Source organism: Prunus avium, chromosome 7, assembly GCF_965620075.1.
Source record: "Prunus avium chromosome 7, drPruAviu1.hap1.1, whole genome shotgun sequence".
Classification (NCBI taxonomy): domain Eukaryota; kingdom Viridiplantae; phylum Streptophyta; class Magnoliopsida; order Rosales; family Rosaceae; genus Prunus; species Prunus avium.
In genome coordinates, this window is record NC_142290.1 from 36054210 (window position 1) to 36171538 (window position 117329).

General features: G+C 36.4%; 20 protein-coding genes, 4 non-coding genes and 3 pseudogenes across 35 annotated transcripts; 14 read left to right on the top strand and 13 right to left on the bottom strand.

Moving 5' to 3' along the window:
• Positions 1–2747, bottom strand: part of LOC110751036 (uncharacterized) — a 3001-nt pseudogene extending 254 nt beyond the window's left edge.
• Positions 2748–2795: 48 nt separating this feature from the next.
• LOC148293395 (pentatricopeptide repeat-containing protein At2g03880, mitochondrial pseudogene) lies at positions 2796–7900 on the top strand (annotated as a pseudogene). Of its 3 annotated transcripts, XR_015825760.1 has the most exons (7): positions 2796–3006; positions 3218–6313; positions 6433–6527; positions 6628–6690; positions 6774–6862; positions 6975–7254; positions 7345–7900. The product of XR_015825760.1 is annotated as a pentatricopeptide repeat-containing protein At2g03880, mitochondrial pseudogene, transcript variant X3 (transcript). The 3 variants fall into 3 exon arrangements; XR_015825758.1 differs by having other exon boundaries at positions 6628–6862; XR_015825759.1 differs by lacking the exon at positions 6628–6690 and having other exon boundaries at positions 6736–6862.
• Positions 7901–8052: 152 nt separating this feature from the next.
• LOC110751048 (uncharacterized) lies at positions 8053–10816 on the bottom strand. Its single transcript, XM_021951466.2, has 5 exons — positions 9898–10816; positions 9481–9533; positions 9124–9290; positions 8847–8998; positions 8053–8762 (listed from the first exon to the last, which is right to left on the bottom strand). The coding sequence occupies exons 1-5, from the start codon at positions 10700–10702 to the stop codon at positions 8314–8316; spliced, it is 1626 nt and encodes a 541-aa protein (XP_021807158.1). The 5' UTR covers positions 10703–10816; the 3' UTR covers positions 8053–8313.
• A 233-nt stretch (positions 10817–11049) lies between these two features.
• On the top strand, positions 11050–13670 carry LOC110750970 (nucleophosmin). The gene is made up of 7 exons (XM_021951364.2): positions 11050–11408; positions 11508–11618; positions 11825–11893; positions 12197–12328; positions 12895–12972; positions 13057–13182; positions 13266–13670. Exons 1-7 carry the CDS (start codon positions 11205–11207, stop codon positions 13455–13457), a joined length of 912 nt encoding a protein of 303 aa, XP_021807056.1. The 5' UTR covers positions 11050–11204; the 3' UTR covers positions 13458–13670.
• A 210-nt stretch (positions 13671–13880) lies between these two features.
• Positions 13881–16854, bottom strand: PRMT11 (arginine methyltransferase 11). The gene is made up of 9 exons (XM_021951363.2): positions 16516–16854; positions 16121–16131; positions 15865–16020; positions 15672–15735; positions 15428–15570; positions 15057–15144; positions 14776–14891; positions 14516–14666; positions 13881–14304 (listed from the first exon to the last, which is right to left on the bottom strand). Exons 1-9 carry the CDS (start codon positions 16781–16783, stop codon positions 14099–14101), a joined length of 1203 nt encoding a protein of 400 aa, XP_021807055.1. The 5' UTR covers positions 16784–16854; the 3' UTR covers positions 13881–14098.
• A 503-nt stretch (positions 16855–17357) lies between these two features.
• Positions 17358–21521, bottom strand: LOC110750967 (Metallopeptidase M24 family protein). 2 transcript variants are annotated; one of them, XM_088243902.1, is made up of 16 exons: positions 21349–21521; positions 21187–21236; positions 20778–20838; positions 20546–20641; positions 20312–20461; positions 19939–20070; positions 19530–19657; positions 19335–19374; positions 19176–19259; positions 18962–19003; positions 18682–18752; positions 18533–18586; positions 18316–18421; positions 18133–18201; positions 17871–18014; positions 17358–17642 (listed from the first exon to the last, which is right to left on the bottom strand). In XM_088243902.1, exons 1-16 carry the CDS (start codon positions 21484–21486, stop codon positions 17523–17525), a joined length of 1485 nt encoding a protein of 494 aa, XP_088100028.1. In that variant the 5' UTR covers positions 21487–21521; the 3' UTR covers positions 17358–17522. The 2 variants fall into 2 exon arrangements, with proteins under 2 accessions (XP_088100028.1, XP_021807054.1); XM_021951362.2 differs by having other exon boundaries at positions 19335–19377.
• Positions 21522–26788: 5267 nt separating this feature from the next.
• On the top strand, positions 26789–28727 carry LOC110751100 (1-aminocyclopropane-1-carboxylate synthase 7-like). Its single transcript, XM_021951528.2, has 3 exons — positions 26789–27014; positions 27130–27422; positions 27656–28727. The coding sequence occupies exons 1-3, from the start codon at positions 26844–26846 to the stop codon at positions 28512–28514; spliced, it is 1323 nt and encodes a 440-aa protein (XP_021807220.1). The 5' UTR covers positions 26789–26843; the 3' UTR covers positions 28515–28727.
• A 5750-nt stretch (positions 28728–34477) lies between these two features.
• On the top strand, positions 34478–36299 carry LOC110751120 (1-aminocyclopropane-1-carboxylate synthase 7). Its single transcript, XM_021951550.2, has 3 exons — positions 34478–34790; positions 34898–35190; positions 35305–36299. Exons 1-3 carry the CDS (start codon positions 34620–34622, stop codon positions 36179–36181), a joined length of 1341 nt encoding a protein of 446 aa, XP_021807242.1. The 5' UTR covers positions 34478–34619; the 3' UTR covers positions 36182–36299.
• A 3243-nt stretch (positions 36300–39542) lies between these two features.
• LOC110751088 (Mitochondrial ATP synthase subunit G protein) lies at positions 39543–41888 on the top strand. Its single transcript, XM_021951511.2, has 3 exons — positions 39543–39700; positions 40205–40403; positions 41449–41888. Exons 2-3 carry the CDS (start codon positions 40222–40224, stop codon positions 41633–41635), a joined length of 369 nt encoding a protein of 122 aa, XP_021807203.1. The 5' UTR covers positions 39543–39700; positions 40205–40221; the 3' UTR covers positions 41636–41888.
• Positions 41889–42769: 881 nt separating this feature from the next.
• Positions 42770–44838, top strand: LOC110751087 (putative phospholipase A2 homolog 1). Its single transcript, XM_021951510.2, has 4 exons — positions 42770–42989; positions 43107–43146; positions 43257–43376; positions 44388–44838. The coding sequence occupies exons 1-4, from the start codon at positions 42876–42878 to the stop codon at positions 44564–44566; spliced, it is 453 nt and encodes a 150-aa protein (XP_021807202.1). The 5' UTR covers positions 42770–42875; the 3' UTR covers positions 44567–44838.
• A 4295-nt stretch (positions 44839–49133) lies between these two features.
• Positions 49134–55011, top strand: LOC110751022 (Regulator of Vps4 activity in the MVB pathway protein). The gene is made up of 7 exons (XM_021951442.2): positions 49134–49381; positions 49626–49758; positions 50180–50283; positions 50598–50769; positions 50912–51052; positions 51187–51445; positions 51553–55011. The coding sequence occupies exons 1-7, from the start codon at positions 49350–49352 to the stop codon at positions 54780–54782; spliced, it is 4071 nt and encodes a 1356-aa protein (XP_021807134.2). The 5' UTR covers positions 49134–49349; the 3' UTR covers positions 54783–55011.
• Positions 55012–56394: 1383 nt separating this feature from the next.
• LOC110751137 (putative caffeoyl-CoA O-methyltransferase At4g26220) lies at positions 56395–57928 on the top strand. Its single transcript, XM_021951568.2, has 6 exons — positions 56395–56478; positions 56590–56691; positions 56787–56866; positions 56977–57121; positions 57209–57340; positions 57444–57928. Exons 2-6 carry the CDS (start codon positions 56623–56625, stop codon positions 57732–57734), a joined length of 717 nt encoding a protein of 238 aa, XP_021807260.1. The 5' UTR covers positions 56395–56478; positions 56590–56622; the 3' UTR covers positions 57735–57928.
• Positions 57929–58433: 505 nt separating this feature from the next.
• On the top strand, positions 58434–60550 carry LOC110750978 (S-adenosyl-L-methionine-dependent methyltransferases superfamily protein). 2 transcript variants are annotated; one of them, XM_021951382.2, is made up of 7 exons: positions 58529–58572; positions 59043–59074; positions 59163–59302; positions 59380–59459; positions 59629–59773; positions 59905–60039; positions 60134–60550. In XM_021951382.2, the coding sequence occupies exons 3-7, from the start codon at positions 59231–59233 to the stop codon at positions 60422–60424; spliced, it is 723 nt and encodes a 240-aa protein (XP_021807074.1). In that variant the 5' UTR covers positions 58529–58572; positions 59043–59074; positions 59163–59230; the 3' UTR covers positions 60425–60550. The 2 variants fall into 2 exon arrangements, with proteins under 2 accessions (XP_021807073.1, XP_021807074.1); XM_021951381.2 differs by lacking the exon at positions 59043–59074 and having other exon boundaries at positions 58434–58572.
• Positions 60551–60815: 265 nt separating this feature from the next.
• Positions 60816–63118, bottom strand: DHS (deoxyhypusine synthase). 2 transcript variants are annotated; one of them, XM_021951360.2, is made up of 7 exons: positions 62997–63118; positions 62664–62876; positions 62201–62587; positions 62026–62112; positions 61676–61781; positions 61359–61594; positions 60816–61202 (listed from the first exon to the last, which is right to left on the bottom strand). In XM_021951360.2, the coding sequence occupies exons 2-7, from the start codon at positions 62856–62858 to the stop codon at positions 61122–61124; spliced, it is 1092 nt and encodes a 363-aa protein (XP_021807052.1). In that variant the 5' UTR covers positions 62859–62876; positions 62997–63118; the 3' UTR covers positions 60816–61121. The 2 variants fall into 2 exon arrangements, with proteins under 2 accessions (XP_021807052.1, XP_021807050.1); XM_021951358.2 differs by having other exon boundaries at positions 62664–62860; positions 62997–63107.
• A 100-nt stretch (positions 63119–63218) lies between these two features.
• Positions 63219–63290, bottom strand: TRNAP-UGG (transfer RNA proline (anticodon UGG)). The gene has a single exon. It is a non-coding gene; the product is annotated as a tRNA-Pro (tRNA).
• A 482-nt stretch (positions 63291–63772) lies between these two features.
• Positions 63773–63844, bottom strand: TRNAP-UGG (transfer RNA proline (anticodon UGG)). Its single transcript has one exon. It is a non-coding gene; the product is annotated as a tRNA-Pro (tRNA).
• A 104-nt stretch (positions 63845–63948) lies between these two features.
• Positions 63949–64020, bottom strand: TRNAP-UGG (transfer RNA proline (anticodon UGG)). Its single transcript has one exon. It is a non-coding gene; the product is annotated as a tRNA-Pro (tRNA).
• Positions 64021–64087: 67 nt separating this feature from the next.
• LOC110751125 (Ribosomal L28e protein family) lies at positions 64088–65829 on the top strand. 2 transcript variants are annotated; one of them, XM_021951553.2, is made up of 4 exons: positions 64088–64191; positions 64341–64500; positions 64600–64763; positions 65445–65829. In XM_021951553.2, exons 2-4 carry the CDS (start codon positions 64353–64355, stop codon positions 65583–65585), a joined length of 453 nt encoding a protein of 150 aa, XP_021807245.1. In that variant the 5' UTR covers positions 64088–64191; positions 64341–64352; the 3' UTR covers positions 65586–65829. The 2 variants fall into 2 exon arrangements, with proteins under 2 accessions (XP_021807245.1, XP_021807247.1); XM_021951555.2 differs by having other exon boundaries at positions 64094–64191; positions 64344–64500.
• LOC148293396 (small nucleolar RNA R24) lies at positions 64931–65022 on the top strand. The gene has a single exon (XR_015825995.1). It is a non-coding gene; the product is annotated as a small nucleolar RNA R24 (small nucleolar RNA).
• Positions 65830–66473: 644 nt separating the features above from the next.
• Positions 66474–69708, top strand: HAG2 (histone acetyltransferase of the GNAT family 2). The gene is made up of 10 exons (XM_021951440.2): positions 66474–66635; positions 66778–66819; positions 67431–67537; positions 67673–67741; positions 67878–67916; positions 67999–68075; positions 68195–68282; positions 68372–68453; positions 68574–68734; positions 68874–69708. The coding sequence occupies exons 1-10, from the start codon at positions 66554–66556 to the stop codon at positions 69534–69536; spliced, it is 1410 nt and encodes a 469-aa protein (XP_021807132.1). The 5' UTR covers positions 66474–66553; the 3' UTR covers positions 69537–69708.
• Positions 69709–69779: 71 nt separating this feature from the next.
• On the bottom strand, positions 69780–72062 carry LOC110751021 (oxidoreductase/transition metal ion-binding protein (DUF3531)). Its single transcript, XM_021951441.2, has 7 exons — positions 71531–72062; positions 71355–71440; positions 71013–71091; positions 70873–70932; positions 70600–70721; positions 70395–70466; positions 69780–70265 (listed from the first exon to the last, which is right to left on the bottom strand). Exons 1-7 carry the CDS (start codon positions 71924–71926, stop codon positions 70163–70165), a joined length of 918 nt encoding a protein of 305 aa, XP_021807133.1. The 5' UTR covers positions 71927–72062; the 3' UTR covers positions 69780–70162.
• Positions 72063–72236: 174 nt separating this feature from the next.
• On the top strand, positions 72237–79574 carry LOC110751019 (Insulinase (Peptidase family M16) protein). 2 transcript variants are annotated; one of them, XM_021951436.2, is made up of 21 exons: positions 72237–72623; positions 73124–73370; positions 73446–73571; positions 73991–74128; positions 74239–74373; positions 74486–74746; positions 74827–74964; positions 75062–75131; positions 75219–75432; positions 75725–75830; positions 76252–76485; positions 76683–76847; positions 76934–77083; positions 77163–77254; positions 77651–77732; positions 77846–77929; positions 78014–78130; positions 78218–78328; positions 78526–78606; positions 78892–79086; positions 79185–79574. In XM_021951436.2, exons 1-21 carry the CDS (start codon positions 72412–72414, stop codon positions 79251–79253), a joined length of 3027 nt encoding a protein of 1008 aa, XP_021807128.1. In that variant the 5' UTR covers positions 72237–72411; the 3' UTR covers positions 79254–79574. The 2 variants fall into 2 exon arrangements, with proteins under 2 accessions (XP_021807128.1, XP_021807129.1); XM_021951437.2 differs by having other exon boundaries at positions 74489–74746.
• Positions 79575–81687: 2113 nt separating this feature from the next.
• Positions 81688–83622, top strand: LOC110750981 (Ribosomal protein L31e family protein). 2 transcript variants are annotated; one of them, XM_021951385.2, is made up of 3 exons: positions 81688–81833; positions 82074–82188; positions 83166–83622. In XM_021951385.2, exons 2-3 carry the CDS (start codon positions 82106–82108, stop codon positions 83443–83445), a joined length of 363 nt encoding a protein of 120 aa, XP_021807077.1. In that variant the 5' UTR covers positions 81688–81833; positions 82074–82105; the 3' UTR covers positions 83446–83622. The 2 variants fall into 2 exon arrangements, with proteins under 2 accessions (XP_021807077.1, XP_021807078.1); XM_021951386.2 differs by having other exon boundaries at positions 81694–81833; positions 82079–82188.
• A 140-nt stretch (positions 83623–83762) lies between these two features.
• On the bottom strand, positions 83763–91119 carry LOC110750980 (pre-mRNA-splicing factor ATP-dependent RNA helicase DEAH1). Of its 3 annotated transcripts, XR_015825637.1 has the most exons (8): positions 90874–91119; positions 90708–90769; positions 90528–90611; positions 89891–89945; positions 89399–89534; positions 89234–89284; positions 88912–89145; positions 87758–88043 (listed from the first exon to the last, which is right to left on the bottom strand). XR_015825637.1 is itself a non-coding variant. In XM_021951384.2 (7 exons), the coding sequence occupies exons 1-7, from the start codon at positions 90977–90979 to the stop codon at positions 89046–89048; spliced, it is 594 nt and encodes a 197-aa protein (XP_021807076.1). In that variant the 5' UTR covers positions 90980–91119; the 3' UTR covers positions 88869–89045. The 3 variants fall into 3 exon arrangements, 2 of the variants coding, with proteins under 2 accessions (XP_088100197.1, XP_021807076.1); XM_021951384.2 differs by lacking the exon at positions 87758–88043 and having other exon boundaries at positions 88869–89145; XM_088244071.1 differs by lacking the exons at positions 89234–89284; positions 89399–89534; positions 89891–89945; ... (1 more) ...; positions 90708–90769; positions 90874–91119 and adding an exon at positions 83763–85509 and having other exon boundaries at positions 85610–88043; positions 88912–89052.
• On the bottom strand, positions 83984–85486 carry LOC110751035 (pre-mRNA-splicing factor ATP-dependent RNA helicase DEAH1 pseudogene; annotated as a pseudogene).
• A 2554-nt stretch (positions 91120–93673) lies between the features above and the next one.
• Positions 93674–97204, bottom strand: LOC110751090 (IAA-amino acid hydrolase ILR1-like 4). The gene is made up of 5 exons (XM_021951515.2): positions 96653–97204; positions 96344–96469; positions 94998–95312; positions 94343–94471; positions 93674–94219 (listed from the first exon to the last, which is right to left on the bottom strand). Exons 1-5 carry the CDS (start codon positions 97010–97012, stop codon positions 93812–93814), a joined length of 1338 nt encoding a protein of 445 aa, XP_021807207.1. The 5' UTR covers positions 97013–97204; the 3' UTR covers positions 93674–93811.
• Positions 97205–112038: 14834 nt separating this feature from the next.
• On the bottom strand, positions 112039–114132 carry LOC110751128 (uncharacterized). The gene is made up of 3 exons (XM_021951558.2): positions 113690–114132; positions 112441–113478; positions 112039–112329 (listed from the first exon to the last, which is right to left on the bottom strand). Exons 1-3 carry the CDS (start codon positions 113998–114000, stop codon positions 112293–112295), a joined length of 1386 nt encoding a protein of 461 aa, XP_021807250.1. The 5' UTR covers positions 114001–114132; the 3' UTR covers positions 112039–112292.
• Positions 114133–117329: the final 3197 nt, after the last annotated feature.

Below are 117329 nucleotides of genomic sequence, written 5' to 3' on the forward strand. Positions count from 1 at the left end.
TTTGAGGCAGAGGATCCTACACCTTCTTCCAAAGAGCAATTTTTTCCAAGGTTCAGCAGAATGTTTGATAAAAGAAGGTTCCTTCTGGCATATGTTGCATTGTTGTCTTGAATCTTCCCCTCCATTTTGAACACCATCCTTTGGCTCTAATACCTTGTCAATATCATCTATGTGACCTACAGAACAAGTACTGTCATTTATCCTAACACCATCTTCTTTAGTGGAAAGAAATTTTGAGGAAGTACTCATCAGCCTCATCTTATCACTCATCACAGGCAACTTGAGAGACAAACTACCTCTGCGCTCAGCAAGCGAAGATAACTTTTTAGATGGTAATGAGGTTGATCGAGAATAGGACTGTGAACTACAATTGGAAACAACGTTTTCTGGACTGTTAGACATGGGTTGATCAGAAGATTTAGATGAGAGGAGAGACATGCCAGAATCATTTGACAATGTTGAAGAGACTGGAAGAGAGCATGAAGCTGATGATGGAGAATCCATAGAGGATTCTGAAAAGTACTTCGAACTAGTGCTTGATTCAGAAGATATGGAATCTGGTGATAGATATAGAGGTGAAGAAGAAGAGGATGCTGATGAATTATTTTTAGCCGTATGAACTAACATCATACAATCTGACAAACAGCCCCTCTTGCATCCCTTTCCATGATGGCCTCACAATTCTTACCAATCCAAACATATATGGCAAACGGTATATGAACAATAAATGCACCTCTAGAATCCAGAGCAGAAGGTGATGATGGATCATTCAACATTTTTGGGACAAGATGCAAAGGATCATAGGGTGAGTGTGGGGCAATTCTGTACATCCTCAATAGTGAACTCGGGCTAAGAGGAAAAGCATGGACCCTCTTTTGGCACTGTAACAACTGACAAGCAAAACCCATATTCGGATCAGCAATGCCTCTTGCTGCTTCCACATACTGAAATGCATCATCAAAACTCAGTCCTTCTCTCCACATAAGATACGCAATCACCAATGAGGTGGACCGAGATACCCCTTGACAACAATGAACAAAAACTCTTCCACCTTGTTCCCTAACATCTTCAAAGTAATCAAAAACATCATATAAGATACTAGTATGTCCTCGGTTGGACTGTCCTGCAACCATAGAGTTCTATGCACAAAACCCTGAACCCTAGGCGGCTCTAGGCGGCCCTAGACGGTTCTAGGCGGCCCTAGGCGGTTCTAGGCGGCCTAGGCGGCTCTAGGAGGGTCTGGACGGGCGTTTTGCCGTTGAAGCGTGGACGAAGGGCGGTTGAAGGGCGCAGGATCCGCTGCTTGTTAGGAAGAAAGACGGAGAGAGAGAGAGATGGAGACAGAGAGAGGAAGGAGAAGGCGACGCTGGGACGTAATTTTTATATCTGAAAAGTATAGCTGAGCGGCTATACTATTAATTTGAAAAAAAAATTAAAAAACACGGAGTATAAAGGCGCGGCCATACTATTTTTATATATTATATTTAAACAGTATAGCCGGGCGGCTATACTATAAATTGGAATAAAAAATTTTAAAAACGGATTATCGCCGGTCTGCTATACTATTAATTTCAGGAAAAAAAAATAAAAAATGGAGTATAACCGCTCAGTTGTACTCTTTATGGTTATCAGAAAGAGGGCGAATGCCTTGGATATTGTGAAAAAAAAAAAGCAATGTGTGGTGGTAGTGGTGGTAATTTCAACCCTCGGTAGTCTGTATAGATATGCAATTATGAAGATAAATTAATTTGATGTTTCTCGAGAATTGTTGTTCGCAAGTGATGACATCATTGTTTTTTTAAGTGAAAAGACATCATTGCTTTTTTAAGAGAGAAGAACAAAGCAGAAGAATATGATCTTTTTGTGTTAATTTGAAGTCCAATACATACCCAATCCAATTCATTTAGCCAATAAATATTGTAAAACAAAGGATACATCATCCATATTCAAAAACAAACATTCCAAAAGAAGCTTCAAAATGTCAATTTGAAATGTTGCTTAAAGGAACACATTTTTCAAAACTGCATTTGACTGCAACGATGCCTTTCAACAATTTCAAACCCTAACAAGGAAATTAAACAAAAATGCTCTTCATCGTAAATTCTTATAGAATATTAAGTGCAATATTTGAATATATATATATATAAAGCAAAATGCAGAGAATTGTGAAACATTCAAAATAACATAAAATTCCATTGGTTAATGCAAACATTAAGAATTGAAATTATTAATTAAATTAGGATAATATGGTAAATTCACACTTTTTCATATTTAAAAAAATAAAAATAAAAATAAAATCAGATAATGGATCCTATTTTTATGGAACACAACTACCCATTATCTTTTTTAATTCTAAAATAAATTTAAATTTTTTTAAAAAAAGCCTCTCGCAGGCGCGGAAGCGCATGCAGAGAGGCTAGTATATAGAATGGTAATTTATCACATTAGAAAAAATTAATAAACACAAACCTTATCCTTATCCTTATCGAGAGGAACCACAATCTCTTCAAGAGAATGAACATCCCTAACATCGAAGCGGTTCGGTCACAATCGCAGGCCCACAAGGTTACAACACCAGGAAACGTCGTCGTTTGCTCTGCTTCAAGAGCCTGAGAGGAAAAGAGCCGTTGAAAAATTGGGCTGCTGTAGTTTCTGGGGCTGCTCGGCTTTTGTTGGGCCTGCTTTGTGGCTCTATGCTTAGCTATTGGGCTTCATTAGTACTTGCTTTCTGAACACGTCTACGACATCGTTTCACCTTATCTAGACAAAGCGAATGAAGTAAAGACGACCCGGCGGCTACGATACTTTTAGAAAGCCCGCGACTGCAGTCGCGGGTTTAAACAAAACCCCTACCCAGGAGGGTGAGGGAGAGAGAGAAAGAGAGAGAGGAGAGGGAGAGGAACTTCCGATAGAGAAAGGAGAGAGAAGAAGCACCAGCTGCAGTAGCTGCTGCCAGTCGTCAACCGACGTCGCCGGCGTTCATTTGTCACCGTCCTGGTCGCACATGTAAGTGAAAAGCATGAAACTTTTCTGTAATATTGCTAACGTTCCTTATTAATAATTGGTTTCACTCATTTCTATTGTTGATTCTAGATTGTGTAATTTATGTTGTGTTGTTGATTTCTTCTTTTGCCTATATTTTTATAACCTGTTTGTGTGTCTTTATAAAGCCATTTTTTTTTTGGTTCATTTGATAATTACAAACTGTTTCAAATAGATGGAATGTGACTTGAAAGCTCTGCGAATGTCACCTGCTTTCCGGAGTCTCTTATTGCCCATTTGCCGAAGACCCGCTTCTTCGGTTCAATTACATAACAAGCTTAGTCTCAGTTCCAGGTCACTATTGCTCTCTGTTAAATTGAAGCCCTTGTCTTGTGCTGCTCTGGAAGCGTTTGACTTGAATCCCATCAGTGATTTGGCTCTCAGCAATGTCTCAAACTCTGAGACTCAGCTTCATGAAGTAAGAGTAAATAACGGCAGTTCAACTAATGAGGAAATGGTAGGAAGCAATGTGAAAACCAGGCCTAGAGTTTTCGATAGCAAAAAGAGGCTTATACGTTATTCTGGGATGCTTCGAACCTGTGTTTTGCAAGGGTCTTTGAATGAGGGGAAGGCTATTCATGGGCAGGTAATAAAAAATGGGATTGATCCAGATTCGCATTTGTGGGTTTCATTGGTTAATGTCTATGCAAAATGTGGGGATTGTGGGTACGCACGTAAAGTGCTTGATGAGATACCAGAACGGGACGTTGTGTCATGGACTACTTTAATTCAAGGATTTGTAGTTAAAGGTTTTGGTGTTGATGCTGTTAAATTATTCTGTGAGATGAAGAAAGATGGTACGAGAGCAAATGAATTTGCATTGGCAACTGGTTTGAAAGCATGTTCTTTGTGCTTCGATTTAGGTTTTGGGAAACAGTTGCATGCTGAAGCAGTGAAACTGGGGTCCTTTTCAGATGTTTTTGTTGGTTCCACTCTTGTCGGTCTTTATGCAAAATGTGGTGAGATGGAACTTGCAGATACAGTGTTGTTTTGTATGCCCGAGCAGAATGTTGTATCGTGGAATGCATTGCTTAATGGGTATGCTCAAGAAGGTGACGGAAAGCAAGTTCTGAAATTATTCTGCAGAATGACGGAATCAGAAATGAGGTTGAGCAAGTTCACCTTGTCTACTGTTCTCAAAGGTTGTGCAAACTCGGGAAATTTGAGAGGAGGTCAGTTTTTGCATTCCCTAGCAATTAAAAGTGGGTGTGAGATAGATGAATTCCTGGGTTGCAGTCTTGTTGATATGTACTCAAAGTGTGGGATGGCAATCGATGCGGTAAAAGTATTCAGGAGGATTAAAAATCCTGATGTAGTGGCCTGGAGTGCAATTATCACCTGCCTTGATCAACAAGGGCAATGCCAAGAAGTGGCTGAGCTATTTCGTGAAATGATAAGCACAGGAATCTCACCAAATCAATTTAGTCTTTCTAGTATCATCAGTGCTGCCACTGATCTCAAAGATCTGCATTTTGGTGAAAGCGTCCATGCTTTTGCATGGAAATACGGTTGTGAATCTGTGATTTCAGTCAGCAATGCTCTAATCACAATGTATATGAAAATTGGGCGTGTGCTAGATGGTGCTCAAGTTTTTGAGGCAATGACAGATCGTGATTTGATTTCATGGAATTCCCTTTTATCTGGAACGCACAATCATGAAATATGTGACCTAGGACCAAGAATCTTCCACCAAATGCTTGTCGAAGGTTTCAAGCCCAACATGTACTCATTCATTAGTGTTTTAAGGTCTTGTTCTAGCCTCTTGGATGTAGGCCTTGGAAAACAAGTACATGCCCATATTGTCAAAACTAGCCTCGATGATAATGACTTTGTTGGGACAGCTCTCATCGACATGTATGCCAAAATTAGGTTCTTGGAAGATGCTGTGATAGCTTTCAATAAATTGAGTAATCGGGACCTCTTCATTTGGACAGTCATCATTACAGGTTATGCACAAACCGATCAAGCAGAGAAAGCTGTTGCTTGCCTCAGTCAGATGCAACAAGAAGGAGTGAAGCCAAATGAGTTCGCCCTTGCTGGCTGTTTGAGTGCTTGCTCCCGTATAGCTATGCTGGAAAATGGGCGGCAGCTCCACTCAATGGCAATTAAGAGTGGGCATTTGGGAGATTTATTTGTTAGTAGTGCCCTTGTTGATATGTATGCAAAATGTGGATGCATAGGTGATGCTGAGGATATCTTTGGGGGCTTAGTTTCACGCGATACAGTCTCATGGAACATCATGATATGTGGATATTCCCAATATGGGCAAGGAGAGAAGGCTATTGAAGCCTTTTCAACAATGTTGAATGAAGGCACCATACCAGATGAAGTAACCTTCATTGGTATCCTTTCTGCATGCAGCCACCTGGGTTTAGTCGAAGAAGGGAAAAAGCACTTTGACTCACTGAGCAAAGTTTTCAGGATCACTCCTACAATTGAGCATTATGCTTGTATGGTTGATATTCTTGGTAGGGCTGGAAAATTTAATGAGGCTGAAAGCTTCATTGAGACAATGAAACTAACATCGTATCCCATTATTTGGGAGACTGTTCTAGGGGCTTGTAAGATGTATGGTAATGTAGAATTTGGTGAAACAGCTGCAAAAAAGCTTTTTGAGCTTAAACCTGAGATGGATTCAACTTATATCTTACTATCTAATATCTTCGCAGTCAAAGGTAGGTGGGATGATGTTAGCAAAGTCAGGAAATTAATGTCCAGTCAGGGTGTTAAGAAAGAACCTGGTTGTAGCTGGGTTGAAGTTGACGGACAAGTCAACACTTTTGTGTCTCAAGATGGTTCACATCCAAGAATCAGGGATATCCATTTGAAATTGGAGGAACTAGGCGAAAAGCTGAATTCAGTAGGTTATATACCGGAAACAGAAGACGTGCTTCATAATATCACTAAAAGAGAAAAAAACGAGCATCTCCAATATCATAGTGAAAGATTGGCCCTTGCCTTCTCCCTTATAAGTACCAATCCTCCAAAAACTATTCGGATTTTTAAAAATCTACGCATCTGTGGAGACTGCCATGAGGTTATGAAGCTCATTTCAGATGTCACAAATAGGGAAATAGTTGTTCGTGATGTCAAGCGGTTTCATCATTTTAAGAGTGGAACTTGCTCCTGTAATGACTTCTGGTGATTTGGCATTAGAAGCTCTATAGTTGGGGTAGGGGGTTCACCCACAGAGTATTTTAAACATTGTCCTCATAATGAACTATGAACCACAATCTCATACCCAAAGAAATGCTGCTGTAATCTTATCAGAGTACTACCTCTCAACATGTTATATTGCTTCTTCTTTTTTTCATAACATAACTAGACAATTTAAAAAATTCTGGTTCCTGATTACCCTTTTTTTCCTCCATTTTAAAACAAACTGAGCAGGTATGCCCTGTTTTGAAAGGTTATTCTTTTGTCCTGAAGCCGCTTCTTTTGTACTCCGCGTCTGCATATATCATATCAATCCTCCTGGGCATGAGGTTTGTAGATGGTTTTCTTTGAGTGCATTTCTTCTTCTTTTTTTTCCCTGAAGGATATTGTGTGAAACTGATTGCTATTGTTCACATTGTTCCTCTTCAGAACTTCGCAATAGTTCTTGCAGTTGGGAGCTGCTTTGATTGTCCTGATGATCCTGTGCTTCCTGTAAATGACCTGTCTGATTCCTTGAGGTTCTCAACTTTTTTGCAGAATGATTAACACTTACTTTATTTTAATTGATCTTCAAGTCGCGAGAGTTTGGAACTCTTTGGTTGCTGATCTCAAGACTCAAATATTAGATACATTTGCTGGTGTTAATATGGGGTTGCAACCAAAGGTAGGTGTAGAAGTAGATTTCCTTTTTCACTACTCATGTTCTAAAGTCATTTGCTCTGATGAGATCTTGCACCGTAACTAATTTCTGATTGCACAATCACCTCCTTGTTCAGGCTTATGTGCATGGGGGTGACAGTGGGTGCTCAGTTAGATACTTTCACCATTTGCTGTAGTTCCCACCATTTTTGCAACTTTGTGTAGAGTATCTGTCTCAGTTCATTGATCAGGGTTTGTACCATAGATGAAATATAGGGAAAGAATTCTTGGTTTGGTACTTGTATTCCCTTAATGCAGAGCACCCTCTTGGACTGAATGGTTTTATCACAAGGTTCCTATTTCTGTGGCATGTGCGGTTTGCTAATAGAGTCTTTCCTTCACCGCCACTTCGATAAGGTATTGTTGTCTTCTAAGATTGTATCGCTTTTCTTCTACTTCTACTTCCTTTGGTAGGCTGAGTGACGAGTATGATATACATCTCAACAGGAGGTTCGTGGCAGTTCTGAAGTTCCAGAATGAGATAAAAGTTGAAGAATGAAGTGCCCTTTCTTGAGAATGAATTGTGTTGTCATTAAAGTTCATAGAATGGAACATTTAGTAACGTTCTTTATCACAGTTTTCTTTTGGTCTGGATTCTTTATTTATCAGGTTTGACCAGAGGAACGAGCCTATGCACAAAGAGAGGACCAGAATATTGAAACCTCATATGCATTTCACATGTGGAAAAGCCTGGGTTGTGTAGACCAAACAGCGAGTCTAAGACAAGCAGTATAAAACTGCAGCTGCTTGGCGTCTATGCTATGTAAACTGTGAAGTTTGAAAGCCACATGTGGACCTCTCTAGTTGTGTTGCTTTCGTCTGGTACCCTTCATATTGGTTTCCACCGAATTTTTTTTGTATATGTTCATTGACCAAAAGAAAATTGTATATATTCATTGGGTTCAGGGCATTAGTTGGCCGCAGGGTTGTAAATCTGTAATCCAGGTTCATTGAGTAAAGCTTCAGTATGATATGGAACCTCCATCTCTTTGATGAACTTAAAGCTCCTTACTGATTTCTACCGTTAAGTACGTAAATTTTTTTTCTTGACTGGTTAAAACTTTCAAATTAGGAACTTCTTCCTAATTACACTTCCAAGGCATTTACGACCCCCCAAACTGATGCCAAAATTTTATGGTTTGCCAAAACGTTACATTTCTTACTATTGCACACAACAAAGTTTGTATTCCATCTAGCAAATAAGTTACACAAAAATGCGATATTCCCCCTTCTAATAACTACTAAAGAAACAACAAAACTGATACCGGTAAGGCAGTGTATTAACCTTCAGTATACAACTTATAAGTATGCCTCGAGTATCTGGTTGCCTGAGTATTCTGCATGAGCACGAGGTAGTCGGAAAAAAATATAGTATACTTTTTATGGATCACACAAGCAACTACATTATTGCTCTTCTCATTCTGTATCCTCATCAGAGAGGGGATTCTCAACTTCACTCCCACTGTTTAGGCTATCATTATTGATGAATGAGGACCTCCCACCAGCTGAGTCAGAGTTACAACGAAGATCATACTTTACAAATTTTATCTTCTCTTTCTTCTCAGGGGTTTTCCCCTCTTTCCGTTTTCTTCCTCTTTTTTCTGATGAGGTCATTGTATGCGCAGCAGCTACAAGCGCAGCACTCATGGATTCATTCACCTTTTCATTCTCCTCATCTGCATGTTCCTTGTCTACATTGTTATCTATGTAAAAGAGAAGATCATCATCCACTTTCTTGCTATCCAACTTAGAAGCCGGTTTCTCAGAGTCTGATTTGGACATCTCATGAACCAGTTTAGTACGAAAGTTTTCCATGCTATCATCAAATACTCTTAAGCCATGATCTTCAAGGTTAAGAAGCCACTCTGGAGAATGAGATCGATATTAGAGAGAGCATTAAAAAATATATTTATAGTTGATTTACCACAAACGGAAGTACAATCACTTACTTATAAGAGCTTTAGGTGAAGTGCCCTTTGATCTGATTGCACTGTCCTCCTCAGGAATCTGATTCTTTACCCATTTAATTATTTGGGAAGATAATTGTGAACTGGAAAATGCAGTTACATAAGAGATGGCTCTCCTCTGATCCCCATGCTCCCTAAAGCAAGCCAGTAGTGAAATTTTTCCATAAGGGTTTCACTAGAATTTCAAAAACATAATGAAATGCTGATTTCTATTTCATTTTTTCTTTCTGGACATATAATTATATTTATTTTTTCGTACCTGAAATACTCCACTGCTTCATGAGTAACAATCAACCTTTTCATGGCAATACTTTTCATGTGCTCAGCAGGTAAGTGAATTACTCTCTCAGGGTTGAGGAAAGAATACTCAACCAATATGATGGCATCATACAGCACTTGCCTCAACAAAACTTCATCTTCAGAACTCTGCATATAAAGAGTAACAAGATGCGAACTTTACTTTTAAGATCATATCAACAAAAAGATAATTCCACTTCCTATCAATATAGTCTGGCGAGCAAACACAATGTGCATCTAGAAGGCCACTATTTGAATTGAAATAAACAATAGGGCAGATGTAGCATCAAACTAAACATTTTAAAAGAGGAATACAAACCAAAAGGGAGGTAACAGGCAAAGTCTTCTCCAGCAGCATCCTCACAAGCACCTCTATTTGAAACAAAGATAAGGATGTTAGCACAATAAATATGAGAATCTGATGAAATCATCATCGCTATATGAGACATGAAATTTTATTCAGTGAAACACAAGGCATGCAGTAACTAGGAAACTACCAAACAGTTTTAGATATAAAAAGAAACATAACAAAAGCACAATGAAAAGTTATATATGATAAAGCATTCATTGTTAATGTCTATCCCAGTCCTTTTTGGCGCAAATAACCCTCAGCCATTTTAGCCCACGCAGAACTCATGCCTTACTAAAATAAAAGTGTGACGCAGAAGGAAAAATCTTGATAACAAATACACATACACCATGTCCTAATTCAAGAAAAAGTTAAAACAACACTAACCAAAAAGGTTAAAGTTCTGAAATCCGGTAATGGAAGCAATAGCCCAAGTCCTTAACTCCATCTCCAACTCCTTCGTTGAAGTCCCAAGTTTGAAATTCAGGCACAGTTTCAACAAAAACACCTCTGCAATAACAACTCCTGCCAAGTAACCCACATCACCTTCTCTCTCACTAAGCCCCCGAAACACGTCACTGCTCACTAAAGGTAAGAAAAATTCTGATCCCTCATTTGAGTTCATCCAAACACGAATTAAATCCGCAAAAGGAGTAATCAAACTTGAACCAGTTGAACCATCATTCTCACCCAAATCCTTGCAAGAACACACATTTGCATAACCAAGAACCACTCCTACCAAATTCTGAACTGCTTTCATCACTTTCTTCTCTGCTTTCAATGACAAGTCCCTCTTAAACAAATCAACAACCACATTGTACACCTCATAAACCACTGGAGCAAGCAATGCGATGCTCTTCAAAGAACTGACCGATGCTGAGCACGCGGACACCAGCTGAAATAAGTCTTTTGCGGCTGATATTCGATTCAAAGGGTCCTCTTTTGGGTGATTACGGCTACGAAACGTCAATGCGGCATAGACCCAGATGGATTCGAGAGGTGGGTCTACTTGAGCTTGCATTAGGTCGTAGAAGACTTGGATGAAGTGGGAGAATTTGGGGTTTTCCTTGTGAATTTCAACTAAAAGGTTTTGAATTGATTGGGTAAGCTTGAGGTCGTAGTTTTCGCCAATCAGAGGGATTAGGTTTGCTGGGATTGAGGAACTTTTGGAGTCGATTAAAGCGAGAGCCATGGTTGAACCCTAAATGCGACCAATTTGTTTCAGTGAGGAATGTGATAAGGAGCTGTGCTAAAGAAAAACCCTAATTGTATGAGCAGGTCAGTTGAAGAAGCCAACGGTTTAGGGTTTAAGGGGTTACCGCCGTTTCTAAGCACGACGTGTCGTTTTGTTATCGCTAAGATGGGTCAATGGGTCGGGTCGGGTCGGGTCATGGGCAGAGTTTGACAATAAGACGTGTATCTCGTATTCTATTGGTTGGTAAGCGGGACCCACTACTACACTATGCTGTAACCACCAATCAGATGCAAGGAAACACGTACAGGAGCAAATTGGATTTCAGAACATGTTTTTGCTGACGAAGTGAAAAATTGATCCATCAAAACCAAAATAAACAAAAAAGAAAAGATTGCGTCTTTTTCGGTGAAAATCATTATAAGGATCCAACTTGTTGTGTTTCTCACTGTTTAATACAAATCTGTGTTCAGGTTCTTGTTTGAATTCTGGAGAGAGAGTTATGGCGAAACTGAAGCGAATTCTAGTAGCAATCTCAGTGTTGGTGGTATTAGCATGTGTGCCAATCTCCGAGTGTGCTAAGAAACCAATGACTGTTGCGAGGAAGGAAGACATTCCTTTCATCAAATGCCAAGTCTGTGAGAAGCTCGCAGCTCAGCTACACCAACAAGTTAAGAAGAAGCAAGCTGAGATCACCCCCAAGAAGGTATTTTTATCATCTGGGTTTTCTTCCAGAGCCTTCAATATGCTTTTGTTTCAGAGCGTCTGTTGAATTTGAAAGTGGGTGCTCGTTTTTTGGTGCTAGATCTCGGAGTATCAGATTATTGAGATTTCGGAGAATGTCTGTAATTTGAAGAAGGCAGAGGCGGATTGGATTTTGCAGATTGATATAGTTGAGCAAGGAGATAAGTTGGAGGTAACAATTTCTTGAGTTTGATTTTGGTTTTAGGCCTGTTTGATGAGTTAAATGGTATTTTTGAGTTGAGTTTAGTTATTCATTGCTTGGAAAGTATGGCTTGCTAATATTTTGATGGTATAGTGGATATACAAATTCCTGTATGCATATTGTAGACATTTTGTTGATCATTGTCCTGACCTGCTACATCATTTGTTACTTCTCAGCTTGTGGAACAAGGTTCTGAAGGACAATGTAATTCGGAATGCAAGACAATAGAGCGAGCTTGTCAGGAGGTGAGGTTTTGGATCTCGTTTTTTAGTTTCTTGTGTATCTGGGTTACTTTGCTTCCTAAAATATTGATCCTTGCAACCAATCAAGTTAAATTCTTTGGTTTTCCACTTCATTTTCCTTTTAATTGACTGTGAGAAAGTCAAATGATTTCTTAATTTAATAAGAACTCTGCAATATGTTTTTTTTAGGAACTGCAAATGCGATGATAACAATTCATCCTCTCTCTTGATATTGGCCTTCAATTTGCATTAGTCTGAATGTTCATGTATTACAATTAAATTAAGCATTAATCTGAAATATTGCAGGTTTTGGGGTATTCTGATACTGATGTTGCTGAATATCTATATAAATCCAAGCCTGACATTGATTCATTGGTTAATTATCTATGCAAAGACCTTACTAAAGCATGCAGTACCAAGCCTCCCCGAGTTCCCAAGGTAACTGCTTTCTTGACATGATATTCAATTCAATTCATTCTTTGCACAATATGTCTGTAAGGGATCATCCTATGTTAGTTAATTGAGATATGGGTCAATCTTTGCAACTCTTGTGCTTTTCCACCAAGTAATTTTATTTTCAACAAGAACCGTACGTATTTGAGGTATGTCAAGTAGAGATTTTAAGATGCTGATCTTAACTAAGTTTGGCCAGTAGAAAATTAGTCTGAAACTTGTTTTTACACACATGGGGCTCATGTGTAACCAACAATGGTGTCTTTATTCCACAACCTATAAAATCAGGTAGGTAACGTGCTTCAAAGACTTTCTACTAGATATACAGATTTGAGACCCTAATAAGGCTGACGTGGAGATTTATGACTGCTGCCTTGCATACATGTTAATCTCTAGTCTCTACCACTGATTATAATCACCTTGATTTTTGAGGAGGTCAAGTCATTATGTTACATAGGATACTATAAATCTAGATGCTTGGCTTTGCACAACTTGCTGCATGAGCAAGACGCTTACTTTTGATACTCATGATAATATCTTGTGTGTTCCAGAATAGGACTCCTGGAGAAATTTTTGTGGCCAAGTCAGCTAAAGAAGCTGAAATGGAAAAGATAATGAAATCTATGGAGGTAATTGTCCTTGCATTGCTGAAAATTTTCATACCATACTAGTGTGCTGAATTTTGACCTATATTCTGCTTTACCATTCTTCAGGGTATGCCAGGAGCCCCAGGCATGAAAATGTATTCAAGAGATGAATTGATGAATCAAAATTTTGGTGGTGAAGATGCCGATGATGAAGATGACGACGATGAGGACACTCAGATTCCCTCAAAATTGGTAATTACAAAATCTAAGTCTACAAATTCTCCATTAGAAAACCATATTGTTTCTTTCAGCATTTAAAAGATTTTCTATAACAGGGAAAAGTTTTGAGAGAAAAAGAAAGCGCAAAGAGTGACTTGAAACAGAGGATCACCAACGGAATTTTGAAGACCAGGGAGACACTAAAGAAACATGCAAACCAAGTCTCTAACTGGTTACGGAAAACATGGAGGGGACTGAAAAAGCCAGCTTCAAAGAAGAGTACGAAGGCCAACAAGGCAGAGCTTTAGAACACAAAATCACTGAATTATAGTAACTTGTATGAGAGAGTAATCACGTTTTTGTTATTGTATCAATGTTGTTTTGACATTTAAGTAGGAAGTTTAGGAAAAGTTAAAAAGTAGATTTGCTGCAGTTTTTGGTCTTTATGCCCTTTCAGAATACCCGACAGTTGTTCCCATTACCTTATTGCAATTGTATCAACTTCTGCCATATTTGCTTTAGTTGACATGTTTTCTAACCTCTGAAAAGCAATGGCAGCTACCAAATACTCATATCCTCGTTCATAATAGCATTACACTTATGATGAAAGATTAACAAATTTTAAAGCATATACGTATGCCTGCAATTATTCCAATGAAAAATCACTTGCATGAAAACTTTTTACATCAGGGAAAGAACAGATAAGATTTATAGAATTGCAAGTCATCAACTAAAATAAATAAATTCCAAACCTTTTAGCATCAAAATTTGGACAATACAATTTTAAGAAATGAATAATTAAAAGTACAGTTGCTACAATGCTGCCTCCTTCTAGCACAGATACCCTAAAGGGAGGCAACATTCGAACAGGCTGAGCAACAACAATCCACAACACTGAGTTGTCGCAATTATTGATTGCTTTCTCGATGGAACAATAGCATAACTCAACTTAGCGCATTTTGTAATATTGAACCCTCGAGACCGTGCATCGTCGGCCATTTAATGAATACTTGAGCATGATATCAATATCACGGGGATTCTTTTTGTTTTGCGCCACGGTCATGCTTCCGACAATGGATTCTCCTTGACATACTGTTAGCACATCTTCCAAGTACAGGACTGTTTGCTTCCAATGAGTAGACCGTGATCTTGGCCCTGCATTATATTTCAAGTTGTCAGAAAGTTCTGATTACCTCAATTCCATTGTTTGATTGAAACCTGAGTTTGGGGCTTGACTCGAGAACGAATGCCCATATTCTTCTTTTTCCATTTATTTGTTGCTTTAAATGCCCTCATTTCCAAAACAAACTTTGATCCAGACAACAAATGAATGAAAATAAGAGGTAAAGCACACACAGATACTGACCTGTGGAGAAGCCCATCAATTTATGGCACTTTGTAAATGACACATCAAAGTAGGCCACAAGAGCATGAATGAAATCATCACGTTCAGCAACAAGCTTGAAAGGTGCTGTGAAGGAAGCATCTCCGGGAGTCATCTTAGATATATCCATTGTCTGAATGAAGAAAATTAGAGAATGTTAGTGGACAGAATTGATAGCATAAAAGAGGCCAGACTTATTTCACTTAGTGCAGCAGGGTAATCACTGCATAGATATTTCCCACCTTGAGTAGCTGGCTATTTGTAACAATTTGATTTTGGTCAACTGTGTCCACAAGGGGCTCCATCATGGCTTGCTTCTTGATGCAACTCATGTCAAAGCCATATACGTTGTTCCAAACTGGAATAGCATGAAAATTGCAAGAGGTAAGAAGCAAAAATTCATAAAGATGAGCTGAAAGATTACATGTACATTTGCATGGCACTAAAGAACATTTGTAGTCCACCTAAGGGACCAAGTCAACAATGATCAACGTGTATACACACAAGAGTTTAAAAGGCTTACATTCTATCTTGTCTTCTTTGTACTCTGCATCCTCGATAGCTGTCAAATAGAGAGAAGCTTTGTCTGGTAGTAAAACTCCATCGTCTACCTACAAACAAAGAAAGAAAAAATCTTTATATAAATAAGCCAAAGCATGATAGATCTTTGACTTGAATGTAACGGAGATTATGCCCTGGCTTTTATATGCAAACATCAACAAGTAACATTAACCCATAGGAGCTCACAACATCACAATTACAATGGATTGTATCCCTCTACAAGGGTCACAGGAACCTAAGCCCCACCCAACCGAATAATTAGTTTGCATAAGGGGTATTTATTCTTGGCATAGATATCACAAACAGTAAATATAGGATGTAAATACTACTTACAAGCCATTTATCACGAGCATAGAGGACTGTATTTAACATATTCTCAAACAACAAAAAATATCCCATCCATTCTGAGATAATTATATCCACTTTAGGGACTGGAAGCTCAAGTTCTTCAATCTTTCCCTTCAGAACTGTTATTACTGCATTTATCAAATAACCAATGAGTACACAGAATACTTATTTTGTCAAAGCATTGTCAAGAGACAGAACTACATGCAGGTATGAACTCTGAAAATATTACCATTAGAAAATCCGTTTGCTTCAACAATCTCTTTTGCCATGTCGGCCATGTCTGAGCACTCAACCTGTGGATAAAGCATTTGTCATATCAGTAATATTAAGGAGACATAACCAAGCTACATTACAAAATAAGAAAAATACTATGCATTACTAGAAATTGATTTGTTAACAAACTTTCTTTAAGAAAAACATACCGCATACACATGCTGTGCACCAGCTTTTGCACAAAATAGGGACAAAATTCCAGTCCCAGCTCCCACATCAAGAACAATCTTGTCCTTAAACAGAAACTGGTTCTGATAAATAACATTTTGATATGTCTTAGTCCTCACTACATCCTTCAACATTTCCTGAAAGATGACAATAGTCAGGGAGCATCCAATGGGTATTAGCAAGAGGTTACAAGAACGAAATGCAGAACTGGGTTGCATCCAAGTGCCACACACTTACTTCATGGATACCTGCAATCACACAAAACACAAATTAAGCCTTTTGTAGCAAGTGCTCATCGAAACAAAACAAGAAAGATTTTTATAAAAAAATGCAACCATCACAATATGCAATCAATTAAAGCATCAAAATCTTGTGATATCGCTCTATTACTTTCTGCCATTGCACTCAAACCAAAGCTCCCAATCAACTAAAACTTGTACAACAGTCTAACTTAGAAAACAAAAATGCAACCAAGTTCGAAACTTTCCAAACCCACACCCAAAAATCAATCATCCAAACAAAAACTTTCCCCTTTTTCAAATCCCTTTTGTCTCAGTTTTCACGGCATCCAAAGAGAAACCCAAAACAAAAGCGCAAGCAACAACCAGTAAACGAAGGAGAAAGGAAGCTACCGAAGTGAGAGTAGGAGTCGAAGTAATAGTCGGCGCTGGTCTTATCATCGGCGGCGATGAAAGACACCTCAGGCTCGCCCATGGAGTCATCAACGGCCTTGTCAAGCTCGGGGTCGCACATGGACTCGTCGTGGTTGGAGCTCCCGGAGGCGTCTTTGAGAGCTTCGTCTTCGTCTTCCTTGTCTGCGAAGCGAATCTTGGAGCCTTGGGGCAAGTGGCTGAAGCCAGCTGAGCTCTGATTGCTGTTGTTGTTCTTTCGGCGACCCATTGACAGCGATTTAGGGTTTTGCGAGGGGTTTTTGGGTACTTAATGGCTCGTAGTTTTTGAGACACCGTGTTTTTTAAAGTTTAAAGATTTTGTTTAAAATTAGTAAAGTGGGGCCGTTGGAGGTCGTTTTCCACTTCAAGGGGAAGAGCCATTGTTTTGCTTGCCGACGCGGAAGACAGAGAGCCCACGGTCCATGATGCGGAAGCCAAACGACGGCGTTTCTAGTTTACTTGGAACTGACTCCTTTTTTTTTTTTCTTTTTTTAATCGTCTCGCTGGGTGTACTAAACTCACTATGTACCACACCACCGGGCGGCTCGCCTGAATGCCGAGTATTTCCCTGCCTCCAACTCAATGTCGCCGTCACCTGCAAGATAAGGCTCTTTAACAAGACATTACCATACAATTTCTTTGTTTTACCTTGAAAAGGATGTAATTAATAATAACACAGCATTGCCCTTTCCTTTCATTATGGAGGAAAAATTACTAGAATGTTTGAGCTTTGGAATTCTTCTATTGTTTAATGAAGAAAATAAACATCAGAAAGTATAATTAAAAAATGTGGAGATGATAGGTAAGAGAACAAATAAATCCGACCACATATATAGTTAAAAGTTTACAACAATATTTCACAGCGGATGCTGTGCTATTCTATCTTATTCTTTATGCCATGACAAATAGCAGAATTCATTATGGATACGATTGTTCTATCAGCCCTTTCCGGTAGAACCTTTAAACTGTCAGCCCTTTCCGGTAGAACCTTTATCAAGTGGCCATGGTGCCCCCGCCATTACTGCTTCGATCTCTAATATTTCCCGAGGAACCTTTGTCATGTTCTTACAACCGGTATCCGTGACAAGCTACAACAACCAAAATAATGTATAAGCACACATCGACCGTATAAAGAAAACGAGATATACCTGAACCAGACGCAACACAGATGAAGAGAGTTAAGCAAAATGTACAGTTTCAGTGGCACGTTATTATTTCATATGTCCAAAACCAAATTGCGAATGCGACCGAGGGGACAAGGAACACAGGTCAAAAATCAGTAAAAGGAATCATAGGGTTCAGAAGATGGGATGTACCACATCGCTTTCAATGCGAACTCCACCAAAACCTTTAAATCTACTAACTGCTTCATGATTGAAGAACTTAGTAGTATTTGAACTTCCCATGGCTGGAACCAACAAAGCATCAATGAAGTAGCAACCAGGCTCCACGGTTATCACCTACAAAACAATCCCCAAAGACAAACTATCAAATGCAATAGAATTATTTTAACCAGCGTTCAGGAAAAAAAAATTCAGAACATTAGTGAAAGGGTTTGATCTATAAATCAATACTAACCATTCCCTCTTGGAGTTCTCTTGCTGTACGTAGAGACCTTAATCCAGGTTCTTTTGGCCTCTCCAAACCCTGCAAATTATGCAGTTGTTCCAAGTTCCACCAAGGAAAAATGCCTAAAATTATTTAAAAAGGAATTCTGAAAGATAAACTAGAAAGGAGAGCATATAACTTGTTGATAATAACCTTTGGGTAGCCACCAGGATCATGAGTGTCGATACCAAGCAAATGCCCAAGACCATGAGGCATGAAAACAGCACCCAATCGTTCAACCATCATATCATCAACGTTGCTAGAACCAAGAACAATGAGCAGCTTAAGTAAATTTATCCTTCCAAAACTACACACAACTTGCAAGTAATTGGTATACTAGAGTACATAATTGAGATTCAATGGTTTTTACCCAACTAGGATGCTCCCTCTCTTCAATGATTCAAGAATAACCTTTTCTGCTAGTCTGTAAATAATGAGGCAAAGAGAATCAGAATGCACATAATATTAGCAAACGCCTTAATCTTTTGTTTACAGAACACAGTCAGCATTGAGTCATACTTATGCATATCAACCCAGCTTACTCCAGGTTTCATTGTAGATATGACAGCATTGTGAGCTTCAAGGACAGCCTGCAGAAAACAAGACAATTTTAAACAAAAAGTACATATCTACTACAAAATGCTAGAAAATGTTAAACACAGAAATATGATTCTTTTGGCAGGCCTGCATACCAGCCTGGAGTGACAAGCACACATACGTACAGGAGTGTGTGCTCGTCCACTGATAGAGAGAGCAAGAATTGAAGATATGATCAATGCCGTAATACTAATGTACTTACATTATATATAAGTGCTTGGTCAGAGCTAAACTTTCCATTCACCTGCACATAAGGTTGAAAGAATTCTGAGAAAGCTCAGGGAAAAATCAAACAAATAGGCATTGTACCACAAGAAGATTCTCCTGCGTGCTACTACTTATTACCATTCAGTCCATGGTTTAGAAAACATTAACCCTAGCTAAACTTAATTGCAAACAAAACTATGCACACTCACTGGGTAAGAACAAGTGATGTCAGACCCATAAAAATTGTATTCAGCTCCCATATCAAGCAATGCCAAATCTCCATCTTCCAAGGTCTGCACAAAAGATGTTATGAATTTTCGCTAATTTTCATTATGTAACAAAGTACTTAGCATCTAAGTTTATTGTACCTTGTCATTTGGAGCTGCTGCATGCCCATAATGGAGAACACTGCTGTATTTTCAAAACAATAGAAATTTTAGCCAATAGCTTACAGTTGAGATTAACGTCAATATCGATACATTCAAACCTCTAATGAAATCAAAAGGATATCTTAATTGAGCGGATTATTCTATCAACTCATGGCTTAATTAAGAAAAGTTTACCTATTTTCACCAGTAGCACAAATACAAGTGTACGAGCAATGTCTACAGCCACCATACATGTAGGTGTGGTGAAGAAACATACTTTCCAGCTGATACTCGTACATGCCCACCCTAACTTTTCTCATGACCTGGTCAGAAAGAAAAATAGCAATCATGACTAAGAAAAAAAACATTCAAGGTCTGAAACATTTCTAAAGATGTATCAGTCCAAAATCAAGATTTCGAAATGCAGAAAGTTCATCCAACAGTGAAATAACTGATCCATTTCTGAGCTGCTTCTTGCCATTAGACATACATAAAGTGAGGATGACATGCAGAATTTGTGTTAAAAGTACCTTTATTTCTTATAATATGTATATGATGTATGGGTAACACATATGGGCAATGGAACATTTTCATAGAAACTTACCTCGACATGAGCTTCAGAGCTGATATCATTGGCAAACTGGATAAGGGAAAGCTCCAGATCTGATTTTGTGACACGGCATTCAGTCAAAACCGGATGCAAGGTAGTCAAATCTGTGTCAAACTTATCAATCCCCTATACAAAGATTAAGAATTTATATTCAATATAACATTCTACTTAAAGAAAAATGTGTCTAAAACAGAGAATGCAATAAGTCATTACTTTATTGTTTTTATAACTTATTCATCTAGTCAACTAACACCTATCATTCCCCAACTCCAGCTTTAACCAACTGAACAAGAACTGATGCAGCAAATCCCATTCTGAAGGTATCTATAACTGATGTGAGATAAACAGGGGCATGAGATTTATTAACCTGAAACTCCGCTGGTTTTGAGAATAGATCACTATCAGTGTTGACCCCATGCAAGAGAAACAATAAAGGTTTACCAGATCCCTGGCATTCATCATGCAGAACAGTTGTGATCTCATCAGTATAGTATACCGAGCAAACCATATATCTTTCCTGCAAATGAATAACATAAATGTGAGCTAATGAATAACGACTGCAGCTTATGTTTACAGAGAAATATATTAAGCCGTCAATCACCTTGAAGTAGGATAAAGGCTTGATCTCTCCCAACCAAACAGCATACTCAGCGGGTAACCTAGGAGCAAAGAGAACAGATTTCCCAGTTGCAATGTCCTTAAGGAAAAAGCAGCCCACAAGAAGAACAATGCGTTACATGTAACCCATGAGAGCTAAAACTGAAAAAAGACACCGAATAAAAAACAAATTTGCATTCAAGAACAACCCCAGTGTCCTAAATATATGTACTTACGATAGCTCCATAGAAGCCAGGCTCTCTTACTCCAAACAAGTAAGCGAAGAAACTCTCTTGTCTGTAAACGAAAATTCGACAGCAATCAGAAACTAAATAAATAAATCATCCATTGATGCAAACCAATCATTGCAGTGACAACAACCAATAGTTGCCAAACACCTTTCATAGCATAATATACAAATCATACTCTGAACTATGATACTTCTTAACCGAGTCTAATTAAGTGGCAATTTTTTTATTTTTTTTTTACAAAAGTAAAAGCGAAAGCTAAATTGGAAATTCGAATGGTCATTTTTACATATTGGTACTTCATACAATCGAACAATACCTAAACATACATAAACCGAAAGCTAAATTGAATATCAACAATAATATGATCAACAACGTAATTATTTCAACTATGCACCTGAAGAGCTCGGTGTGATCAGTGTCATAGCGATTTTGCTCCTCGCCTCCCTAAAAACAACATGTCAAAAACCAGTTACGAAAAACCAAAGCTCAAATTTTATTTTTTTCTTTTTTTATGAAAATCCATTGAATCAAAATCAGCGAGAAGAAAGTGGATTACTTGGAGAAAGACGAAGCCATGGATGGGACGAGAAGACTGAGAGAGGTGATGGCGAAGAGAACTGAGGAGCTTTTCGCGGTTGGTGACGTAGAGCTCCACCGGGACTGTAGGAGGAGTGAGAGACGACAGCAATGCCATGGAAATGGCTTCTTCTTCCGGGACCCAAGGAACCGACGTACGGACTTACTTATATTATTGGATCGAAGCCCAGACTTTTTGGGCCTTAAATTGGGCCCATACCAAGCCCATTTAATCTTATGAATATTTTGGGCCAGTCCTATTAATAAATAATTATCAATTTTTCTTTTGTTATTATTATTGTTTTAAAGAAAAGCAATAGTCTACTACACTATAAAATACTATCAAGGTTTTATGGATGTTTGAATCTAAGATCACTTATCTGTAAATTAAGACAATTTTTCATTATATTAGACCCGATTCTTTTTTTTGTTTTTTTTGGTTCTGAACATCATTATAACTTTTAACATATGACTCATTGCAAAAAAAATTTGTTCATAACGTCATGATGATCTATTGATTACAAATTGAGAAAAAGAAAGAAAAAAAATTAGGACCATAGCCAGTGAAGAAATTGTAAGTATATATGCGCATGTAGGCATGTGTTTGAATTCAATTTTCGAGGCCCTTACTAGAATATGAACATTTTTCATGAGTTTCAATGTGAAGCCATGTATAACTGTGAGATAATTGTCAATCAGCTAGCTGATCCCGCGTAGTTGCCTGGTTGGCAAGGAGCTGGAGTATATGTATACATCTAAATAGATATTGTCTATGATCGACTATCAATATATATTCTGCTTTTTTTTAATACATAACGTAAGAACTTCTCGCTCATAGTAATTGAATTGAACATCTTTTTTTTTTTTTTTATACGAGTGATATTGGAAAAGAGGGGAATCAAACCTAAGACCTGGATGCATGAGTAAATGCTCTAATCACTTGAGTTATGAGCTCCTTCCGAATGGGGAGCTTTTTTTAACAAAATGGAGACCAACTAATAGACCATATGCTCATTGGCTATTCAATTATTAATGAATTAAGACTTTAGAACAAGAAAGAAATCATGGTTGGTGTGCATCTTATATTTAATAATGTTGATAAAGAAATCTTATCTCTAAGCTTGTGTTTGCATGGAGGTTCTTGGATCACAATTTAGGGAATATATACAAGAAACTTCAACTATGCAATTATTAGCCATGGATTTGTATTTAGTTATTATATTTTGAGAAGAGGATGGGATGAGAGGAAAGCACATGGTTGGGAACATAGGAAATTCTCCACAAAAAGGTGATTATTGGCACATATGTAGAGACATTACTTTAAATATATGTTCAACCATAAACACAGAAATTAACAAAAACAATTTGCAAGTTGAGGGGAAAAAAACCTATAATCAATGTAGAGGTTTGAAAATTAATGCATTATTGTAAGTCAAAGTCTATGTGGACGATGGTGGATCGCATTTCATGCTTTACAACTAAAGCAAACAACATTAAGAAAATGGCATTATGGAAGCATGCATACAAAAAGGCATATATATATGCTGAAGCAGAACATTAGGAAATTTCTAAGATGAAGACCACCATGGCCTTGGTCCTTGGGCATGTTTATGTGTAGACATCACATTAGTAAACATCGGCATGCACAAGTTGAGATCATGTCTCTCAAATGCCTCAAAGCTCATGGCTCCATATGAGGCTCACAAGACGTGTTCGTACAAACTCGGAAACACAGAAAGGAATCGCTGAGTATGGTGAAATTATTTGTTTTAGTTAATAAAAGACGAGGATCGAACACAGTACCTCTTTCAACATTAAACATTAAGAAGAGAAATGAGTATTGATTATTATGATAATTTACCTCTTACTACAATCCATATAGTCATAAACCAATTTAAGCAATTGATTGTAGTAGAGGCAGAGTGAGGAATAAAATATTAATTAGATGTAGCATTCACCTACCCAATAATCTATAGTTATCTTCTTTGACATGATCATGGTATGATTATAATAAAGAATCCCAAGTGGCTCACTGTCATTGCTATTATATCTTCACCAAGATTTGTGGCCTGATAATTGGGTTACAATTAAACATGCCAACTCCCTTTCTTTTTTGCTTTTTACAACTTTTGGAACCCTTTCATATCCCCAATTATTTATTTTTATTATTTTATTATTATTTTCACATATGAAATCATCTCAGGGAATCAAATTTAGACCTCTGCTTGCCCAGTTACCACAAATTACATATATAATGATGGATTTAGTATAATGTAATGTGATTGCTAGCTTTCATCTGTGACTCAGTTGTAGTCCTTGAGAGCAACATGAAAGGACAAACTTTGGCCCTTTATTCAGAAGATGTTGACACAGCAGCTGCTAAACCATTAAGAAAATCTCATTAATCTCAAGTAATTATATGATCTCCCCACAGCTTTTTGGCTTGCTTAATTAATTAATTGATTAATTAGAGGTAGCTACTGATGCTGGCAAAATGGCCATCTTGGACAGTACAGACTGTGCATGCAGTTTGTTTCCATATAAAGCCAATTGGTCTGTCTTTGTCAGTCCTAATTTCTGGTGTGCTTCCGTTCCATTCCATGACATGTTTGATGATGTTTCCCAGCTGCAATCCACATAGGAATGTGATCAAACACTTTCTCAGCAATGAGCTTTACCGACAATGCAGCTTCTTAATTACTAATTAATACCTAATCTATTGATTTTGAACTTGACTGCACATACTTAACTACAGATGAAATGCTTTAGCTTTTTGCTTCAATAAGTTTACTTTTTGGCATGTCTCTGCTTTAATAAGTGGTAAAACACAACCCACCATCCCTTTTTATAATTATTGGGTTTGGGAAGGGGGGGAATCGAACTTAGGACCTCAAGTGCAGGGATAAATGCTGTTATCCACTTAAGCTACAAGCCCCTTGCATTATTGGGTTGTTTTTAATGAGATGAAAAGCACCTTTCACTGAAACAAGTGTAATTGCCCATGACTGCATTAATCTGATTAAAATTAAAGGAAGCTCCATATCTGATGGATACTTTTTGCAGTGATACTTGTCTGTGCCTTGCAGGCTGAAATGGCCTTAGCATAGCAGGCGTCATCTTCATCACTCCATTCACGTTCTATGTATTGATTGCAAATCTCTGATGCAGCTAGCTGTTTGAGTTTTTGCACATGGAATCTTGAATCCCAAAACATATTCCCCTTATCATTTTGCCACTCAAACAAGTTTTGTCTGCATTTACACACACGCACAAACACACAGAAATGTCTCTTCCTCCACTTGTAAAAAAGAAAAGAAGAAAATGAAAAATGTTGCATACATGCCTAAGAATTGTCACTGATTGGATATCATGGGCAATGATCTAACATAATATAATAAAAGAAAACACTGCATTGTGCTACAATTAACAATAATACATATGTTTTGAGAATTTAATTAGAACCATGAGATTATTATTGCTACAAACCTCAAAACCCCCAAGTTATAAATTCTGTTGCTGGGAATTAATGCATATGCATGTGTGATGTGTCAGCAGCAGGCATGGGGCTTCAATTATATGTCCTAGTAGCTAATTTGTCCACAAATCAGAATCTTAATCTTGGGAAAATCGATATCTTTGTCACGTAATCGAACTTAACCACTCCTAGATCTCTTCGAAACAATAATTTGTTTGTATAAGCATTTTAATTTCATGCATCATTTGGTTTTCAGCATGGGATTTAGAGTTTGCTCAGCAAGGATTTCATTTGTCATAGGTTGGGAAGAACATGGGGATTTGCAGAGAGAGGGAACCCAATAACCAAATATACCTCCATATCTTAATCAGATCTTATGGAGATTAAGATAAAAGAAAGCTTTTGATAAGTCCATAAATTTACACATTTATGTACTTTTTATACTTAGTTTTTTAGGAGAATTTGATTTTAAAAGGATTTATTACTTTATTATCTCAATTTTCAGCTTTCCAGAGCAAGTAATTTGTTTTCAATGGAAATACAACTTTTTGGTGGAGTTTTAGTACAAGACCAGTTGGAGATGAAAGCTAAGATCTTGAAGATGATTGTGGAATTTTTCTAGAATTTTCGGAGCAGCCAATAAGAGCAGTCTTTGAAGTTAAGTCAGCATAAGGTGCAATCCCTTCAAAACTGTGCTGTTGTGGAAAAATGATTATTTGAAGACTTTCCAGATTTTTTTTCTCAGGCATGCATATATGGCTGGAAAGATAAGACAAAGACCTACAATTTACATATTTTTCCCAAATTTTCTTGGAGGAGGAACAACCCCAAACGTGCGTACAAAGTAACCGACGTGTCCAAGTAGGAAGAGGAGTCAATTACTTACCCATTTTGGATTTATGTTTGAATTAGGTTTTTCTTTATTTTTGGGCTGCTGTAAAAGCCCAGGTGGCGTAGGAATAGACGTGTGGTGTTTTATTTAAGCATGAGAAACAACTCCTTTGGACACACGCAAAGACTAGGAGAAATTGGAGACGCCGGAAGAGTACCGCAATTGGCTAAGTTTTATTGTTTCTTCCTTATGTTTTTGTTTATGTCGAATTCTATGATTATGTGTAACTAATTTTCTTTTGATAGGGCATGATGTAGCCCTAGTATGATTATCTAGTTTTCTTATTTTAACTATCTATTGATTGTCGTTTGATGTTGGATTGTGAGTTAGCCTAAATACCATAGGTAATTCATGAAAAAGGAAAACTAAGCAGCGACATCAAATGGTTAGTTAATAGGTAGGTCAATAAGAGGCTAGATCGGATTACTAGTGGTGAATTCATTGTCCTAGTGCTTTTATCAATTTGAATTTCTTGTGTTTCGTGACTTTCTACTTGTTTGGTCTTTTAATTTTGTTGATAATTAAATCATTCTTTCACAAACCCCTTTTGTGTTTACGTGAGTATGCTGCGTGTTTAATTTCTTGTATATATAATTAGAGTAGTTAAAGTATTTTGTGAAGTAAATTAGGTTAGACTAATTGGAAGTTGAACTCAATCCTCGTGGAAATGACCTCGTATTTGCCATACTATATTACGATTGACTTTGTGCATTTGCGAGTATAATTTGTGTTTATAGACTAATCTTTATAATCTCCATTTTTCAGGTTGTCTAAAATTCACAACAGCTTTGACAACACAGGATAATTTATTCACAGTTGTTAGTACTTGTTCATGAGAAAAAAACTGCACAAGTAAAAGGCCAGCTTTTATGTATCTTGCTTATTTCACAGAATCAATCATTGATTCTTTTTCTTTTTGTTCTTTTTTTCCAATAGACCAGGCAAGTTGAGGGGGACCTTTTTTTATATATTAATTTTTAATGGCAAAGCTCTCAAACAGTTCCTATATATAAGAGGTCATTTTAAAGGTTTCATTCAAACAGTTCTCTATCAAACTCTTTTCTCTATCTCTCCTAGTCATAACAGCTTTTTTATAAGAAAGCCAGTTATGGCTATAGAGATTGAGCAGCTTTCTGTTGGGCTATCAAAAATAGCTGTTTCTGATACTCATGGAGAAGACTCTCCATACTTTGCAGGCTGGAAAGCATATGATGAAAACCCTTACAATGAATCAAGCAATCCATCTGGAGTTATACAGATGGGACTTGCAGAGAATCAAGTAAGTGCTCATGATCACAATGATCAATTGCTTTAGAAAACCAAGAAGAAGAAATTCTGAAATTTTTTCCATTTAGAATTTTCACCTAATGTTAGTTTTTTAATTTGTTGAACAGGTTTCATTTGATCTGTTGGAAAAGTACTTGGAAGAGCATTCAGAAGCTTCAAACTTGGGGTCAAAAGGAGTGTCTGGCTTTAGAGAGAATGCTTTGTTTCAAGATTACCATGGCCTTTTGTCTTTCAGAAAGGCAATGGCAAGTTTCATGGAACAAATCAGAGGAGGAAGAGCCAAATTTGACCCTGACAGGGTAGTCTTAACAGCAGGTGCAACTGCCGCCAATGAGCTATTAACTTTCATTATAGCTGATCCTGGTGATGCTTTGCTTGTTCCAACCCCATACTATCCAGGGTAAGAACTATCCTCCAACACGGAACTTAACTATTTTAGAAGTTATGGAAATGTTCTCTTGTCAGACAGTTTGACACTATCAAATTGACAATCTGACAACATAACATGTCAAGTGTTATTTTTACAAGAGAACCTAATCTTTGGAAGTTATATATTGTTTTCTCATGCGTACTTTCTGTGACTTCTGTATTCGAATTCTCATAACTAATGTCAACTTAAATTTCCTTCTTCAGATTTGATAGAGATTTAAGGTGGAGGACTGGGGTGAACATTGTGCCAATCCACACTGACAGCTCAAACAACTTTCAGATTACTCCTCAAGCTTTAGAAGCTGCATACAAAGAAGCAGAAGCAAAGAACATGAGAGTGAGAGGGGTACTAATCACAAATCCATCAAACCCATTAGGTGCAACAATCCAAAGACAAGTCCTTGAACAGATTCTTGATTTTGTCACCCGAAAAAACATCCATCTTGTCTCCGATGAAATCTACTCAGGATCCGCCTTCTCATCCTCTGAATTCATAAGCGTTGCAGAGATTCTTGAAGCCCAGCAGTACAAGAACTCAGAAAGAGTTCACATAGTTTATAGCCTTTCCAAAGACCTTGGCCTTCCGGGCTTTAGAGTTGGCACCGTGTACTCATACAACGACAAGGTTGTAACAACAGCAAGAAGGATGTCAAGCTTCACCTTAATATCTTCTCAAACACAACACCTCTTAGCTTCCATGTTGTCTGACAAGGAATTCACTGAAAACTACATAAAGACAAACAGAGAGAGACTGAGGAAGCGATACGATCTGATCATTGAAGGATTAAAGAAAGCCGGGATTGAGTGTTTGAAAGGAAATGCTGGGTTGTTTTGCTGGATGAATTTAAGACCATTTTTGGATGAACCAACAAGAGAAGGTGAGCTGACTCTTTGGAATTCTATAATGCATGAAGTGAAGCTAAACATTTCTCCAGGTTCGTCCTGTCAATGCTCCGAACCAGGTTGGTTTAGGGTGTGCTTTGCTAACATGAGTGAGCAAACACTTGAAGTTGCATTGACAAGAATACATAATTTCATGGAGAAAAAAGAGAGAGCTAGCTAGACATTATCTGTTTTCCTCTCTTTTTATCTTCCTATTGTGATCCTACCCATTTTTTTATACTTAGGAGGATTGTCTCCTTGCATATATAGTACTGTAGATGTGATTGAATTGTAACAACCATCTCTATTGTTTTCTTGCTTGAAAAGGCAAGTTTCTCACAAATTCATTTTGTATAATTGATGGGGTTCAGATTAATATTATGCATTTTTCTTACTTGTCTTGCAATTAATATTATTATATTTTGAATTAATATTGCCTTGAACTTCCAACTTTTGACAATATGTAAAGCTGATTTTGACGTTGCAATGTCATTCTCATATATAACCTGGCATGATTAATTAAGATATGGTTTGCATAATATACAAAGCTTTGCATCAAATGTTAGTCCACCACATGACGGATACCATTTGATACACAGCAGGCCCCGAATATATTAATCAGTAAACACTGATTACATTAATTAATCAAAAAAAAAATGTAAACACGCATTCGAGAGAGATATTTAAGATCATATATTTCATGTTGATCTGAGTTCGATAAGGGTATAAAAGGGGGATTCGAATTCTCTGCTTAATATTATATTTAAGTTTAGCATTTAAGCGCGCCATTTGACTTTGAAAATTATAACTTCAAAATAAAAAAATTCTTAAAAATCATAATCAGTGTAAGACATATTATAAGTAAACATTCAGTCGCTTTTATATATACTGTCGTTGATCTTGAGACATTTGCCAATTGAAACTTTCTTCTGATCTGTGGTAAAAGTCATTAACAAAGTCAACTCCAAACTATCATTTTACATATATTTTATTAGTCCAAACCCTCAAATTTTCAGAACTTCTGCAACTATAGGCTAGCTATAATGACATTTTGATATATATGCATGGGAATAAAACCAGATTACTTGGCAGCTTTAGTAAACCAATTCTTTCAAGAGAAAAGGTCTATAAGCCTTCAGTTTCAAAGCAATTTCCTCTAACTTATTGTATTTAGACTTGAATATATGATAGGGTTTTAAAAAATATGCAAGCATGTGTTTGAATTCAATTTACGAGGCCTTATTATTAGAAATATATAGCATTTTCATGAGTTCCCATGCATGCAAACTAAGGCATGTATGAGCCAGCGTGGTTGCCTGGTTGGCAAGGGAGGTGGAGTAGACATTTATATACATTGGAAGAGAGAAACAAAGATCAAGATCAGATATGGAAAACAAAATTTATACAATGATTTATAAGAGCTAGGTTAGGTGACACATATATTAAGAATTCAAAACCAGAAACAAACGTGCATGTTTTGTGTCAATAATCTTGATCTAATTTTATCACCAAAAGCCTGTATGCGTGGATGTTCTTGGATCACAAATTCACTATATATATATATATATATATTCTCTTATCGGGGGATGCCATTGTAAGCAAGCAAGAAAGCAATGAGGTACAAAATACATGGTGTCCGCATGATAATAACGTCTGAATGTCCGCATAAGAGAATTTCTATATATATATAAAACTCTCACTGTACAATTATTGTAGTTATAGTCATCAATAATAATGAAATGTACATACACACAAATACATGCATTAATTTAGTTGAGAAGAATAAGAAGAAGGCACATGGTTAAGACAGAAAATTATCCACAGAAATGTCATTCTTGTCACATATATGCATCAGAAAAGCTTAATTCGCTTTGATATAATCACAAATGCAAGTGGGGATTTTAAAAAAACCAGACCAAATGTAAGGCTATATATTAATTTTTGTGTGTACTAAATGTAAGGCTGATCGCGTTTTCTGCAGAGCCATAATTAAGGAAAGTTGTATAATAAAAACATGCTTTTCTGCAGACATCAGTAAACACGGTTTTGACCAAGTTGGGATTATGTCTCTCAAAGCCTCATAAACGTGTTGGTACAAAACCACGTAATTTGAAATCCTTAATTATTTTATAAACTAGCTACAACGTACTTAGGCTTGGATTGGATATATATATATGCTTGTTAGAAATTAATTAAAAGTTCAGCAATTCATCTCCTAATAGAGGAGATGGGAGTAGCATTGTTTTACTATCTCTGGTCAATAACAATATGCCACGTGAAAAACTTATAAAGCGTGTTATAGCGTTATTGACCGGGGATTGAATATCTCCGTTGCAACTAGCAACACAATTTTTCTCCTAATAGAGGCAGACTAGTATTAAAATCTGACCTACCCAATATTCTACACTTCTCTCTCTCCCTCTCCCTCTCTCTTGTGCATGATCTTAGCTAGCAATATTAATTATAATAAAGAATTCCTTGTCCAAGTGGCACATTTTCATTGGTTCTATATCTTCCATGAAGATATTTGGTCTTTGATTGGGTTACAAACACCAGCTCCATTTTTCCCCTTTTACATTTGCAGGAAACCAGCCCCTTCATTTGATCATATATATGTGATTCACATCTTTATTTATTTATTTATTTATTTTGAAATCAGAAAGAATCTGAGAGAACCAAATGTGGACCTATTCATACCACATATATTACATAAACAGAAGCATTTTATATAACATAATGAGATTTTTCCACATATGCATATGCTTTTCACCAGTGATGAGATTCGGCGCAATGTTTGTCAATTGAAATAGATTTCCTATATGTATGATCGATCGATCATGTCTAAAATACAAAAATGGTACCTACCCAATCTTGCTAAAGGCCGACCATTTTCAAAATTGTAGCATTTTCCCATCTCTAGGTCATTTTTGGCTAGCTAGCTAGCTACACATTACAACATTTTTATTAAGACAAAAAGCATATACAATCTGTCATTTGTAGACCTTTTGAACAGCATAAAGTGACATCAACTTTGGCCCCTTACTCTGAGGATGTTGACGCATTAGCTACTAATAGCCGCACTTCCAAGAAAGGCGGCAAGTATTTTCCTAATTGGACAGTCCAATTGACTTGTCCAAATTTCTGGGGTGCTTCCATGGCCGTGGCTGCCTCTGAGTTGGACTCCACCTAGGAAATGTGAGTACACTTTCTTGGCAAAGAGCTTCACACATATCACAACATTAATTTCTTAATTATATTAATTTAACTACCTAATTCATTACTATGTAGTTGCTTTAGCAAGCTAGCTAATTAGTTTATGATGGCTGCTAGCAACTCATCCTTAATTACACTCTTTAATCAAATTAATTAGACATATATAGGCGGCAAACAGAAAGCCATCATGAAAACATGGAAAATGAATTGCCCACGACTTCGATATATCTCATTATTATTTATTTTAAAGGGGAATCTGATTACTTATTTATAAGTTTTATTAATATAAAATTGAAATTCCATATCTTGTGTGGAACTTTTGTTTGATACTTGTCTGTCCATGGCAAGGCTGAAGTCGGCTTTGTAGTCGTCATCTCATCAGTAGCTAGTATTCACGTTCTCTCTATATTTGGTGCAGTAGTAGGAGGAGGGATTCTATCTATTAATTGCAAAATCTCTCATGCTATCTTGCACATGGATCTTCATGACCTCGAGCAACATTTTAAAATTATCTTTTGCTTTTCTTTCTCAGATCCACAGCCCAAGTTAGTTGATGAAATCTTAAACACCAATAACAAATTAGAAACGAGATCTCAACAAATATGTGTGTATATATATATATATCAAATACCTTCCACATTATATGCTTATATCATATAACATTTTGTATATGTATGAGAGCATTATGTATGTATATACGGGTAATGGTTTTTTTGCCAGACAAATGCTTATATTAATTGCATTAACCATTGTGGTTCATATTCGTACTGTGACAAGTAAATGGAAAAATGACCCTCTCCGTTACCAGATCGCGGGGGCGGATTATCTTAACGTCTCATTTTCCATATAAACAAACCACTAGTTGGTTTGAAACAAACTCTTTGTTTGGTTGGAGAAAAATAACTCGAGATTTAGTTAAAAGTCGGGAATTGAAGAGGAAAAATTGATATTTCCATTTTTTGCAACTTAAGCATAGAACTTATTAAATGACGCGCAGAAAAAAATCGTGGAAATTGGGGATTAAGATTCCCGAGTTTAATTTCAGCCAAAAGAGTCATTATTTCGCAATTCTTCTTGAGCATGAATTCGTTTTTCACTGTAATTTATGTCATTTACAAAATTCGACATATAAATCCAAACACTGAAATTATTAATTGCCAGAAATTTAAAAGATGAAAATCTAAATTCCGTCATTTAAGAATTCTATACAGTTTTCAATTTCTTCATCCAAAAAGTTAGATTCTTAAAAGAAAGGCTCGTGTAACTCTTGTTATGGACTTAATTAGTAATGCCAAAAAAAATAGAAATTTATAATGGACATAAACCCGATCATAATATACCTACTAATACAACCCATAACAATTATTAAATTTGTAAGTTAAAAAAAAACCAATTATTGTTGTTGTTGCTATTTTGGGGTTTGTAAAGAATTACCAACCTTCGTACCCACGACCCCGAAGTTGTGGTGAGAGTTTGCATTTGTAGTTTGCGTTATGGGTGCTATATACTTGGCTTTTTCAGACATGCGTTTATGCCGGACTATCTTTGAGTTTGTAGTATGCATTATAAATTTGATGCTGTCATTGGATTCCTCGGTTGCGGGTAATTTTAGTGGCCCTTGTGGCTATTGTATTTGTATTGTCCTTGTGGCGTAATTTATGAATGCAATCTCCTTACCGTTTGATTAAAAACAAAGTCCCATCTATGCAAACTTGGAACACCATTATGCTTAAAAAACACATAATCAAAATGGACAGTGATGGGCTTGAATTGCAAATCATTTTGTAGAGAAAAAAAAACAACACAGTAAATTGACACAATCAAAAAGCAGAAAAGCAGGTCAAAATATGTTTTGTTGCTAAGAACAAATGGTGTGGGGCCATGAGCAGATATTCTCGGAGTTTCTGCTTTGTCCTACCTTTGTTAACAATCAGAATCTTAAAATCTCGGATAAATTGTTATCTGTGTCTGGTTAGCAGAACTTAACTACTCTTAGATCTCTTCAAATATTTGGTTTGCAGCATGGAGTTTAGGGTAATGGAAAGTGTTTAATTAAAAGATTTAATGGATTTGATCTTTAATTTATGTATTGGTTATTTTTCTTCTTATTATATACAAATACCAAACTTACATATTCCAGTTAAACAATTTATTAACTACAGAATCCCTGGATTTGAAACGGCAATCATTTGATTGGTTTGAAGTATCAACCAACTACAATTTAGCTGCATAATAAAGAGTGCCGCTATAAAAAAAGAAAGATAGAGAGGAGGGCAACTGGGAATCTTACAAGAGCAACTCATTTGGTTCAGGTGGCAATTGATGATGTGGGTGGCGGTGAGGTGAGGAGGGGAGGTTGGGTTTGGTTGTCATGAGGTCGGGTGGGTAGTCTGGAGGTTGTTTGCTGGGCTCTTTTATTTTCTTGGCTTAACAGTGTTAATTTAGAGTTAAGTTCTTAAAAGTCATTTTACAATAGGGTAAATTTGTTTTTAAAATTTTAAAGACAAGGTGAGTAGGAAAATAGGATATGGGAGTGGGAACAGCAGCACTCATAATAAATCCCATATTTTTTTCTAATTAATTAAGAAATAAGAGAACCACCCTTTTAGCCACCATATTCGATATGTATAATCTTAGGATGATTATTATTTTTTTTAAAATATAAGTGATATTCTAAACTACGGGAGGGCTCCCGGTGTTTCTCACATCAAGGCTCTTTTTCATCGGGCTACCGCCGTTGGTGATCTTAGGATGATTGAGATAGGGAAAGTTTGGTAATATGACAGAACCAACCAACCATTGTTGCATGAGAAAATTTATATTTTAAAGAAAAAAACTATAGAGGCATAGGCTTGCCTTCCCTATATATAAGAGGCCCGTCCGTTTGAGTTTTCATTCAAACAGTTCTCTCTTCAGCTCTTTTCTCTAATCTCCCTTAGTCATTGGCCTTTGCCACCAATCGTAGACAAAAAAGGAGAAGCCTGAATATTTTTAGTCATTCCCGTTGCCATCAATCCTAGATTAAAAAAGGAGAAGCGTGAAACTTTTTCGCCACGAATTGAGCTAGCTAGTGATGGCTATAGAGATTGAGCAGCCTTCTGTTGGGCTATCAAAGATAGCTGTTTCTGATACTCATGGAGAAGACTCTCCATACTTTGCAGGCTGGAAAGCATATGATGAAGACCCTTATAATCAATCAACTAACCCTTCTGGTGTCATACAGATGGGGCTGGCAGAGAATCAAGTAAGTAGCATGCTCATGACCAAGACCAAATTGAAACTTTTTTTTTCTTCATTTTTTGTGTTGGAATTCTCATCTAATGTTCATTTGTTGTTTTGATTCTTGAACAGGTTTCATTTGATTTGTTGGAAATGTACTTGGAAGAGCACTCAGAAGCTTCCAACTGGGGATCAAAAGGAGTGCCTTGCTTTAGAGAAAATGCCTTGTTTCAAGATTACCATGGCCTTGTGTCTTTTAGAAAGGCAATGGCAAGTTTCATGGGACAAATCAGAGGAGGAAGAGCCAAATTTGACCCTGATAGAATTGTCCTAACTGCAGGTGCAACAGCAGCCAATGAGCTTTTAACTTTCATTATAGCTGATCCTGGTGATGCTTTGCTTGTACCAACCCCGTACTATCCAGGGTAAGAACTAGTCCCTCCCTCCACAATTCAAACTCACATTTAATGCATATTATTTTTATATAATCCATATATGTATCAAAACTAATTATGTTCTGTGCAAATTCTGTTTCACAGATTTGATAGAGATTTAAGGTGGAGGACTGGTGTGAATATTGTACCAATTCACTGTGGCAGCTCAAACAATTTCCAGATTACTCCTCAAGCTTTGGAAGCTGCATACGAAGATGCAGAGGCCAAGAACATGAGAGTGAGAGGAGTACTAATCACAAATCCTTCAAACCCTTTAGGTGCAACAATCCAAAGGGTAGTTCTTGAAGAGATTCTTGATTTTGTTACCTCCAAAAACATCCATCTTGTCTCTGATGAAATCTATTCGGGGTCCGCCTTCTCATCCTCTGCATTCGTGAGCATTGCAGAGATTCTTGAAGCCAGGCAGTACAAGAATTCAGAAAGAGTTCACATTGTTTATAGCCTTTCCAAAGACCTTGGCCTTCCGGGATTTAGAATTGGCACCGTGTACTCGTACAATGACAAGGTTGTAACAACAGCAAGAAGGATGTCAAGCTTCACCTTAATATCTTCTCAAACACAACATCTCTTGGCTTCCATGTTGTCTGATAAGGAATTCACTGAAAATTACATAAAGACAAACAGAGAGAGACTGAGGAAGAGATATGATATGATCATTGAAGGGTTGAAGAAAGCTGGGATTGAGTGTTTGAAAGGAAATGCTGGGTTGTTTTGCTGGATGAATTTAAGTCCACTCTTGGAGAAACGAACAAGAGAAGGTGAACTGGCTCTTTGGGACTCTATGCTGCATGAAGTGAAGCTAAATATATCTCCAGGCTCTTCTTGCCACTGCTCTGAACCAGGTTGGTTTAGGGTGTGTTTTGCCAACATGAGTGAGCAGACACTTGAAGTTGCTCTCAAAAGAATACATAATTTCATGGAACGAAGAGAGAGAAGTTGGCATCTATTTTCCTGTCTTTGATCTTTTATCTTTGATCTTTTTTTGAATGGTTCTACCCATTTTGATTCTTGAGAAGACAAAATCTAGCTAGTTCATCAGGAATTGGAGATTTGTCTCATCATACGTACTTTAGATTGGATGAAACAACACCCTTGTTTTCTTGCTTGGAAAAGCAAGTTTCACAGAAATCCAACTTCTATAATCAATTGATAGTAGCATTACTTTTCTCTCCTTTAGTGTTTCCTACAAAAGCATCTATCTTTCTCGAATGAGCAAGAAGCATTAATTTTAAGTTTTAATGAAATTTCTGATATGCTTCTAACAAAAATATTGAACAAAAGCATTAGCTCTTAAGTTAGCTCAAGTGGTGAGGAAGGAAGTGTGCCTGATACTGAGAGAGAAACATTCCATAGTGAAACATCCTTAAAATATCCTTTATCTGACGACTTTTGTGCCTAAATTATAAATACAATCTATCGTCTTTATCTCAAAAAAATCTCTTTGCATTACATTTTCATTAGTCATATATTAGTCCATGTCCGGAGATAATTTTGGTGTCACTCAAATAATGCATGTCGTGTATTAATAATAGAACTCATCAATGGAGTTTGGAAGACTAGACTCTTGATACATGACATTGGGCAATTAGAGTTTCGAAGAAAGACCCAAGAAACAACATGTTAATGTGGGGTCGAGAATATTAACAGCTAGAGAGGGAGAGAGAGAGAGACCTAGCCGTATATAAACATCATGGCATATAATTTAGAAATTAGAACATCAAACGTCTACACCCCCTATGACATTTTAATTAATTAAGCTCTGATTCTGTCACTTTCATATCATGCTCATATAACCTAAGCCTGATTGATGTAGTAGGTTAATTTTCTCTGCTTTTTTTTTTATTTTTTTTTATTTTTATTTTTTATATATGAGCATTGCGTGCAATGTGCCATGCTTTACCAAATGTTGGTCCACCACATGCACATGATATAAACCATTTGATACAGACTGGCCCAGAATATATAAAATTATAATTAGGCTATATTAATCATCTAATTAACGTAAATATCCATTCGAGAGATACGGCAAGTTCGATTATAGCTAACCGAAATTGGTTTAAGCAGAGAGATGAAGAAAGCAGAGAAGGTTTAGATGAGCTCAGGTTAGGAGGCGCATCATTAGATAATCTAATCATGTAGGGATAATATGGTTAGGAGGTGTCTATGTCGATCGACAATACTACTTTAAGTGTCATTTGACTTTGATAATCCTTTATATCTTCAAATATAAAAATCTTAGGGAAATCATAATATAACTAGGAAAAGATTCAATCTCTCTTTCATCACCTTTCAAGCATTTTCCATCAAAACTCTTTGAGAAATTATCATATTTCATAAATAAATAAATAAAATTATTGTTTAAGTATATATTTCAAGGCTTACGTGGATTGTTAATTGGTTGAACTTCACGAAAGTCAATTCCAATTATCATTTCTTTTCTAATATGTCGAGGATTATGATAATGTCATTTCATAGATACAAGAACAACGACATTACTAGACGATATGATCTTTAAGCTTTCTCAAACTATAAACAACCCATTTTTGTGTGAAATTCAATGCCGGCTTAATTTTTGATATTACCGTCACACACAAAAATTTCTCTCTCGCTCTTTGAGTTTCTTTTACGACCCATTCTTTTTTAATAGGGTTTAGCGTGAATATATATTCTTCTGCGAAGCAGAGTTTCCGTTCACAATTTCTTGACACATACACACCAAACCCCATTAATCATTTTCCAAGCCATATGTCTACTATTATATATCGCATATATAATTAAAATGTGTGATCGCTACCCATGACAAATCACACGAAAACAACAAACCCACCAATCACAGTCCTCCATGTGGGTCACGAGGGCAATCATCAGCTGCCAAGTAAGCATGTAGAGATGCATAAAATAACAAATTTGGCCAACTACTCCATTTGATTTTTGGCATCGGCATGAAGTTTGAACAGGCTCCATGAAGTGCCAATAATATGATATGCCGGAAAGTGCAAAGCTTTCAGAGGCGTGATGGTCGCTGCCAATTTCTATACGGAGCAAGGGTCCACAATGATCCCAATCAAATGATTCAAATCGCAATAATATACAAGTTAATAGTTATCGATACTGGAATTTTTTATTTTTAGACCTATACGAGTGTAGAAGGTTGGCATAAAATTTTGGTTTTTCAACCAAGACGACTTTAATTAGGATTTTGTGTGCTGATAGTATATATAATTACAAACTTTAGCAAAATGTTGACCGTAAAATCTTTTCAGCCTAACACGTGAATTATTTAGGATAAAATCATCAAGGACGTCTTGCCACGTCACTTGGTTTTGTGCGGATAGTAATGGGCAAAAATCCAGATATAAACACAAATAACCCTGAATTTGAATAAGAGATTTATATATATATATATATATATATATATATGTTAGATAGGAGCATTGATTGGGCCATTAGGGTTTAGCCGGCCATGCTTAAGTCATTTAGCATGCAATATAATATGATTATTACGGTTCATTATCTTGTGTTAATTCACATATTAGAAATTCCAACTATGTTAATTTCTTATATGAATATTGTGTTCTTCTACGAATACGATCCATTGGTTGAGAGTAGACCGATGTCATCAAATCACTCTCGTGTGATGCTAAAATAAATAAATAAATAAATCCTCTCACTCTATTGATGGAAGGTTCATTTTCATTGGACAAGTAGAGGAACAAGTTGTCGGGAGAGTAGTTTGACCATGGTGGAAAGTCTTTCTTCAATTCTCGTCTATATATATAAAGTAAAAGGCAGAGAATGTAAAACATTCAAAATACTAGAAAATATCCTTGGTTAATGCAAACATTAAGAATTGAAATTATTAATTAAATCATATGATAATATGGTAAATTCACATTTTTTTCATATTTAAAATAATTAAAAATAAAAGAAAAATAAGATAATGGATCTTATTTTTATGGAACACAACTGGCCATTATTATTTTTAATTCTAAAATAAATTTTAAATTAAAAAAAAAAGCCTATTACAGAAGCGGAAGTACGTGCGGAGAGGCTAGTTCCAAGAACATGAAAAGGTATTATACCCTTTTTAAAAAAAGGGACATTCCATGTTAAAATAAATAAATAATATCTTTCATGCATGAATTATTTTCTTATGAGTGGGCCTACAAAATTTATCGGATCTCATGCAGGCTGAGAATAATAGTGGGCCGACCAAAATTAATTGATTTTCTTTTGGGCCAGCTTGAGATAGCAAAAATGAAAGCCCACAATTCATACTGAAATTCCGAAACTACCCCCGATTGAAAATGAGTGGAAAGCCCAACAGGTAAAACCTCTCTGATCCCAAAACGCGAGAGCTCCCTCTATACTACCATAGCACGCAGGCCGCGCAGCGCAGCACAAGAGAAGCAAGGAGTCTGACAGTCTGAGACTCTCTCTCTTCGGCTTTGCATTCGAATCGAACACTACGAAGACGAAGGTAAAATCTCCTTCAGATTTTGCTTTCTCTGCTTCCAGTTGCAACTTGTTGATTTATCTCAAGGCTTCCGCTTTTGATTGTTTAGATCTTGCGATTTTGGACTAACCCCTTTGTGTGATGCTTTGATTTGGAAATCGGAGCCTGCGAATCTATGGGTTTTAGACCAAGAAGCAAATTTTTGATTTTTTTTTTTTGGCATATGAAGTTTACGGCTGATTTAATTATGTGAGAATCTCGATGGTTAGGGTTTTAGCTTGATACCCATAAGCAATTTTAATTTTTGAGGCAAATGAAACTTAGGGTTCAGAAATTTTGGGAAAAAAAAATTGGGCAAGAGATTGCGGTGCCCGTATAGAGAATGGTCTTGTGTTTTATGGGGCATTGTTGTGCATGGTGCAAATTGATGAATTTTTCTTTTTAATTGTGCCTAGATTACCTGTTCTTGTTGAATTATAGTTCTTTCACTTGTTTTAAGGTAATTAACTGATTATATTCTGAACTTAGGATTGATTTGGGCATTGATGGCATCAAAGTTGCGCCAGTTTCAATCTAAGGCTTGTCAAGCAACACAGTTTGTGTCCAAGCATGGAAGTACCTACTACAAGAATTTGTTAGAGCAGAACAAGCAATACATTCAGCATCCACCAACAGTTGAGAAGTGCAGTGAGCTGTCAAAGCAATTGTTTTATACTCGACTTGCTAGGTTATATTTCTTAACCTTCTTTGTCTAAGGACTGAATTGAGTTATAACTTGGGCTTCTCTGGTTGGAGTGCCAGAGTGAATGAAAGTTTCATATATGTTGACTACATGCTCTTCAAGATTTATGTGAGTTGAATCACCTTCCTACCACCTAGAGAGCCTGAATGAATTAATGCATAGTAAGTAACTAAACAATGTAACTCAAGATAAGTGAGTTGAGTAACAAATCTTAGCAGGCATTATCATTACACACAATAATGGCATAAGATTATTTCAGACCCACTCTGCCCATCATCAGGATTGAAACCATGAAAATTCTCCAAAGAAACTATTCTCTTCAACTTGTAATTACAATATTTTTTTGTTATTAGTTTCCTTTAATTTCTGTAATGTAATTTTTTGGTTTTAAATAAGCAACATTCTCTAGCTCTGAAGCTTGAATTGATGTTGATACAGTTGTTGTAATTGAAGGAGAAGAATGTAGATTGCCTTGCATGTTCTTGTTGCCTCCATCTAATTTCTCTGCTTTGTAAAGAAATTAGTGCTCTTTGGAAAAGCTAATTAAAGTTTCTTTTCTTTTTCGCCCTTTTCTTTATGTTCATAAGTGCTCTAGATACTTGGTGGGGTTTATGTTGATAATGTAGCTTATAGTTTAGTACTGGGCATCCAAGTGTCAATTTTCTTTGTACATCCTGGATGTGGCAATACGTTTTTATAGCAGACTATTTCGATACGTGCTTGAATTGCAATTTGTTCATGGGCATCCAATGGTTTGGTTGTGTGTATCATCAAGTCTCAGATTTATTTTGGGACCTGAGAACTCATCACTAAGAATGCTTTTGATACAATTTTTCTCTCTTTTTCATACATTTATTTTTATGAAGTCTTTCATATACATAATGAACTAATTCAAGCTTAGAACTTTCATTGGAAGCGCATTTTAATTGCAGTAGTCATCGTGTAATAACCCAATATGTCTTTCTCTAATGATTTGTATGCACATTTATATATATATGTTACTTCATCTGACTTAGTTTTTACTCTACAGTATTCCTGGCCGTACCGAATCATTCTGGAAGGAAGTTGATTACGTCAAGCATTTGTGGAAGAACAGGCAGGACCTGAAGGTTGAAGATGCTGGCATTGCTGCTTTGTTTGGGCTGGAGTGCTTTGCATGGTTTTGTGCTGGTGAGATTGTGGGAAGGGGATTTACCTTCACTGGTTACTATCCTTGAGAGCAACCATTTGATAAAATGTTTCTAGGGATTGCACGTGTAAGGCTCTCATGTCATTTGCTGGATCTGAACTGCGGGTACTGTACTTGCAATTTTTTTGTTTTCCTAGACAAATTTTTGAAGCTGAGAAATCGGTGGGCAAGTTTGACAGCCTTAATAATCAAATGTATTTGAAAGTAACTTGAATGGGATGTTGTTTAGTTATCTCTTTTGGAATCACGAATATGATGATAATACTTCACAATTTTTATTAGACTCACTCTCTCTTTGAAATCAACAGCTTTTACTGTGCTTTGATCAATACCTCGAATCCAAATGTATGGTGCGACCGGATATTATCGGTATTGCCATCCGATTATGCCAAGATGAGCATGTCAGAATCTGAAAGGGATTCTTGTATCTGGTAGAATCTGGTTCTGAAGAAATCTCAACTGTTATATCAGATGATTTTGTTGTTATGGTCCTTATTGATAGAGAATCTCGAACAAAATTACTTGGTTGGCCAAATTTCCATGGAGAAAGGAACAATTGCCTTTTTTTTTCCTTTGCTCGGCCATCAAACATACGTGAAATCACATTGCAATATTGTACCCACTGCCATTGCATGTCTCTAGTTTCAGAAAAGCATTTACGTTAGTTTTCTTCATCTTTTGAACTTCTTTCTCAAGAATTATGCAGACAATGTTGATCCTTTACACATCAACAAATTTTGCTACATCAAATTATTGCACCTTTTGTTCTATGTGCTCGGTCCGCCTCTGTATAAAAGTGATATTACAAAATTATTATTAACACTTCAAAATAGTCATTATGTATATTTTTTGTTCTTTATGATATGTTTATATAAGAAAAATTAGTGCATATGGATTTTTTGGGAGCAGGAATAGAAAATTCTAAATTAATCGTAGTTATTGAAAATTATTTTTACTTAAAAATAGACTTTTAAAAGCTACCTATACAAATAACCAAAAAAATATTATTAATTAAGTTGCACCAAAAAATAAAATTGATTTATGTATTATTGTATGTTGACTACGCCATTGGCAATTTGGCAGCGACCAGGGAAGGGCACTTTAGTAAAATCCGATAACGTCATTCCGGCGAATGAGGAACTGACAGACAGACAGACACGCAGAGAAACGACAAATATTAATACACGGAACGCTCCGAGGAAGAAGGCGCCGAAGACTTCAGTTTCTGTTAATCCCGTTGAACCCAAAAACTGAAACAGCGAGTGACAATGTCAATGTCGCGAGACGCCGGCCTCCGTCGTACGACACGTTTTGCCGCCTCAATCGCCGTCGTTGTATTCTCCCTCATCGCCGTCGCCCGCTGCTCCAACAATGACTCCGAGGTAAATATATCTTCCCACAAAATTGGACAAAAAAATTGAGCCCATATTATTTGGAGCTTCGGATTTGTTCTTTTTCACTTTGTTTTTAAAATAAAACTGGGCTTTTGGAATGTGCAGGTGACCTGCAGCCGAATCTGCGTAGCAGAGAACTGTAATTGTAAGCTTTAGATCCTTTGATTCCTAAAACTTTCTCAAATCCAACTATTTTTCTGTATTTTATTCTTAAATTAATAATTTATTTTTATATTGTTGTTTGTGAACTTTTAGCTGTTGGGATTCGGTACGGGAAGTACTGCGGAGTAGGGTGGACCGGCTGCCCAGGGGAGAAGCCCTGCGATGATCTTGATGCTTGCTGCAAGATTCATGACGATTGTGTTGGCAAAAAAGGTATCTTCTTTTTTAATTTTGGTGGAACTTGAAGTATAAAGTAACATGTTTTTGGCTTTTGCTTTGCTGCAATTTATGTGGTTGTTTCAGTTACTTTACTGATTTAATAAGCTTTAGACTCTTGGGTTTTGGATGATTAGATGAATAGGAAACAAAATGTCATATCTGTTTGGCATTTTGGTTGACAAGTAGCATTCTTTGGTGGGAAAAAGAATCAAACTTTTGATTGTTAGAAAGTAGTAGTGAATTGGGTAACAAACCATCAATAGTCTATTTCTCATGTGCCATCAGCCCTGGTAAAAATATGGTTGGTAACTTTTTATTTCACTCACTCGAAAAAATCGCAGCCGCATTGTCATTTGCTTTGGATCCTTGTTATGATTTCTCAGAAACTTGTGTCCTTGTTGTGTCAAAAGGGTTCTAGTTTCATTTTGCCAATCAATAGAAAAAGTATGTAATGGAAACTAACATGTAATTGGTTGAATTCTAGGCCTGCTCCTCTACAAGATAACTCATATACAGAGCAAGTTGGTTTCTAGTTAAGAATTCATTCATTTAACAACCATAACAGCATCATCTCCTCTCTCTAGGGCAGGATAAAGAAAAGATAATTTAAACTTGAGGTCTCAACACGTTGATATATTGGTTGTCTGATCTTCGTGCATCATGACAGTCATTTTTTTCCTGGAGTTTTGATTAACTACCAAACCCATAAATTAACAAAGGGCAGACAACTTGGGCAACATGAATTGAATATATTACCGAATTTAGATGATACAAGGATTGGGCAGTTCATCATGAATCATGCCAATACAGTTGTCCTTCCTGTTTTGTTTGCAGTTCGTCATGAAACCGTGCACATACGGTTGTCTGTCCTTCCCTTTTTGTATCTGGTTGTTGAATATTTTTTTTAATTCCAGTAATTTACTGTTTTCTTTTTTATTGGCATGCGCATGGTATTAGCATTGTTTGTTTTATAACATCAGCTGCTATAATATATTGGTTTTATAGGTATGACCGATATAAAATGCCATGAGAAGTTCAAGACCTGCATAAAGAAAGTACAAAAATCTGGGAAGGTGGGATTTTCTCAGCAGTGTCCTTATGAGACAGCTGTGCCTACAATGGTACAAGGTATGGATTTGGCTATCATGCTGAGCCAGTTCAGTAACTCGAAGCTCGAACTATGACATGCCAAAGAGAAATCTTGTTCAAGAGTATCCCTACCTTCAAACAATTTTTCTCCAAGACCCAAAAACTTGGTATTGGAACTCATTTGACAGAAATGAACTAACTACGATTAAGTGAATGGATCCTCAGTCCTACCTGATTTTGTATTGTATTACTGACTCTGATATGTACATTTTTACAATTGGTTCTTATTCTAGAGCCGTCTGGTTATTGAGATACATTCAACAACTGGCCAACCCAAGAAGGAAACCTATTTTCTGCACATGAGAAATCCTATTTTTGTTTTTGTTTTGTTTTGTTCTAATTGGTAATCTGCATTCAAAATCATAATTCCTGCTGCTTCAAAAGTAGGGTTTATTTTTCTTGTGATTTTTCAACCCGGTAAAAGCTCTAAACTAATGTATCTTGTATGGATGGGATGGGCGATCAGATTGTCTGCTCTTAGTGCAAATGCAAAGCATGGCAACCTCAAGTACCAGCTTCATCTCTTCTTCAACTGCAATGGCGGAAACAACTTCTCTATCATTGTAGATTAGATTTCTCTAACAATAACTTTCCTTCACTTGCTCTGCAAGGTTGCTCCGTATTCGTCAACCTTCCATTACTTCCAATTTCCAGCATCATCTCCCCAAAGCTGAAGAAAAAGAAGAAGAAGATCAACTATATTATCACAACAAAATTTACTCACAAGTAGTTTAATTGATCAACTTCAACTATATTATATATTACATGCCGACTACAAATAATCACAAAGTTACTTAATTGGACATTTGCATACAGGAAACGAAACTGATGGGATGGAAGATAGGCATTTATTTCCTGGGGATGGAAATGATTTTTCTTCCTGTAGGAAGAATTGGAACGGGCAATTTCCTGGGGGTTCTTTTGTTCGGCTATACTAGGTTTTTAGAATTTTTTAAACAAAGGAATAGTACAGCCGCCCGGCTATACTCGATTTTTTCAATTTTAAAAAAATAGTATAACCGCTCGGCCGTACTCGGTTTTTTTGTTTTAAAAAAGAAATAGTATAGCCGCACGGCTGTACTATATTTGTAATATTTAAAAAAATAGTACCGCCGCGCGGCTGTACTCGGTTTTTTAAAAAAAAGAAATAGTACCGCCGCGCGGCTGTACTCGGTTTTTTAAAAAAAAGAAATAGTACCGCCGCGCGGCTGTACTCGGTTTTTCTAATTTTATTTAAAAGAGCTTGATTGGCCGGTTGATTGAAGGGAGCAATTTCAAGTGTAATATTTGCATCTCGAAGATGTGCAGCAGAAATACTAGAACTCAACGCAAAGCATTTCACAGCTAAATAAGGGAAGGAGTTTGTCTCTGCAGCTTTAGGGTTTAGGGGTATGCTTATATATACCTCGTGTTATTTCTTTGGTTATGTATAATATGGAAACCAAAATTAGGCAAATTGGAGATCCTGATTCATATGGAGAGAATGAGTCCAAGTCTCTTGAGGCCCTGCTGGTAAGATTGGCTCAGCTATAAAACAAAACAAAAAAGAGTTGCCCGCGTGTGAAAAACAGTATAGCCGCACGGCTATAATATTTTTGGGGAAAACAATTTGAAACCCGAGTCTAGGCGCACGGCTATACTATTTTTAAAAAATGAGTCCCCCGCGAGGAGAGCGTGTAAAAACAGTATAGCCGTTCGGCTATACTATTTATAAAACAAAAAAAAAGTCCACCTAGCGATTAGGTGCCCGCCTGGCAAGAATAGTATAGCCGCGCGGCTATACTACTTAGAAAACAAAAAAAAAAGAGTCGCCACTAAGTTCGAGCAATCTTCATGTTTTCCGGCAGACATAACTTGTTTCGTTTCCAGTACTCTTTTTCAAGAGCCATACAATGAGAAAGGGATCACAAAACTATACAAGGAGCGGTCCACCAGAACCTCAGTCACATATATTACTTCTGATGATGATTCTTCAGCAATTGAACTCTCACCTGCAAATGGTAGCTGCCGTAAAAAAGAACCATGCAGTCAGAAATGGAGCTCTGAAATAAAGGTGAGCACAAGTTCCTCTTTTCGTTACTTTGATTCAGATGATAGTGAGGCTGAGGAAGATTTTCCCAGACAGACTTCCCCCAGTATTGCTCATCTGATCACTAAATTTTCTAGGAGAACCAAATCCGTTTCTTCAAATCCTGTTAGAAGTTGAAGCTCAGAAACAATAATTTTTCCAGAAGCATCAGTGACTTGAGATTATGACCAATGTCAAATTCCATGAGAAGTTTTTTTTTTTTTTTTGGTCTGAACCACGAGGTGGTTTTGGATGGGCCCCAACTATGGGTGGCACCTTTAAGCCTTAACCACAACCCAGACTAATCCCCCCTCACACCGGGTCGGCTTGTAAGGGGTAAAGTGCTGGCCAAAGTGGTGACTCCGTACAAGAGCAGGGATCGAACCCCTGACCTCTCTTAAGGAATGAGAGTGCCGAACCACTCACACCAACCACCTTGGTTAATTCCATGAGAAGTTTAACAGCTGCATAAAGAGAGACGAAAATAAAGGTGGGGATGTTGGATTTGAAGATTGAACTATATATTGCTGCACATGTGAACACCTTTTCCTTAGGATTTGTGTATTTGGAAAATCCTAAGGAAAAGGTTTTCATATGTATGAAGAGTCCTGAAAACTATGTTTTCAAAGTGGTCCTTGTCACCATGTGCCTGTGAGATAGCATATTCCTTTTCGACTTTTTTCTTTTCATCAGTTGCATGACATTAACAAAAGAACAAGACAACTAGTCATTAAATTCACAATTTGTTAGTTTCACGTTGGAAGTTAGGCAATTTATGTTGGTGGTGGGTCAACTACCCTTTAAGAAGTTGAGATATATTTTAGGTTAAGGATGTCAAAATTATCTAGATAATCAAATGGCTAAACAATTTCCGATTTAAACTTAAAAATAACCTCAAAAACCGGACAATTCCGATCATTACAACCTCTCCATACATGAAAAAAAAACGAAGATATATGTTATTTTGTGTTCAAGTTGCTCTTAGTTTTCTGCACATCAAATGATTGATGTTTTTAGAATCTTTAACTATATTTTACAACCATTGGATTAAGATTCTGCAACCTTTGTGAGCATTTGAGGACAAAGTCAAGACGTGAGGAGCAGGAACTGGATTTATAATATTGGGGGATGATCTGTCAATGCACGTGAATGAATTCCGTGACTCATTTTTAGCGTTGGCTGCATTCCATTTTCAACTTTTGTGTGCCTCAAATCAAAACTTTATGGTTTGTAATGCTTGTCCTACACCGGTGTCTACATCCCATTCAGGGATTTTCAATTAATATATCTAAGGACTAAAATGATAGGCTTAAAATAAAACCATGAGATATCAAGTCCATCTATTATGATTTTGTCTTCCAAAACTAAGGGGTGTTTATAATCCAAATTCAATTTGCTTAAATTGATCTAATTCAATTTTGATTGGTTTCAACAATTTGGTGAATTGAATTGAATCTTAAAATCTCGAAAATCCAATCCAATCTAATTGCTTCATACTACTTTGATCTTATATGAGAAATGAAAAATATTATGAAAATACTCTAATGTGTGATCCGTTTTCCAATCCAATATCATGGATCCTAACTTTGATCAAATTGGATTGAATTGAAAGTAAGCAATCTAATCTAACTTGGTGGATGTATATTTGTTGAATTTTAACGATTTCGAATCCACGAATATGAGTGATTATAGAATATTACGGTAGTACAGTCATGTGATATACCTTGTACACGTATTATAATATAAGTGAATATTTATTGATAATATTCCCTAAAAGGGAGAAAAATAAATCATGTCGTCCACCTATATTATAACATGTGTGCAAGATATACCACATTATTGTACCACCATAGCATTCTATAATTCAATGATTTGATGAATTGAATTGAATTGAATTTTAAAATCTTGAAACTATTAGAATCAGATGACAAATTTACTAGGGAAAATCCAATCCAATCTAATCGCTTCATACTACTTTGTTCCTATATGAGAATAAAAAATATTATGAAAATACACTAATGTGTGTTTGGAATAAATTTAATGATAATTATTTTATATATCAATGGCTTTTTTTCGTTATTAAAATCGATTATCCAATCCAATCTCATAGATCCTAACTTTGATCAAATTGGATTGAATTGAAAATTAGGAATCTAATCCACGAATACCCTTTTCCCAAACCTCAAAGAAAAAGAATATAAATTTTATTTATAAAATAAAAAGACAATTTAAGAGAAGAATATCAGACACAAAAGGAGGAAGGAAAGAACATCATGACAAGAGAGTTTACTACCAAAATACTAAAAAGAACAGGACAACAAATTTTGGATTATTTTATTCACAGGACAAAAGAAGAAACTTAAAAAAAGAAAAAAAAAAAGGAAAAAAAGAAAACAAAGTCAGTCAAACATATAAAGGCTACAAGGTCAGCCTCTCATTGTTTGTTTCCTGCACCCTTCCACACCCAAACTTAATCACTCGTTTCCTTTCCGTGTGATTAAGGAGAAGGGGAAAGTCTTCGTTTTCCTTTTCCACGAAATTTCAATACCGTGTGCCTTTCTTTGTAAGATCCTTCTTTTGCTTTTACTAAATTCTACAATCAGAAACTTCCATTGTTATATTATCACACGCTTCACCCGAATCAATAGCCCGTCTGGGTTTCTTGGGCGCCGAGGAAAATTAATCAGAAGATCATATAACTTCGAAAGTTCAAAGCTTTGGTTTTGAAGAATCTCAATTCTGAATTCACCATGCTTCACAGGAGCTTCAAGCCAGCCAAATGGTAATTTTTCTCCTTTTTTTTCCTTTCTAAATTTATAAATATTATTAGCGGCCTGTTTGGTTTCCGAGAATCATAGGAGAAGAAAGAAAATTTGAAACAGAGTTTTGTACTTGTACAATGATTCCTGTGCGGTTGACTCTGCTGCTGCGGAGTTTCAAGTATTTGTTACCGCAAATTTGTGTTATGTATTGAAATTTTACTGTTTTATTGATGAATTTGGTGGGTTTGATTGGTGTCGATGCAGCAAAACGTCGTTAAAGCTTGCGGTTTCTCGGATAAAGCTATTGAAGAACAAGAAAGATGCACAAGTGAAGCAGATAAAGAGGGAATTAGCCCAATTACTTGAGACTGGTCAGGAACGGACTGCTAGAATTCGGGTTTGTCGTTGATCCTTCAACAACTCTGCTTTTGCAATCAAGTTTTGTTTTTTGTTTTTTGTTCTATTATAACCGGAGATTTATAGTACATACACACTATGCTTCTTCATGGATATGGTCCTATTTCATTTAATTTGGAGGACCTGCTCTATCATCAATATGCATTTTAGGAAGGCATTGATATGTTTTATTCTCTTAATATGTCGTCTGAAATGGTTTGAATGGGCAAGCAACTCACAGTTTTGCCAATTTCAACTGTGGTGCACTCATGAAAGGCCAAAGAGTAATATAGAAGAAACGAAACTTCTCGCCCTACGTGTTTTTATTTGATGACTGTCTTAGTAGCAGCCCCTACTTGTTGAATTTCCAGTGTGATAACATACACTTTTTTGATGACTTTTACGTGCATCCTGTATCTCAGGTTGAACATGTCCTCAGGGAAGAGAAGACGAAGGCAGCATATGAACTTATTGAGATATATTGCGAACTTATTGCAGCGCGCTTGCCTATGATTGAGTCACAAAAGTACGTAAATCCAATAGTTTTGTCATCTTTGTTCGTGCATGTGCTTTTGTGTTTAAATTTAGCATTACTTTGTTACGCGTCAGTGCTCATTTTTCAGTGCTTGCTTTAATATTGCTCATTTTAAGATTCATAAAGCTACAGGTATTTCTGTGTTTCTGTAACTAAGGATTTGGAGTTTAGAATATTTTACTGTCTGGTTTTTCCATATTATCATCATAGAATAAGTGATATGGTTATACTGCTTTCAATATTGTATTTTTCAATTCTTGCTTTAAAAGTGCTTGGGTTGTGTTGATTTGTTTAATATGTTACAGAAACTGCCCCATTGATCTGAAGGAAGCAATTACTAGTGTAGTATTTGCATCTCCAAGATGTGCAGACATACCAGAACTCATGGATGTTCGCAAGCATTTCACTGCTAAATATGGAAAGGAGTTTATCTCTGGAGCTGTTGAATTGCGCCCGGATTGTGGCGTAAATCGCATGGTATGTTCATATACCTGTTCAATTTCCGCGGATAGTTTGAACATGGAAACTAAATGGGTCACATTGGAGATGGCTGGATGAATTCTGTCAAAAGTCAGCAGATTAGTTTTATTGATAATTTTTTTTTATGTTATTGTCTCAGTTAGTGGAGAAATTATCTGCCAAATCACCTGACGGCCCTACGAAGATGAAAATCTTGGCTGCAATTGCAGAGGAACATAACGTCAAATGGGATCCTGAATCATTTGAAGAGAAAGAGTCCAAGCCTCCGGAGGACCTGCTGGTAAGATTGGTTCAGCTCTAGCCTGGTTCATTCATTGCTTGATATTGCATAGATAACATAAAACTATAGATTCATCTGGGTCGTATTACATTTCATTATTTAAGGCAAAAAGGAATTTTGTTACATTTGTGCAGAATGGACCAAATACTTTTGGCTCGGCCAGTAAAATTCATGTGGAACCTCCGCGTGGTCCACCTCCACCTAATCATGATGTCAAGGAACCTTCTAATGTTCAGGTTCCGCCTCAAAGTTATGAGAATCATGATGTATCCATGAACTTTAATCAGCAGAGTGCAAGATCTTCACCTCGCTTCCAGGATTCTGCTTCTTCAAATGTTTCTTCCAACAAAGCAACCACATCTGACACATTTCATCCAGAAGTGAGATCTTCAGGTACATCAATAGTCACTGGAAGGTGGTGATTTATTAAGTTTTAGTATTTTCTAGTGTTATTTTGAATTTCTCTTTAGTCTCATTCTTAATTGGATATTTACATACAGGAAATAGAACTGATGGGACGGAAAATAGGCATTCATTTCATAGGGACGGAAATGCTTCTTCAACGGGTAGGCAGAATTGGAACATGAACTTTAAGGATGCTGCCTCTGCAGCGCAGGCAGCTGCTGAATCAGCAGAAATGGCAAGCATGGCTGCCAGAGCAGCTGCAGAACTTTCAAGGCAACATTCTTCAGAATCACGGGATAAATTTAGCCAGTCAGCTTCTTTAACATCTAGTAGAACTTCCATTAACAATGATCCTTCACTGAATAGTCACCAAATGCAAGATCAATATCCTCAAAGGAAGTCATCTGAACCTGAGAAACGTGACTCTATAGGTGAAGTGAGTACAAAGAGACAGTCCAGCAACACTGATGTGTATGCTAGTGAGATGCAAACTGGAAGGGAATCTGATAATGTTTCTTATTTTGGCGATATGGGATCGGAAGAGAAATCTAGCAGGCGTTCCTCCCAATCTAATTCTATAGGTGAAGTGAGTACGAAGAGACAGTCCAGCAACATTGATGTGTATGCTAGTGAGATGCAAACTGGAAGGGAATCTGATAATGTTTCTTATTTTGGCGATATGGGATCGGAAGAGAAATCTAGCAGGCGTTCCTCCCAATCTAATTCTATAGGTGAAGTGAGTACAAAGAGACAGTCCAGCAACGTTGATATGTATTTGAGTGAGATGCAAACAGCAAAGAAACCTGATAATATTTCTTATTTTGGCGATATGAGATCTGAAGAGAAATCTAGTAGGCCTGCCTCCCAATCTAATTCAAGTTTTGGTAGTGATGATCAGGAGGATGTTTTGAGAGGGAATGATCATATTTCTTATTCAGGAGATACGAGGACTGGAGAACAATCTGCCAGGTCTCATTCAAGAAATTCAAGTAATGATCACGTAAATGTTTCCACTGGCCTGGGTGAGGATTCTTTTGTTAGTGATGCTAACATCTTTCAGAGCACAAAGCAAATGAATTCTTATGGAAATGCTGCTTTGGTTTTTGATGACTCTGGTTCAGATGATGATAAATATAAATTTGAAGTGGAGGACTTCAAGGGCCAAGAATCTAGTTTTTATTTTCCTTCTCCCAATAGAAACTCATCTTCTTCTTCAGCTCATTTAAATGATTGGAGCTCTAAACATCAGACTGATGAAGTACAATTTAAGTCCACTTCACAATTAAGTTCTTCATCGATGCAGCACTCCCCTCCTGTTTTTTTGGAAAACTTGACAGGTTCTGTGGCTTCTTCACAACCAAATGACTTGTTGCCTGTTGCTTTTGATGCTTCAGATGGCCCAAGTTCAGACAGTGAAGAGGAGTTAGACAAGTCTAAGCTTTCCCAGAGCACAGTTTCTAAATTTTCTTCTGGACAGAGCCATAGTGCAAGACATAGGTCATTTGGATCTTCATCTTCAGAGGAGTTAAATTTGGGTTCTAATCAAAAGTCATGGTTACTGCCTTCATCTCTTAATTTGAACTCCATTGATGTACAGTCTGAGAGAAGCCAAGGAGTTGAAAATAGCACTGCCTCGGAGGAAAAGTTTGATTATGATGAATTGCCTACTGGTCAGCCATCTCGAGGGCTAATGAAATCTGGATTAGACTCAAATGTTAAGGAAGATTTTCAAACACTACAGTTGCCTCAAACTGTGAAAGATAGTGAGGTTTCAGAGGGGTGTAGTTGTGTAAGCGACACTGACAATGAGTTGAACTATGGGACTTTGACAGGTGGCCTGCGGAATAAGGGGTATAAGCATCCACCGTATACCAGGAAACCATCGGGAAACTCTTTGTTTGTCGAACAAGTCACTAAGGATACTAAGGTTGAGCAACCTTCCCATTCTCCGAAAGTCAGGACTTCCATTGTTTCTGGTACTTCTAGTCAAGAGCCAAATAATCTGCAAGGGAGCACTAAACTGATTAAAGAACGAAGCAGAAGAACCCAAGTCTCATATATTGCTCCCGATGATGATTCTTCAGAGGATGAACTGTCACATGGAATTGTTAGCAGTAGTAAAGACCCATTCAATAAAAAATTGGGATCTGAAGTAAAGGCAATCTCAAAATCCACGTTTGGTTTCTTTGATTCAGAGGATAGCGAAGGTGAGGAAGATCTTCTCACAAAGATTTCCACTAGCAATGCTCGTCCAAGTGCTAAACTATCTAGAAGGACACAGCCCTCTTCTTCAAATTCTGTTAGAAGTTCTAGCTCAAAGACAACAGTTGTTTCTGACGTGTCAAGGAGTCGGGAGTGGAACAGACCCGCAGAACAAGCAGCTCCTGAACCAATACCAGAATCCCAGAGGTCCTCGCCTGTAGAGACTTCAAAGTCATACAGAAACCCCTCTTCAAGGAGTTCCTATGCCACTGAAACTGTACCAAAGCCCTTGTCCCAGACCAAGAGCTCAGAACGCCCAGGTAGTCAGGAGTGGCATAGACCAGCAGAAGAAGTAGCTCCGAAACCAATTCCAGAATCCAAGAGGTCCTCACCCTTAGAGACTTCAAATTCATATGGAAACCCCTCTTCACGAAGTTCCTATGCCACTGAAACTGTACCAAAGCCCTTGTCCCAGACCAAGAGCTCAGAACGCCCAGGAAGTCAGGAGTGGCATAGACCAGCAGAGGAAGCAGCTCCTAAACCAATTCCAGATTCCAAGAGGTCCTCTCCTGTAGAGACTTCAAAGTCATATGGAAACCCCTCTTCGAGGAGTTCCTATGCCACTGAAACTCTACCAAAGCCATCATCCCAAACCAAGAGCTCAGAACGCCCAGGAAGTCAGGAGTGGCATAGACCAGCAGAAGAAGCAGCTCCTAAACCAATTGCAGAATCCAAGAGGTCCTCACCCATAGAGACTTCAAAGTCATACGGAAACCCCTCCTATGCCACTGAAACTCTACAAAGGCCCTTGTCCCAGACGAAGAGTTCAATGCGCCCAGGAAGTCAGGAGCAACATAGACCAGCAGAACAAGCAGCTTCTAAACCAATACCAGAATCCAAGAGGTCCTCTACGCATGTAGAGACTTCAAAGTCATTTCCAAGGGAGCAATCATCCAGTCTTTCTCCAAAGATTGCAACAGCACGGAGCACTGAAACTCCAAAATCATCAGGTTCTACAGTGGAGAGTGCACCAAAGGAGAAAGCTTCTCATGTCCACCCAAAGCTTCCCGACTCCGATGACATAATTGCCAAGTTTATGGCCCTCCGGCGGAATCGACAATAGATATAGTTATTTGCACATAGTAATATAGGATACATTTTGATGTGATTATCACAAAAGGTTTGCTATTCTTTGACATACTTGAATTTTTGATGATCGTCAAGTAAGGGTTGATGGTTATATGTAACTTTCGTGTCAAAATTGAGTCGTTTATTTTTTATTTTTTCATTTTTAGACCATTATATTGCAAATATGATGATAAGAGTTATGTAATAAAACATTTTTCCGTTTCTCTTTGTTTTAAATTTTATGAGAATTAGAATTTAAGGAGAATATCCAATACTATGCTATAAGGATCATATCTCACTTTGATCAAAAAAAAAAAAGGATCATATCTGCCAATTACATTACTGCTTACATATCTCACCAAGATGGTTGGTTTGTTTTGGCCATGTTAAATTGTGGCTAAAAAATATTGTTCAAATGGTTTTATTGTAAAAGATTTATTAAAAAAAAAAGGCATACGTTTTTCAACAACATTTTCCTAGGAAGACAGTCATAGGGCAAATGTAGACCCAGGCTACAATTTAGCCATTCAAATATTAATTTAAAAAAAAATAGTGTATGGCCAAATTTTTTTATCTCTAGCCACGAATGGCTATATTTTAGGGCCCACCATATTTTATTATTTTGAGAAAAACTATGGTACAACATTCATACATTCCATTATTATGTTGTTGTGTGGTTTGTTTTCATTTATGGTGTTGTGTGGCTTGTTTTCATTTAGGCCATGGGAGAATAGCTTAGGCCATCTCCAGCCGTGGGTCAAAAAAAAATTTAGGGCGAATTTTGAGGGCCACATTTAGCCATTTAGTCATTCTCACAAGCCAAATTTATTTTGTGGGCCCATCGCATGTGCTACCTAACAGGAGGAAGAATCACATGTGGGCATGATCATGAGATCAGTTCGTGCAACTAGAAATTAACAAACATATATCCAAGGGTTGCTATTAAAGACGCACTAACGTCAGTTAGCGGTGAACGGTCAGAACCTTTTGGAAAGTGCATCAATTTTTTCACAAGCCTTTGTAACTTTTAAATTTTCAATTAAAATTTTATGAAAACAAGTTGTCAACCTCAATTTATATCATAGTCTCTAACCATGAAAAAAAATTACAACACACCGTTATAGTGTCACAACTCCTAAATGAAAACAAGCCACATAACTCCTAAATAAAAACAAGCCACACAACACCATAAAAAAACAAACCACAAAACAACATAGTAGTGGAATGTATGAATATTGTACCATAGTTTCTCTCAAAATAATAAAATATAGCAATCTGTGACTGAAGATGGAAAAATTTAGCCATATACTATGCTTTAAAAAATTAATATATTGGAGAGCTAAATATGACCCTCAAAATTTGGCCTAATTTTTTTCGGCCCACAACTAAAGATCAGTTTTACACATTTTGGGGCCTACAGCCATGGTTGGAGAAGGCCTAAAGCGTGTGAGGTCCCAACTGAGACAAGCTAGGGTGAAAAGTGCTTTACCTAACCAAGTAATAGTAATAGATAAATAAAAAGTTAAAACAAAAAGCTTGTGAGGCAAAACCAACTTACAAGAGCTTATAAAAAGGAAAAAGAAAAAGTGTTACAATCTCAAAGGTGAGACAAAAACCTCATAAGTTTAGTGTTGTTAGTATCTATTCAGAACTTCAATCCAGACACATTTTGGGTTTATCTCTGGATCAGAGTAATTTCCATATCAATTTGCAACCATGTGAAAATTATATTTGGTGGTTTTCTTTTCCTTTCATTAATCTCATGGTTGCCTCAAGTACTATTCTAAAATTGCTTTATGCAGGAGGATTTTTAGAATTATTGTGCATTGGAGGCAATGGAAAATACAAGAAAGCCAGTGAGTAGGAAAAACCCAACTGTGTTGCAGAGCCAGGAGTTACATGAGGTAACTCTGCATATAGGGTCTGCTTAATTTGAATAAACTTGTCAATTTATGCATGATATTAACAATTAAACTGCCTGTTCCAATTGAAATGGCAGTACATACTGAAGACTAGTGTGTACCCAAGAGAACCAAATCCTCTCAAGGAACTGAGAATTGCTACAGCAAACCACCCAATGTAAGTCTCTAGATTTCAAAAATGAAGGTGCAGCAAAACTGTAAAATTACAACATTTAAACATGTCTTTTTTAGAACCATCTTATGGTCCAACCATTCTTTCTTGTGCAGGGCTTTCATGGGGACTGCACCTGACGCAGGTCAGCTAATGACCTTTCTCTTGAAACTGGTGAACCCAAAAAAAGCAATTGAAATTGGAGTTTTTACTGGCTACTCTCTTCTCCTCACAGCTCTTACAATTCCTGATGATGGCAAGGTTGGTAACTTGGTCCATATATCCAATTCAACTGATATAACAACAACAAAAGACTTATGCTTTATAGTTTATAATGCATGAATGCAGATTACAGCCATAGACATTAACCGAAAAACATACGAAATAGGCTTACCAGTTATAAAAAAAGCCGGTGTGGAACACAAAATTGACTTCGTTGAGTCCCAAGCTCTGCCTATTCTCGACAAATTCTTAGAAGATGTAAGCAGAGAAAAAATTGCTACTTTGTATTTGACTCTATTTGTTTTCTTTTCAACTTCAACTATTCGAAGATTGGTGATGCTTCGTGCATGTTGTACTGCAGCCAGAGAAGGAAGGGAGTTTCGACTTTGCTTTTGTTGACGCGGACAAGAACAACTATTGGAACTACCATCAAAGGCTAATGAAACTGATTAAGGTTGGTGGGATACTCATGTATGACAACACACTCTGGGGAGGAACAGTTGCTTGGCCTGAAGAGGATGTTCCAGAGGCCAAAAGGGAGTGGAGGCTGTGTGCAATTGAGTTTAACAAATTGGTTTCTGCAGACACAAACGTTGAAATTTCCCAAGTTCCATTGGGTGATGGGATCACAATCTGCAGGCGCATATGCTGATCATCAAGTTGAGTCAGAAAGTCGATATGAATATCATATGTACTTAATCAGATTAGTTCTGTTAAGAAACTACTTTATAAACCTCAGTCGAGAATTGAGATGAAATAAAATCACCCAGTTCATAAAAATGACAATGTTGAGCAAGTGAAGTGATTGATCAAGAACTCAATATATTAAAGAGTCATGTTTAGTTATTCAAATTGCAAACTTTTTTCAAAACTCAAGTCCCATTCATCACAGCCTTGCTGACTTGAACACATCCAAAACTCAGGAAAAAAGACATTACAATCTACAATCACCAAATGCTTTCTCAAATATAAACCAACACTGCCGCATCAATTGTTATACAGAAGTTACCAATTGGGTGTCAGTTGGATTGACCCAGGATCTTAGCGTGCTTCCAAGTGGTCCTGGGTTCAAGCTCTCGTGATACCCGTGTGTGTGAGTTTTCCCTCCTCTCCTTCCAAATTTTGGCAAACAAAAAAAATTGTTATATAGAAGTTAAAGTTTTGGACTTTTTATTTGGCTGCAATGCACAAAGACTCTATAGCAATAAACGGTCAAGACAGGGCCATTTAACGTTACTTGTTCTTCTCTCAAAAAAGAGCGGCAACGGCAAGTCAAAGAATGTCGTACACTTTAGTACGGTCGTATAACAGCCAGCATGCAGTTGAAAAAGAAAATTGAACGGCAATGGAAAATAAGTCAAAAGTGGTTGGTGGGGTCGGAAAATTCCCAACTCATCAAAGACACTTTTTGCTCATTTATGATTTGATGTGTTTCGGTTCACCGTCGCAGCAAATTCAAAGGCCAAGACTCGACCTTCCGTTTTCATCGGGTTCTCTCTTTCTCCATATCTCTTTCCCTTTCTCAGTGAAATTTATTGCATAAGCGTAGTGTCAATTGTTTGTTTACTATGCATGAAGGTTCAGACTTGAGATTTTTATACTTTCTTTTCAATGAATATATTGCAGACTCTTAGGTTGAGGAAGAAATGATACATACCCTGAATACTTGTAGCCTAGATGGTAACTTTGTCTTTGAGAGATTGATGAGCGGTAAATAAATGGGCATATGGGTTTACTAGGTTGATGAAAGTCGATGTGAGAATGATCACACAGTTTGTCAAATTCACAGGAGTTGGGTTTATCTGTTGAGTCTGATTTTTATCTGTTCATAAAAATTTACTATGTTGGCATTTGATTTTGTGAACCACAAAGTACTCATAGACTTTTCACCCTTCATGGACACTCTAAAAAGGTTGAAAGGTGGTAGTTTGATACTCAAAACTTTGGGATTCTTGTATAGGGCCCTGTGACTCTGTTCTTGATGCCATTGAAGTTGAGTTGCAATTGTGCTCTGCCTTTGTACAGATAAGCCTGTTAATTTTTAATCATTCTCTTCTAAACTTAACTGTTGGATTTGTAGAATTTCTTGGATTAGCTTCTTCCTCCTTGCAGCCTATCAGAACTCTATTGTGAGATATTTGGAGAGAAATGGAGCACAACCTGAAAAAGGAATCAGATCCTGCACAAAAGGGACTGCTGCAGAGTGATGAGTTATATCAGGTACCACACGTTCTCTCAACTTTTGTTATGCTTTTTCTGTTTAAATTTTTTGACATTTCATTTTGAAAATGTGGCAGTATATCTTGGAGACTAGTGTATATCCCCGTGAACCGGAGCCTCTCAAGGAGCTAAGGGCTGCCACTGCCAGCCACCCAAGGTTGTCATCCTTCTTATCTTAGCGCTTATGATGTTGATTAAATCATATACATCCCAAGGTGTCCTGCATCTTAAGTTTCATTAAGCTTCTTGATAACCAAGCCATAACTTGACATGTGAGTGAGTGAAAACTATTAAATAGGATTATTAATAAGCTTGTTATTTTTCAGGTCTCAGATGGCTACTGCACCAGATGCAGGTCAGTTAATGACTATGCTGTTGAAGCTAGTAGATGCAAAGAAGACAATCGAAGTTGGTGTTTTCACCGGATACTCTCTTCTCCTCACAGCTCTTACAATTCCTGAGGATGGCAAGGTCTGCCACTACTAATTCTGAATTTGCTTATTTGTCATGCGAGGCTATAATAAAAGATTATGCTGAAAGCTAGTAAGTAATGAACTTCCATGTATTTGAAACTATTTATGGTTCTGAATACCTTATTGCAGATCGTAGCGGTAGATGTGAATCGTGAGGCATATGATCAAATAGGGTTGCCAATCATAAAGAAAGCTGGTGTTCAACACAAAATTGACTTCATTGAATCTGAGGCCCTACCAGTTCTTGATAAGCTACTAGAACATGCAAGTATTTTGCATTTCAAACCATTCTTTTCAGCTGAACTGAAAACAACAAAAGTTGTGACTTTTGATTTTCTCGTCGGTTATTATGTTGCAGCACGAAAATAAAGGCAGTTTCGACTTTGCTTTCATTGATGCCGACAAGGTGAACTATTGGAATTACCATGAGAGGTTAATGAAGCTGTTGAAGGTGGGTGGCATAGTTGTCTATGATAACACCCTCTGGGGAGGAACAGTTGTAATGCCTGAGGAATCGACTCCAGAATACATGAAACAAGGCAGACAGGCGACTATTGAGCTTAACAAGTTACTTGCTGCTGATGCTCGTGTCCAAATTTCACATGCTTCTTTGGGTGATGGGATCACAATTTGCAGGAGAATTCACTGATTCTTGCTTGAAAGTTGAAATCTTACATGTCTAAGCTTGAGCATTTGGCAATCTTCCTTTGCTAATGAGATTTGAATTATAAGTTTTCTGAACTCGGGAGTTTTAATGAAATAAATTATTGCTGTAGTGATCTCTGCTTTATCCGAGAGTTGTTAATGAGGCACGAACAACTTCATCTCCAGAGTTCCCAAATGATATGGCAAACCAAAGTCCAAACCATTCAAGCTAAAAATGATTATAATTTAAAAAGGGAGGATTGTTCCAAAATTTAAAGATTGGTCATCTAAGAAAATTTCTTATCTTCATGAAGGAATGGCTTAAAAGCATAATTTGGTTGAACATAACAATTTGACAAGAATTTTGGCCTAACTAGAAGAGAGACATATACCTCTTAAGTAAATGGACTTGGCATTCATATAGGAGTTCGAACTTGAATTTGAATAAAATGATCAGAAATAACGAGTAAATTCCCCTAGTATGTGTAATCTCAACCTCTACGACAGACCAAAACAAAAAAGTAAGCAAATCTAACGCAGGGGGAAAAATGTGAATTTCTGAATTCCTAATCCTACATAGGATCTTGCAAACCCTTAAATAAAATGTGGTAATTATCATGTTTGCTGAGCCCCATCCAGTAGTTATCAGCTTCATCACGACTACTTGAATATCATAAATCAATCTTCACAATGAAACTATATTAAGTCATAGTCTCGACAGCTTTCTTGGCAAATGTTTCAGCAACCAGCAGAGGGAAAGCAATTGTTGCATCGCAATGTACCTGGTTCAACCAATCAAAAGGAGGGAAATTAAACAGAGGGATAAAACTCTGGAAGGGTTAGCATTTGGTGGATAGAAATATATATTATAATGCAAACAAAAAAGAGAGCTAAGAGGGAATGGGCAAAGTGAAGATATGACATAGGTTAGGTAATACCTTAACAGTTTTAGCAGAACCCCGTATTTTCCCCCATGATACAGCCTCATCCGGACGAGCCCCAGAATCACTCCCATCAAACTCTTGTGCAGTATTGATGAAGACAGCATAATCTGCACCATTACGCATCATGTTGGCATTGCAAATGTGATGTTTGGGCAGGCCCCCTCCGAGAATGATCATTCCAGTCTTCCTTGGATTTGCATGGACAGCTTCGCCATTCATGGCCCTAATATCTGTTCAAAGGCATGCTATCTTGTGATTACATTTTCCCAAGTTAATTATCAGCTGCAATGACAAGGTAACGAGCAGCATACCTTGCACTACATCAACGATCAGACCTGGACTGCGGAAAGAATGAAAGTACAACATGTCTCCCAGTGAGCCATCTGTTAAGCCTGGACAGAAAACTGGGATATTGTTCTGGAAAACAACCACAAAAATACACCAAATGTTACTGCAAAGATCACTGCCGCTATTTTCATAGATACAAGTAGAAGATACCAAACATTCCAATAGTACTCTTGCATAATTTTGAAACACAACCCCATTACTAACTAACAGTAACATTTATCCAACCAAATTTAGACTTTAAAATAAACAATACCAACATGATGTACAGGCTTAAGAGATAAACATAAAATGCTCGATTTGGTTGATTTCTTGCCTTGTATGCCCAATAAAGATATGAACGTCGATCATTTATTTCCTTCCCCAAGCGTGCAATCAATTTAGACGGTGTCCACAATATGTTCTGCTAAAAAAAACCATATCAATCACACACACCCCATAAATTGAAAAAACTAACTTGAAAAGAAAGTATCCTTTTTTAAGATACATGCCTGCTCAGTTTGTTCCTTCAACATCTGGTCGAAAATCGGTATGATCCAATCCTCAAACTTGCAGTAGTTACCATTAGGAACAAGCAAATTACCGATACGATTCAAGCCTTTCGACCGCAAATGAGCTCCAGCTAAAGAGAAATCACCTCTATAAGTGGGCGCAAGGCATTTTATAAGATCTTCCTCTATGCCACCAGCAGTTGTAACCACCACATCCACCATACGGTGCTCCACCAAGTACCGAATCGTGTCTCTAATCCCAGACGAAACCAAATTCGAAGTAAAACCCAGAAACACCTTGCATTTCACCGACTTTCTGTACTTCAAATCCCCCTCGTCCTCACCGCAATCTTCAGCTACAGCCTCGTCTGCTAGGCTCCAATCTAGCTTCAGTGCAATTAAAATGATGGGTTTGGTTAAAAACTAAATGACAATGAAGTTGGCTTGGTGAGAGAAAGTTTACCATTTGGTTGACGACTTGAATGGCGTCTCCGAGATTGGAGGCTTGGAAGCCAGTGTTAAGCATGGAGCTGAGGAGTCGAGGGTAGTCTATGCCTTGATTGAAATCGTACCCTTCGATTTCGCTGGATTGGCCCTCCAAATCCTCTGACTCTATGAACGCAGAAGAGTGCGCGCTTGCAATCAGGTTGTCTTCCATTGCTTCACCCGCAAAACACTTCAAATAAAAAAGAAAAGAAAGGAAAGGAAAGGCATTTGAACTATCCAAAACTCTCATCTTTAAACCCATCAACGAAACTTCATATATTTCGAAATCAAAGGGAAAGAGAAACCTTACCAGCCGGAGAGAGAGGCGGAGAGAGTTCGACGAAACTGTAGAGCAGAGAGAAAAGGCTGCCGCTTTGATTCTAAAAATTAAAGCTTGCAACTTGAGCAGGGTAGCTTTTATGGGTTCTTCAAGCAGCGTGGCAAAAAAAAAAAATTGAAATAAATAAACTTTGGTAAATTATTTAATAGTTATTTTATTTTTAAAACACTTATATAAAAAAATATATAAAAAGGGCCGTTCCGAGAATCGAACTCGGGACCTCTTGCACCCAAAGCAAGAATCATACCACTAGACCAAACGGCCGAACTTGATACATTAATAAAATGAAGTGAACTTTGATACATGTATTATAAAAAAGAAAAGAAAGACTAAAAGTAAACTTAGGAAACATATTAAAATTACACATTAATAAAATGAAGTGAACTTTGATACATGTATAATAAAAACTAGCCTCTCCGCACGCGCTTCTGCGCTTGCGAGAGGCTTTTTTTTTAAAAATTTAAATTTATCTTAGAAGTAAAAAAGATAATGAGTAGTTGTGTTCCATAAAAATAGGATCCATTATCTGATTTTTCTTTTAATTTTAATTTTTTTTTAATATGAAAAAGTATGAATTTACCATATTATCCTCATTTAATTAATAATTTCAATTCTTAATGTTTGCATTAACCAAGGGCATTTTCTGGTATTTTGAATGTTTCACAATTCTCTGCCTTTTGCTTTATATATATAGAAGAAAAGAAAGAATGAAGTAAACTTAGAAAAACATATTAAAATTACAAAAAGGGCCGTTCTGAGAATCGAACTCGGGAACTCTTGCACCCAAAGCAAGAATCATACCACTAGACCAAACGGCCGGACTTGATACATTAATAAAATGAAGTGAACTTTGATACATGTATAATTAAAAAGAAAAGAAAGAATGAATTAAACTTAGAAAAACATATTAAAATTACAAAAAGGGCCGTTCCGAGAATCGAACTCGGGACCTCTTGCACCCAAAGCAAGAATCATACCACTAGACCAAACGGCCGGACTTGTTACACTAATATTCGTGAATATATAAATATAGTTTCCTTAGCATTGTCATTTTAGTGTCTAGGGTTTTGTAAACGAACTATATAAACCAAATACTTGAGCTTATTCGTGAACCCACCAAGCCTCCTCCTCCTCTCTCACACACAGAAGCTCTCTCCCTGCAAGAGTAAGTTCTTCACCATCTCTAAGATCCCTCGCTCTCTGATTCCATTTCTCGCTCCATTGAATCAGCTCATGCTGATATTGAATCATTTTAGTCTTGGATGAATCAGAGCCGTTGATATTTTGTGATTTTTGTGATTTTTGTGATTACAGCAGCTAGGTGCCATGGCTACCGTTCCAGGACAATTGATCTGGGAGGTCGTGAAGAAGAACAACTCCTTCTTGGTGAAGCAGTTCGGCCGAGGCAACGCCGGCGTCCGATTCAGCAAGGAGCCCAACAACCTCTACAACCTCCACTCCTACAAGCATTCTGGTATTTTCTTACCCTCTGTTTGTTTCCCGAGAAAAAAAAACTTAAACCCTAGGAATACGACTCGTTTAATTCATTTTCGGTTGTTTTAACTTCAATTAGGCTTGGCGAACAAGAAGACGGTGACTATTCAGGCCGGAGGCAAAGACCAGTCTGTGGTGCTGGCCACCACTAAGACGAAGAAGCAGAACAAGCCCGCCAGTTTGCTTCACAAGTCTGTGATCAGGAAGGAGTTTCCTCGTGTGGCCAAGGCTGTTATCAATCAGGTACCTCCGAATTTCATATCCTGAGCTCTAGTTTTAGCTATTGCTATTTGAGTTGAATTATTAATATGCTTAATATCAATAATGCTTGAATGCAATAGAGGTTAACTCTATTTTATTATCTGTGTAGCCACGGTTGTTAACATGTTAATCAGCCGCCTTGTTACTTTTTAGCAGTGATGAGCAGCTAACACGTAAGAAGATCCCACTTTGTGTGGGATTTTCAATGAAATACAATTGTTACGCTTGGCTTCTGAGCACTCTTTTATACCCGAAAATTGACATGGTATTTGAAGACCCAAATTTAGTGAGAACAAAAGAAAAATGAAAATGGCCTTTCAATGTTTTCTGGTACATTTGATATGATCTTACTATGTTTGGAGCCTCTCATTCAAGTAATAACTTATCCAGTTTAATGAGTGTCTATAATTCCTAGCCCGGGTTTAACATAAACGCTCTCTCTTCTGCACAAATCATGCGATCATAACAGAATTAATGGTTTGAAATTGTTCTGCATGATCTGGAAAAGTATGTTTCTTTTAAGCCCTCTTGTGTCAAACATATGGATTTTTGTGATTCGCCTTTTTTTTTTCCCCTCATTGTAGGGCACAAAGTTGCATTTTGTTTCCTACAGTTTTGATATCTGCACTAGCTAAATTGTTTTTTAATTGTAAATTGTTCCAGGTGGCGGATAATTTCTATAGACCCGATTTGAAGAAAGCAGCCCTTGCCAGGCTTAGTGTTGTTCACAGGAGTCTCAAGGTCTCCAAGTCTGGTGTCAAGAAGAGGAATAGGCAGGCTGTCAAGACCCCTGGTAGGAAGTGAGATAGTGGGGAAGATGTGTCATCGTTCTACTATGTTCATTTGGTGTTTTTAGTTTTACTTTTCCAGGTTCAGAGAGACATGATTTCCCATTTTATATTTATCTCCAGAAGAATGTGGAAACTTTTGCCCTTTTACTGAAAAAGGGAAGGTCCCTGTTTGTGTTTTTTTCCTTATCACCAAGTTTTGCTGAAGATTGATTTGGTAATTTTCAGAAATATCTTAATCATAGATTTTCGGGATGCAATTCTTGCGGTTGAATGACAATTTAAATCCAAATTCAAGTTTACCAGGTCAAATGCAAGATATAAGGAATGTGTGCCTATATTTTTGTCATCATTTCCTGGGTTATCTATTTTATCTTAAGCCAAATTTTTTTGGTGTTAAAAACATAGTATCACCTGGTAAGTGATTTCAGTTTTTCTTTTGAGGGAGGTACTATTCGGAAATCATAGAAGGTTTATGATCTCAATTTTCCCGGAAGAATCCTGCAGGAAATCAAACTGACACCAAAAATCAAACACGACGGACTGAAAAGCTGCTATGGTAGAATCACTTCCTTGAGAATGCAGCCACCAAAATAGGATCTAACACTGGAAAACCATCAACAAAACTGAATTGAAAATTTCGTTAAAAAAAAATTAAATTGAAAATTAAAAACAACATTTTGGGCTCGGCTCCAATTTTCTGTATTAAAACCCAAAGATCCAGCAAGCAAAGCAAAAGCAAAAGCAAAAGCAGAGCTACCAACCAAAGGCTCCAATAAACATAAACTGGCCGCCCGCTAGGATGGTGGCCCAGATAAATTTTGACAATTGGAATGCGTCGCACGTGCAAATCACGTGATATTTATCTTTGCCAATTTCACTATAAATATCACCGATGATGCCCAATTCCCCCCATTTTGTAACAGTGTAATTTTTCCCGCCTCACTCCCTCTCATTTCCAGTTCCCGAAACCCTAACCAGAAAATGGTCCAGAAGCAAGGACCCACCGCCGATCCCACCGCCACCGAACCTAAGAAACGACGTCGTGTGGGCTTCTCCCATCCCGGTGAGTCCTCTTCACTTCTGTTTTCCAAGTTATGTTTCCGTTAGTTCCATAAACCACTATGTTCTCTTCTCCTTACTGTTTTGTATGTTTTGGTACTTAATTTAGACCTAATTTTTGTGTGCTTTTGTGGGTTTGGGAGCAGATGCTGGAGTAGACGCCAAAGATTGCATCAATATTTACCTAGGTATGATGGGTTTTATGCGCATTTACCGGATATTACTGTTTGATATTGTTGAGTGAAGCTAGATTTTAGTTTTAGGTAACTTCCCTTTTCGGGATTTTGATTGAGATTGTTTGGTTGAACATTAACTTAATGAGCTTTTTGGTGGCTCAGTAAAGTTGGAGCCTCGGCCAGAAACTTTATCTTTAAAAAAAATAAATTTGTGAACTCACCCCATTTTAGCTATTTGGTTATTGATTAATAAGAAAACGTGGAACTAGAAACTTCGTAGATGTGATTATATTGGACTTGAGTTTAACATTCAGTCAGCAACCAAGCCGTGATGATTTTGGTGACTGGAAAATGATTTAATCACATGTATGAGTTGAGATTACGTGAATGCTTAGTAATTTATATGGAGGATGTTAAAAATAGATGCAATTGCGTGCTTTATACATTTTCAGATTGGTTGGAAAATTTTAATTGTGGAATGTGATATTAAACTTACTTTTTGTCGATATTTTTATCCTTATTGACTCAGGAATCGAATTCTCTGCTTTAAATCCAATGTATTTTCTTTATAATATCTCAATCATTAGCTTACTTGTGTGCTTAATCAATGGCTGCTATCACAGTTTCTAGCAAAGAGGAAGTGGGTGCTTCAAACAACTTTTGTTTAGATGATGTTGACTTGGATAGATTTTTTGATGAGGGGAAGATATATGGTTACAAAGGACTGAAGGTAATCTTTGTACATTTTAATTGAAGTTTACTTTCATATCATTTGCTTCACTGGTGCAAATAATGTTTAAACTATTTTAATAGTCTGAACAGAATGATTTAACATGGCTTCATTATTATCTTCCATCCAATGCAGATTACCATATGGGTTAGCAGTATTTCATTTCATGCCTTTGCTGATATTGCATTTGAGAGCACAACTGATGTAAGTGTTGGCATTCTATTGCCCCTTCTCTCTTTGTGTGTACATCAATCTGTTCTATTTGCCAACTTTGCCTATTGCTTATCCTTCTAGCACTGTCTCTGTCATATTGCTGATTGAAATGGTTAAATGTTACAAGGGAGGCAAAGGGATCACCGATTTGAAATCAACTCTTCAGGTATGGATTGATTCCCAATTTAAACTGTCACTTCAGTTTAGTATGCTGTTAGTTCGGCTGCTAAGTTAGTAGTGTTCTCCAGGAAATCTTTGGTTTGACCCTTGTTGAGAGTGAGGAGGAGTTCCTACAAAGTTTTTCCACACAGAGGAATTTTATTAGGTAATGAATGGTGAAATACTTTCATAGGTCAAATATCAAAATTAATTATGTCCATAACTTTTGGGTTTTTGTAACTTTGTTTATTTACTTCATGAATTCTACCTTTAAAACATGTGCAGATCCATTGTCTCAAATGGGGAGGTGTTGCAGTACAAGACCTCCAATGGACAAATAAATGATTCTAATGCAGCCACGTCTGATGTGGAGGTGCTTTTGATGTGCAGATCTTTGTTTTTTCGTACTATAATAAAATATTAGAAATTTGTGTTGCATTTTGTAATAACAGCCAACTTCAGGTTGTTCGCTTGGTTGTGGGCAAGACAGCTGCTGGACACCTTTACAGTCACTTGATTCCTCTTGTTCTTCTTCTTATTGATGGTAATTTTGTCACCTATCTCACGTCATCAGAGAACACTCTGTTATTTTCTTATTTTTAAGGAGAAAAGATGGGAAGGGGGAGTGTAAGAATATGACATCAATTGTTGTTGTTTGAATTAGGTAGCAGTCCAATTGATGTTGTGGATCCAAGCTGGGAGTTGTATGTCCTGATCCAGAGGAAAACAGATCAGCAGGGGGAAATCTACAATGTGTTGCTTGGTTTTACAGCTGTGTATCGTTTTTACCATTATCCTGATAGTTCTCGGTTGCGGATTGGTCAGGTTTGCTCCTTGTATATATCACTAGTTATGCATGCTCTAGAGAAACAGCTTGGTGCTTCCATAGTTGTTTCAAATAAATTTCATTTTTTGTGCAATCTTGGTGCTGTTGAGTTTTAACAAGCCTCCTTGTTGATGGCAGATATTGGTATTGCCTCCTTATCAACACAAGGGTTATGGACGATACCTTCTTGAGGTTCTCAATGATGTTGTAATATCTGAAAACGTCTATGATCTCACAGTTGAAGAACCATTGGATTACTTTCAACATGTACGCACTTGTGTTGATGTACTGCGCCTTCATAAGTTTGATCCAATCAAGCATGCAGTCAGCTCAGCAGTTTCGCAACTAAAGCAAGGAAAATTGTCGAAGAAGACATACACTCCTCGACTCATGCCAGACACTAGAGTCATTGAGGATGTCCGGAAAAGTTTGAAAATCAACAAGAAACAGTTTCTTCAGTGTTGGGAGGTTTTCCTTTATCTCGGCCTTGATCATGTGGACAGGTATATGGATGATTTTGTGGGAATTATTTCTAATCGCATGAAGGAAGATCTCATCGGAAAAGATTCTGGGACTGGTGGGAAGCAAGTGATTGAAGTTCCAAGCAATTATGAACCCGAGATGTCATTTGTGATGTTCAGGTCACAAGCTGGTGAAGCTGCTAGTACTGTTCAGATAGATGAGAATCAACCAAATCAGGAGGAGCAACTCCAGCAGTTAGTTGATGAGAGAGTGAAAGAGATCAAATCAATAGCTGAGAAAGTGTCTGTGCAGCTCTCTATCGTTGCTGAGGCATCATAAAGGACTTCGATTTTGGCGATGCCCTTGTACTTTACCAATTGATGCAATTTGTAGGGTGAAAGTGGTTTGCGGGTTGGAATATCGGAGGCTTGCATCATAGCTTTTGTTATTCGAATATTTGCAGAACTTTATTACTTCTAATGAAATTGAGCAGCTAACGCCATCTTTAACATGTCAGTGTCGTTTTCATTCTCAGTAACTTGTATTTTTATTTCAATTTTGCATCAAGTTATGGGATCCGTGTTTACAAATACAAAACAAGTCACCTGCTTTTTTCACATCCGCTTTGTCAATTTAGGTAATATCTGTTTAGTACAAAGTATCGTATATTGGAACAAAAACTTGCACAAGATATATACTCATTAATGGGAAAATAAGGAGATCCTTTGCATGCTAAATTACTGGGTTGAAAATGGCTCCCATTTTAGTTCCCTTATATTCCCCCTTCAGCAGTAGTCCATATGCATCTCTTAGGATCAAAACATGAGGTACACGACCCGAAATTTATCATTGATTTGGCTTTACGCCAGCATCTCTAATCTTGACCGTTCCTTGTACCCAGTCTGAGACCTTCAATCATCAGACGCTGAGCATAATATATAAATCTTGGGTGCACAACAAATTGGCTAAATGTTGTGAACACTGTAACCCGCATCCTCCGATGTCAAGTTCTCCTTCCAGTTTTCAAATTCAGACCCACCAAACACCACTTGCTTGATTCCAACAAAGCTGTTTAACAGACATCAAGTAATAAGAGTTAGAATAAATATACGAAATAAGAAGCTTCCAAATGAATCTAGGCCAAGGCATTAAAACAAGTAACATCCAGTAGAAGATATAGGAATTTGAGAGCCGCACTCGGAGCTTATCTGAGTCAATGCATTTATTAGAACATCCAGTAGCAACGGTTCACTGGTGCCAATATCCACCCTGTCAAAAATTTATCAGATTGGTGAGCAAGAACCATCTACACTTCCATTCCTCCCAATTACAAAAAAGCATCAGCATTTAACTAAGCATCACCATAAAGTCCCAAATCATGAAATTCAAGTTGAGCTCATACCAAACACGTGCTAAGTTGTCTTGAATCTCAAGATCTCCAATATTGTAAAATGTAGTTGGTGTTACATTTGCTCCCTGAATGGCATCATAACTCGGTCTTTTATCCGAAGGAGATTGTGACAACTGCATGAATGAGATCAAAGCAGGTGGGGATTTATGGCTCAAAAACTTGCATTTTGTTTTCCAGTATATAAACTTGATATGAAGTCATGTATGATATTTCTATGGCCGGCAAAGTTTAAAACGGAAATTTATAGGGTAATTGAAAATTTACTTGCATATTCATGGAATTGCATCCACCCATGCGTCCAATGATGTGCCATGATCGAATGGTCTGTAGACACGCCAGATCAACTAAGTTACTTGATAATATTTACAAAGAATGTATTTTCAAGAAGAGGATAAGGTACTTACATCAGAGATCAAGGAAACATCTTGTTCCAATGGAGTGTTGTAGAATTCAAACCATATATATGAGTTTGAGAAACCAAAGCTGGTTGTGCCAGAAGCCAAGACTAAGTTAGTAAACAAATGCACTTGATGATCTTGTTTCATCAGTAAAATTTAAATAAGACAGTTATTTAACCCCAAAAAAAAAAAGGTAGTTTACACAATTTGCATACAAGAACAACCTCTGGAAATAATTAGCATAAGATCATTTGTTTATACTAAGCATCCCCAGCATGTACAAGCTAGAAAATGGACCAAAACCCACACTGACAAATTGCTTTCTGTTCCAACACCATCTGAACTTACTTGTTGAATGTCACATTCATGGGTACACCTGAACCAGACTTTGTGTGCAATATCTTGTTCCTTTTCTTCCTCAACCTATCTTCCATCTGCAATTTGGTTAAACCTCTGTCAATGTTCACACATAAAAACTCCTTAAACCTTAAAATAAAACCCAAAAAATAAAAAAAAAGGTTTACCTTGGACCTAGCCTTTTGTGGGTCATCAAGACAAGCACCCATAATTTCAGCAAACTCAGGGTCTCGATCAAAGTCCTTTTCTTCCGCTCTCCCTGTGAACCCACCTCGGCCTGAAAATCTATCTTCAGATTCAGCTTCAACTTCAGCCTCTATATCAATAAAGTCATGTTCTTTATAGTCTTCTCCTTCACTCACTTTTTCTGTCTTCAACTTTAGGCCTCGACCCGCTTTAGCCACAAACACAGACTTCCTGGGCTGGCCCGGCTGTGCATAAAAGCTCCGAAATGGAAGCTTAACTGTACAAAATGGCGGGAAGGGGCTTGTGCTGCTGGGAAATAAGGATAAGGAAGTGTTGGGACTTTGAAGAACAGGCGCGCAGGTGTGCAGGATAAGCATGGTTTCTCAAATACCGTCGTGTTTTAGCAAAAGCGTCTCTCTTGAGCACCTTAACGTGCGCCTCTGTAGACTGCGGTGATGAAAGTTGAACGCAGCTCAGCTCAAGAGTGAAAGACTCTGAAGAGAAGACTATCAATTTGGGAACTGTGGAGCGGTGAAAGGTCCAAGTTCTTCTTCTTTAGAGGGAAAAGAAAGGGCCCAAGTTTGTTCCTAATGGGCTCAGGCCCAATATGAGAGCGCTGACGTGGCAATATCATGGTGGTGCAAGGTCTGATGGCATCACAGTCAAAGCTGAGAGCTCTCGAATTGTAAAAGACGACACAGAAGTAGCAGTTCGTAGCTTTCGAGTTTTTTCTGTCTTGACAAACACTATTATGGTGTTATTATTATAAAGATTCTTTCTTTGCCAACAAATAACTGAAATCTGAAAGACTGAAACTTTTAAGTGAGTCCCAATTTCCCAATTTCAAGAGGGAGACACAGAGATGGATTTGCTTCCGGCAGAGACCTCAAAGATAGTGAAGAAGAAACATGGGTTCAGGTCATTGAAGCTGGTGAACGTAGACATGGACCAAGTTCTTGGGGAACAACCTGTTGGAGTTGACTATGGCAAGCTTGACAATGGTCTATGTTACTATGTTCGTTGTAATTCTAAGCCCAGAATGAGAGCAGCGCTCGCTCTTGCTGTCAAAGTCGGGTACAACTGCTTTTTGGTTTATAATTTTTTTCTTTATCTTTATTGCTTCTGTGCATTTAGTCGTTGATTGGTGTTACTTGGGCAATTGTGTTTCTGTGCTTAATTTAGTGGTTTCTTTCACTGTGGGTTTTGGTGAACGTGGTGGGGGAACTGTCATTTGCTATTATACTCTGGGATTCTGATAATGTAATTTGATCCACAAGGCAATAAACTGAAATTTCAATTATACTTGCTGAAACCGAACAATGCAGTGAGTAAAGGAAGATGAAAGATTTGTCCATCCCCCATTGGGATGATTAAATAACTGAAATTGAATAACATGGAATTGAAATGCACATAATGACACAACAATATATTATGTGCGTGAGTTGGAAAGTTATATCATATGTAGAGTTAGCATTTTATCTCGTTAACTAGATAAATAGGTTCAAACCTTTCATATATGTATGTATATATCCCTAAATTTATAAAGGATTGTTATATTATTGGGTTCATGGCAGATCAGTTTTGGAAGAGGAGGACGAACGAGGGGTTGCTCACATAGTTGAGCATCTTGCTTTCAGTGCAACTGAGAAATACACAAATCATGATATAATCAGATTTCTTGAAAGTATTGGGGCAGAATTTGGCGCTTGTCAGAATGCAGCGACATCGGCCGATGACACTGTTTACGAGTTGTTTGTTCCTGTTGATAAGCATGAACTGTTATCTCAGGCCATTTCAGTCTTGGCTGAATTCAGTTCTGAGGTATAAACAAAGTTTATCTTGTTTGGTAATTCTCAACAATTTTTACTCTCTGGTTTAATTACATGCAACGTGCAGGTTCGTGTCTCAAAAGAGGATCTAGAAAGAGAAAGAGGTGCGGTTATGGAAGAATACAGAGGGAACCGGAATGCTACAGGAAGGATGCAGGATGCACATTGGATTCTGATGATGGAAGGTTCACAGGTACCGCTACTATGAAGCTTATAATCCCTGACTAACTTGATAAGGAGATTTTTTATTCTTTGATGAACCATCACCTGTAATGTTTTTATGCGCCTCCTACAACATTCTGACTATGCAATTGAGTCTTAGATTTAGGGGTCCGTGATAGAACAATGTACCATGCACACATATTACCACAGAGGGTTGGAACTTGGAACTAGTTTTACATCATTTCTTTAATGTTATATTAAGTAGAAGGATGTTGCTAAGCTAAAGTACATGAATTTAAGTTTTTTTTAATTTTCTCTGCTATGTGTGCTGAAGTCTAAGACCTAGGTAAACTTGTAGTCCTAATTTTGAAATTTTTTTGTCAATCTTATGTTATTCTTAGACCCCTCTTTTGTTTTTACCAAAATAAAAGAACCTTCTTTTCATTGCAGTACGCTGACCGCTTACCGATTGGATTAGAGAAGGTGATTCGAAATGTTTCTTCTGAGACTGTGAAGCAATTCTATAGTAAGTGGTACCATTTAAGCAACATGGCAGTGATAGCTGTTGGAGATTTCTCTGATACCCAGGTTTGGTATTGTCAACATGTTAATGTTCATTTTGGAATTATAAGAGTTGTTTCGTAGTCAAGATGCCTTAACAATCTCTCTCTCTCTCTCTCTCTCTCTCTCTCTCTCAGAGTGTAGTTGAGTTGATAAAGAATCATTTCGGACATAAAATTTCATCACCTGAGCCGCCTCTTATACCAAGATATACAGTTCCATCTCATGAAGAGCCACGTTTTTCATGTTTTGTTGAATCTGAAGCTACTGGGGTTAGTACAGAAATAAATCTCAATCTTGTTTGTACCAATTGATCTGCACATTCATGGACATGCAAATGATATACGTGGAATTTTCAGTTTTAACATTGAAATTCGCTTGTAGCAGTCTGCAGTAATTATTAGCTATAAGATGGCAGCTGGTGAGCTGAATACAGTGAGGGACTATAGGGATTTGCTGGCAGAGTCCATGTTCCTTTATGCACTAAACCAGAGGTTCTTTAAGATAGCTCGTAGGAAGGACCCCCCCTTTTTCTCATGCTCAGCTTCCGCAGATGTTCTTGTTAATCCATTGAAGGCTTATATAATGACTTCATCCTGTAAAGAAAAAGGGACTATTGAGGCCCTAGAATCAATGCTGACTGAGGCATGTTTTTCATCCTACACAAAAACTCTACTTGTTTTGTTTTTAATTTGGAACTAATTATAATGACACCTTACCTTCAGGTTGCAAGGGTACAATTACATGGGTTTTCAGAACGAGAAGTGTCTATTGTTCGAGCTTTACTGATGTCTGAGATTGAATCTGCCTATTTGGAGCGTGATCAAATGCAATCAACTAGCTTGCGAGATGAATATTTACAGGTATTTCCAAATTGTAGCTTTCTTGTAAACTTTCAATTTATAATATGACGTTTGTATTGATTTGGAAAAATGTTTTGCCTTTATGTTCCTTTGGTAGCATTTTCTCCGCAATGAACCTGTTATTGGGATTGAATATGAAGCTCAACTCCAGAAGACTCTTCTACCTCGTGAGTCATTGCATATCTACATGTAATGATCTGATTTATTATATAACAAATGTATAGCTCGTCTCACCATGACTTTTACATCTGTAGAGATAACCGCAGCAGAGATATCCAAATATGCAGTAAAGTTACAAACATCATGCAGCTGTGTCATTAAGACAATTGAGCCACGAGCTTCTGCAACAGTCGGTGATCTAAAAAATGTTGTATCAATGATCAATGATCTTGAGGAAAAAAGAATCATTTCTCCTTGGGATGATGAACAGATTCCAGAGGAAATTGTTAATACAAAACCTAATCCAGGGTAATTTTGGACCTTAACTTCTTAGAAATGCATATCACCATATCGGTGTTATTTCTGCTTTGTTCTTTCCCCTTTGTGTGTGCTTGTGTTTTCTAGTTCACATGAAAATCTCTTCTCTGCAGCAAACTCTGTTTTTTGCTTGCTTGTATTCGATAAGGGCATAAAATTGTTTCATTTTCTGTTGGGAGTTTATATTCTTATGTATTCTACATTTATTATCAGCTTTATGAATTCTCTTAAACCGTTTTCTGATATCTCAGTATTCTTAGCCTTTTTAAATTATTTGTTTCAGGAATATAGTGCAGGAGTTGGAATATTCAAAAATTGGAGCTACTGAGTTAGTTCTATCAAATGGCTTGAGAGTTTGCTATAAGTGTACAAACTTCCTTGATGACCAGGTGGAACTTTGTGAAAGCAATGCAATATCTGTAGTTCAATGTCTGGGGAAAAACTGTGTGGATCTCATTCTATGAGTTTAGCTCTAAAGCTCTGTCAATATGTCACTTGTTTTTTTGTAGTTGAAGTTATGAACATAAGACGACATTCATCATTCTAATTGATCTGTAGTCTTTAGAACTAGGGGTGAAAGAGAAAGGAAGGAATTCTATTTCCAATGCATGAAATGAACATTTATTAATTCAAGGCTAAAAGAACTATTATATATGATATTGTTCCTTTCCAATCATTAGGAGAGAAATTTTCCATCTCATATAATGGCTTTCCGTTCTCATGTATGGTAGTACCAAAGATCTGAAAGTTGTATAGTATGTCTAGTAATTTTGTTGGCTTGTAATTCTTATCGACACTTTGTTTTGATAGGTTATCTTTACAGGGTTCTCATATGGGGGTTTATCCGAACTTCCTGAAAGTGAGTACTTTTCTTGCTCAATGGGACCAACCATTGCAGGAGAAATTGGCGTATATGGCTATAGACCTTCAGTTCTTATGGATATGCTTGCTGGTAAGAGAGCAGAAGTCAGCACAAAACTTGGAGCATATATGAGAACCTTTTCTGGTGATTGTTCACCCTCAGACTTGGAAACTGCTTTGCAGGTATGCCTCCTCTCTCTCTCTCTCTCTCTCTCTCTCTCATTATGATCACAATGTTAACGGAGTATTGTAGGATGGAAATTTAAAATATTAAAAAAATAATAATAATGGTTTCTCTTTATCCTGTAGTTCTTTTTATTTGTCATGTTTTTGCAAGGTTTTCTTAAGTTGCAAACCTTTTGCAATGTTTGTGCTGGCAGCTTGTCTATCAACTATTTACGACAAATGTAACACCAGGAGAAGAAGATGTCAAAATAGTGATGCAAATGGCAGAAGAAGTGGTCCGTGCTCAAGACAGGGATCCTTACACTGCATTTGCAAACCGTGTGAAGGAGCTCAACTATGGAAACTCCTATTTCTTTAGAGTACGATGCCCATTCTGAGTTCATTGTAGTTTTCATTCATGTGGTTTGTTCTAGTTATAATTCTGGGTTAATCATATATTTTGCAGCCTATTAGAATAAGTGATCTTCGGAAAGTTGATCCATTGAAAGCCTGTGAATATTTCAACAAATGTTTCAAGGATCCATCAACTTTCTCCATTGTTATTGTTGGGAACATTGATCCCTCTATAGCACTTCCTCTTATATTGCAGTATTTGGTGAGTAAAACTTTCTTTCGAGTCTACTTACACCTGGATTATATTATATGTCCTCACAGGTGCGTGATTTACCATGCAGGGTGGAATACCAAATCCCCCTAAACCTCTCCTGCAATATAATCGTGATGATCTCAAGGGACTACCATTCACTTTTCCTAAAACCAGAATAAGGTAGAATAGAGCACAAATCCATATGCAGCAATAGCACATTGTATTTATGTTACTGGTAGAAGGTGTTGCAAATATGAAATAATAATATAATATCAATACCTACATGGGGTTGGATGCTTTCAGTTGGACTAATTGTTCAACCTGACCTCTTTTTTCCCAAACAAAAAATACCGTTCTTTGATAAGAGTTTGATTAAGCAGCCTCCCTGCTCTCTCTTGCATCGGCCACCCAATTTATTGGATGTTTGAATATTGTCATTCCTGCCCTTGTCTGAAATCTAAGAGGCCACTAAAGTTTCTCATTTTACTCCTTGGACATGTTAGTGCATGTCTGAACACCTACTTCCTTTTATTGCTCCAAATCCCTTCTAATACACTTGACTGGACGTGGTTGCAGAGAAGTTGTCCGCAGCCCAATGGTGGAAGAACAATGTTCTGTCCAGCTGTGCTTCCCTGTGGAACTGAACAATGGAACCTTGGTGTGTGCTCCTTTCCTAAATTACAAAGCATGTGACAGATCATGATGTGATGACCTTTCACGATTTCAATTTTACTGATGATTTATAGCTGGGGAAAAACAATTAAATGGCAGGTAGAAGATATTCACATCATTGGGTTCCTGAGCAAACTTCTTGAAACAAAAATCATGCAGGTTCTCCGGTTCAAGCATGGACAGGTATGCATGTGTCTTAATTGTTTTAGTTCTATTAATCACCTTCATCTTTGGTTCAGTTCTTCTTTAATTACCTCTATGCAATAGATCTACACTGTAGGTGTTTCTGTATTTCTTGGCGGTAATAAGCCTTCCAGAACTGCAAATGTTCGTGGTGATATAAGCATAAACTTTTCTTGTGATCCAGAAATCTCCTCAAAGCTGGTTGGTGCTTTTGTAGTTGGACATGTTTCTATTATTTATTTATTAATTGAATGTTTGGTGAACTAGCTATTTGATACCGTATAATAGGTCGATCTTACTTTGGATGAAATTTCACGTCTTCAAGAGGAAGGGCCATCAGACGAGGATGTCTCAACCATCCTTGAAATTGAGCAAAGAGCCCATGAAAATGGGCTTCAAGTAAGTTTTCTTGTTACAATAGGGTTCATTTTGGTCGGTAAAACATCATTCGACCCCAAATTGTAGGACATCAAATGTTCAACTCAATTGTTCCTGATGATCACTTAGTGCATAAAGTTTCCTGGATCTTAGAGATGAATGAAATGGATGTAATTGTAAACCACTTGATTTCTGTTTCTGATTTCCCACTCTTTCAGGAGAATTACTACTGGTTGGACAGGATTTTGCACAGCTACCAGTCAAGGGTCTACTCGGGTGATGTTGGCACTTGTTTTGAGGTTGGTTGCTGTAATCATACTTGCCTACCGCCCCTGCATTTTTGTTAGCTTAAATTTGTCTTTCTAAATTGCTCAATCCTGGTGAATGGGTAGTGGTTCCAGTTTGATTTGGAGTTTAATGTTCTCAAGTGAAGTCTTAGGGTAGAAGAAATTGTTATGGATACAGTAGTTCCTTGAAACGGAAACATTTCCTAGCTTCCATTCGAAGGAAATTATTTATTGCAACAAAAAGTTTGAGGTAGTATGCATTCAAATACTCAAACGACTATTAAACGTATATCGCAGATTCAAGAAGAAGGCCGGTCCAAAGTCAGACAATCTTTGACACCAGTAACCGCACAGTTGGCATTACAAAAGATACTGCCTTTTCCTTGCAAAAAACAGTACACTGTAGTGATCTTGATGCCCCATACATCTCACTTTAAGTCACTAAGATCATTCTTTCAATCTACTGAAACCAGTTACGGAAGACATGCAAAGGTGAATTCTATTCAAATTTGTTCTTGAATGAATTATCTCAAATTATTCGTAAACTTTAGAGCAGCTGTATAACAAACTAGTTTTGCTGGTTGTAACAGATTTTGGCTGGCATTGCTGGTCTCACACTTTTGGCTCTTAGCTTGTGGAGATATTCACGAAGACCCTAAGATCGTAGGTGACATCGACATAACAGAGCTCTAGATACATAAGAAGCGCCAAGGTTCCGGTTTTAAGTTTAGGACGGTTCTTTTTTTCAATGCTCAATGATTCGAGGGGTACATATAAGCTCAATAATAGCTGAATTTCTGTAGAACCAGAATTAATACAGAGGGTAAGATACTGAGATGGAAGCAAATACAAATTTATTTGGTCCCATTCGAGGCTTGTAACATGAATGTGTATTTCTCCTTTGTAGCTCTATAACATTTATTTAGTAATACCATCTATCCAGTAATATATTATCGGGAGTAGACATTTCAGTTTACAAACACTAGCCTCTCGACCTGCGGTCACACCCATGTCAATAGGCTTTTTGTATTTTGTATTTTATACACCCTAAATAGAGAATTTTTGTTGGATGTGGACATTTGTTTTATAATTATTTGCATTTTAATAGACTATTGTTTTTCGTATTTGTCCTTGTTCTTTTAAAATTAAGGGTTAATTACAATTTAGTACCCTGTACTTACACCCTTAAGGCATGTTAGTTCCCGTTTTTTTCAATTTTTACAATCGCATACCCTTAGTTTGTAAATTTTTTGCAATGTGGTTCCGCCGTTAGGGTTTCTGTTAGATCTCTTTGTTAATTGCCTACGTGGCATTGTGGGTCCCACATTTTTTAATTTTTTAAATTTTAAATTGATTAAAATATTAATAAAATATTAAAAATAAAAAAAAATCAAAAATCAAAAAATCAAAAAATTTCTCTCTCTCTCTCTCTCTCTATCTCTCTGACTCAAACCAGCGCCTCCTTCCTCTCCCAGGTTTCTTTCTCCCCCATTACCACCACCTGCACCACCTCTCCCTCACAGCCTCCAGCCTCCAGCCTCCAGCCTCCCCACAAACCCGACTTCCACTAAGCCACCTCTCCCATCACCCACAAACCCGACTTCCACAAACCCAACTCTCTCCCTCTCTCTCTCCAGCACCCACAATTTCGAGCCCACCATTATTCCCTCACCCAAAAAACCAGAAAAACAAAGGCACACTTCGAATTCCAATTCCAATCCAATCAAACCCCAAAACACACTTTTAATTTTGATCCTTGCCCTATGACCACCACCCGCCAAGCCACCCTCCACCCCGAAACCCATCCCTCCTCCCCTTCTGATTTTTCACCCACAGACCCATCCCCCACCCCCTCGGATTTCTTGACCCGTCCCCCACCCCCTCGGATTTCTTCTCCCCCTGCCCCCACCCCAAACTCCAGTCCGCACCTATCAACCCCGAATCCTCCCTTTCCCGACATATTCATTTCCTCAAAGCCCAGCAAATCTATTTCCTCAACTCTCCTCGATCTCCCGCTGCCCCCATTCTCACACAAAGGAACCAAATCGAATCAGATTTATCCATCAATCTAAAAATAACTCTGCATAATTAAACATATATATATATATATATATGTGATTAGCAAAAAAGAAAAAAAAAGAAAAAAAAAAGAACAAGAACAGGAACATATCGATCTTCATTCTTTGGGAGACGGTATTGCTGGGTTGTTTTGCAGGAGGGTTTTGTGGCTGAGGTTGGGAAGATGAGTGGGGGTGCGGCTGGAATTGGGTTTCGTCAGAGGTGAAGAGTGAGATGGATGGGGATTGGGTCTGGTGGCGGGGTTAGGGTTTGGGGAAAAAGAAATCAGGGGGAGGGGGAGAAATCGGGAGGAAGGAAGGGGAGGGGGCCTGGGTTGCAGGCTGGGGTGAAGAAGAAATCGACGGGGGTAGAGGGGAGAGAGATATTTTTTATTTTATTTTTAAGTTTTTAATATTTTATTAATATTTTAATCAATTAAAATTAAAAAATTAAAAAATATGGGACCCACAATGCCACGTAGGCAATTAACAGAGAGTTTTAACAGAAACCCTAACGGTGGAACCACATTGCAAAAAATTTACAAACTAAGGGTATGCGATTGTTAAAATTGAAAAGACGGGGACTAACATGCCTTAAGAGTGTAAGTACAGGGTACTAAATTGTAATTAACCCTAAAATTAAATGATTGTGTCTTGTCCAATTAATGAGAACAATTTTGGATTATTTAAAAATATTTAACCCATAAAATTCAATTGCTCTCTACATATATGCGGTCATTAGTGAGATGTTCTTTCATGCCTTGCTCTTGCACAGAAAGGAAAAAAAAAAAAAAAAAAAAAAAAAAAGGAAACAGAGTTTCAATGAGTTGTAACAAAAGAAAAAACTCGAACACAAATTTAAAAGCAAAATCCTTTTTTTTCAATTTTCTTTACAGAACGACTTTTTTAATTTTTGTTGACAACTAAAATGATTTAATCACCATATTACCATCTCTAATTGGTTAATTGTAGAAGGAAATGCAAGTGACGTGTCATCCGTGAGAAATATGTAAGAGGACACGACGTTCATGACAACAAAACGCATTAACAAGCGACATGTCGTCTAACTCTGATAGAGCCTTATAACGGTGTGGAAGCTAGGGTTTTGCGCTCCTTTTTTAGTTGATCTCCCAGCGCCTCTCTCTTTCGTCTCTCTCTTTCTGCCTCACTTCAAGCCCTAAGGTTAGTCTCTCTCTCTCACTCTCTCTCGCACATTTTCCCTCGTATGGAGTTGTTCTTCTAAAGCTTAAGTTGTTCACTCTCTGTTTGGTCGCTGAGAAATCGACGTCAACAAAAGAAAAAAATCTTTCGAATTGGATCTATGCCTTTTGTTTTTGGGTTCCCTATTGTTGAAAGCTAGGACCATTTCTTTTAAAGATTGGATATTTAAGTTGTGGAGATTCTAAAGTGAGGGGATTTCAGTGCAGGTACAGTTGTAGAAGGAGAGTGTGAAAATGGTTGAGAAGACAAAGGGAAGGAAGGAGGAGGTGGTGACCAGAGAGTACACCATCAATCTCCACAAGCGCCTCCATGGCTGGTAATATATTATGCTTTCGTTTATGTTTTGTAGCTATTTTTATTATAAACGTTTGATTGTGGCTGCTTGTTTTGCTCATCATATTGTTTGGCTAGCCTCATATTGGCCTGTTTCCTGAGTTTTATTTAGAATTGATCTTCTTATGGTTATGTGTTTCTGGATTGTCAGAGAGCGCCTTTGCTTCTAAGAAATCAGTAGCGAGTAATTTCAACTTACACCCAAGCGGGGTTTATTTGTTTAGCTTTAATGGCCAACGTAAATCTGTTAAGTTATTTGACTAGAAAGATATAATTGTGTCAAAAGAGAAATCAGGAACAGAGAAAAGGTCTAATGCGGATCTCAGTTAACAAAATTGGCGGGCTGGTTCTTCTTGCAAGGCCTCAACATCTTGCAGGCACTTTGATTGGGATCAGGGAAATGGGCGATGGCTGTCATTGTTCAATGTGATTATAGATTGGGTATTATTAAAATTAGAGTTTTCAGGTGGAGATGCTCAGGTTTTGGTGGGTGTATGGATTAGGGTGCCTTTTTGATGGTGAGACTACTAGAGGGTGGCTGGGGTGAACTTTAGTACGGATTGTAGGGCTGTGCTATGGAGTTAGTATAAGTTGTTGCAGAGGTGGATGACTTTTGAAAGTCATAGGGGTATATCTGTCTCAGATGTGGATGGCGTTTAAAGGTCTGGGGAGACAGGAAGTTTCACATAGGTTTTTATTTCCTTGAATGTCGCTTTGTTTGTTACCTTGTACATGGTAATTGAACCAGATATAGCTTTCCACATAATTCCATCAATTTTACTGCAATGCCTTTGCACCTACAAACATTGTTGTGAAATTTTTGCAGTGTCTGTGTTTGTTGTAAAGTTTGTAATACTTGCACAACATGTAATACTTGAACTCCAATATCAATTGAATTCTGTAATAGCTTTGGAAAAGCACACAAGTAACTCTCTTATGCACTGTCATTCTACATAACAGCACATTCAAGAAGAAGGCTCCTAATGCCATAAAGGAGATCAGAAAGTTCGCTCAGAAGGCAATGGGGACAAATGACGTTAGGGTGGATGTGAAGCTGAACAAGCAGATCTGGAGCAGAGGAATCAGGAGCGTCCCAAGAAGGATTAGGGTTCGCATTGCTCGCAAGAGGAATGATGATGAAGATGCCAAGGAAGAGCTTTACTCACTTGTTACCGTTGCAGAGATCCCAGCTGAAGGACTGAGTGGGTTGGGCACCAAGGTCATTGAAGAGGATGATTGATCCATTAATGTGTGATCTAAGTAATCTATTCAATAGGCAGAAAGAGTTTTATAAGCTTTTTGGCAAAAACCTTGAGAGACTAAAGACTTGTTTCAGTAGTTTGGTGTATTTTTGTTTGGCTAAATATTCAGCATCAGTAATGTACTTTTTGGTTTAAGTGATTTGGTTTTCTGGTTACCTTTTAATCTCTCTCTCTCTCTCTCTCTTGAAATTTCTTTCCCCTCTGGAGGAAATCATACTGATATCTAAAAGTGAGTCTGATGGCCGAGCTGCCCATTTGTTATACTTTCAAGGAAGAAGGTTAATGGAATGCGTGATGTTGCAAATGATACGTGAAAGAAAACATTAAATTTCTAGAAGTTAGTTTTTAAGCAAAAATAACACAAAGGATTTCGTGAACATTATCATACATTCAAATCTATACATTCTAAACCTAAACGTTAGAATACACAGTTTTCTTCTAAATACAGTATTCAGTTGAAGTGGTTTGGCAGCGAGGCATCTTCTTTGACCCAGAATCCTTAACATCCTTTAGCTGTTAATAATGTGGAGCTATTTCTGCCAACCACTTCGGCTCTATCTCCGTTACATTCCTCATATATTCTTTTGCTGTGAGCACCATTTCGTGGTATAAAACGCATTTTGGAGACACTTGTGCTAGCCCTGAGCTGGGGTGTAAGTAGGCAGTCTGTGGATGTTTTATTCTTCTGTAACATGCATTTTTAAGCAACCTTGCCACACGAGGGAAGAAGCCAGAGGCAATGGCCTTCTTTATCGACACTAAATCAGCAGGATTTGAGGTTATTTCAATCTCAACCCTCTCCAGGAGCCGCTCAAGTTGATCCCGGATGTCTCTTGCTCTTTTCATGCTCCTTACCTGTACAAAGTTTTCGTAGCACCATTGTGTTGAGTAATTTACCTCTTTCCATGTGTTGTAAATATTAAGCAAGGCAATGTGATCTCCCACGTTCCCAGTTTGAAAATTCAGTTGCGCGTTGTCAGCGTGGACTTGTTTTTCCTTTGGACGGTGAAAAATTGAATTACCAACAGAAAGCATAGCAGCGATGGAAATAACCTCATCCGAGCACTTATATTTGTCGGAAGCAACAATCATCTTAGATAGCATTGGATCAAGAGGAAACTCTGCCATCCGTCTACCAACTTTAGTCAGCTCTCCATATTTGTTCAATGCAGCTAGTGCAAACAACAACTCCAGGGCATTTATTAAAGCTTCAGTAGGTGGAGAATCCATGAAATCAAAATGTAACAAGTCATGAATACCGAGGCTCTTCAGCATTAGAACGACATTTGCAAGGTTCGTCCGTTGTATTTCAGGTATTGTGTTATCATTTAAATCATGTTGATGGTTGAAAGCAGTGTATAACCTGAAGCATTTACCAGGGCCTGTTCGGCCAGATCGACCTGCCCTTTGCCTTGCTGATGCCTTGGAGATGGGAGTCACCTGCAATGATTCCATCCCAGTCCTTGGATTATAAGATTTTGTCTTGCAAAATCCAGGGTCAATGACATATTTGATCCCATCTATGGTCAGTGAGGTCTCTGCAATGTTTGTGGCTAGGACAACCTTCCTAGCCCCTAAAGGCGTGGGCTCAAAAACTTTTGCTTGCAGCTCAGTAGGCAGGTTTGCATATATGGGACAGATAACCAGCTCACCAATTTTTGTTCCAAGGCCCCTTGTCCTGTGTTTCAATACTTCTGCTGCCATTTCAATTTCTTCTTGACCAGTGAGGAATACCAGTATATCTCCAGGTGCTTCTGTCACATGGATTTGAAGTGCAGTAACAATGGCTGCATCCAAATAATCAGCTTGTGGTTCTTTTGTGTAGACTACATCGACAGGATACCGCCTTCCTGGAAAATGAAAAATTGGGGCAAAATCAAAATATTCACTGAATTTCTTAGCATCAAGAGTTGCACTTGAGATTAGCAGTTTAAAGTCAGATCTAAATAGTGCAATATCCTTTACTAATCCAAACAAAATATCTGTTGAGAGAGTTCTCTCATGAGCCTCATCCACCATCAGCACACTATAGCTTGCCAAATCTGGTTCACCAAGAAATTCACGCAACAACATTCCATCAGTCATATATTTCAAAACAGTTTTTTCAGAGGTGCAATCCTCAAAACGAATTGAATAACCAACCTCATGTCCAAGCTTGACGCCCATTTCTTGAGAAACCCTAGCAGCAACACTCATAGCAGCAACTCGCCGTGGCTGCGTGCACCCAATCTTGCCCCGCTTTGTGTATCCAGCCTCATGTAGATATTGGGGTATCTGTGTAGTTTTTCCGGATCCAGTTTCACCAACAATAACAAGAACCTGATGTTTTTCAACTGCTTGGAGTAACTCATCACGATATGAGTAGACTGGTAATGTTTTTCTCTCCTCCTGCAGCTTCTCCAAGGTTGATTTCGTCCTAGACTCAAATGGATGCACGGGTTGGACTGGCTGAACATCATCAAACTCATCTGTACTCTCTCTCTCTGAAGCCTTGATAAACTCAATCTGGTCTCCAAACACAAATTCATACTCATCCTGAGATATTGATCTCTTTTTGTCTTTGGAACCAAAAATCAGTGTTGCCCTTCCAATTTGCTGATCCTCCCAAGATTTCTGTTCCGAAAACGAGTTCGTTTTGTCACAAGAACTGAGCTCCTTGTAGCGTTGCAAAGCCACAGAGAACTCAGCCTTATCAAGATCTGACTGTTTCTTAACAAGCTCTAATATTTGCTTCTTGTAACTTAATTCATTGTCTTCTGCTTCCGTTAGCTTCACACCTTCAAATAAGCAGTTCATATCTTCTAAATCATCTATGATCTCCTCCAGTTTCTTTTGCTCCCTTTTCTTTAAATATACTTGTCTCGAAACTTTTCTCAAAGCTTCAACATCAGCATTGGTTCTGAAAAAAGCCTCCTCTGCCTCCCTTTGTTTTAACCTTTCCTTTGTTAGCTTTCTTGTGGCTGCTGCTGCATCCCTTTCCCTTTCCCTTATATTTCTCTCCAATTGCTCCCTCTCCCTTTGATCACGCAATCTTTCTTCTTCCGAGTCTGAACTATCTTGGCATTCATCTGACCAAGTTCGTCTTTTAACCCGTCTTTCTTCTTCCATTTCTTCATCTTCATCTTCTTCACTCGACACCCTCTTCCTGTACCGTCTCTTTTTTGAATACGATTTCATGGACTCATAATAATCATCAGTATCTGCATCCAAGTGATCATATGTTCTCTGCAGCTTCCTCACCAAACTAGCAATTTCCCTCTCTGATGCTTCATGGTGCACTCTTGCGAAGATTTCTTTAGAAAAAGAGCCGATTTCACTCGATGAGGAAAACCCAAAATCAAGAAGCTTGTCCACCACACCAGCCGGTGATGTTGCTTCCTTAGTTAGCCGAATAATGAACTGAACAACTACGATGTTAGAATATCCGAGCAAGGCCATTAAATTATCCGATATCCATGTCTTTAGATTGCTGTGCGTCTCCATTGAAGATTGAAACTTGAGGTTTTGGAGCTATCGTAATTGAATGTTTAGGTTGGTGGGTGATGAAAACTTATTTGCAGAAGAAGGAAAAGAAACGATGGGATGATTATATACTCACTGGACTATCCTAAATCAAACAGGAAACTACTAAAAAAACAAGGAAACCCTACGATAAAATAATTAAGAATAAGGGTTTGGACGTAACAGGATTTCTTTTCTTGCTGGCCAAGGAAAGGTAGATGGGTGTGAGGATCTCAGACTCTGAGCAGTGAGTGAAAGTTGAAACTAATTGATATGAGATGTGAAAATAAAATACATATATAAAATTTCAATAAAACGAATAAGCAAAATCTATAAATCTTGTTTTTTTTTTTTTTTTGGGGGGTCAGAAGTGAAATCTAGAACTCAAAATTATGAACTGCAACACTTTTTTACATTTTGAGTTTGGTTGTTTTTGTTGGTTTTCAAAATTACTCTGCTTTATTATACGCAGAGGGAAAAAAAATAGGCTCTGTTTGATATCTTTAAACAATCTAACGCATTCGCTGCCACAAAGTGAGTGTGCCTAGCCAATTGTTTCGTAAGAATGTAAAACAAGTGTGGCTTTTCATATTTATAAATAATAAGAAAAATTAAAACAAAACCCATTAAGAATAAGGAAATCCTAATCTCACATGAACAAGTGTGCCTTTTGTCTCACTTTTTCTCCCACACAATACCTATGATAGCATACCTATGTGTTCATGAATAAACCTAGAAGTTGCATAAACAACTTATGGACATGAATGTCACATTTTAAGATACCTTAGATTTCCACATGCAATCTACAAAAGTATCCATATTTGTTTAGAACGTTTCAAAAAGCAACAAAGGCGGCGGTACAGAAAACCAGCGCTAAAAGTTGAGAAAAACATTTCGTCCAGCACTCCGTGACTAACATGGTTTTAGTAACATCTCTTGTTAGGAAAACAATACCGTTCCTCAAAAGGTCTGTTTATAAATATTACATAAAGTATAAATAAAATTTGCTCAACTTATTTTTCTTTTGGTCTTTTATGATACTCTTTGTGCAGATATGAAGCCTCTGACATGAAGCCTGCAAACACTCAGCCAAAGCTCCATTAAGCATATTAATAAAAACAACCCTAAAACTCAAAATTTGCGCTTTTACAAAACAAAAATAAAAAATTTCCCTTCCTGTAAGTAGCACTAGCAGTCAGAAGCAAAGTTTATAAACGCTCCCAAGTCATTAGGGAAATCCCCATCAACAACAAAAGGAGAAAGGAATGACCCAAGTATTACCAAATATCTCCCGTCAAAGCCAGTTAGAATACATTTTCAGGTTAGCATTCCATCACAACCAAAAAACAGTAAAATTTCAAACCCACATAAGCATGCAACCAGATTCCAAGAAAGTAGACCAGGTCAAAAACTAAGATTCAGTTTCAAAGAAAGAGCATGGAACCTATTAAACTACATTAAAAATTATTGCATAACTACTCTGTCGACAGCCAAAATAAAATCAAAGAACAGAATTTGAAGCCATAGCTCGCAAGTAAAATTAAAATCTACCAACACCACATTAAACGACAGGAATTATTCCAATATTATGAGGTATGAATTTCAGATACATCAGGAAACAGAGAAGAAACAGGTCATTAGAAACTCATTGACTTATCTCCATTCACACAAAGCACTAGGATACATGAGGACAAGAGGCTACATGAATGAGCACATAGGGTACCAGAACACTAGGTGAATAGAACCCCAAAACATTTTGAAACTCCATTAGCATGTGATTGTTTTGATGCAGTGTGAACAAAAATTGATAAAGGCGATCCAATCGTGAAAGAGGGAACTTTTGAGGGCAGAATTAAGGAGGCCTCTAAAACAAAATTCATAAACTCTCAGACCCCACTAATTATTCAAAATTAGTTTTACAAAATATGATTAAAGAGAATTACCTTAGAGTTTAACAAGGATTTTTCCATGCGATTAATGCAGCTCATACGAGCTCCCTCGTACCAGAGTCACACTTTTAGTCTACTCCCTGTGCTATCTATCTCGGATCAATGTCAAAGATAAACAAACATGAGATTCAGCTTGCTTTGTAAGCATACATATAGCCTCGAAGTTTTCTTATCTCTTCTGATGACTCAATTAGTAGATGATCGACGTACAGAGTGAGTCCTGCTCCACTGCAATTCCAATGTATACATATGCATTCGTGATTAAATTTAAAAGTTGCATGGTCAACTTACGAACATAAATCACATTTGATCATACCTTAGAGGTCCAAATGGAAGCCAGATTACATCCCAGCGGAACCTTGGCAATCTGCACAAGTATCATATGTGTTTTGAACTAGTTGGTGCCTTAAGTATATTGGTTAGAGAAATTAAAAGATAATTAACTCACATTAGAATGTGTGTGTTTGAGAAGTAAACATACCTCAACATGTAATACAACCAGAAAACTGTGAGTATAATGCCAGTAAATAGCGAGTACCAAATCCATCGCCGGTGATGCTTTGAATCATGAAGTAATCCTATGATGGCTGATGAACATGCTACAACAGCTAGCCAATCTGTTAAAGTTTTTATTAGTTAATATTCTCATCTCAAAATATTGTGACAACACAGCCATTTAAACACTGAAACATCATGCTAAGTTTACTTCCCTCAACAGTGAAAAATTACGGATTAGGTTTAAAACCCAAAGAATATACATCGAGTAGAAAAGTATGCTAAACCACCTGTTCCTATATGAAACTAGTCCAAAAGTACATATCATGTACAGAATACAGTTTCAAATCAGACCAGTGAAGCTACCACAGGAAGAAATTTGAAGGAACGAACGGTTGGAAATATATTATTATAAGTTGGTTATCTCATGGGTGCATGTGACTCTACTATCAACTAATGATAAGTATTGGAAAAACACCTGCTGATATAATCATCCATGAATGCACCTCCTCCATGAAGTAAGCATGATAACGCTGTGATCAAGAACAAAATATGACAGTTCGGTGCGTAAATATATCTTTCAGAAAAACATAGCCACAAAATTCAACATATAATAAACAAGTTGCCCATCTGACCTTCGTCTCACCATCAATATTAGAGAGTGACAACAAATGAAGAGAACAGATTGACAAGAAAATACTACATGCCTCAAATTTCCGAAGTTCCATAAACAACAAAATGCACTCAACCCACGGCTTATCTCTAAACTACAGTAACAAGATCTACCTAGTGAAATTTTCCAACTTAATCTCAGAACGGAAATCCTTACAGTTGTTAATTGAAGATACCACATATTCACTACTTGTATTAGGTCTCATTGTTAAAATAAATATTATTAAATACCCATCCCAAATTTGAACCCAATGTCTTTCAAAGCATTAATGAAATGTAATTGATAGAAAATTCCCATTGCCAAGCATCTAATGCTGATAACACTGGAAAATGGTAATTCAATGAGAACTAAGAAAAAAGCAAAATGCTTGATCTGGCTTTAAATGAGAGAGAGAGAGAGAGAGAGAGAGAGAGAGAGAGAGAGAGAGAGAGAATAAACATACCAATTCCCATGGAGACAAAACCTGCTGGAAGATCGAGTATAACAGAAACGCAGTGAAGCAAAAGAGAAGTGATGCAAACAAAAGCTAGCAAAAGAAGAATCAGCAAGCAATTAGTTCATGGTTGCAAGGAAAAGAAAATCAACTAAAATTGTTTACTTGGTGGATAGGACTAAAATATACCCTCCATAAACGACTCTGCTGAGCTTGACTCTTCTCGAATGAACGCACCAACTCTTCTTGTTCTGCAAACAAGACAACCCATTTAATCAAAAATCGAATAAAAATTCAAAATTTTCATTTTGATAGCATTTATCGGCAGCCAATCGTAGATAGAACTCAGAGAAACCTTGAATGTCTAGGGGACGAGAATCGTTGAGAGTAGGGTCGTCCCAAGTAGGGAGAGACAAGTCATCGTCCTGTGACTTCCTCAATTGTCTCGCTAGCTTCTTCATCGCTGACAATTTTTCTAGTTGAGTTTTTTCCTTCGTTCTCTCTCTGTTTGGCCTTCGAGAAAGTAGATGGGAAAACAGAAGGAAAATTTGTTTCTCAGCCGAGGAGTATACTGTCTCCTGCACCGTCGATTAAGTGGGTCTGGTACATGTGTACGTTTGATTACCCGTAAAATATTCATTTTACTTTACCGTTTCCTTTTAATTAGCATTTGGCAATGGGTATTTTAAACGTATAGCCGCGCGGCTATACTGTTTAAATATTAATATATTTTAAGTAAAGCCGGGCGGCTATACTCTTTAAATAGGTAGAGATTCTATTTTCAATTTTACTTTCCCCATAGCTTTCTCAACAACCAAACATAAGGTAAAGATTGGAAAAGAAGACCCTAGGTTGAGTTACGTGAGTATCCAAGCCTAATCAAGTCATAAATACCCCATAGTAGTCTTGGGGTTAGGATTTGAGGCTTGAGAAAGGTTTGAGACTTGGATTTAGGGTTTGGAGGTTCAAATCCATTTTTAAATTCAAGGCAAAGGAATGGCATATGGTGCCAGCAAAAACAGGTCTCGTTTTGGGCTTCAATTGGCATTCAAAATAAATACCAGTAGGAAACTGATAGTAAAAAACCTGTATCATGTTGAATTTGGTTCCATGGTCTTGTGTGATAACAAGAAAAACAATGCTATGACAGCTTAGTAATATTTTAGAAAAATATCATAGAAATTTTAGCAGATTTTATGGTTTCGCTTTCTTGTCGAGTGACAATTGACAAATTAATGGGGTTCACTTTCATTCTAATAAAACATACATGAAATAAAATGGCTCTTCTTTGCTCTGCTTCTTGATATGTAGCCTCCATTTAAAGCCTAAAGCTCGTCACAGGCAAAAGTAGAATCCAAATGTAAAAGAAACCTTTAATCAGACAATGTAGATTCTAGAATAACAAGAATCCAATCTACCTCCTGCTTATATAACGTCAGTTTTCTGCCATCTGCAAAGTAATACAAATCATATCATGTCAATATATCTCATGTTTTTCCATCTTTCAATTGAGATAAGCACCGTTAACAAGAGCCATGAAGTTGAAATTTTCTTACCACTTCTGTAGACTCTGTAGAATTAGACTTCCTGCAGTAGATGATGATCGCCTTTAGATTTTCATCGCGCTCAATGGGGCTCATTGTAGAATAATACTCAGCATGATATGCCTGTGGTGACTGCACACTGCTTCTTGTCTTGGTTGAGGCACCACCAGGCTTCATTCCTTGTTTCGCTTTTTTTGCAGGACTTGAATGAATTCTTGGCTTGATACATTTCCAAAACCAAATCACAATCTTGTGAAACCTTCCTTGACTAGGCTTTCGTAAACCATGGAGATTGAAGTAAGTGGGAGAAGACAAGCCACTTCTTGGAAGTGGTTGCAATGGTGGTGCAGAATTGCTAGTTGGTGAAGGTATTGATGATGGCAAAGTATCAGTGGAGGGTCTGTTGGTAGAGGTTGGACTTGAGGGTCTTGGTTTGAAGCCTTCAATGGGCTCCAACACCCAACAATCACATGCGATGTCAAACTTCAACTCTAAACTCTCCATTTTGATCTAAAAATCTGCTTCTCTTTTCTCTCTTAAGAAGATGAGTTTTAGTTTTACCCCTCTTAACCAATTGAAGCTTTTTATGCAAGCTGCAGGCACACGAGTACTGCAAGTTTATGGTGATTTTGGCTGTGGATTTTACCTTTTTACATTTACCGAATCACAGAATGAATCAACCAAACGGTTCACCTTCTTTAATCTGCTACACTGATTAGGGGGGGATCTTTAATTAACACGGAAAGAAGAGTTTTTGGTTAATTGCAATTGCAATAGACTTGGTTTAGCAGGACTCTTATTTTGGAAACAACTTCACTGATTTTGTTTCCTTTTTCTTTTCGCAGAATCTTACTTCCTTGGGGCCATGTCCATGAGCCTTATTTTAGAAAACAGTTCAAAAGAGCTTTAGATTGATTGATATAATGTGATAGTCAATAAAATACTATCGCTCTTTTATCCACCCGAAAAAAAACACTACATGGGATGGGAGAGGGGTTTTTTTCACACACACAACCAAGATGCCATGGGGCTTCAAACCTAAGACCTTTAGTCTGCAAGTCGAGGCCATTTTCTATTGGGGTAGACCCCATTGGCCCAAACAAATTCTTTGGAAATTGTATGAAAGGTGGTAACCTCAAGTAAGGGAAAGCATTAACATAATGTCATCTTCATCCTTTAGCACCAGTACCATTCTATAATTTATCCAATTGAGGGTATACCCTACTTAAAGTATTAGGTTCATAATGAGCAACATGCCACATTGTCACATGTGCAGCATCTTTATTATCAGTAAAATTCCAAGGAGATTATTCATTATTGTGAAGGTAGGTTTTCGATTTAAATGAGATAATTATTGGCATTGCAATTAAATATTAGCTAATGACTTGTACTCTGCTTTGATGAAGGGATCGGTGGGGTCTGTGCATTAACATAAAATCCACGTATAATAGAACTACATTGGCCATAATTTGTGAACAGTGAGGAGGAACATTACTAATTAGGAACCATTACTATTTAAATAAGGATATTTTGATATTCTTCAATGAAAATGGGTTTAAGTTGTTATTTTGAAAGAAGAAAAAAATTCCCACTCACTATTGACACAACAGGTTTATCACATCATCAACAGGTTGGCTGAATTATTGATAAAAGGTCAGCTTTACATAGCGAAGACACTAGCATCAAATCTGCAAGCAGTTCATAATGTGGTTTACATGAGTAGAGCCCTTAACTATCAATCCTAGAGCTTCACAATTCATCATGAAAGCTCCCTTTCGGCAAAGTAGATTTGGGTTGATTTTCCAGGAGGTATCTTGTGGCCAAAGATGCATGCAATGCTGCTCCATATGGAAGAACGTCTTCATTTACTCTAAAGAACGGTGAATGTCCTGATTCGAACTTTCCTTGAGACTCATTCTTCATACCAACAAAGAAGAAGTATCCCGGAATTGCTTCTTGATAAAATGAGAAGTCTTCTGCACCCATCATGGGTTGCCTTTCCAATATGTTCTGAGGGCCCAACAAATCACCTGCAACATTTCGGAATTGTTTGTGCAGATTTTTGTCGTTAACAGCCACAGGGTAAAAGGGCTTATCCTTTTCATTGAATAGGACTGTTGCATTACACCTCTGTACACTGGCTTGCCTAGTGATAACCTGCAATTCAGATAAAGAATTAACATTTACAATGTGACATTGTAAACGAAATCAATAAAGACAGCAAAGGGTATTTTTCACTTCAGCACTCGGTCAGGATGCCGAAAGTAAAGGGAGGAATACCTCTTCAATTCTTTGTTTAAGTTGGATAAAGCTTTCCTTTGAAAATGCCCTGAACGTGCCACCAATTGTAACAGAATCTGGAATAACATTGAATGCACCACCACCTTGGAATTTTCCAACGGTAACAACCTGCAAGATATACTTTCATATAACTAAATGGATATGAAGTAATCACGGCACTATTCCAACCACATGAAGTAAGAGGTTAACATTTACCCATGAGTGAGTGACAGCATAGGGAAAAGAAAACATTTAATTACTTTCTATATTTGAAAGCAAAAAAGATCTGGGTAGAATTTTCACTTCAAATTTTATGGGACAGAGGATTTTATTGCAACGGAACGATAAAATATGCGTAGTGCAAAACAAAGGGGTCAAGAAGATCAAAGTTCAAAAGTAAAGAAGAACCAAGGTACAGGAATAACAGGAACTAAAATGGATTATAGAACTAAAATAAATAATTTATAAAAAAGATACTGATACGACATATAATTGGAAGTTCCATTCCGTACGGCTGCTGCAAGAACAATACAAGTTTTTACTTCCACACAGCTGCACTGCTTGGGCTATTTTGATTTGATGGGTTACTTGAGAGATATAAAATGACACAAGCAGAGGAGAGGGAGAGGGAGAGACAGAGAGACAGAAAGAGAACCTGTGATTCCAAGGGGTCAGCTTCACGTGAAACAAGATGTTGCAGACTAACAATGACATTGGAAGCAGCCAAGATTGGGTCTATTGTGTGCTGTGGAATGGCAGCATGACCCCCCTTCCCACTTATTACTGCCTCAAAAAAACCACTCGCGGCAAAAAAAGGGCCAGACCTAGTGGCCACTGAACCAATGGGGTAATCAGCAGCGACATGCAACCCAAAGATGGCACCAACATGCTCCAATGCCCCTTCATCTAACATTTTCTTTGCTCCTCCACCTCCCTCCTCAGCTGGTTGGAAAACAAGAACAACTGTTCCCTATAAGAAACATAAGAAATAACTAAGAAAACTTTCTTCTGGAGATGAGAGATATATTACATGAGACCGTTATTCAGCTGACAGAAAACAATGGAATATCTAATAATGCAGCTCCATAATCAAATATCCCAATAAAGGAAAGATAGAGCTCTTTATGTAGAAACATTAGTCAGCAAGCAACTTCTTATGCTACATTCAAAGTACATTTTCATAAAATTGACAATCCACTGAAGAATACAACGCTTGTGCTACAATGACACGGGGAAGTTAACAATAATGTAAGTGAGAAAAGAACTTATGGTGAATGTGTCATTGATGCTAAGTGTAATTAATATGCCAATAACCCTACTAAGAAATACACACACACTTAGCAATCTATAGACTAAGTACAATGCTCGACCCTGGTAGCTGGCTACATCATAATGCAATTCCAACTTCCAGTGGGCACTCCAAAAGTCAATTAACATCACCATGTTTCCTCCCTCCTTATTATGTCATCTATGTACTGATACACTTTTGGTAGTCACATCTTTAACTTGATGACAATTACTATTGAGGGGTCTAAGCTCTTCTTTTATAAGTAAACTTCTGGGAAGCTAAGTCAAACTGCTAATGTGTGTAACACATAACATCCAGCCAAGAAATTCAACACACATGAGGACCGATAATCTCAATCAGCTGACCTGCATGCTTCTATATGGGGATTGTCAAACAGGGAACACATATGTATAATGATTTTGTATTTTTTTATTCCCTGATGTTTTGTGTAACAGCCGAGATGAATCAGGAACCATGTTTCCCCATCTGAAATGACAATTTTTAATGTATAATTGCTATATGAAATTGTCAAAAGTCCATACCAGCACGATGTTCAAGGTTATGTAACTACTTCAACCCATAAAATTAACCAGTAAAAAGAACACAAAAGGTTCACATCAACAAAAATCCAACTTCACAACAAAATTGATATTCTAGAAATACTATATAAATTCATTTGAGAGTCATCACATAAAGAAGGAGGACAAGGAAACCTGTAATTCGTGGTGATGCTCTTGAAGTATCTTTGCAGCACCAAGAAGCATAGCAACATGAGCATCATGTCCACATGCATGCATCTTCCCTGGAACTTTACTCTTGTGCTCCCACTCCACACTCTCCTGTACCAAAAGAAAACCCAATACTTGTCATCAATTTATCTTTAGCTCTAGTTCAAATAACAGTCAATATTAATGATTAATTTCCAACTCTCTCAAGTCCAGCACTAAAAGTCCAACATGAATATAATCCTACTCAAACATTGACAAAAACTAAATCCATAAAGCTCCAAAATTCTACTAAACCTGCATAGCTAGAGCATCCATATCCGCTCGAATTGCAACAAAAGGCGGTCCACCAGTCCCAATAAAGCCAACAATACCAGTTTCAGCCAATGGGTATTTGTAAGGGATGCCCATCTGATCAAGCTCAGCTCTAATAAGCTTACTAGTCTCAAATTCCTCAAAACCGAGTTCTGGGTTTTCATGTATTTTCCTTCGAACACCCACCATAAAATCAAAAAGCTCCTGCCTTTTAGCATGGTCAAGGAACTTAACTGGTATTTGAGCCACCTCTTCCGGGCTCAAAGAATGGTCTGAAGAAATGAGAAGTGGCATAATCACCATAACTATGAAAATCAAAGAGACCCATTTGCAGAGAGCCATTGATTGCAAGAACTGAGCTTGTGAATCTGATGATTGAATTGGAGAATATGAGAGAGTGGGTTAAAATTTTGGGTTAGGTAGGAGTGAAAGCTAAAGATGCAGGTGACTCTGCTCTCGGAAGGGTACCAACAAAACAATCCAAAGACGGTGACCTCATCATACGAGGGATGAGAAAGCAACCGTTTTAGAGCTCCAAGACTCGTAGATGATAGGCGCTAATGGCAGAACGTCATCAATCGAAGGGTATTTTACACACGTGACATGATTCCTACGGAAACGACCTGCCGTTTTTTTTAACAACATTCATAATTTCATTCTGTAGCATTCTGTAGGACATCGTCTGCTTAATTTAACATTAGTATCATAATAATTTCATTGTCTTTAATAAATTTGTACAACACCAACTTGATGGTAGTTTAATGATACTTCTCTTCTCAACCATCAAAGGCTAGATCAACCGTCAAAGGCTAGCTCTAATGGTACTTTTTCTCGAGTTCCCGAATTCAAATCCTCTACCATTAATATATAAAAAGGAAATAACACTTAATGGGATAGCTGACTTTGTTTGTGCAAAGTCATATTTAAATATGGGAGATTCTAGCATCAAATTCACTTGCAGCTCGCAGGCTGCAAGTGGTTTACATGTTCATCCTAGCGCTTCATAACTAATCATGAGAGTTCCCTTTTGGCCAAGTAGATTTGGGTTGATTTTCCAGGAGGTACCTTGTGGCCAATGATGCATGCAATGCTGCTCCATACGGAAGAACGTCTTCATTTATTCTAAACAACGGTGAATGCCCCGATTCAAACTTTCCTCAAGTCTCATTCTTCATACCAAGAAGGAAGAAGTATCCTGGAATAATTACTTCTTGATAAAATGAGAAGTCTTCTGAACCCATCATCGGTTGCCTCTCCACTATGTAGTGATGCCCGGGCAAATGTCCTGCAACATTTCGGAAGTGTTAATGCAGATCTTTGTCGTTAACAGCCACGGTGGGGTATAGTGCTTATCGTTTCCATTGAACATGACGGTTGCACTGCACCTTTGTACACTGGCTTGCCTTGTTATAACCTGCAACTCCAATTCTTATAGAATTAACATTTTGTGACAAGACATTGTAAAAAAAAAATGGACAATCAGCGTATGATATTTCTCTTCATGTTCTTTGTTTAAGTTGGATAAAGCTTTCCTTTGAAAATGCTCTGAACGTACCACCAATTGTAATCTGGAATAACATTGAATGCACCACCTCCTTGGAACTTTCCAACTGTAACAACCTGCAAGATATATACGTAGGCCTGGGCACGGTTCGGGTCGGGTCCAGATTTGGCCGACCCGTGGAGCTGAACCGATGGTGACTTCGGTTCTCGGATCGGGTCGGGTCCAGGTGAAAACCCGAAATTGAGCCAAACCGGAAATGGGCTCGGGTCTCGGGTCGGTTCAGCCTTTTGATCGGTTTGGGCTTGGGCCCAATTTTATATTTTCAAAAGCCCAAATTATATTTAATTTCAGCCAAAAAAAAGCCCAAATCGAATTATCTTTCAGCAAGAACCCTTTTTTTGTTGTCAAATTTCCAAAACCTAATAAGTTCTTATTAACAAGCCCAAATCACATTTTCACCTCTCTTTCAAATCCTAAAATTATGCAAATTCAACCTATAAAAATCCATCATTCCAAGCATGCAAATTCAATGTATAAAAGCAATCCATCATTCCAAGCATGCAAATTCAATGTATAAAAGCAAGCAATTACAAAATGAAACTTACAAACCATTACAAAATGAAACTTACAAACCATTACAAAAAATTACTTACAAATAAAGCAAGCAATCCAAATGAAACTTATGAAATATTACAACCCATCACAAAAATACACATAAAGTCTAAAGATAATATCCTTGCAAAAAATCAGCTGCCTCCATTCTTCCAAAAGCCTTAACAAAGCAACCTACATAACACTTAAAAGAATTAACACAAAGTTTCACCATAAACAAATCATAATTAAAACAAGATGCAAGAAAAATACCTTCCAACATATCTTCATCACACTAAGAAGGGGGAGTCTTATTCAAATTTGTTGTGGATGTTTTACTCCCCATTTCTACAAAAAATAATAAAATAAATCAAACCAATTTGAGTTAGAACACATAAAAATGAGAAAATAATCGGATTCAAATATACTTATACAAATGAAAACATTACCCATTTCAATTGCTTCATAAAACTCCATCTCCTCAATGGTTGGCACATATTGCAATGAAGATATATCTTCGGACCTTATCCAATTTTGAGAGCAAATCAAAGCCTCAACCATCCTAGGAGACAATGAGCTTCGAAACGAGTCAATCACTCTCCCACTTGTGCTAAAACAAGACTCCGAAGCTATTGTGGAAGTAGGGATTGCAAGCACATCCTTTGCAATTGATGCCAAAGTAGGATACTTGAGCCCATTTATTCTCCACCACCCTAGTATATCAAACTCCTCATCAATGGATTCAAGTGGATCCAACAAGTACCTATCCACTTCATGTGTTATAACCACATTCTCACTCTCTTGTTGAATTTTTTTCCACTTTTCCATCATGGTTTTTCTTTTACGACCTCCAAAAACCAAAGAAGAGTCGGTTTCATTGTTAGTACTATCACCACTCTCATTGGTAGTACTAGTAGCACCCATATTGTTGCTACTAGGCTTATACACTTCATACATATTCATAAGAAGTTGTTTCACCTCATTTGTCTTTTGAGCCACCAATCTATCACAAGTAGGATCATTTTCAAATATTTCTTCAAAGATGTGCTTCAAATTGCGAAGCTTGAATCGGGGGTCAATCACAACTCCTATCATCAAGAATGGGTTCACTTTATGAAGTTCACCCCAATATTTATCATATTTCTTCTTCATTGATGCTGCCATATCATTTAAAAGAGTATCCATGGCTGTCCGTTCTTCAATAGGAATTGTAACATCATATCTATACAACTCCCGAATCTCCCCATCTATGGCAAGCAAGTCATGGAAGGTTGAGTGTGATGTTGGATGCAAAGACGCTGAAATTTTCAAAGTAACATCATAGAAGGTCTTCAAAAACATCACAAATGTCACGGCTTTTTCCCAATCTTCATCAATAGGTGGACCCACCCTCTTATTAGTCTTAGACTTTCCCTTCCCTTTCCCACTTCCTTCAATGCCTTCAATTCTCTCATCATCTCCTTCATCTTCCTTGAAGTACATTAAGTAGGAAGAATCGGGATCATCCCCCATTCTATCAAAAGCTTTTCGAAATTTCAATGCCGCATCAAGCATCAAATAAGTGGAGTTCCACCTAGTGGGCACATCCATCACCACCAACCCCTTGCACTCTATTTTTTCGGTCTCAACACACATTTTGAAGTAACTCAACCGAGAAGGTGAGGACCTCACAAACTTGACCGCATTACGGATTGCCACAATTGAGCTTTCTAATCTCTTCAAACCCTCCTTAACTATCAAGTTGATTATATGAGCACTACACCTCATATGCATGTGAACTCCTCCTAACACACTATTCGAATCTTTCCACCCATTTATCTTCTTCCTCACATATTCAATTGCCTTAGTATTGGCAGCTGCATTATCTGCAGTAATTGTGAGTATCTTCTCATGTCCCCAATCAACCAAACAATTTTCAAGCAATTTCCCAATGCTCTCCCACTTATGACTATCAATTACACAAAAATTTAGGATCCTTTTATGGATTTTATAGTCGAAATCCACAAAGTGGGCAGTCAACACCATGTAATTCACATTTTGAACCGATGTCCAAGTATCGGTTGTAAGGCATATTCTATGTGAACGAAGGTCAACTTTCAACTTCTCCTTCATTTTTGTGTACATTTCTAGAAATCTTCTTCCAAGAGTTCTACGAGAGGGTGGATTAAATTGTGGGCATGCAACACTACAAAATTCCCTAAACCCTTCACCCTCCACAAAGCTAAAAGGTAGCTCATCTCGAACCACCATCCTAATACAAGCATCCAAACAATCATCTTTGTTAAAATTCCTAGAAACAAGAGCATTACCCTTGGATGCATCAAATGCGAGCGTACGTGTGTTCTTATCCTTGTGCCTATAAGGATATTGCAAGCATTGTTTGTTTAGATGCTTCCACATGTTGCTAGTCCCATTTTTCTTGGTATCACTAGCATAAGTAGCACTACAATACTTGCACTTAGCCCTTTTTTCAACTTCTTTTCTTTTAGTCCCATCTACCCCTTTCAAATCCAATACCAAATCATACTTTTCAAAGTGTTCCCACACATCACTCTCTTTCTTATAAGGTTTCCTTTTCCCGGTACTAGGTTCTAATGGTGATGGTGTTGGATTTTGTGATGCTGCTGTAGGAGGTACAACAGCATCACTACAAGGTAGAGAACCATCATTCCCATGCATTTGAGCCTCATTAGAAGCAGGTTCCTATTCATAAACAGATTAAATTTAAAACCATATTTAAATACAGCCAAACAAAGTTTTACTACCCATAAACATATTAAAACATATATCCTATTTAAAAAAACACATTGAAACTGTCAAAACAGATTTTCCTATGCATACAACTCCCTAAACATATATCTTATCCAAAAATCAGATTACAAATAGATTTTCCTATCCAAAGTCAGATTACAAACAGATTATATACACAGTACAGATTATAAAAACAGATTATAAAAACATATTACAAAAACAGATTATAAAAACAGATTACAAAAACAGATTACAAAACCAGATTTAAACATATTACAAACACAGATTACAAAAACAGATTTAAACATATTACAAACACAGATTACAAAAACAGATTTAAACAGATTACAAAAACAGATTTAAACAGATTACAAAAATAGATTTAAATAGATTAGCAGCAGCAGCGAATATTTACCTCCATTTAAGCAAAATTTTCCCAACTTTCAAAGCTCAGTAGCAGCAACGATGCTAAACAACTGTGAATGAAATCAAAAAAAGGGTAGCAGCCAACTGTCAAAACAGATTTTCCTATGCATACAACTCCCTAATTTCATAAAACAAAAATTAATTGGTAGCAGCCCTAATTAGAACAATTTAACAGAAGAACCTAAATGCTAGCAGCCCTAATTTGTATAATGCATGATACTTACAGTTCATAATTTCTTTGTCAATTTCAAATAATCATCACAACACAGCATAACCTAATTGGTGGCAGCCCTAAATCGACAACCCTAAAGGCTAAAACCTTAACAGAAAAAATATATCATCACATCAACCTCAACCACCAAATCGACAAGCCTAATTTAAAAGAAAAAAAACCATATATTTAATTTAGAATAAACCCTAAATTCAAAGGAAGATGATGCTAGAATAAACCATAAATTTAATCACCTTTGACTGATATGAGAGAGAAACCCACAGAAGAAATCGTAGGAGAGGAAGGAATAGATGTCGATTTGGTGACCTGCCGCTGGGAAAAAATAGAAAAATCGAGATAAGAAGAGAGAGTTAGCGGAGCAAAGAAGCGACTGAGAAAAAATGTAACAGATAAGAGAAATAGAAGCTGACATGCCGCTGCGTGCAGGGCTGAAGGCGGCGCGGTCGAGAGAGAGAGAGAGCTGAGGCGGGTCGAGCTCGAGAGAGAGAGAGAGCTGAGGCTGAGGCAGGTGGAGAGAGAGAGCTGAGGCGGGTCGAGCTCGAGAGAGAGAGAGATCTGAGGCTGGTCGCCTGGTCGAGCTCGAGAGAGAGAGAGGTGAGGTGAGGCGCCGCTTGGTCTTAGCTTAGGTCAAAAACGAAAAGAAAAAACGAAGAGAAGACTCAGACTGAGTGAGAGAGAGAGAGAGAGACTAGCGTGTGTGTGACTTAGGTGCAAAAAAAAAAAAATTGCGTAAGGGATCTGGTGCAAGCACTCTCACACTTTCTCTGTTTTTGGCCAATCACACGAGGCCACGTGTAAATTATATATATATTTAAATATTACCGGTTCGGTTCAGGTCCACCGGTTCTGAAAAAATTAGAACCGCGAGCCGAACCGTGGACCTTCGGTTCGGTTCAGGTTCAGGTTTGACTTTTTCGGTTTGGTCAAAAAACGCTCTTTTTCGGTTTGGGTTGGGTTGGTTCGGTCGGTTTGATCGGTTTATCGGTTTTTATGCCCACCCCTATATATACGCTAGCCCTCCATTTGGATGAAGTAATTGAAAATTACATAGAATTCTAAAATGATGGAATTTGGATTTCCATCATTTCAATATCTAGCAATTGAAGATTTTAGTGTTTGGATTTATGTATGTTGAATTTTGTAAATGACGGAATGTTTTAAATGGCCCCATGGAAATTATGAAATGACACCTATTTCGGTGGAAATTAAACTCGGGAATTTGATGCCCCAATTTCCATGATTTTTTCCGCGTGTCATTTAATAAATTCCACTCTCAAATTGCCAAACATGGGAATTGTCAATTTCTCCTGTTAAGTTCCTGATTTTTAGCCAAATTCCTAGTTACTATCCCTCATCCAAACGGAGGGTAGCTTTCACGAAATTGAATGGATACGAAGTAACGAGGGCACTATTCCTTGCAAAGGGGGTCTAACAAGCATATGAAAGAGAGATCCATATTATGCACATGTAAGTTTGAACACTAATAAGAAATCATCTGTGTAATATAGTTAAGAAAAAAAGAAATCAACGAAATTATATATATATATATATATATATATATATATATATATATATACGTATGTATATAGTATAGCCATGCGGCGATACTTGGTTTTTTTATTTTCCTTTTTTTGTTAAAACAGTATGTTTTATTCATGTTTCTTCCAAAATAGTATAGCCGTTCGGCCGTACTCAAAAATTGTAATATTTTAAAGTATGGCCCTTTTAAGTAGCATAATACGGATCTCTCTTTTTGAATTACTTGGATTAGTAGTTATATTTTAGTTATTATTTACTTAGTGAATATTAAAGGAAAAAAAAATAGAAAAATTGAATTACTATTTATTAAGTATTATAATTCATGAAGTTAATGAAAATATTTGATACTAATTATTTACTAAAGAAATAATAATTAAAATACAATTACTAATTTAACTAATTAGATAAGGCAAGATATTGTTTAATTACTAAAAATAATTTTTTTAAAGATGAATTAACCTAAACATACTAAGTTTATATTTATTTTTTACAAAAAATCTTTCCCGACGAAATTTCGTCGGCATAAGTAAATATCGTCAGGAGAGATCTAATCCGACAACTTTTTGTCGGCATAGACGTTTCCCGACGAACATTCGTCGGGAGAGGTGTTTTGTTTTTATTTTTGTTTTTAATTTCAAAAATATAAAATTAGTTTCTTTACTTTTGTTTTTTTGCCAACTTCTTTAATTTAATATATGTAATTAAGTAACATCTTAGCCTTTTTGAATTACTATAATTAGTAATTATGTTTTAATTACTTTTTTTTTAGTGAATATTTAAATATGTTACTTACTTAATAAATAGTGAATTTCGTTTTTTATTTTTTTATATTAAATAATAATTAAAATATAATATATTTAAAGAGTATAGAATCACTGTATTAATACAATAAGCAATGTGTTTCTATAAGAACAAATTATACAAACTGCAAAATAAAATAACACTGAAATATGTCTTATTCTTGTCGACCTTGAGTATGCTTCTTCTCCAAAATGCAAAGTAAAAAAAAGTGTCTTGTTCTTTTTAATTTAAATTTTGCTGTGCAAACACCGAAAAATAAATTACTTATTTTCATTTCGATATGTTTTTTTTTTTTTCCTTACAAATAGTATAGCCACGTGGCGCCTAATCCCAAGGAGTGTCATCCTTATATATATATATATGTATATGTATATAGTATAGCCGTGCGGCAATACTTAGTTTTTTTATTTTCTTTTTTGTTAAAATAGTATAGCCGACCGGCTATACTCTGTTTTTATTCATGTTTCTTCCAAAATAGTATAGCCGTGCGGCCGTACTCAAAAATTGTAATATTTTAAAGTATGGCCCTTTTAAGTAGAATAATACGGATCTCTCTTTTTGAATTACTTGGATTAGTAGTTATATTTTAGTTATTATTTACTTAGTGAATATTAAAGGAAAAAAAAATAGAAAAATTGAATTACTATTTATTAAGTATTATAATTCATGAAGTTAATGAAAATATTTGATACTAATTATTTACTAAAGAAATAATAATTAAAATACAATTACTAATTTAACTAATTAGATAAGGCAAGATATTGTTTAATTACTAAAAATAATTTTTTTAAAGATGATTTAACCTAAACATACTAAGTTTATATTTATTTTTTAAAAAAACTTTCCCGACGAAATTTCGTCGGCATAAGTAAATTTCGTCAGGAGAGATCTAATCCGACAAAGTTTTGTCGGCATAGACCTTTCCTGACGAACTTTCGTCGGGAGAGGTGTTTTGTTTTTATTTTTGTTTTTAATTTCAAAAATATAAAATTAGTTTCTTTACTTTTGTTTTTTTGCCAACTTCTTTAATTTAATATATGTAATTAAGTAACATCTTAGCCTTTTTGAATTACTATAATTAGTAATTATGTTTTAATTACTTTTTTTTAGTGAATATTTAAATATGTTACTTACGTAATAAATAGTGAATTTCGTTTTTTATTTTTTTATATTAAATAATAATTAAAATATAATATATTTAAAGAGTATAGAATCACTGTATTAATACAATAAGCAATGTGTTTCTATAAGAACAAATTATACAAACTGCAAAATAAAATAACACTGAAATATGTCTTATTCTTGTCGACCTTGAGTATGCTTCTTCTCCGAAATGCAAAGTAAAAAAAAGTGTCTTGTTCTTTTTAATTTAAATTTTGCTGTGCAAAAACCGAAAAATAAATTACTTATTTTCATTTCGACATTTTTTTTTTCCTTACAAATAGTATAGCCGTACGGCTATACTAATTTTGACACATGGCGCCTAATCCCAAGGAGTGTCATCCATATATATATGTATATGTATATAGTATAGCCGTACGGCGATACTTAGTTTTTTTATTTTATTTTTTGTTAAAATAGTATAGCCGACCGGCTATACTCTGTTTTTATTCATGTTTCTTCCAAAATAGTATAGCCGATCGGCCGTACTCAAAAATTGTAATATTTTAAAGTATGGCCCTTTTAAGTAGCATAATACGGATCTCTCTTTTTGAATTACTTGTATTAGTAGTTATATTTTAGTTATTATTTACTTAGTGAATATTAAAGGAAAAAAAATAGAAAAATTGAATTGCTATTTATTAAGTATTATAATTCATGAAGTTAATGAAAATATTTGAGACTAATTATTTACTAAAGAAATAATAATTAAAATAGAATTACTAATTTAACTAATTAGATAAGGCAAGATATTGTTTAATTACTAAAAATAATTTTTTTAAAGATGAATTAACCTAAACATACTAAGTTTATATTTATTTTTTACAAAAAATCTTTCCCGACGAAATTTCGTCGGCATAAGTAAATTTCGTCAGGAGAGGTCTAATCCGACAAATTTTTGTCGGCATAGACCTTTCCCGACGAACTTTCGTCGGGAGAGGTGTTTTGTTTTTATTTTTGTTTTTAATTTCAAAAATATAAAATTAGTTTCTTTACTTTTGTTTTTTCGCCAACTTCTTTAATTTAATATATGTAATTAAGTAACATCTTAGCCTTTTTGAATTACTATAATTAGTAATTATGTTTTAATTACTTTTTTTTAGTGGATATTTAAATATGTTACTTACTTAATAAATAGTGAATTTCGTTTTTTATTTTTTTATATTAAATAATAATTAAAATATAATATATTTAAAGATTATAGAATCACTGTATTAATACAATAAGCAATGTGTTTCTATAAGAACAAATTATACAAACTGCAAAATAAAATAACACTGAAATATGTCTTATTCTTGTCGACCTTGAGTATGCTTCTTCTCCAAAATGCAAAGTAAAAAAAAGTGTCTTGTTCTTTTTAATTTAAATTTTGCTGTGCAAAAACCGAAAAATAAATTACTTATTTTCATTTCGACATTTTTTTTTTTTTTTCCTTACAAATAGTATAGCCGTGCGACTATACTAATTTTGACACGTGGCACCTAATCCCAAGGAGTGTCATCCTTATATATATATATGTATATGTATATAGTATAGCCGTGCGGCGATACTTATTTTTTTTATTTTCTTTTTTGTTAAAATAGTATCGCCGACCGGCTATACTCTGTTTTTATTCATGTTTCTTCCAAAATAGTATAGCCGTTCGGCCGTACTCAAAAATTGTAATATTTTAAAGTATGGCCCTTTTAAGTAGCATAATACGGATCTCTCTTTTTGAATTACTTGGATTAGTAGTTATATTTTAGTTATTATTTACTTAGTGAATATTAAAGGAAAAAAAATAGAAAAATTGAATTGCTATTTATTAAGTATTATAATTCATGAAGTTAATGAAAATATTTGATACTAATTATTTACTAAAGAAATAATAATTAAAATAGAATTACTAATTTAACTAATTAGATAAGGCAAGATATTGTTTAATTACTAAAAATAATTTTTTGAAAGATGAATTAACCTAAACATACTAAGTTTATATTTATTTTTTACAAAAAATCTTTCCCGACGAAATTTCGTCGGCAAAAGTAAATTTCGTCAGGAGAGGTCTAGTCCGACAAATTTTTGTCGGCATAGACTTTTCCCGACGAAATTTCGTCGGGAGAGGTGCTTTGTTTTTAATTTCAAATATATAAAATTAGTTTCTTTACTTTTGTTTTTTTGCCAACTTCTTTAATTTAATATATGTAATTAAGTAACATCTTAGCCTTTTTGAATTACTATAATTAGTAATTATGTTTTAATTACTTTTTTTTAGTGGATATTTAAATATTGTACTTACTTAATAAATAGTGAATTTCGTTTTTTATTTTTTTATATTAAATAATAATTAAAATATAATATATTTAAAGAGTATAGAATCACTGTATTAATACAATAAGCAATGTGTTTCTATAAGAACAAATTATACAAACTGCAAAATAAAATAACACTGAAATATGTCTTATTCTTGGCGACCTTGAGTATGCTTCTTCTCCAAAATGCAAAGTAAAAAAAAAGTGTCTTGTTCTTTTAATTTAAATTTTGCTGTGCAAAAACCGAAAAATAAATTACTTATTTTCATTTCGACATGTTTTTTTTTTTTCTTACAAATAGTATAGCCGTACGGCTATACTAATTTTGACACGTGGTGCCTAATCCCAAGGAGGGTCATCCTTTTATATATATATATATATATAGTATAGCCGTGCGGCGATACTTAGTTTTTTTATTTTCTTTTTTGTTAAAATAGTGTAGCCGGCCGGCTATACTATGTTTTATTCATGTTTCTTCCAAAATAGTATAGCCGTGCGGCTGTACTCAAAAATTATAATATTTTAAAGTATGGCCCTTTTAAGTAGCATAATACGGATCTCTCTTTTTGAATTACTTGGATTAGTAGTTATGTTTTAGTTATTATTTACTTAGTGAATATTAAAGGAAAAAAAAATAGAAAAATTGAATTGCTATTTATTAAGTATTATAATTCGTGAAGTTAATGAAAATATTTGATACTAATTATTTACTAAAGAAATAATAATTAAAATAGAATTACTAATTTAACTAATTAGATAAGGCAAGATATTGTTTAATTACTAAAAATAATTTTTTGAAAGATGAATTAACCTAAACATACTAAGTTTATATTTATTTTTTACAAAAAATTTTTCCCGACATAAGTAAATTTCGTCAGGAGAGGTCTAAACCGAAAATTTTTTGTCGGCATAGACTTTTCCCGACGAAATTTCGTCGGGAGAGGTGTTTTGTTTTTATTTTTGTTTTTAATTTCAAATATATAAAATTAGTTTCTTTACTTTTGTTTTTTTGCCAACTTCTTTAATTTAATATATGTAATTAAGTAACATCTTAGCCTTTTTGAATTACTATAATTAGTAATTATGTTTTAATTACTTTTTTTTAGTGGATATTTAAATATTGTACTTACTTAATAAATAGTGAATTTCGTTTTTTATTTTTTTATATTAAATAATAATTAAAATATAATATATTTAAAGAGTATAGAATCACTGTATTAATACAATAAGCAATGTGTTTCTATAAGAACAAATTATACAAACTGCAAAATAAAATAACACTGAAATATGTCTTATTCTTGGCGACCTTGAGTATGCTTCTTCTCCAAAATGCAAAGTTAAAAAAAAGTGTCTTGTTCTTTTAATTTAAATTTTGCTGTGCAAAAACCGAAAAATAAATTACTTATTTTCATTTCGACATGTTTTTTTTTTTTCTTACAAATAGTATAGCCGTACGGCTATACTAATTTTGACACGTGGTGCCTAATCCCAAGGAGGGTCATCCTTTTATATATATATATATAGTATAGCCGTGCGGCGATACTTAGTTTTTTTATTTTCTTTTTTGTTAAAATAGTGTAGCCGGCCGGCTATACTATGTTTTATTCATGTTTCTTCCAAAATAGTATAGCCGTGCGGCTGTACTCAAAAATTATAATATTTTAAAGTATGGCCCTTTTAAGTAGCATAATACGGATCTCTCTTTTTGAATTACTTGGATTAGTAGTTATGTTTTAGTTATTATTTACTTAGTGAATATTAAAGGAAAAAAAAATAGAAAAATTGAATTGCTATTTATTAAGTATTATAATTCGTGAAGTTAATGAAAATATTTGATACTAATTATTTACTAAAGAAATAATAATTAAAATAGAATTACTAATTTAACTAATTAGATAAGGCAAGATATTGTTTAATTACTAAAAATAATTTTTTGAAAGATGAATTAACCTAAACATACTAAGTTTATATTTATTTTTTACAAAAAAATTTTCCCGACATAAGTAAATTTCGTCAGGAGAGGTCTAAACCGAAAATTTTTTGTCGGCATAGACTTTTCCCGACGAAATTTCGTCGGGAGAGGTGTTTTGTTTTTATTTTTGTTTTTAATTTCAAATATATAAAATTAGTTTCTTTACTTTTGTTTTTTTGCCAACTTCTTTAATTTAATATATGTAATTAAGTAACATCTTAGCCTTTTTGAATTACTATAATTAGTAATTATGTTTTAATTACTTTTTTTTAGTGGATATTTAAATATTGTACTTACTTAATAAATAGTGAATTTCGTTTTTTATTTTTTTATATTAAATAATAATTAAAATATAATATATTTAAAGAGTATAGAATCACTGTATTAATACAATAAGCAATGTGTTTCTATAAGAACAAATTATACAAACTGCAAAATAAAATAACACTGAAATATGTCTTATTCTTGGCGACCTTGAGTATGCTTCTTCTCCAAAATGCAAAGTTAAAAAAAAGTGTCTTGTTCTTTTAATTTAAATTTTGCTGTGCAAAAACCGAAAAATAAATTACTTATTTTCATTTCGACATGTTTTTTTTTTTCTTACAAATAGTATAGCCGTACGGCTATACTAATTTTGACACGTGGTGCCTAATCCCAAGGAGGGTCATCCTTTTATATATATATATATATAGTATAGCCGTGCGGCGATACTTAGTTTTTTTATTTTCTTTTTTGTTAAAATAGTGTAGCCGGCCGGCTATACTATGTTTTATTCATGTTTCTTCCAAAATAGTATAGCCGTGCGGCTGTACTCAAAAATTATAATATTTTAAAGTATGGCCCTTTTAAGTAGCATAATACGGATCTCTCTTTTTGAATTACTTGGATTAGTAGTTATGTTTTAGTTATTATTTACTTAGTGAATATTAAAGGAAAAAAAAATAGAAAAATTGAATTGCTATTTATTAAGTATTATAATTCGTGAAGTTAATGAAAATATTTGATACTAATTATTTACTAAAGAAATAATAATTAAAATAGAATTACTAATTTAACTAATTAGATAAGGCAAGATATTGTTTAATTACTAAAAATAATTTTTTGAAAGATGAATTAACCTAAACATACTAAGTTTATATTTATTTTTTACAAAAATTTTTTCCCGACATAAGTAAATTTCGTCAGGAGAGGTCTAAACCGAAAAATTTTTGTCGGCATAGACTTTTCCCGACGAAATTTCGTCGGGAGAGGTGTTTTGTTTTTATTTTTGTTTTTAATTTCAAATATATAAAATTAGTTTCTTTACTTTTGTTTTTTTGCCAACTTCTTTAATTTAATATATGTAATTAAGTAACATCTTAGCCTTTTTGAATTACTATAATTAGTAATTATGTTTTAATTACTTTTTTTTAGTGAATATTTAAATATGTTACTTACTTAATAAATAGTGCATTTCGTTTTTTATTTTTTTATATTAAATAATAATTAAAATATAATATATTTAAAGAGTATCGAATCGCTGTATTAATACAATAAGCAATGTGTTTCTATAAGAACAAATTATACAAACTGCAAAATAAAATAACACTGAAATATGTCTTATTCTTGGCGAACTTGAGTATGCTTCTTCTCCAAAATGCAAAGTTAAAAAAAGTGTCTTGTTCTTTTTAATTTAAATTTTGCTGTGCAAAAACCGAAAAATAAATTACTTATTTTCATTTCGATATGTATTTTTTTTTCTTTTTCTTACAAATAGTATAGCCTAGCGCCTAATCCCAAGGAGTTTAGTCCCAAACAGATTCCCAGAACCATTTTAGTGTCCAGGCAAACAAACCAATCCAATCAAAATGACCAGCAGTTCTTGTAAGAAACTGAATAATCCAAACATCAGATAACATAGGATCCAGTATTGGTCGTCCCTAGGAGTGAAAAGTGAAAAGCAAAGAAATAGGACTGGAAAACAAAAAAAACCAAAGTAAGTTTAGAACAAGAGCAAGCCATAAAGGATAAAGATAATATACTCAAAAAAGCAAAAATAGAACCAGTTCACAGCTTGAGGAAAACTAATCCATAAAAGATTAACACAGTACCACTGTTCCATCTTACTTTCGGAAGAATCAAGCCAAAATTATAATAAATATATAATTAAAATAAGCGGAAGTCAACAAAGACAAATTAAAATGACCTAAACCAAGTTATAGGAGATTTTTTATTCTAGGTGGTGGCTATCCAAGGGTTTTGAATTTTCATATTTCACAATTCCTAATATTCGATTCGCGCATTATTAGCTTCTTCATGCTGCAGGGCTTCTATTTCCAGCTTCATGGTAGTTATTTCTTCTTGTTTTGACTGATTCATTCTAGCCCAAAGGGTTCATCATCCTCGCACTCACTGAGTCATAAGAATGAGAAACTTTGTTATATAAAAAATGCACCAGAATTCCAACCTACAAATTAAATGTTATTGATTAAAAAAAACACAAGAAACGTGAAGGAAACTTACGGTGTGAAGCAGAAAACAAGATCGAACCATTCAGAGCCCTTGATATCCACAGAATGAAGGGTTGAATATATGGTCTTGATCATATGTCTTCCTCCTTCTCCAACAACAATTTGAAATGTGGTGATACTAAGATATTGAACCTTGAGATGTCCATCGCACCAGCCAGTCTGGACATGGAAAAAGTCATGGTTCCCCAAATGAACCAAATACTGTGACCTATCGTTATACCATGGCAGCACCGGACGCTCGAACTCAAGGCCTTGCAATATAAAAAGTTGTCTTAGGGAATAATGAATACCACTATCATCATGTTTGTCCATAGTAAAGGAGAATGCTATAATCTTTGACTCCCCATATAAGGCATAGATAGTCTCGTCTACAACCACGGCCCTCCCTTGGAAAGGAGGAGCACAATAAGCAGAAGTGTCAACTTTCACTCGATTCCAATCCTTTCTACCCACGTGAAAAGCAACGACACCGAATTTCCCGTTCCTCAAGCCAGACAATGAAAACAAAATAGCACCATAACAAACGGCATAACCAGTTAGTTGCATACGGGGGTCATAATCATCATAAAATGGAAAAGGAGTCATTTGCCTCCAAATATTCTGATCATGATCATATCTCCCGAAGGAGGGCCCCGTAACTGGTGACAGGAAGGTTGATGGACATGCGAGATAATAAACCTTGCCATACGCAGACACAATAGTTTCTAGTGATTTAGAGGCTGGGATAGGAGGAATGGATGAACATTTTGACCAACTCTCCGTGTCAACAATAAATCCACCATCATGTCCAATGCAATATAATTTGGAGTGGTTGAAAATCCGTGCAGCATCATGGCAAGAACCCTTGCGAAACTTGGCAACATGTCTAACTACTGGGGATTCTTGAGTGACTTCTCCTCCGTGTTTGAATTTCACTTCATAGACTGCATTAGCGTGCTCATCGTCCTCATAAGAAGACACGAATAAATATACAGATCTAGCTTCCCCTTGATTTACCGTCATTGATACATGCTCCCAATCCCCGGGCAAGCTGAACAGAGAAAAAAGATGTATACAACAAGTCAAGTTAATCTTTTCAAAGACCTACCCTACCCTGCCTAGAGAGAATTTATCTAGTAGAAACTGGTTATTACATATTTCAAGCAAATTATTCAAAATGCATGCAGCAGCAAGAGAAAACTTAAGCAAAATTCTCTGAGAAACTAAACAAAAAACAACAACAATGAGAACTAAGAACCGACCTTGGGTAAAGATCATCAGCCTCATGGTTGGGATTGCAGTACTCAATCACCGTGGAAGGTGGAAGCGGCTCCGTCATTACGGGTGGACCGGGGTGTCGGAAGCGAAGCTCCTGCGTTATTGATTTCGACCAATCCAACAGTTGGCCCAGAGTTTTCTCCATCTCCGATATCTTGCCCACAGATTTCTCCATCTCCGATATCTTGCCCAGTAGTAGATCATCTTGGTGTGAAGCCATCGTCAAGGCATGGCCTTGACTCGAGGTAAGCTCGGCGGCAGCCACAGAAAATTGAGACATACACCGATCTCCCATGATAGGGCCTTTGCTATTGGAATGCTTAAATTGAGGCAAAACGGGAATTTAATTTAGGATTTGGGGACCCGCGGCAGAAGGGGTTGTATGATATGAAAGTTTCAAACTCTGCGGAAAATTCTATAAATATAAAGATAGAAGATCAGATGCTGTCATTAATATCCGTAAAGTCTGAATTCCAAAGCATGTATTTATATAATGACCTAATTAATCTTGCTAGAAACAGGAATGTAAGCCTAAATCTACTAGAAATAGGAAACTTATTAGTTATTTTCTTTTATATTTTTTTTTCTGAAGGAAGAAACAGAAAACCTTTCTATTATTATTATTATTTTATTTTTTTTGGGAAGGAAGAAACAGGAGACTTAATAGAAGAAGAAACTAACAAACATACCCCTTTTATGATTTTTGGGTTTGTTACTCGTTTTATGAGATTGATCGGTTTGTTACTCTTTTTTACGAGATTGGATTTTAGGGCCAATTGAGTAAGCGGTTTAGTTCAAACTCCTATATAATTTACCTTCTTCTCTCCCTCCCTCCCTCTTGGATATCTCTTTCACTCAGTATCTTCTTTGGCTTCACTCTCGTTAATCAAACCACATATCTCGTACGTTTTTGCCTCATTGTCAACGACAATCAAAGGTTAGCTTATGCTTTCTCATTTATAACATAATTTTTGTTTTCTTTTGTTTTGTTTTGAACATGGAGGTTTTTTTTCCATTGTGGTGCATGGTTGTTTTTGTTTTATTTTGTTTTGAACATTGTGTTGTTTTTTGTTAGAGTTGTGCTCAAGTGTTTTGTGAGAATACTCTTCGTTTAGAGCTCAAGTGTTTTCTACGGATAAGCTAACCTTTGATTGCTAGCATATTTATGTTGATGTGGTATGGTTTACTGTGGGATTTTTAATTTCTCTTTTTGGTTGGTCTTATTTAATCTCTCAGTGTTAGTCTTTTCAAATTTGTTATTCATGATGTTTGTTTGGTGTTATTTATAACTGACTCTTTCTGCACAAATATTTGCTTTCTAACGCTGGAAATAATTTTTTTGGGTAAAATTTATTTTCATATATATATATTAACGACATGTTTAGCGTCTAGGTAATATTTTTCTTTTTATTGCACCTGTTATATATGAGCACTAAAATCATATGATCTAATTTTTAATTTTTAATTTTTAATTTTCAGGAAATGGAGGTTGATCATGATCCCATTGACACCGATTACATTGATTACATTAAAATTCAATGGCGCAAGAATAATTTAAAATACAAAGTCATGGGTTCTCGTATTAGCTTTTATAATTTTGATGTTGATTATGCTAGCGGGAAACAACATTATGATGGTGAGTTGTTCTTCAAGGAAAATAAACAAGGTGGAATGCCTGTGACATTTATAAATATGGATGCTAAGGCTGGAACTAAATTGAGTGTCGAAGAAATTTTTAGGTTGAATATTAAACTATATGATAAAAGGATTCTCCGCCCATGGATGTATACATTTTGCAAACAGAAATCATTCAATGATGAATTATGCAGTGAGGCTGAAAGAAAGATGGTGAAGGGTTGGTGGAGCTTGTGTTATGAAAAGTTTGATAACACACTCACTGAATGGTTGGTCAAATTACAAAACAAAGAAATTAGTGATCCTGACAAGTTGAACTTCAACGTTGGAAATAAGTGCTTATCTGATTTCTGGCGTCTTACAATACGGTGAGCGGAATAGTATTTTTGTTTTAGTGCTATTAATTTATTATGGTTTAGTTAACTAATGTATTTCATGATTTGACAGGGAATTAATAGAGGCAATTGCTTACATTCATGATTGTGGGTTCTTCCATGGTTCGTTGAAGGTATCTGGTAATTATGTTGTTGTTGGGGAACAAGTGAAACTATGTAACATCGGTGGTTTTTTGAAGAGCCTTAGAGTACATGATCAACATTCAAGGAAAATCCAAGATTTCAAAGATTTCAGGGACACTCTGAAGAAGTTGATGACAATAGGACATGGTAAATGGCCTGAGCGTGATAGTTTTTTTAAATGTTTTGACGAGCTTGCAAAATTATATGGGTAAGTTCTTTTGAACTTTTGTTTTTTTGTGTGTGTGTGTGTGGAATATATGTTGTTACTTGTGTGTTTATGAGTTTTTTTTGGTTTGTCTTTTCAGCTATGGAAAATATGTTGAGAAATTGAAGAAGCACCCCTTTTTATTAACTCCTTATGAAAGGGTGAAACATATTGTCGGTATTTATTATGATGATAAGTTTATCGTGGAGGATAAGTTGAACCACAGTGGTAATTTTAATGTGTTCCGAGGTTGGACCAGAGACAGACATAAGTTGGAGCCGTTTTTGCGTAAAATACTTGAGACTGGTAAGGGTAAACAATATTCTGATCAACCGTCAGAGCTTTTAAGGTTCCTGCGAAACACCTATCAGCATTATAGACAATATAGTGATGAGACGGAAGGTATCAATATCGAGCACGTGGACACTATTTTCAGAACACGTTGGGTTGATTTTTTTGATAGGATTCATCTCATCGGTTAGATTGGCATGTTTTTCGTGATCATAGCTTAAAAGAAGTTTCTTAGACTACTACAACTAGATAACATCAATTTGTATAAGATACTTTAATGCGTACTAGTCTAATTGTTTGTTTGTTGTTTTTTTTGGGGGTGTTTTTGGACATGAGTTACTTTATTTATATAAATAAAAGTCAAGAATTTAATATCCTTTCCATCTCATGCCTTTGAGTAAAATTTCCCAAGCCTTCTTATGAATATTGGTAGAAATCTATTCTAAAGAATTGGAATGAATGATTGAAGTAAGGAAGGATGACACTTATAGGAGAGGCTACGGATGCAATCAAATAATAAGATAGAAAAGTAAGGGAATAATGTGACTCTCATTCCCCTTTTGGCCAATGATATCACAACCCCACCACCAGAATATATGATAGAAAAATAAAGGAATAATGTGACTCATCCCCCTTTGGCCAATGATATCACAACACCACTTGTTACTAGCATGCAAGGTGACATGGCAATGATGATTTGATTAAAAACCAATTCCAAGTATCTACACATGGAAAACAAGAATGGTGACATCTTTTACCTAAAGGAATAATCTCATACTAGGCTTAAGATTTTATAACATTTAGTTCTTCATAATAAATGTTAAATAAAGAAAAGCCACATTAATAAATAATTAATATGTAGTATGAATATTTCTTTAAAACAATAATTTAAAAAGTTTTAAAGAAACAAAAACAGGTTCTCACAGAGAATGAATATTATTGGACTATGGTCCGAACCACAAATAGGAAGGACAT

What these genes read in the sequence shown, in the direction of transcription:
- LOC110751048 (XM_021951466.2), bottom strand. Translation starts at nt 10,702, where the DNA reads ATGGCTCTCGCTTTAATCGACTCCAAAAGTTCCTCAATCCCAGCAAAC. An exon ending in TCAGAACTTTAACCTTTTTG is followed by an intron (nt 9,534 to 9,897) that starts GTTAGTGTTGTT and finishes TGTTTCAAATAG; the next exon opens with AGGTGCTTGTGAGGATGCTG. An exon ending in TTCACCTAAAGCTCTTATAA is followed by an intron (nt 8,763 to 8,846) that starts GTAAGTGATTGT and finishes CTCATTCTCCAG; the next exon opens with AGTGGCTTCTTAACCTTGAA.
- LOC110750970 (XM_021951364.2), top strand. Translation starts at nt 11,205, where the DNA reads ATGGCGAAACTGAAGCGAATTCTAGTAGCAATCTCAGTGTTGGTGGTA. An exon ending in AGCCTCCCCGAGTTCCCAAG is followed by an intron (nt 12,329 to 12,894) that starts GTAACTGCTTTC and finishes TGTGTGTTCCAG; the next exon opens with AATAGGACTCCTGGAGAAAT. An exon ending in AGATAATGAAATCTATGGAG is followed by an intron (nt 12,973 to 13,056) that starts GTAATTGTCCTT and finishes ACCATTCTTCAG; the next exon opens with GGTATGCCAGGAGCCCCAGG.
- PRMT11 (XM_021951363.2), bottom strand. Translation starts at nt 16,783, where the DNA reads ATGGGTCGCCGAAAGAACAACAACAGCAATCAGAGCTCAGCTGGCTTC. An exon ending in ATGCTCGTGATAAATGGCTT is followed by an intron (nt 15,145 to 15,427) that starts GTAAGTAGTATT and finishes CTTTGTTTGTAG; the next exon opens with GTAGACGATGGAGTTTTACT. An exon ending in ATTGATGGGCTTCTCCACAG is followed by an intron (nt 14,305 to 14,515) that starts GTCAGTATCTGT and finishes AATATAATGCAG; the next exon opens with GGCCAAGATCACGGTCTACT.
- LOC110750967 (XM_021951362.2), bottom strand. Translation starts at nt 21,486, where the DNA reads ATGGCATTGCTGTCGTCTCTCACTCCTCCTACAGTCCCGGTGGAGCTC. An exon ending in TGTGCTACTGGTGAAAATAG is followed by an intron (nt 19,378 to 19,529) that starts GTAAACTTTTCT and finishes TTGAAAATACAG; the next exon opens with CAGTGTTCTCCATTATGGGC. An exon ending in ATCCTGGTGGCTACCCAAAG is followed by an intron (nt 18,202 to 18,315) that starts GTTATTATCAAC and finishes CATAATTTGCAG; the next exon opens with GGTTTGGAGAGGCCAAAAGA.
- LOC110751100 (XM_021951528.2), top strand. Translation starts at nt 26,844, where the DNA reads ATGGCTATAGAGATTGAGCAGCTTTCTGTTGGGCTATCAAAAATAGCT. An exon ending in TGGGACTTGCAGAGAATCAA is followed by an intron (nt 27,015 to 27,129) that starts GTAAGTGCTCAT and finishes TTTGTTGAACAG; the next exon opens with GTTTCATTTGATCTGTTGGA. An exon ending in CCAACCCCATACTATCCAGG is followed by an intron (nt 27,423 to 27,655) that starts GTAAGAACTATC and finishes TTCCTTCTTCAG; the next exon opens with ATTTGATAGAGATTTAAGGT.
- LOC110751120 (XM_021951550.2), top strand. Translation starts at nt 34,620, where the DNA reads ATGGCTATAGAGATTGAGCAGCCTTCTGTTGGGCTATCAAAGATAGCT. An exon ending in TGGGGCTGGCAGAGAATCAA is followed by an intron (nt 34,791 to 34,897) that starts GTAAGTAGCATG and finishes ATTCTTGAACAG; the next exon opens with GTTTCATTTGATTTGTTGGA. An exon ending in CCAACCCCGTACTATCCAGG is followed by an intron (nt 35,191 to 35,304) that starts GTAAGAACTAGT and finishes TCTGTTTCACAG; the next exon opens with ATTTGATAGAGATTTAAGGT.
- LOC110751088 (XM_021951511.2), top strand. Translation starts at nt 40,222, where the DNA reads ATGGCATCAAAGTTGCGCCAGTTTCAATCTAAGGCTTGTCAAGCAACA. An exon ending in TTTTATACTCGACTTGCTAG is followed by an intron (nt 40,404 to 41,448) that starts GTTATATTTCTT and finishes TTTACTCTACAG; the next exon opens with TATTCCTGGCCGTACCGAAT.
- LOC110751087 (XM_021951510.2), top strand. Translation starts at nt 42,876, where the DNA reads ATGTCAATGTCGCGAGACGCCGGCCTCCGTCGTACGACACGTTTTGCC. An exon ending in CGTAGCAGAGAACTGTAATT is followed by an intron (nt 43,147 to 43,256) that starts GTAAGCTTTAGA and finishes GTGAACTTTTAG; the next exon opens with CTGTTGGGATTCGGTACGGG. An exon ending in CGATTGTGTTGGCAAAAAAG is followed by an intron (nt 43,377 to 44,387) that starts GTATCTTCTTTT and finishes TTGGTTTTATAG; the next exon opens with GTATGACCGATATAAAATGC.
- LOC110751022 (XM_021951442.2), top strand. Translation starts at nt 49,350, where the DNA reads ATGCTTCACAGGAGCTTCAAGCCAGCCAAATG. An exon ending in AGCTTCAAGCCAGCCAAATG is followed by an intron (nt 49,382 to 49,625) that starts GTAATTTTTCTC and finishes GTGTCGATGCAG; the next exon opens with CAAAACGTCGTTAAAGCTTG. An exon ending in ATTGTGGCGTAAATCGCATG is followed by an intron (nt 50,770 to 50,911) that starts GTATGTTCATAT and finishes TTATTGTCTCAG; the next exon opens with TTAGTGGAGAAATTATCTGC.
- LOC110751137 (XM_021951568.2), top strand. Translation starts at nt 56,623, where the DNA reads ATGGAAAATACAAGAAAGCCAGTGAGTAGGAAAAACCCAACTGTGTTG. An exon ending in AGAGCCAGGAGTTACATGAG is followed by an intron (nt 56,692 to 56,786) that starts GTAACTCTGCAT and finishes TTGAAATGGCAG; the next exon opens with TACATACTGAAGACTAGTGT. An exon ending in GCTACAGCAAACCACCCAAT is followed by an intron (nt 56,867 to 56,976) that starts GTAAGTCTCTAG and finishes TTTCTTGTGCAG; the next exon opens with GGCTTTCATGGGGACTGCAC.
- LOC110750978 (XM_021951381.2), top strand. Translation starts at nt 59,231, where the DNA reads ATGGAGCACAACCTGAAAAAGGAATCAGATCCTGCACAAAAGGGACTG. An exon ending in GCCACTGCCAGCCACCCAAG is followed by an intron (nt 59,460 to 59,628) that starts GTTGTCATCCTT and finishes GTTATTTTTCAG; the next exon opens with GTCTCAGATGGCTACTGCAC. An exon ending in TTGATAAGCTACTAGAACAT is followed by an intron (nt 60,040 to 60,133) that starts GCAAGTATTTTG and finishes ATTATGTTGCAG; the next exon opens with CACGAAAATAAAGGCAGTTT.
- DHS (XM_021951360.2), bottom strand. Translation starts at nt 62,858, where the DNA reads ATGGAAGACAACCTGATTGCAAGCGCGCACTCTTCTGCGTTCATAGAG. An exon ending in GATCGTTGATGTAGTGCAAG is followed by an intron (nt 61,595 to 61,675) that starts GTATGCTGCTCG and finishes GCCTTTGAACAG; the next exon opens with ATATTAGGGCCATGAATGGC. An exon ending in GTTCTGCTAAAACTGTTAAG is followed by an intron (nt 61,203 to 61,358) that starts GTATTACCTAAC and finishes TGGTTGAACCAG; the next exon opens with GTACATTGCGATGCAACAAT.
- LOC110751125 (XM_021951553.2), top strand. Translation starts at nt 64,353, where the DNA reads ATGGCTACCGTTCCAGGACAATTGATCTGGGAGGTCGTGAAGAAGAAC. An exon ending in CCACTCCTACAAGCATTCTG is followed by an intron (nt 64,501 to 64,599) that starts GTATTTTCTTAC and finishes AACTTCAATTAG; the next exon opens with GCTTGGCGAACAAGAAGACG. An exon ending in CCAAGGCTGTTATCAATCAG is followed by an intron (nt 64,764 to 65,444) that starts GTACCTCCGAAT and finishes AAATTGTTCCAG; the next exon opens with GTGGCGGATAATTTCTATAG.
- HAG2 (XM_021951440.2), top strand. Translation starts at nt 66,554, where the DNA reads ATGGTCCAGAAGCAAGGACCCACCGCCGATCCCACCGCCACCGAACCT. An exon ending in TTGCATCAATATTTACCTAG is followed by an intron (nt 66,820 to 67,430) that starts GTATGATGGGTT and finishes CTGCTATCACAG; the next exon opens with TTTCTAGCAAAGAGGAAGTG. An exon ending in ATGGTTACAAAGGACTGAAG is followed by an intron (nt 67,538 to 67,672) that starts GTAATCTTTGTA and finishes CATCCAATGCAG; the next exon opens with ATTACCATATGGGTTAGCAG.
- LOC110751021 (XM_021951441.2), bottom strand. Translation starts at nt 71,926, where the DNA reads ATGCTTATCCTGCACACCTGCGCGCCTGTTCTTCAAAGTCCCAACACT. An exon ending in GACAACTTAGCACGTGTTTG is followed by an intron (nt 70,467 to 70,599) that starts GTATGAGCTCAA and finishes AATTTTTGACAG; the next exon opens with GGTGGATATTGGCACCAGTG. An exon ending in TTGACTCAGATAAGCTCCGA is followed by an intron (nt 70,266 to 70,394) that starts GTGCGGCTCTCA and finishes TCTGTTAAACAG; the next exon opens with CTTTGTTGGAATCAAGCAAG.
- LOC110751019 (XM_021951436.2), top strand. Translation starts at nt 72,412, where the DNA reads ATGGATTTGCTTCCGGCAGAGACCTCAAAGATAGTGAAGAAGAAACAT. An exon ending in CCAGAAGACTCTTCTACCTC is followed by an intron (nt 75,132 to 75,218) that starts GTGAGTCATTGC and finishes TTACATCTGTAG; the next exon opens with AGATAACCGCAGCAGAGATA. An exon ending in CTCTTATATTGCAGTATTTG is followed by an intron (nt 77,084 to 77,162) that starts GTGAGTAAAACT and finishes TTTACCATGCAG; the next exon opens with GGTGGAATACCAAATCCCCC.
- LOC110750981 (XM_021951385.2), top strand. Translation starts at nt 82,106, where the DNA reads ATGGTTGAGAAGACAAAGGGAAGGAAGGAGGAGGTGGTGACCAGAGAG. An exon ending in CACAAGCGCCTCCATGGCTG is followed by an intron (nt 82,189 to 83,165) that starts GTAATATATTAT and finishes TCTACATAACAG; the next exon opens with CACATTCAAGAAGAAGGCTC.
- LOC110750980 (XM_088244071.1), bottom strand. Translation starts at nt 86,950, where the DNA reads ATGGAGACGCACAGCAATCTAAAGACATGGATATCGGATAATTTAATG. An exon ending in GCGTCAAGCTTGGACATGAG is followed by an intron (nt 85,510 to 85,609) that starts GTTGGTTATTCA and finishes TTGGTGAACCAG; the next exon opens with ATTTGGCAAGCTATAGTGTG.
- LOC110751090 (XM_021951515.2), bottom strand. Translation starts at nt 97,012, where the DNA reads ATGGCTCTCTGCAAATGGGTCTCTTTGATTTTCATAGTTATGGTGATT. An exon ending in TGGATGCTCTAGCTATGCAG is followed by an intron (nt 96,470 to 96,652) that starts GTTTAGTAGAAT and finishes CTTTTGGTACAG; the next exon opens with GAGAGTGTGGAGTGGGAGCA. An exon ending in CTGACCCCTTGGAATCACAG is followed by an intron (nt 94,472 to 94,997) that starts GTTCTCTTTCTG and finishes TATATCTTGCAG; the next exon opens with GTTGTTACCGTTGGAAAATT.
- LOC110751128 (XM_021951558.2), bottom strand. Translation starts at nt 114,000, where the DNA reads ATGGGAGATCGGTGTATGTCTCAATTTTCTGTGGCTGCCGCCGAGCTT. An exon ending in GCTGATGATCTTTACCCAAG is followed by an intron (nt 113,479 to 113,689) that starts GTCGGTTCTTAG and finishes TTCTCTGTTCAG; the next exon opens with CTTGCCCGGGGATTGGGAGC. An exon ending in CTTGTTTTCTGCTTCACACC is followed by an intron (nt 112,330 to 112,440) that starts GTAAGTTTCCTT and finishes CTTATGACTCAG; the next exon opens with TGAGTGCGAGGATGATGAAC.